This window comes from Lithobates pipiens, unplaced genomic scaffold (assembly GCF_037356315.1).
Source record: "Lithobates pipiens isolate NorthernLeopardFrog02 unplaced genomic scaffold, aLitPip1_a1.2 Scaffold_3, whole genome shotgun sequence".
Classification (NCBI taxonomy): Eukaryota; Metazoa; Chordata; class Amphibia; order Anura; family Ranidae; genus Lithobates; species Lithobates pipiens.
Window position 1 is genome coordinate 62549 of NW_027507790.1, and position 142377 is coordinate 204925.

Here is a 142377-nt window from a genome sequence, read left to right on the forward strand (position 1 = left end):
TTGCTCCTGACAGAAATCCAGTGAGCTCATAACTTCTGTGCTCTCTGCAGTATTATCAGCCCTTTCTAGTTCACCTCTGAACTTCAGAACACTTCTCCCTTATGTTTAGATAAGAAAAAGGGGCGGTAATCTTAACTCTTCCTGTCCTACAATGACACTGCTGTTCTATAGTTAGTGGCAGGTGGCCCTAAGACAGTTAGCATGTTGTTGACAGCATCCTCAGGTAAAAATAAAAAGGGTCGGGGGTGGTGGTGTTGAAGAGGCAGGTTAAGAAAAACAAATGCAGCCACCACATCTAAGAAGTGGAAAGCTTGAACATATCCTCCTGACTATGCCGTGAGGCAGAGTTGTGTAAATTTCAGGAATGGATGGATAGAAATAAAAAGCCTTTGGCAGGTAAAACTGTTTCATGTATTTTAATGGTTTTCTTAAAGTTCAGCTTAACCACATGCTGACCAGCTGCTGTAGTTGTAGTGCGGCAGAATGGTGCTGGGCAAAACTACGTTACGTAAAGTCTCTTCTCCCTGTGGCCGCTAGAGGGGGCATGCGCCCTCTGGTCTTGATCACTGTCAGGCTCTCATGCTCGCTGCTGAGACACGGAGAACCCGAAACTGTGTGTGTAAATGCAGTTTCCGGTTCTCTGAGAGAAGTGACAGATCGTCTGTTCATACAGAGTATGAACAGCGCTCTGTTATCTTCCCTGCCCAGTCCCCACCCCCCTTCAGTTAGAACACAAACTAGGACACACTTAACCCCTTCACTGCCAGTGACATTTTTACAATCTATGCACTTTTAATCGCACTGATCGCTGTATTAATGCCAATGGTCCCAAAATTATCTGACGTGTCTGGCGCAATGTTGCAGTCACGCTAAAAATCGCAGATCGTTGCCATTACTAGTTAAAAAATATATATATATAATAAAAATGCTATAAATCCCCTATTTTGTAGACGCTATAAATTTTGCGCAAACCAATCAATATATGCTTATTGCGATTTTTCTTATTTTTGGAAAAAATTGTAGAATAATACATATCGGCCTAAACTGAGGAAAATTGTTTTGTTTTATATATTTTTGGGGGATATTTTATTATAGCAAAAAGTTAAAAACGAATGCGTTTTCAAAATTGACACTTTTTTTATTTATTATAGAGCAAAAAATAAAAACCACAGAGGCGATTAAATACCACCAAAAGAAAGCTCTGTTTGTGGGGAAAAGGCATGTCAATTTTGTTTGGGTGCAGCGTCGCATGACCGTGCAATTGTCAGTTAAAACAACGCACTGCTGAATAGCAAAAAGTGCTCTGGTTAGGTAGAGGGTAGAATCTTCCGGGGCCACCTATCAGTGGTGCTGATCAGTGACCATTGTCTGTCATTTCCCGCTCATTAGTGATGCCTTATCAGTGAAGGAGAAAACTTGCTTATCTACAACATTTTATAACAAAGGCAAAAAAAAATTTTCAAAATTTTTGGTATTTTTTTTTATTTAGCAAAAAAATAAACGCAGAGGTGATCAAATACCACCAAAAGAAAGCTGTGGGAGCAAAATGATAAAAAAAAATCTGTTTGGGTACAGTGTGGCATGACTGCGCAATTGTCATTTAAACAGCGACCGCTGAAAATTGGCTTGGGCAGGGAGGGGGGTAAGTGCCTGGTATTGAAGTGGTTAACACCTGTGATTGCCATGATGTATTCCTTATTTAGCTAAAAGACCATTTTGATGTTTGAAATATCCTTGCAAAACAAAACCAGAGAAATTCCCAGCTCAACTTACTGACCAGTCTGCAACCAACCAATCACTTCCGGGGCGTGTGATGTCATCAGCGGGCGCTGGAGACGCTAGTTCCGGTCTCTAAACAGGGAAGCTGGTGGTTTTAAAAGTGAAACCCAGCAGAGGCTGCTGGCCACTACAACGGTGGTATGGACTACTCTGATACCTGCACAGGCAGTGGAAGCAGGCCCAGCACCTCACTGGTAAGCCTGAAGTGTATTTTACTTGCTTGTACATCCTGTGAGTGTTCTCCCCCTTGTAACCAGTAGGGACTATGTGAAGGGGACACATTTTCCTTTCCTCCTGCAATGGGTGTTATGCAATGTATGTAGCGTAAAATTCGTTGGGGTCATTTGCTCTCTTGCAGGCAAGTCTCAGGAGAAGGCCCAAGCGCAGCCACTAAAAAGGAAATGTGCAGTTTCCAGAAACAAATTGAGCTTCTCGTGGAGCAAAGCAGTTTGCCGCACCTGTATAGACAGCCTAGTTAAGGATGACCGGTAGTCTCTTGTCAGAAAATGCTGCCTACTGTTAGAGATGAGCTTACGTCTATGTTTGGCCCATTTCAAACTGATAAAATTCAAGTCCCCTCAGAGGGTCCATCTCCAGTTAGGACTTCATCCGGTCCTAGCGCTCCTCAGGAGAGTGAAGACAAAGGCTGAAGCCGGAACTACCCATTCTTCTCTGGAAGAATCGGGGTCAGATACAGGGCCCAGGGATAGAGAATCCCCAAGGGGCGCGAGGTACAAGTCATCATTGGAAGATGTAGATTTATTAACCACTTCAATACAAGGCATTTTCACCCCCTTCCTGCCCAGGCCAATTTTCAACTTTCAGCACTGTCGCAATTTGAATGACAATTGCACAGTCATGCGACATTGTACTCAAATAAAATTTTGATCATTTTTTTCCCCACAAATAGAGATTTCTTTTGCTGGTGTTTGGTCACCTCTGCGGTTTTTATTTTTTGCACTATGAACAAAAAAAAAGCGTAAATTTTGAAAAAAAACACAATTTATTATTTTTTGCTATAATAATTGTCCCATTTTAAAAAACAAACTTATTTTGCTCAGTTTAGGCTGATATGTATTCTTCTACATATTTTTGGTTAAAAAAAATCCCAATAAGTGTATGTTGATTGGTTTGCGCAAAAGTTATAGCGTCTAGAAAATAGGGGATAGATTTGTAGTTTTTATTATTTCATTTTTTTTTTTTTTTTCCTTTTCCGTGACTGTGACATTGTGGTGTACAGTTCGGACACTTTTGACACTATTTTGGGACTATTCACATTTATAAAGCGATTGGTGGTATAAAAAAAATGTACTGATGACTGTATAAATGTGACTGTCAGGGAAGGGGTTAACACTAGGGGGCGCTGCAGGGGTTAAATGTGTGTCCTAGGGAGTGAATCTAACTGTGGGAATGAGACCGATCAGTGTTCCTCTGTATAAGGAACATCCAATCAGTTCTCTCCCCTGACAGGACGTGAATCTGTGTGATTACACACAGATACACGTCCCGGCTCTGTTACTGGGCAATCGCGCACGTTCTCCACAATGCCGAGTACATATGAAGCAGAGGACATATGATGAACACCCGGGTGGAAGAACAGTTCCTGCTGCCGTTGTTTTACAATACGGCGCTAGGGAACTGGTTAAAGGCTATCTATACAACACTTGATGTAGGAGAGATGGTACAATTGTCTAAACATGACCTGATCTGCAAAGTTTTGCATAATAAAAAGGCTAGATTTTTTTTTCCCCGTATATAGTTCACTTCTTGATACTGTCAAGCTGGAGTGGGAAAATCCAGAGAGAAAACCTTTCTTTTCCGGTAACCTAAAAAGGTGGTTTCCACTTGAAGAGGACACAGCGCAGCCATGAAACAAAAATCCTAAATTAGTCTCACCTCTTCCAAAAGTAAAAAAAAAACCCTCTGACTTAGCGCTTGTCAATATGGGCACGCTTAGGGATCCGATGGATAAAAGAGAAGATATCCTTCACAGAGCCTAGGACTCAGCCATTGGGAATCTTAAATCGGCTCTGGCCTCCACTTGTGTAGCCAGAAATTTAGAAGGATGGTTGACACAAGTACAAACATACTTGTTGGCATGTTCCTCTATAGAACAGATTCTGAAATCTTTCCCTCTCCTCTTTCGTGCAGTGGGTTTTTTGGCTGATTCTTCCACAGAGTCAGTAAGAATGACAGCTAGGACCTCGGCCTTAATGAATTTGGCCAGAAGAAGCCTATGGCTTAAAACTTGGCCAGGCGATGCTGCTTCAAAGTTACGCCTATGTGGTCTTTCCTTAATAAGCGATCCTCTTTCTGGCCCAAGTCTGCAAGAGACGCTGGAATGCATGGCCGATAGAAAAAAAGCCTTTCCAACAGCCAGGAAGTTTTTTTTCATGGGCAAAGTAAGCAGCAACGTCTTAGAGAAAGGAACAATAGGCCGAAAAAGCATTGGACAGGGCACAAGGGCAGAGGTAGAGGGGTCATCTTGTTTAACCCTCCTCAACAACCTGCCAAGCCACAGTGACTCGTGTCTCAAAGTGGGAGGAAGATTGAGGGCTTATACTCCACAGTGGGTAGCAGGTCCATTCATCCTGGACCTAGTGACCAATGGCTACAGGCTGTAATTTTCTTGTCAGCCACCAGAGCAATTATTTGTCGCCTTCCCTCCCCAAGATCGGGTAAAAGCGAGGACCCTGGGTCTCCAAATTGGAGGCTCGATGGATCAAAAGGTCTTGATCCCTGGTCGGATCAGGGCAAGGGATTTTATTCCCATATATTTGTCATGAGGAAGCCGGCAGTAAAAAAATCGGCTTATCCTAAACTTCTGGTCTCTAATAAACTATTTGATCAGGTACAAGCACTTTCGTATGGAGGCAGTGTTCTCAATCAAAAACCTGCTTTACCCAAACTCCTTCACGCCACTTTGGATTTGAGGGATGCCTATTTGCACATCCCTATTCATCCAGCCTTCCAAAGATTCTTGAGATAAGTGGTCAAGATGGAATCGGAGATCCAACACTTTCAATTTCAAGCCCTCCCCTTCGGTCTGTCCTTAGCCCCACGCATCTTTACAAAGGTATTGGGGGAGGTGCTGGCTCCGCTAAGGTTAAAGGTAATAAGTTTAAAGGCTGGCTTGTATTTGTGGGAGGAGCCTGAGAGGGCTATTTAATCCTCCTCCTCTGTCAGGGCAAGTGTTGGCATTTCTGGGTTGACACACGTCACTTCCACCGCAGCAATGATGTCGGTGGTTCCTCCCCCCCTGTCATCCCTGGGTTCCACCGGCTTTGTGGGGGCCGCCCTGCCCATCCTCCCTTGCAGCCCCATATTTCAGCATAGTGGGGGGGCAGCCGCCCACTTCTCTCGGTGCCCATGCTGGGGGGGGGGTCCATCCTCCACCACCCACTTTGCCCACGGCTCCACCTGGCCGGCCCAGCTTCTCCCGGTGCTCATGCCGGGGGGGGGTGTCCATCCATCTCACTCTCCCCATCAGCTCCGTCTGGTCAGTGTGCAGCCCGCCTGCTTTTCCCGGTGCTCATGCCGGGGGGCGTCCGTCCTTCCATCCATCTCGCTCTCCCCTCAGCTCAGTCTGGCCTGCGTGCAGCCCACCCGCTTTTCCCGGCGCTCATGCCGGGGGGGCCATCTGTCCATCCATCCTTCATCTCAATCTCCCGGCGCTATGCAAGGGGGGTGGGGGCGTCCTTTCATCCATCCTCCTCTCACTTCCCCAGGGCTCTTCATCTGGCCAGGGTGCCACCCGCCCACTTCCCATGGGGTTCACGGGGAGGGGGGGGGTTGTCTGTCCACCCACCACCTTCGCTGGGATCTACCCCACATGGTGGGGGGTTGCCCCCCACTTCTCCCTTTCATCCCTGTTTCCTGCCAGCGCTGGGGGGTTGCCGCCCACTTCTCCCGGCGCTCATGGGGGGGCTGGCATCCGTTCGTCCATCCTCCACCCACCCATTTGCCACTCCCCCGCCAGTTCACCTCCCTTGTACCCATGCCATGCACCATGGAGGGGATGCCCGCATGCTTCCCGGTTTCGCATGGGGGTGCTCACCTCCCGGTACTCACGTGGGGGGGGGGGGGGGGCATCCACCGTTTCAGTCACAAGTGTTTCATAGCGTTTTCGGCCCCAGGTTTCTGTCATAGCGTTTGTCTAGGCGTTTAGTCTCAGCATTTCCGATCTACAGATCCATACAGGCTGAGGTTTTTGTTTGTTAATTGATTGTTGTCCACAATCTTCTCGCCTGTATACCATACGTCATACGATGCATGTTCATTCACCACACCTATACGACTACCCACTACGGTCTGTGGGTACACTAGCCCTAAATTTTTGAGTTATTACCTGTCTCTGCGCTGCAGGTTTCTCTGGCTCACTTACCACTTACATGGGGGGGGGGGGGGATTGATTTATGTGCAGTGGTCTTGACATGCTTGCACTCACTTCCATCAGCCCTGCCTGTTGTTGGGGCTAGTTGATTGGTGATGATGTCGTTTCGCCACTAGTCTCACCCTTGGGTCAGAAGTAGTCGTCAATTTTTCTTCAGTTGACGTCCTGTTTCATAGAGGCCCTGGTTACAGCCCAGGGATTTATAGTCTCCCTCAGGGTGTGTGCTAAGCCACATCCCCTTGACGGTCCTTAGGTGGAAGGTTTGGGCAAACGTTGTCATGATTCTGATTCTGTTGCCTGGAGTACTGCTCAGGGACATTAGTCCAGTCGTCTTTTCCGATCCCCAGCCTGTTCCAGGTAGGGGGGGGGGCTTCAGTCACTTTGGGTGTGTCTGTATCATGCCATGAGACTTATTTCCCCCGGGATGGAGTCTGGCCCTCCTTCCTCTGTTCAGGATTCAGACTCGGTTGTTAGGTCAGGCTGAGCATAACCCGATGGTATCCGGTGGAACCAGTGTCCTGTGTCTGGTATGGTTTTTCCACGTTTGACGATGGTTATTACCATGGCGCATGGGCCTTATCCGCTTACTCCATCACATCCATCAGGCATCCAGCATTTCACACTCCTGCCAGTGGTGTTTTTGCACACACCCTCTCACTTCCCCATACCAAGTATGGTTAGGCCAGGGGTTGGGGGGGGGGGGGCATGTCACTGAGCTACTTCACTGGTGGCCGTTTGAAATATTTTGATCTTCTCGGCCATCATTTGCAGGGGTTCCTCGGGCCAGGCCTTGCTCCCTTTTCCCCCACGTATCCTCTCATTCACAAGCAGTTCATTCTCATGTCTGGGTTGTCTTGGGCATCAGGCTCAATCCAATCTTTCACGGGATGTTCAGTTGGGTTTGGGGTAGTTCGCAGGTTCTATTGGGAGTTCCTTCAAATTGCCAAGATAGGAGTTGTGGCGGAACCGATCCCACACTCCGATGAAGTGCTTCCGTCAGTATAGCGCTTCCTAAGTCTGAATATAGAGATCAGATATTCCAACCGCTCACAAGCACAAAGCAAGCCGAGACTTGCTTAGCTGCTCAACATGGACTCATTTATTAGCCAAGTATTTATAATACAGTGGAAGACTAAAACCTAACCTAATTAGCATGAGCTAATTATCTAAATCAACACTCAGACTAGTTGACTGAGGGATAAGACTTTTCGGCTCATAGCTCACTAACAATTTAATAAACATTACCATAAACACAGGGTTAATTAGCACAAACACCAATGTGTGAATACTCCTACAAGCCAGAGTAGACTCATTTACACAACAGACAGGTGGCTGGAGTTCATGACATTAGCATCTAACCCCTTGTACACACGGTCGGAGATTCTGACGGAATGTGTCCGATCGGACCGTTTTGTCGGATATTCCAACTGTGTGTGGTCTCCATCGGACTGTTTCCGTCGGAGTATCCGACGGACCAAGTTTTCCAACTTGTTGGTAAAATTTTCAGACAAAATGCTCCGATCGGACATACTTCGATCATGTGTAGAGAATTCCGATCGGACAAAGTGCCACGCATGCTCAGATCAAATTCCTACATCAAAGCTATTGGCTACTAGCCTGAACGTAGTCCCGTCATAACGAAATAACATCATCACGTTCTGAACGATCTGATTTTCCAACAACTTTGTCCGACCGTGTGTATGCCACAGTTTCGGACAAAATCCAATGGATTTGGTTGTCGGAATGTCCGACCGTGTGTACAAGGGCTAACAGTTTGTGTCCCAACAGCATGAGACAACACACATTTTATATATACAGCATTGTATCTGACTAGCACAGATTATAGTGGGGTTCTCATTCACCCTGTGACCCTTAAAATCCAGGGCCCATAATCGATCGGCAAGAGGCTCGCATTCAGTCCTCTCAAAAAGCCTGTGTCCCGGCTAGGTCTGTCACACATCTCCCCTTTCAGCAGGAGACTAACACAGGAGGAGACCCCAGACGCATTGACTCCGAAGTTAGTCAGGGGTTCCAGTCCTCTAATGCTGGTATCCACACAGTACCCCAAATAAATTATTCCAAACAGAGCATTACTTACTCAGCCAACCTCTGCCTCTCTCGGAGAACACGTCCGCCGCTGTGAAGAGGCCTGGACTGGCCCTTCTCCCTGGAGTCCTTTCAGATGCTGGAGAGAAGACAGGGTGAATGGACTCACTCCGTAATGCTGTTGGGGATCTGGGCCGACCGCCCAGCATCCCTGGGGTATACAAGTGGGGACTTAAGTCCCATCCACTTTTGGTAGGTGAAAATCCTCCAGTTCTTGCAAAGCAAGGCTGACATCCTCCTGTCTCAGTGCCGCAATATTTTCTGGCGTTGTGTCAGTGGAGACCAAAGTTCCATACACCAATATGAGCTCAAGTTGCAGTTGTGTGTAGGGGCCAGTAGCATTCTGCCTTGTTAGCACCTCAGCTGAGGGCCCCACATCATCCACTCTGGCTAACAGTTGGGGAGTGACCATCATCTCACCATGCGCTCCTAGAACTACTGCAGGTGTGGGGCAGAGGTCTTGGGCCCTCTGTCCGGTGGCCAGCACTAAAGCTGGAGGAGTCTCTTGTAACTCCACAGTTGCCGGTGCTGGGCAGAGGTTGGTAGCACTCTAACCCGTTGCCAGCACTTCTGCTGGGGACTCCACATCCACCGCTCCGGTTAACTGTTGTGGCAGGAGGCTGGCTTCCTCCACTCCCAAATGGTGTAACTGCCATGGGGAAGGTGAGCCGGCTGATTCCTTTTCCGTTCCCTCATCTGGCTTCTGGGATGACATTTCTCTATCACTGTCTTCCAGGTGCACGGATCTTTGCTGGAGAGGAAAGACTGCTTCCTCCACCCTGGCCAACTGTTGGGGAGGGACAACGAACACATCCTCTCCCTTCTCCCCCTGTATCCTGATCTGCTGTTGGGAAGTGACCACCACCTTGTCACCCTGAAGCTCCGGAACTGCCACAGACGTGGGGCAGAGGCCTTGGACCCTCTGTCCGGTGACCAGCACTTCAGCTGGGGAAGTTCCTTGTAATTCCACAGATACTGTTGTTTGTGTTGGGCAGAGCACAGTAAAGTTTGGCCCTAATACCAGCTCTTCTGCTGAGGCTCATCCAGTTCTTCTTCCTCAGCAGAAAAGTCTATCAAATCCCCTGTCTCTGCAACTGGTGTCTGGGGATAGAGTTTCACCATCTCCTGTCTGTGGAACCCAGAAGATGCTATCGCTGCTGAGCAGAGGTTAGCAGAGCTTTGCCCTGTTGTCAGCACTTCAGCTTTGGGGATGGCAATCTCCAGATTTTCCAGGCACATTCGTCCATCCAAGATCATCCCATGCAGAAACAGGATCATCAAGGTGAGTCAGCACTTGCTGCATCCGCCATAAGACCTCCGCGTCCATAGCTGCGGGGGCAGGTTGGCAAAGCACACTGTTACTCTGCCACATTGCCGACTCTTCAGCCAGGATTTCTGAGTTGTCCACTGGTATTTCCTTATAGTCCCAGGCAAAGGGAGCCCAGCCCTGGCACTGAGCAGAGTCTAGCAGCCATCTGTAGGTGATCTCCAGCTCCCATTCCCGATCGGCCAGAAACTCCAAATCTTCCAGTGCACTTCCGAGACGTTCAGTATCTATTTTCTGTAATCCATGATTTCGTCCAACCGCCACTCCAAATCACTCCCAAAGTTAGAGTACCCTATCAGCTTCACATACAACAGTCCCAGGCCACCGTAGCTTAAGCCTTCCGTTGGGTTGTCATCCGCTATCCAGGGATATGCTTGGGATACATGACACCGGAGGGCTCTGTAACTCTCATCCAGCTTCATCTCTGCCCAGACCAGCCTGCTTAATTCAGATGTCTGCTCCTTGTGCGGTTTTTCTCCTAAAAACAGCACCCACAATCCATACTGCGACCAGTACCTTTCCTGGTTGGAGGGGAGAACTTTTCCCTGGTGCCGCTGCTCACGGGCTAGCGCTTCCTTCCAGAGTCTGCATCGAATAGAATCAAACCATCCCAGCAAGACCTGCTCTGATACTGGTCCTCTGTGCTGTAGCTGCATCTCTCGCAACCTCCTTCTGAATTCCTTTTCCATGGCGGCTGGTATCTGTACCTCTGCTCCTCTCCTGCTATCCGAACCTTGGATCCAGGTGGAGGTTTGGATGTTCCAGACGGCAGGAAGTGTCCCACTGCTTGCTAACAAATGTGACGGAACCAATCCCACACTCCGATTGAGTGCTTCCGTCAGTATACCGCTTCCTAAGTGAATATAGAGATCAGATATTCCAACCGCTCACAAGCACAAAACAAGGCGAGACTTGCTTAGCTGCTCAACATGGACTCATTTATTAGAACCAAAATGCCAAGTATTTATAATACAGTAGAAGACTAAAACCTAACCTAATTAGCATGAGCTAATTATCTAAATCAACACAGACTAGTTGACTTCAGGGATAAGACTTTTTGGCTCCTAGCTCACTAACAATTCAATAAACATTGCCATAAACATAAACACGGGGTTAATTAGCACAAACAACAATGTGTGAATACTCCTACAATTACATACTCATTTACACAACAGACAGGTGGCTGGAGTTCATCACATTAGCATCTAACAGTTTGTGTCCCAACAGCATGAGACAACACACATTATATATACATATGTACAGCATTGTATCTGACTAGCACAGATTATAGTGGGGTTCTCATTCACCCTGTGACCCTTAAAATCCAGGGCCCTTAATCGATCGGCAAGAGGCTCGCATTCAGTCCTCTCACAAAGCCTGTGTCCTGGCTAGGTCTGTCACAGGAGTCGGTGGGTTTCTCTTGTCACAGCGGATACTTGCTGGTTACTTACTGTTGCCATCCGGGCGCACGCTATTATACGTGTTGGATCATTACCTTCCCTTCTTCATCTAAATTTGTGTCTTTTTGGCCTCTTTTCAGGCATACTGACCAGCTAGGCCAAGGCACACCTCAGGCCTTGGTTCTTAGGATATCGCATTTCCTGCTTGAAGACTCTGAATACAACTATTATTCCTTACCTGGACAACTTCCTAGTGGTGGTGGAGTCATACCAAAAGTTATTAGCGGATCTCCAGACCGTACAGGACTTTCTTCAATCTCTAGGCTGGTTATTAAACAAAGAGAAGTCTTCCTTAATTCCGGCCTAGAAAGTGACATATCTGGGATACGAATTTTGCTCTGTAGACCAAAAGTTTTCTCCCACAGGAAAAGGTCTCAAGAATGTTGCAAACTATGTCAGACTTACAGTCGGTCTCGCTGAGAGAAGTTTCAAGAGCAGTGGGTCTGATGGCCTCTTGCTTTCCCGCAGTGCCCAGTGCTGTTTCTACTAAGGAACTGGGACAGAGATGCAAGTTCCCAGGAATCAAGGGTCTTGTTACCCTCCAAAGTAAAAAGAAGCTTGTGGTGGTGGAGGATGCACCTTTACCTAACAAGAGGTCTACCATGGTCCATTCCTATATCCCAGAGGATCACGAATGCAAGTTCCTGGGGATGGGGAGCCCGTCTCAGCAACACAATGGCGGAGGGAGAATGGTCCTCAAGGGAAGCAAGGGCTTCATCGAATCAGTGAAAGCTTTTAGTGGTTCAGAGAGCCTTGCAGGCATTTCAGACAGAAATCGGGGGTCACAATCTACAAATTCTATCCGACAATATTGCTACTGATGCGTACCTCAACAAACAGGGAGGTACGAAGAGTCAGATACTTCAATCTATCGCCCAGTAGATTTTATCATGAGCAGAAGGGAATCTAGCCTCAATTATAGCAGTGCACCTGAAGGGGTCACAAAACTGTCTGGCAGATTATCTCAGACACTACCGTGTAGGTCGAGACAATTGGTCCCTTCATCCCAAAATCTGTGGGCCTCACCCACAGATTTGGATGTCCCAAAGCGGACCTGTTTGCGGATGGGACAATTGCAAGACAGAGAAGTTCTTTTCTCTGAACTCAGCAGATTAAGTGTTGGGGATCGATGCTCTGGTGAATCTTTGAATCATGACCTACCTCTGTTATGCCTTCCTGCCGATCGGGCTAATTCCGGAAGTCCTTCGGAAGTTTCTTCTTGAAGAAACAGATCTTATTCCAATAGCCCCTTTTTGGCCCAGTAGGCCAAGGTTTTCCCTGTTACAGACTCTGGTCTCAGAGCCTCCACTGAGTCTTCCGAAAGAAACAAGATTTATTATCGCAGGGTCCAGTGTTGCACCCACAGGTGGTTTCCTTGAACTTGATGGCCTGGTATCCGAAGAAAAGATACTAAGCGTCCAGGGGTTCTCTGACAAAGTAGTCAGGATAAATTACAGAAAACCAGTCACTAGAGCCATATATTCCAAGGTCTGGAAGAAATTTAACTCATGGTTATCTGAAAACCAAAGATTAATTCATGATGTTCCTTAAATTTTTGAATTTTTTTAAAGAGAGTGTCGACAAAGGTCTTTCCGTTAATATTTTAAAGGTACAGGCGGCAGCTATTAGTGTTTTTCTCCAATTTTCTCTCTTGGAAAATCCCACTATAGCTAGATTCTTTAAATCAATGTCTAGGTCCAGGCCAGTAGTGGTTAGAAGTTACCAAAAATATATAAGAAAAGTTGCTCTACACTCGTGACACAAAACAATTCCTAGAAAACAGCAGCTAGCATCAACAATGTGATAAATTGTGTATAGAATAAATTATAAAAACTGCAGCGCTAAAGGAATACGAGCACCCTCACGGATCACCTTAGGGAAGAGTATTCAACTGGTGGACAATAAGTGATGAGAAATATTACAAATGTACAAAAATACATTAATTGTCAAGTGCAAAAATGATGATGGGTGAACTCATGAATACATGGCACAGACAAGTGCTTATAGTACATATAGTCATATAGCACAAGCTGATTCAGATGATAATAGGCCTGTGATAAACACATAAACAAATCCCCAAACTCCTCTATGTACAGATATATAGTCTGTTAAATGTAATAAGGAAAACGACTTTCACACACGGCAATTTTTTTTAACCAAAAATATGTAGCAGAATACATATTTGCCTAAATTGATGAAATTTTTTTTTTTTACCAAGATCCCCTGACTTCCTCCCCCAACTGCATTGCCGCTGTGGTTGAGTGCCACCTGCAGTGGAGAATACAGACTGCACCTGTCGACAACCTGCTTCAAAAGCAAAGCAGCCGGATAAGTTCACCTTTGAAAAAAAAAAAATGCATATTTTTTGGCAGTAAAAAAAAAAAAATGGTGCTCGGAGGTGGGTAGGGGGTGGAGAAAAGGGACAGTGCTCGAAGGTGGGTAGGGAGTGGAGACTAGAGATGGCCTTGCGGTTCGCCCGGCAGTCGGTTTGTGGTGAATTTTGCGTGTTCGCGATTCGTCAAAACCGGCGGACTTCTGGCGCTGTTCGCGTGGCAGACATATGTGTTTACATTGTGAAAGAACTTTGACCCATGATGACACATCTATCATGGGGTACAGGACAGCCAATTGAAACATTTTAGCACATGGACAATTGGACATTCTCCTTACCTTATAAATAGACCTGATCTGGCGGCCATTTTACATTCTGCCTTTTGTCAGTGTAGGGAGAGGTTGCTGTGTGGAGCAGGGACAGACTGTAGTGACACAAATCACTAGATATTAGGTCCACAAAAGGTCCTGTTAAGGACTGGTATAGGTGTACAGTATATAGGGTTCTGGTGCACTGCTGATGACTGCTGTGCTGCTGATTGCTGAGTGCACTGCTGACCGATTCTGCAGCTGTCTTTTGTCAGTGTAGGGACAGGATGCTGTGTGGAGCAGGGACAGTCAGTTTAATCACTAGCTATTACTATTAGGTCCACAAAGGTAATTTTAAGGACTCGTATAGGTGTACAGTATATAGGGTTGTACACATATAATATACTTTCTTTCAAAGATACAAAGTATATTCTGTATACTCTCTATCACGATGCTGGTGTGGTGTCAGTGCTCTCTATCTCGGTGCTGGTGTCAGTGCTCTCTCTCTATCTCGGTGCTGGTGTCAGTGCTCTCTATCTCGGTGCTGGTGTGGTCTCAGTGCTCTCTATCTTGGTGCTGGTGTGGTGTCAGTGCTCAGTCTCTATCGCGGTGCTGGTGTCAGTGAGGGAGATAGCAGTGGAGAAGTCAATCAGCAGGCAGTGCCAGCACCATGGTTGAGGATCAGCACTGGACTGGCACCTCTGGACCACCACAGTGGAGCCCAGCATAGGTGGGGGTAAGGACCGGGCAGAGGGAGAGGCTCAAGCACAGGTTGGCACACTGGGACACTGGCACAGGACTGCGCTGCCCTGACTGTGGCACTGATGATCTCCTGCACCCCCTTCATAGCCTGCCCTGACCTTGCCTCTCCTCCATGGCCTTCATTCGCTCCTGAATTGTCAAAATTTCACAGATAAAAAAAGAATGCTTGTCGTTGTCGATCCCAGATTCACTTAATACTTTTGTTATGTCAGTGTCCATGTGGTGGGAATATGTGTGCACAGCTAGTAAGTATTTTGTGGCTGAAAATATGACCTGTAGGTTTTTAAGGTTCGCCTGCCATTAAAGTCAATGGGGTCTGCCGCGAACTTTGCGGTTCGCAAACTTTTGGCTGTGTTCGCAGTTCGCGTTCGCAGTTCGCGTTCGCAAAACGTCCCGTCGGAAGTTCGTCCATCACTAGTGGAGACAAGGGACGGTGCCTGAAGGAGGCTAGGGGGTAAAACCAAGGTGCGGTGCTTAGAAGTGAGTAGGGAGTGTATGCAAGGGACGGTGCTTGAAGGTGGATAGAGGGTGGAACCAAGGGACTGTGCTCGGAGGTGGGTATGGGGTGCAGACAAAGGGCCGGTGCTCAGAGGTGTGGTGGGGGTGGGTATGGAGTGGAGACAATGGACAGTGCTCAGAGGTGGGTATGGGGTGGATACAAGGGATGGTGCTTGGAAGTGGGTAAGGAGTGGAGACAAGGGACAATGCTCAGAGGTGGGTATGGGGTGGAGACAAGGGACGATGTTTTGAGGTGGGTAGGGGGTGAAGACAAGGGATGGTGCTCAGAGGTAGGTATAGGGTGGAGACAGGGTATGGTGCTCTGCGGTGGGTAGGGGGTGGAGACAAGGGACAGTGCTTGAAGGTGGATAGAGGGTGGAGCAAAGGGACTGTGCTCAGGGGTGGGTATGGGGTGCAGACAAAGGGCCGGCGATCAGAGGTGTGGGTATGGAGTGGAGACAATGGACAGTGCTTGGAGGTGGGTATGGGGCGGAGACAAGGGATGGTGCTCGGAGGTGGGTAAGGGGTGGGGACAAGGAAAAGTGCTCGGAGGTGGGTATGGAGTGGAGACAGGGGATGGTGTTTTTAGGTGGGTAGGGGGTCAAGACAAGGGATGGTGCTCAGAGGTAATTATGGGGTGGAGACAAGGTATGGTGCTCTGAGGTGCGTAGGGGGTGGAGACAAGGGACAGTGCTCAAAGGTGGATATGATGGTGCTCATAGGTGGGTATGGGGTGGAGACAAGGGATGGTGCTTAAAGGTGGATAGGGTATGAAAGCAAGGGACGGTGCTCAGAGGTGAGTAGGGGTGGAGACAAGGAATGGTGCTCAGAGGTGGGAGGGAGTGGAAACAATGGACGGTGCTCAGAGGTGGGCAGGGGGTGAAGACAAGGGACGGTGCTCAGAGGTGGGTATGGGGTGGAGACAAAGGACGGTACTCGGAGGTGGGTATGGGGTGGAGACAAGGGTCAGTGCTCGAAGGTGGGTATGGGATGGAGGCAGGGGGCGGTGCTTTGAGGTGGGTAGGGGATAAAGACAAGGGACGGTGCTCAAGGTGGGTATGGGGCGGAGACAGGGCACAGTGCTCGGAGGTGGCTATGGGGTGGAGACAAGGAATGGTGCTTGGAGGTGGGTAGGGGCGAACACAAGGGACGGTACTTGGAGGTAGGTATGGGACGGAGACAAGGGATGGTGCTCAGGGATAGGTTGGGGGTGTAGACAGGGGACAGTGCTCGGAGGTGGAAATGGGGTGTAGACTGTGCTTGGAGGTGGGTATGGGGTGTAGACAAGGGGCGGTGCTCGTAGGTGGGTATGGGGCAAAGACAAGGGACGGTGCTCAGAGACGAGGGATGGTGCTCAGAGATGGGTAGGCGGTGGAGACAGGGGACGGTGCTCGGAGGTGGATATGGGGTGGAGACAGTTCTTGGAGGTGGGTATGGGGCGGAGACAAGGAACGGTACTTGGAGGGTGGTATGGGGTGGAGACAAGGAACAGTGCTCGAAAGTGGGCATGGGGTGGAGACAAGGGAAAGAGGTTTGAGGTGGGTATGGGGTGATGACAAGGGACGGTGCTCTGAGGTTGGTATGGAGTGGAGACAAGGAATGGTTCTTGAAGGAGGCTAGGGGGTGAAACCAAGTGACAGTGCTTGAAGGTGGATAGAGGTGGGTATGGGGTGCAGACAAAGGGCCGGCGCTCAGAGGTGTGGGTATGGAGTGGAGACAATGGACAGTGCTTGGAGGTGGGTATGGGGCAGACACAAGGGATGGTGCTCGGAGGTGCGTAAGGGGTGGAGACAAGGGATGGTGCTCGGAGGGGGGTATGGAGTGGAGACAAGGGATGGTGTTTTGAGGTGGGTAGGGGGTCAAGACAAGGGATGGTGCTCAGAGGTAGGTATGGGGTGGAGACAAGGTATGGTGCTCTGAGGTGGGTAGGGGGTGGAGACAAGGGACAGTGCTCAAAGGTGGATATGATGGTGCTCAGAGCTGGGTATGGGGTGGAGACAAGAGATGGTGCTTAAAGGTGGATAGGGTATGAAAGCAAGGGACGGTGCTCAGGGGTGAGTAGGGGTGGAGACAAGGAATGGTGCTCGGAGGTGGGAGGGAGTGGAAACAAGGGACGGTGCTCAGAGGTGGGCAGGGGGTGGGTATGGGGCGGAGACAAGGGTCAGTGCTCGAAGGTGGGTATGGGATGGAGGCAGGGGGCGGTGCTTTGAGGTGGGTAGGGGATAAAGACAAGGGACGGTGCTCCGAGGTGGGTATTGGGGGAAACAGGGGACAGTGCTTGGAGGTGGATATGGGGTGGAGACAAGGGATGGTACTTGGAGGTGGGTATGGGACGAACACAAGGGATGGTACTTGGAGGTGGGTATGGGACAGAGACAAGGGATGGTACTCAGGGATGCGTAGGGGGTGTAGACAGGGGACAGTGCTCAGAGGTGGAAACTGTGCTTGGAGGTGGATATAGGGTGTAGACAAGGGACGGTGCTCGGAGGTGGGTATGGGGTGGAGACAAGGGACAGTGCTTGTAGGTGGGTATGGGGCAAAGACAAGGGATGGTGCTCAGAGATGGGTAGGCGGTGGAGACAGGGGACAGGGCTCGGACTTGGATATGGGGAGGAGATAGTTCTTGGAGGTGGGTATGGGGCGGAGACAAGGAACGGTACTTGGAGGGTGGTATGGGGTGGAGACAAGGAACAGTGCTCGAAAGTGGGCATGGGGTGGAGACAAGGGAAAGAGGTTTGAGGTGGGTATGGGGTGATGACAAGGGACGGTGCTCTGAGGTTGGTATGGAGTGGAGACAAGGAATGGTGCTTGAAGGAGGCTAGGGGGTGAAACCAAGTGACAGTGCTTGAAGGTGGATAGAGGTGGGTATGGGGTGCAGACAAAGGGCCGGCGCTCAGAGGTGTGGGTATGGAGTGGAGACAATGGACAGTGCTTGGAGGTGGGTATGGGGCAGACACAAGGGATGGTGCTCGGAGGTGCGTAAGGGGTGGAGACAAGGGAAAGTGCTCGGAGGGGGGTATGGAGTGGAGACAAGGGATGGTGTTTTGAGGTGGGTAGGGGGTCAAGACAAGGGATGGTGCTCAGAGGTAGGTATGGGGTGGAGACAAGGTATGGTGCTCTGAGGTGGGTAGGGGGTGGAGACAAGGGACAGTGCTCAAAGGTGGATATGATGGTGCTCAGAGCTGGGTATGGGGTGTAGATAAGAGATGGTGCTTAAAGGTGGATAGGGTATGAAAGCAAGGGACGGTGCTCAGGGGTGAGTAGGGGTGGAGACAAGGAATGGTGCTCGGAGGTGGGAGGGAGTGGAAACAAGGGACGGTGCTCAGAGGTGGGCAGGGGGTGAAGACAAGTGACGGTGCTCGGAGGTTGGTATGGGGCGGAAACAAGGGTCAGTGCTCGAAGGTGGGCATGGGATGGAGGCAGGGGGCGGTGCTTTGAGGTGGGTAGGGGATAAAGACAAGGGACGGTGCTCCGAGGTGGGTATGGGGTGGAGACAGGGGACAGTGCTTGGAGGTGGATATGGGGTGGAGACAAGGGATGGTACTTGGAGGTGGGTATGGGGCGTACACAAGGGATGGTACTTGGAGGTGGGTATGGGACAGAGACAAGGGATGGTACTCAGGGATGGGTAGGGGGTGTAGACAGGGGACAGTGCTCGGAGGTGGAAACTGTGCTTGGAGGTGGATATGGGGTGTAGACAAGGGACGGTGCTCGGAGGTGGGTATGGGGTGGAGACAAGGGACAGTGCTTGTAGGTGGGTATGGGGCAAAGACAAGGGACGGTGCTCAGAGACGAGGGATGGTGCTCAGAGATGGGTAGGCGGTGGAGACAGGGGACAGGGCTCGGACTTGGATATGGGGAGGAGACAGTTCTTGGAGGTGGGTATGGGGCGGAAACAAGGGACGGTACTTGGAGGGTGGTATGGGGTGGAGACAAGGAAAAGTGCTTGAAAGTGGGTATGGGGCGGAGACAAGGGACAGAGCTCGGAAGTGGGTATGGAGTGATGACAAGGGACGGTGCTCTGAGGTTGGTATGGAGTGGAGACAAGGAATGGTGCTTGAAGGAGGCTAGGGGGTGAAACCAAGGGACAGTGCTTGAAGGTGGATAGAGGTGGAACCAAGGGATGCTGCTCGGAGCTGGGTATGGGGTGCAGACAAAGGACCGGTGCTCAGAGGTGAGGAGGGGATGGAGACAAAGGACGGTGCTTGGAGATGGGTATGGGGTGGAGACAAGGGATGGTGCTTGAAGGTGAACAGGGGATGAAAGCAAGGTACGGTGCTCAGAGGTGAGTAGTGGGTTGAGACAAGGGACGGTGCTTGAAGGTGGATAGGGGGTGGAAACAAGGGACGGTGTTTGGAGGTAGGTAGGGGGTGGAGACAAGCGGTGCTCGGAGGTGGATAGGAAGTGGAGACAAGGGAAGGTGCTCGGAGGTGGGTAGGGAGTGGAGACAAGGGGTAGTGTTTTGAGGTGGGCAGGGGATGAAGACAAGTGATGGTGTTTAGAGGTAGGTATGGGGCGGAGACAAGGGACGGTGCTCAGGGGTGGGTAGGGAGTGGAGACAAGGGACGGTGCTCGGAGGTGGGTAGGGAGTGGAGACAAGGGACTGTGCTCGGAGGTGGGTAGGGAGTGGAGACAAGGGACGGTGCTCGGAGGTGGGAAGGGAGTGGAGACAAGGGATGGTGCTCAGAGGTGGGTAGGGAGTGGAGCAGGGGACGGTGCTCGGAGGTGGGAAGGGAGTGGAGACAAGGGATGGTGCTCAGGGGTGGGTAGGGAGTGGAGACAGGGGACGGTGCTCAGGGGTGGGTATGGGATGGAGACAAGGGATGGAGCTCGGAGGTGGGTAGGGAGTGGAGACAAGTGATGGTGCTCAGAGGTAGGTATGGCATAGTTGCCAACGGTCCAGAATTTCCCGGGATTAGGACATTTGTCCCGAATTAATTTTGTCCCGGGAAATTTGGTTTGTCCCGGGAAATTCTAATTTCCAGTTTTTCACCGCCGGCCGCTAGAGGCCCGCGGCTGAAGCTGGTCTTCAATAGAGAACCTGTGGCGCTGCCCACCCCTGCTGCCAGTGTGTGTGTGTGAAGTGCAGTGGGTGGCGCCACAGTTGAAAGTTAGTCTCCACGCCGCAACGTGAACAACGGGATGTCGGGGGCCAGTGGTATGTCGGGGGCCAGTCTGTGGATGGGATGTCAGAGGGGGACAGTCTGTGGATGGGATGTCATGTCAGAGGGGTGCCAGTGAGTCTGAATGTCAGAGGGGGTGCCAGTGAGTCTGGATGTCAGGGGGGCGCCAGTGAGTCTGGATGTCAGAGGGGCGCAGTCAGAGTCTGGATGTCAGAGGGGCGCAATCAGAGTCTGGATGTCAGAGGGGCACCAGATGTTAGGAGGGGCTCCGCTGATGGACACCAGATGTGAGGAAGGCTGCTCTGATGGACACCAGATGTGAGCAAGGCTGCTCTGATGGACACCAGATGTGAGGAGGGCTGCTCTGATGGCATCTGGTGGCAGGCAACGTGGCTAGTGACGTGCTCATGGCTCCCACTGATTCTGCATTATGGTGAGTTGAATGATTTAATTTCATATTACAATGTAATAATAGAAATAATGCGCTTCAATCATCCTGACACCATAACAATCATGGCGCCGGGATGATTGAAGCGCTAACACCAGGTATTTGGAGTATCTTTATCTGCTGATTGTCAAACTCTGGAAAACACATTGCTATTGTGGTGTAGGATCGGGGGGCTGCTGTCCCTCCATCCCTCCACCCTCTTTCCCTTTCCATCCCGCATTCATCTCAGCCACTAACCACACCCCTTTGAGCTACGCCCCATGTAAGCCACAACCACTAATTTACGTAAACCACGCCCATACTTTGCTGCGACGCGCTCCGCATTTTATCCTTTTCCTATGCCACACCTATAACCGCATGCCCTGCCCCCTAATTATAACACAACTCCGCCTACTACCAAAAAAGTGTCCCAATTTTTTTTTACAATGTTGGCAACTATGGTATGGGGGTGGAGACAAGGGACGGTGCTCAGGGGTGGGTAGGGAGTGGAGACAAAGGGCGGTGCTCAGAGGTAGGTATGGGACAGAGACAAGGGACGGTGCTCAGGGGTGGGTAGGGGGTGGAGACAAGGGATGGTGCTCAGAGGTGGGTAGGGAGTGGAGACAGGGGACGGTGCTCAGAAGTAGGTATGGGGCGGAGACAAGGGACGGTGCTCAGGGGCGGGTAGGGGGTGGAGACAAGGGACAGTGCTCAGAGGTGGGTAGGGAGTGGAGACAGGGGACGGTGCTCGGAGGTGGGTAGGGAGTGGAGACAAAGGGTAGTGTTTTGAGGTGGGCAGGGGATGAAGATAAGTGATGGTGCTCAGAGGTAGGTATGGGGCGGAGACAAGGGACGGTGCTCAGGGGCGGGTAGGGGGTGGAGACAAGGGACGGTGCTCAGAGGTGGGTAGGGAGTAGAGACAGGGGACGGTGCTCGGAGGTGGGTAGGGAGTGGAGACAAGGGGTAGTGTTTTGAGGTGGGCAGGGGATGAAGACAGTGATGGTGCTCAGAGGTAGGTATGGGGTGGAGACAAGGGACGGTGCTCAGTGGCGTGTAGGAGGTGGAGACAAGGGACGGTGCTCAGAGGTGGGTAGGGAGTGGAGACAGGGGACGGTGCTCAGAGGTAGGTATGGGGCAGAGACAAGGGACGGTGCTCAGGGGCGGGTAGGGGGTGGAGACAAGAGATGGTGCTCAGAGGTGGGTAGGGAGTGGAGACAAGGGACAGAGCTCGGAGGTGGGTAGGGAGTGGAGACAAGGGGTAGTGTTTTGAGGTGGGCAGGGGATGAAGACAAGTGATGGTGCTCAGAGGTAGGTATAGGGCGGAGATAAGGGACGGTGCTCAGGGGCGGGTAGGGGGTGGAGACAAGAGACGATGCTCAGAGGTGGGTAGGGAGTGGAGACAAGGAACAGAGCTCGGAGGTGGGTAGGGAGTGGAGACAAGGGGTAGTGTTTTGAGGTGGGCAGGGGATGAAAACAAGTGATGGTGCTCAGAGATAGGTATGGGGCGGAGACAAGGGACGGTGCTCAGGGGCGGGTATGGGGTGGAGACAAGGGACGGTGCTCAGAGGTGGGTAGGGAGTGGAGACAGGGGACGGTGCTCGGAGGTGGGTAGGGAGTGGAGACAAGGGGTAGTGTTTTGAGGTGGGCATGGGATGAAGACAAGTGATGCTGCTCAGAGGTAGGTATGGGGCGGAGACAAGGGACGGTGCTCAGGGGCGGGTAGGGGGTGGAGACAAGGGACGGTGCTCAGAGGTGGGTAGGGAGTGGAGACAGGGGACGGTGCTCAGAGGTAGGTATGGGGCGGAGACAAGGGATGGTTCTCAGGGGTGGGTAGGGGGTGGAGACAAGAGACGGTGCTCAGAGGTGGGTAGGGGGTGGAGACAAGGGACAGAGCTCAGAGGTGGGTAGGGAGTGGAGACAAGGGGTGGTGTTTTGAGGTGGGCAGGGGATGAAGACAAGTGATGGTGCTCAGAGGTAGGTATGGGGCGGAGACAAGGGACGGTGCTCAGGGGCGGGTATGGGGTGGAGACAAGGGACGGTGCTCAGGGGTGGGTAGGGAGTGGAGACAGGGGACAGTGCTCAGAGGTGGGTAGGGAGTGGAGACAAGGGGTAGTGTTTTGAGGTGGGCTTGGGATGAAGACAAGTGATGCTGCTCAGAGGTAGGTATGGGGCAGAGACAAGTGACGGTGCTCAGGGGCGGGTAGGGGGTGGAGACAAAGGACGGTGCTCAGAGGTGGGTAGGGAGTGGAGACAGGGGACGGTGCTCAGAGGTAGGTATGGGGTGGAGACAAGGGACGGTGCTCAGAGGTGGGTAGGGAGTGGAGACAGGGGTCGGTGCTCGGAGGTGGGTAGGGAGTGGAGACAAGGGGTAGTGTTTTGAGGTGGGCATGGGATGAAGACAAGTGATGCTGCTCAGAGGTAGGTATGGGGCGGAGACAAGGGACGGTGCTCAGGGGCGGGTAGGGGGTGGAGATAAGGGACGGTGCTCAGAGGTGGGTAGGGAGTGGAGACAGGGGACGGTACTCAGAGGTAGGTATGGGGTGGAGACAAGGGACGGTGCTCAGAGGTGGGTAGGGAGTGGAGACAGGGGACGGTGCTCGGAGGTGGGTAGGGAGTGGAGACAAGGGGTAGTGTTTTGAGGTGGGCATGGGATGAAGACAAGTGATGCTGCTCAGAGGTAGGTATGGGGCGGAGACAAGGGACGGTGCTCAGGGGCGGGTAGGGGGTGGAGACAAGGGACGGTGCTCAGAGGTGGGTAGGGAGTGGAGACAGGAGACGGTGCTCAGAGGTAGGTATGGGGCGGAGACAAGGGACGGTGCTCAGGGGCGGGTAGGGGGTGGAGACAAGAGACGGTGCTCAGAGGTGGGTAGGGAGTGGAGACAAGGGACAGAGCTCGGAGGTGGGTAGGAAGTGGAGACAAGAGGTAGTGTTTTGAGGTGGGCAGGGGATGAAGACAAGTGATGGTGCTCAGAGGTAGGTATGGGGCGGAGACAAGGGACGGTGCTCAGGGGCGGGTAGGGGGTGGAGATAAGGGACGGTGCTTAGAGGTGGGTAGGGAGTGGAGACAGGGGACGGTGCTCAGAGGTAGGTATGGGGTGGAGACAAGGGACGGTGCTCAGAGGTGGGTAGGGAGTGGAGACAGGGGACGGTGCTCGGAGGTGGGTAGGGAGTGGAGACAAGGGGTAGTGTTTTGAGGTGGGCATGGGATGAAGACAAGTGATGCTGCTCAGAGGTAGGTATGGGGCGGAGACAAGGGACGGTGCTCAGGGGCGGGTAGGGGGTGGAGACAAGGGACGGTGCTCAGAGGTGGGTAGGGAGTGGAGACAGGAGACGGTGCTCGGAGGTAGGTATGGGGCGGAGACAAGGGACGGTGCTCAGGGGCGGGTAGGGGGTGGAGACAAGAGACGGTGCTCAGAGGTGGGTAGGGAGTGGAGACAAGGGACAGAGCTCGGAGGTGGGTAGGAAGTGGAGACAAGGGGTAGTGTTTTGAGGTGGGCAGGGGATGAAGACAAGTGATGGTGCTCAGAGGTAGGTATGGGGCGGAGACAAGGGACGGTGCTCAGGGGCGGGTAGGGGGTGGAGACAAGGGACGGTGCTCAGAGGTGGGTAGGGAGTGGAGACAGGGGACGGTGCTCAGAGGTAGGTATGGGGCGGAGACAAGGGATAGTGTTTTGAGGTGGGCAGGGGATGAAGACAAGTGATGGTACTCAGAGGTAGGTATGGGGCGGAGACAAGGGACGGTGCTCAGGGGCGGGTAGGGGGTGGAGACAAGGGACGGTGCTCAGAGGTGGGTAGGGAGTGGAGACAGGAGACGGTGCTCGGAGGTAGGTATGGGGCGGAGACAAGGGACGGTGCTCAGGGGCGGGTAGGGGGTGGAGACAAGAGACGGTGCTCAGAGGTGGGTAGGGAGTGGAGACAGGGGACGGTGCTCGGAGGTGGGTAGGGAGTGGAGACAAGGGGTAGTGTTTTAAGGGGGGCAGGGGATGAAGACAAGTGATGGTGCTCAGAGGTAGGTATGGGGCGGAGAGAAGGGACGTGCTCAGGGGCGGGTAGGGGGGGTGGAGACAAGGGACGGTGCTCAGAGGTGGGTAGGGAGTGGAGACAGGGGACGGTGCTCAGAGGTAGGTATGGGGCGGAGACAAGGGATAGTGTTTTGAGGTGGGCAGGGGATGAAGACAAGTGATGGTACTCAGAGGTAGGTATGGGGCGGAGACAAGGGACGGTGCTCAGGGGCGTGTAGGGGGTGGTGCTCAACAGTCTGTATGATGGGAGCTTCAGAAGGCTGGGAGTTTCTGTAGCTATTCTCTTAAAATAAAGCCCTGCTCAGCGCTGACAAGAGAGGGCTCCCTGAGTAAAGATATAGAACAAGCCTGCAGCAGCCAAAGGTGGGCAGACCTCATCAGAGCCAGCTTATTTACACCATTCACATGTACAGAAGGATTTGTGTGCACACTGGAGCTGCACATTAAACAGTGTCTTGTGCACAGGCCAAGGCTCCACACCCTCCATCTGCTGTCTTGTGTTGGAGCATTTCCCTTTGTGTCTGCTCATAGACCAGAAGAAGTATCATTTCACTGACAGCCCACTTCCTGTCCTTCCTCAGGCACCATTTATCTCTCGCTGACACAACCTACTCAGCAAGCAGCTCTACAGAAGGGAGCCTCATCCTCTCCTCCATCCGGGAACCCCCCACTCCGAACGAAGCCGCTTTACGGTACACCAGCTGAGCGCGCCCCCGACCTGCGCGGACACGACCACGTTTGACTAGCGAAGCGCGCTCCCCTATCATTATTTCTAACAGGCGCGCCCACGCACTTCTCCTGCACCGGCTCCGTCCAGCATTTTATGCATAGAAAAGCGGGCATGCGCGCGTCCGTCTCTGCAGCTGCTCCCCTGCCTGGTGTTATTGTATTGTTCCTTTCCTCCTGACAACCCCCGGGGGGTTTCCACTCCTCCCGTCCCTGTCACCCTCCTTCATTGCCTGTCTACTAATCCCCTTCTTAGTGTATTTCTATACACGCCCCCCTTACCTTCTAATATACTGGACACCCCCTTCCTTCATATATCAAAATAGAGACAAGTCTTCTTCTCATTGGCTGCCCCTCTTCTATGGGACTTTATTGTCATCCTTCATCACTGCTCCAGGCTGGATTGGTCTCCTCTTCATCTTCTTCACTCTTCTGATTCCTGGATAAAGCTGGGCTCTTGGTGCTTCCGCCCCAACAACTTCCCTTTTTCGCTTTCTTTTGGGGTAATACATTTTTGTTGTCTTGTTTATGGCTTTTCTTTCTTTTCTTCAGCTCTCCGCCTGTCCAGAAACCGCTTTTCTTCTTTAATGTTCTATGGTGGCTTCTTGTAGGCTGGACTCGTCTTTCTTTCGAGTAAGGTTAGCTTATGTCTTTGGTGGTTGTCCACTAAAGACCTGTTTGGCAATGACATATCTATATATAGATATATATCTATATATAGAAATATAACTATATATATATATGATATGGGTACTCTTCGTATTAGCCTAATGTGGTTAAGGTTGACGTTACGTCTTAGTTTCCTCTTTATGTTGGAAAGGGTTCATTTGTCATTATGTGATACCATTGAATTACATGTTTTCAGCCGTTCTCAACCAGGCTTCTATGGAACCACTTCATTTTTGACATGAAATTCCAGTTTAGTTTTAGTCATATGCCCCGTACCCATGGTCGAAATTTCCGACAACAAATGTTCAATGGGAGCTTGTTGTTGGAAATTCCGACCATGTGTAGGCTCCATCGGATATTTGTTGTCGGAATTTCCCACAACAAATGTTCAATGGGAGCTTGTTGTTGGAAATTCCGACCATGTGTAGGCTCCATCGGATATTTGTTGTCGGAATTTCCCACAACAAATATTCAATGGGAGCTTGTTGTTGGAAATTCCGACCATGTGTAGGCTTCATCGGACATTTGTTGTCGGAATTTCTTGGATCTCAAATTTTCCCGACAACAAAATCCGTAAATTCCGATCGTGTGTACACAATTCCGACGCACAAAATTCCACTCATGCTCGTAATCAAGCAGAAGAGCAGCACTGGCAGTTGAACTTCATTTTTCTCGGCTCGCCGTACGTCTTGTACGTCACTGCGTCCTTGCCGACTGGAATTTCCGACAATATTTGTGTGACCGTGTGTGTGCAAGGCAAGTTTGAGCCAACATCCGTGGGAAAAAAAAATCCAGGATTTTGTTGTCGGAAAGTCCAATCGTGTGTACGCGGCATTTGTCTTTTGACTAAAATTTCATTTTAATTTTTAATTTTTAGCTGTATTTTAGTCATCTGAATCGTTTTAGTTGTATTTTAGTCAGCTAAAATCTCCAGTACATTTTAGTCAACTAAAATCGAATGGGTTTAGTTAAATTGTAATGCATTATTTAAGCTTTTCTCTATAGAAATGCCAAGATAATTATATACTCTTGCAGTAAAAATGTAATGTTATTATTTATTGTATTAAAGGGACTGTAAAGTCAGAAGGTTTTTTTATCTTAAAGCAGAGTTCCACCCAAAAGTGGAACTTCTGCTTTAAGCACTCCTCGCCCCCTTACATGCCACATTTGGCATGTCATTTTTTTGGGAGTGGGGGGGGAGTGGGTACCTGGTTTTGACAGGTACATCCTGTCCCACTTCATTCTTCCTCCGCCTAGATAACTCCTCCTCTCCCCCTAGCCGGCTCCTCCCTCTCTGCAATCTTCTGGGACACATCACAGGTCCCAGAATATTTCCTGGCCACTAGGAGAGCAAGGTACGACTCACCACAAGATGTCACAGCAGGGTGCCCACACTTGCAATGATGGCACCGTGGAGAGAAGTAAGGGTTCAAGCGTCCGCATCACTATACCATTGGACAGGTAAGTGTCTGTTTATTAAAAGTCAGCAGCTACACTTTTTTGTAGCTACTGACTTTTAATAAACTTAAAAACAACTGGAACTCTGCTTTAATGCATTTTATGCATTCAAATAACAACACTTACCTGAGGTCCCTCTCTGTCCAGCGATGTCCACAAGTGTCTCAGCCATCAGAGATTCTCCCTCCTGATTGGCTGAGACACAGCAGTAGCGCCATTAGCTCCCCCTGTCAATCAAAGTCAGCTAGCCAATTAGGGGAGAGAGGGGGCAGGGCCGGGTCAGGGCTCCATGTCTGGATGGACACAGGGAGCTGTGACTTGACTCAGATGCCCCCATAGCAAGCTGCTTGCTGTGTGGGCACGCAACAAAAGGGAGGGGCCAGGAGTGCTGAAGAGGGACCCAAGAAGAGGAGGATTTGGGTTGTTCTGTGCAAACCCACTACACAGAGCAGGTAAGTACAACATGTTTGTTATTTTATAGGAAAAAAAACAAGACTTTACAATCACTTTAAAGGGTTACTAAACCCTCGTGTTTTTATAAAAAAAAAAAAATGTCATACTTACCTCCACTGTGCAGTTAGTTTTGCACAGAGTGGCCCCGATCCTCCCCTTCTGGGGTCCCCCGGCGGCACTAGTAGCTCCAACCTGCAACGGGAAACCACCTAGGAGAAACGCTCTCCTTGGGGTTACCTGTGTGGGGGTGTGCTCCGGAGTCCAGCTTTTGCGTCCATAGACACAGAAAGGTGGACTCGGCTCTGGCGCCTGCGTCATTGGATTTGATTGACAGCAGCGGGAGCTAATGGCGGCGCTGCTATCAATCTATCCAATCAAGAGCCGAGACAGCGGGCAGAGAGGGTGTATGCATCTCCGGTGTGGGAACAAACGGGCTCAGATGAGTAAAATGGGGGAGCTGGGGCGCTGCTCAGTGACAGAAGTTTTTTCAACACAAGGGTTTACAACCCCTTTAAGGTTTAAACATGCACTACAGGCACAGATTTAGCCATTGTGATATATAACCAGTGTTATTTTTGATGTCATTTTGATTTAGTTTTAATCATAGTCTTTTAACTAAAATGCCATTTTAGTTTTAGACGTATTTGAGCCATCTCAATTATTTTAGTTGCATTTCAATCATCTCAATTGTTTTAGACATATTTTAGTTTACTAAAATAGTGGTAATTGTGTCAACGAAAATACTTTTGTCAACTAAATAAACACTGCATGGAACTGTAGGGTTTCTCCCAGGGGTTCCTTGACTTGTGGCTGATTGACCTCCCATCTGATGATGTTTGGATAGTTCTAGGACCAAAGCCACTTTGGCAAAGCCAGTTGCATGACACCAATGACCTTGTTAGCTGTTTGTAAGGATAGCTCTCTGAGCAAGCACCTCTGTAAGGGAGGCATTCTTCCCACTAGATACCAGTGTTAGCCCTTGTACACATGGTAGGAAATTTCGACGGACAATGTCAGATCGGATCGTGTTGTCGGATAATCCAACCGTGTGTGGGCTCCATCAGACTTTTTCCATCGGAATGTCTGACCAACAAAGTTTGAAAGCTGGATATAAAATTTTCCGACAACATGGTCCGATCGGACTTTGTCCGATCGTTTGTAGAGAATTCCGATCGGACAAAGTGCCACGCATGCTCAGATCAAATTACGAGACCAAAGCTATTGGCTACTAGCCGCAACGTTGTCCCGTCGCAACGAACAAACGTCATCACGTTCTGAACGATCGGATTTTCCGACAACTTTGTCCTACCGTGTGTATGCAACACCAGTTTCAAACAAAAATCGGACGGATTTTGTTGTCGGAATGTCCGACCGTGTGTACAAGGGCTAAGGGGAATTTACTCCTCTGCCCCTTAATAAATTGATTTTTTCAGGCATTTTCCCCAAGACAGATGTTGGGTGGTAGCTTGCATTAATGTTGGGCATGATTCTGAAAATTATACCTTTTTATTAGATTTATCCTGCCATTCTCAACTAGGGTTCCTCTAGAGGTTGCCCACGATTCACCAAGCTGTGGCTTATTGAGCTCCCATTTGATGCTGCCTGGGTAGTTCCAGAACCAACACACTTAAAGGGGTTGTAAAGGTTCGTTTTTTATTTTCTAAATAGGTTCCTATAAGCTAGTGCATTGTTGATTCACTTACCTTTTCCTTCGATTTCCCTTATAAATGTTTTTTTTCTTTGTTTTCTTTGTCTGAATTTCTCACTTGCTGTTCCTCCTCAGTAAGCTGTTCTGGCTGACTAAACACCGCTCGGATGATGGTGTGAAGTTTACTGAGGAGAAACAGGAAGTGAGATATTCAGACAAAGAAAAAAAACATTTAGAAGGGAAATCGAAGGAAAAGGTAAGTGAACCAACAATGTACTAGCTTAGAGGAACCTATGTAGAAAAAAAAAAAACGAACCTTTACAACCCCTTTAACAGAGCCAGTTGTATGACACCAACAATCATTTTAGCTGTATGTAAGGATGGCATTCTTCCCACTGGATACCAATGTAAGGAGCATTTGTTCCTCTGGCCCCTAATAGTTTGATTATTGAAGGCATTTCTCCAGAGGTTTTGAGGGGTCTACCAAGCTGTGGCTTATTGACCTCCCATCTAATTCTGCCTGGGTAGTTTCAGGACCAAATTAACTTGACAGAGCCAGTTGTATGACACCAACAATCTTTTTAGCTGTATGGAAGGGTGGCATTCATCCCAATGGGTACCAACGTAAGGGCAGTTTGTTGCTCTGACCCCTAATACATTTATTTTTGCAGGCATTTTTCCCAAGGCTGATGTTAGGTGGTAGTTTGCTTTAATGTTGGAAGTGATTCATTTGTGATTCTGAAAATGATACCTTTTCATTAGATTTATTGTGCTCATTTGTTTATGACAATTATATAATTTAATTACATTTATTAATTCATTGTCAACCAGGGTTCCATGGAAATTGTAGGTTACTGCCACAGGTTGCTAGAGTTTTTTGGAGTGGTGGCTGATTAACCTTCCATATGATGGTGTCTAGATCGCTCCAGGATCCAACGCAACGTGGCAGAACCAATTGTATGACACCAGTGTTCTTTTTAGGTGTCTGTAAAGGTGGCAATCTGACCACCATTGTAAGGGGGGAATTGTTTCTAATGGCCACAAATTGAAATGACAGTTTTCTTTCTGAACCACAATTAATTGGTTTTTAGCAGGGATTTATTGAGACCTGAAGATTATTTCAAGGGTTCCTCTGGACAAAATGGTTGAGAAAGGCTGCATTTATTGATTTCATATATAGCCTTTAATAACATCTTTATATATCACTTGTTTAGGTGGAAAGGTGGCCGCAAACAGCGAGGAGTTGGCGCCAATGCCTCCCAAAATGGCGTCAGTGAGGTTTACTGTAACCCCGACCAAGATGGATGATCTAGGTGGTGTATCGGATACCAGTCCAGATCTCAGCTCCTCTTCTCGGGTCCGATTCAGCTCAAGGGACAGCGTTCGTGATGCTAGTCGAAGTGATGTGTACAGTGATAGCTCTTTAGCCACCACTGCTGTGGATCCAAATAGTGAGAGGACAACAAACCCAATGGACAGTGGTGAAGGTAAGCCACAATATGAAGCAATGAGACACAAAGGAATCATATAGCAAATAGTAATTTGACTACATGTTAAAAATATAAATTTAGTAAATTAAACATCCTGAGTGGATATAAGGTAATCTGACACAGATACAAGCATATTGTACTTAGGAAATTGTCTTTGGCTTTTGGCCAGATGCAGATACAGTATGTGTATATATATATACATACACACACACACACACAGATATAAAAGGTCTACACACCCCTGTCAGGTTTCTGTGATGTAAAAAAAAAAGACAAAGATAAATTATTTCAGAACTTTTTCCACCTTTAACCACTTGACCACTGGCCACTTAAACCCCCTTCCTAACCAGGCCAATTTTCACATTTCAGTGCTCTCACACTTTGATGACAATTACTCAGTCATGCAACACCGTACCTATATGAAATTTTTGTCCCTTTTTCCACACAAATAGATCTTTCTTTTTGGTGGTATTTAACCACTTAACGACCAGCGCACGCCAATGTACGTCCTATTTTTGAAGAGGGATATCTCGGTAACGGCAGCAGCTGCTGCCACAACCGAGATATCCATCTCTTCAGGCGCCGGTCGTCTGTACGACAACGGTGGTCTCTGCTGCGGATTCGCCGCAAGATCACCGCTATCGGCGGCGGGAGAGGTGCCACCCCCCTCCCGCCACCCTCCCACACCTTCCGCCGCTTACCGGAGCCGTCGGTAGCGGCGGAGGCGATCGGGTCCTTCTGCTAGCTAGGTATGGAGACAAGTGAGGCTAAGATGGCCCCCACTCGTCTCTATACCATAGGAGGGCGGAAGCGATGTCAAAACGTCACTTCCGCCCATACCTCTTAAAGGTATATTTTTTTAAAATTTTGGACAGAATTTATGAAGAAAAATTACTAATTTGCTAAATTCTATAAAAGAAACGAAGAATTTTTTTTATTTTTTTTGCAAAAGTTTTGGTCTTTTTTATTCATAGCGTGTTGCATTTTAGTCCAAATATGAGATCTGAGGACTTTTTGACCCCAGATCTCATATTTAAGAGGACCTGTCATGTTTTTTTTCTATTACAAGGGATGTTTACATTCCTTGTAATAGGAATAAAAGTGATCCATTTTTTTTTTTTTTAAACAGTGTAAAAATAAATAAAATCAATTAAAATAAATATGAAAAAAAAAAGGTTTTTAAAAACACCCCGTCACGACGAGCTTGTGCACAGAAGCGAGCGCATACGAAAACGGTGGTCAAAACCACACATGTGAGGTATCGCAGTGATCGGTAGAGCGAGAGCAATAATTCCTTTTCTGTAATGCAAAAAAATGCAACCTGTAGAATTTTTTAAATGTCGCTTATGGAGATTTTTGAGGCTAAAAGTTTGACGCCATTCCACGAGCGGGCGCAATTTTGAAGCGTGACATGTTGGGTATCAATTTACTCGACGTACCATTATCTTTCACAATTAAAAAATAAAAAATTGGGCTAATTTTACTGTTGTCTTATTTTTTTATTCAAAAAAGTGAATTTTTTCCAAAAAAAGTGCGCTTGTAAGACCGCTGCGCAAATACGGTGTGAAAAAAAGTATTTCAATGACTGCCATTTTATTCTCTAGGGTGTTAGAAAAAAAAACAATATAAAATGTTTGGGGGTTCTAAGTAATTTTCTAGCAAAACAAAATGTTTTAAACATGTAAACACCAAATCTGAAAAAGAGGCTCGGTCCTTAAGTGGTTAATCATCATTGGGTTTTTTATTTTTTTGCGCTATGAATAAAAAAGACTAAAACTTTTGCAAAAAAAAAAAAATTTTTCTTCGTTTCTTTTATAGAATTTAGCAAATTAGTAATTTTTCTTCATAAATTCTGTCCAAAATTTATAGTGCTACATATCTTTGGTAAAAATAACCAAAATCAGTGTATATTCTTTGGTCTTTGTGAAAGTTATAAACTCTACAAGCTGTGGTGCCAATCATTGAAAATAGGCCGTCATCCGCTGTGGTCAATCTCATTTCTTAAGACACTAAGGCCCCTTTCACACTTGTGCGAATTTTCCTGCAACTTTGGACATCAGAGTCGCATCACAAGTTGTACCTAATGATTTCCAATGATAACCATTCATATCTGTGTGACTTCAAGTCGCATCGACTTCAAAGTAGTCCCTGTACTACTTTGGCCTGACTTTGATGCAAGTTGATGTCCATAGACCTCAAGTTTACACAGGCATTCCCTGAAGTCGTGTCAAAATTGCGGTCGCAAAATCGTGGTAAAATCACACGTCTTTCAAGTTGCGGCAGTGTGAAAGAGGCCTAACAAGGCAGAAAAGTACAAATACCCCCCCAAATGACCCCTTTTTGTAAATTAGACAGTCCAAGGTATTTAGTAAGAGGAATGGTGAGTTTTTTTAAGTTGTAATTTTTTCACACAATTCTTTGCAAAATGAAGATTTTTTTTTTTCACAAAATTGTCATATTAGCAGGTTATTTCTCTCTATTTCTCTCACATGGCATATTCATACTTACAATTACACCCCAAAACACATTCTGCTACTTCTCCTGAGTATGGCGATATCACATATGTGGGACTTTTACACAGCCTGGCCACATACAGAGGCTCAACATCAGATGTGCACTGATAGGGCATTGCTGGGCACTGATGTGGTACTGATGGGGCATTGCTGGGCACTGACATGGCACTAATAGGGCACTGATAGGGCACTGTAGAGCACTGATGGGGCACAGATGTGCACAGATGTGGCACTGTTTGATGCTGAAGTGCACTGATGGGGTACTGTAGAGCACTGCTGTGGCGCAAATGTGCACTTCTGGGGCACAGATGGGCACTGCTGGGCACTTGGAATAGGAAAGAAAAAAACTCACGCAGCCTCACACTGCAGCTTCTCCTTACTGTGCTCATATGATCGGTGTGAGCAGCGGAGAGAACCAGACATAACGCCAGTTTGTTGACAGTGATCGCTCCATCATTGAATGGAGCAATCACGTGATAAAGTGCCGCAGGTTTTTGCCCTTTACCTTTACCCTGATCCATGATTCGCCTGGTCCACGAGAACGCGGCAAGCATGGGCACTCTCATTGCACGCCTCAGGGGGCACAGGAGTGGGATTTTGGGAAGACGTCACAGTATGCCCACCCAGGGTTATCCGACCATGCTGTAGCCATCATTCGGTTGTTAAGTGGTTAATGTGACCTATAAACTGTACAACTCAATTGAAAAACAAACTGAAATCTTTTAGAGGGGGAAGTAAAAATAAAAAAATAAAATAATGTGGTTGTATAAGTGTGCACACCCTGTTATAACTGGCGATGTAGCTGTGTTCAAAATGAAGCAATCACATTCAAACTCATGTTTAATAGGAGTCAGTACACACCTGCTGTCATTTAAAGTGCCTCTGATTAAAGCGGGGTTCCATCCTAAAGTTGAACTTCCACTCATCGGAACCCTGCCCCCCTCCGGTGTCACAGTTGGCACCTTTCAGGGGGGAGGGGGGTGGAGATACCTGTCTAAGACAGGTATTTGCATCCACTTTCGGGCATAGACTCCCACGGGAGTCTATGCTGTTTCCTGTCCCGGTGTGCTGTCTGCTGGGACACACGGGTCCCAGAGACAGCGCGGACCATTCCCATTGCGCAGTGCGACTCGCGCATGCACAGTAGGGAACCGGGAAGTGAAGCCGTAACGATTCACTTCCTGATTCCCTCACCGAGAATGGCGGTGGCAGCAGCCGAGCGATCGATCGGTCTCGGCCGCCCTGGGACAGGTGAGTGTCCATTTATTAAAAGTCAGCAGCTGTAGTATTTATAGCTGCTGGCTTTTAATATTTTTTTGTAGGTGGAATCCCTCTTTAACCCCAAATAAAGTTCAGCTGTTCTAGTAAATCTTCCCTGAAATTTTCTTAGTCATATCCTACAGCAAAAGTCATGGTTCGCAAAGAGTTTCCAAAGCATCAGAGTGATCTCATTGTTAAAAGGTATCAGTCAAGAGTACAAAAGAATTTCCAAGGCATTAGCTATACCATGGGACACAGTGAAGACAGTCATCATCAAGTGGAGAAAATATGACACAGCAGTGACCTTACAAAGAACTGTATATCCCTCCATTTATGAAAGGACAAGAAGAAAGCTGGCCAGCAACATTAAAGGAGCTGCAGGAATATTTGGCAAGTACTGGCTGTGTGGTACATGTGACAACAACCTCCTCTTATTCTTCATATGTCTGGACTATTGGGTAGAGCAGCGAAATTTTTTGTCTTTTCTTACGAAGAAAAACATCAAAACCCAGATAAATTTAGCAAAAACACATCTGAAGTCTCCCAAAAACCATGTGGGAAAATGTGTTATGGTCAAGGTCATGGTTGAACTTTTTGGCTATAATTCCAAAAGATATATTTGACGCAAAAACAACACTGCACATGACCAAAATAACACCATACCCACATTGAAGCATGGTGGGGGCAGCATCATGCTTTGGGGTTGTTTTTCTTCAGCTGGAACAGGAGCCTTATGCTGCATACACATGACCGGACTTTCCATCAGAATAAACTCTGATGGAGTTTCCGACAGAGTTCCGACCGAATGGACTTGCCTACACACAATCACACCAAAGTCCATTCGTTTCGGACGGGGTGACGTACGACTGGACTAGAAAAGGATGTTCCATAGCCAATAGCTGCCCTTGTGTCATATTTGGTCCGTCGGGATAGCATACAGACGAACGGTTTTCCCGATAGGAATTGATTCAGTCGGAAAGATTTAAAACATGTTCTATTTCTAGGTCCGTGAGAATTTTTGAAGAAAAAAGTTAGATGAAGCCCACACACGATCGGAATATCCAATGAAATGATTCAGTCAGAACCTTTTCTGCTGGAAAGTCCGGTCGTGCGTATGCAGCATTAGTCAAGGTAGAGGGAATTATGAGCAGCTCCAAATAGCAGTCAATATTGACACAAAACCTTCAGGCTTCTGATAGAAAGCTGAACATGAAGAGGAACTTCATCTTTCATCATGAAAACGACCCAAAGCATACATCCAAATCAACAAAGGAATGGCTTTACCAGAAGAAGATTAAAGTTTTGGAATGGTCCAGACTTGAATCCCATTGAAAATCTGTGAGGTGATCTGAAGAGGGCTGTGCACAGGCGATCCCCTCGCAATCTGACAGATTTGGAATGTTTTTTGCAAAGAAGAGTGGCAAATATTGCCAAGTCAAGATGTGCCATGCTGATAGACTCATACCCAAAAGGTGTGTGCTGTAATAAAATCAAAAAGTGCTTCAACAAAGTATTAGTTTAAGGGTGTGCACACTTATGCAACCATAGTATTCTAGTTTTTTATTTTTAGTTCCATCCACCTAAAAGATTTCAGTTTGTTGTTCAAATGATGCTGCGTACACATGACCGGACTTTTCGGCAGACTAGGTCCGACGGAAACAGTCCGTCGGACATTCCGATCGTGTGTGGGCTAATCCGATCGTTTTACAGACCTAGAAATAGAACATGTTTCAAATCTGTCCGACGGACTCAATTGCTATCGGGAAAATCGTTCGTCTGTATGTTGGTCCGATACGACCAAATATGAAGCAAGGGAAGCTATTAGCTAGTGGCTATTGAACATTTTTTTAGTCATCACGTTCAAAAGGGACAGACTTTCGAACTGACTTAGTCCGTTCGTGTGTGGGCAAGTCCCGCCAAAAGTCAGTCGGGAAGACTGTCGGACCTAGTCTGCCGGAAAGTCCGGTCGTGTGTACGCGGCATGAGTTGTACAGTTTATAAGTCACATTAAAAGGTGGAAAAAGTTCTGAAATTATTTATATTTGTCTCATTTTTTGACATCACAAAAGATGAATATTTTAGGGGTGTGTAGACTTTTTATATCCACTGTATGTGTGTGTGTGTGCATATATATATATATTGAAAATTCTATTTATTGATTTGTTGTTAAAGTCATATAAAACAAAGCCTATTGGGCATACCCACGCTTAAATATCACAACATTGTAAAAGAAAATACACACAAAAACAACCAATATCAAAAGAAGAATAGAAAAACAAAACATAGAAAACCGTGACATGGCAACCAGGGCACTCTAGCACTCAATGAACCATATACTATGATTCCAACAAAAGATAAAATGGAAAGAAAGGTTTTGCAGATGTTGATATTTCATGTCCGATTTGCCAGTAAAGATCGATAATGTGCCTAAAATGTTGCTAAAGTCTATTTTTTTCAAATTAAAATAACGAATATGTTATATTCACTGCACAGAGCGTCCCAAAACCTCCTCTTCTTGGCTCCCCTGCCGATGATCTTGGCTCCTCCTCTTCTTTGTTCCCATTGCAAATTGTTTGCTATAGCAACACATGGTGCACGCTCACTCCAGAGCTGTCCATTGACACACACAGTGGGGCTTAGCCCCGCCCCCCACTACCTCTTCACAGCATTTGATTGACAGCAGCAGAAGTCAAAAGAAAACAAATGCGGACACCACATTTAAAGTGTTACTAAACCCAGGACCCTGCATTCACTATATCTGGTCTCCCACAGTACACAGAAAATGGAAATGCAACTATTTTAGTAAATATAAACTGCTAAATACTTTTTCTCATCAGCAGTATATAGCAGTCTTGTGACTTCTATCAGTGTCTGGCCGACCACTAGCACTAGCTTGTAGGAGGAGTTTTCATTCTCCCGTGACTGTCCTATGAGGCGATATGACCCCTGACCCTCTGTCTGGACAGTGCCGATCGGCCCTGTGCTGATCACATGCACCCTCCCAAGAAAAAAAAACCTCTAACCCTACACACCAAGCTGATTAAGTGCAAAGTGCCCCCAAGGCTCTCTTCTATCAGGAGATGGATTGGGGACAGTGGAAGAAGGGGAGGATGAGATAAGATAGGCTCAAACAGCCTTTTTACACAATGCAGAGAATTAACCCCTTACATTCCACAGTAAGTATAATGCCACGTACACACGATCGGAATTTCCGACAACAAATGTTTGATGTGAGCTTGTTGTCGGAAAATCCTACCGTGTGTATTCTCCATCGGACATTTGCTTTCGGAATTTCCGACAACAAATGTTTGAGAGCTGGTTCTCAAATTTTCAGACAACAAAACTTGTTGTCAGAATTTCCGAGAACATTTGTGCCTGATTGCATACAAATTGAAACTCGTAAGGTTTGACCTCATATTATATGGTTTTGGTAAGTCTGAAGGAAAAAATCAGCAGAAAGTCTGATAGTGTGTATGGGGCTTTAAGCCTCATGCACACTGAAGAAAACAGAGAGTTATTTACACATTTACTGCGATACAGAAAAATGCTTTGATTTCTGCATTAGCAATGCAAACAACACTGCTTACATATCTATAACTGATGTTCTCCACGTGGTTTCCTTGCGCTTTTTATTATAACATTAGGGCACGCAAGCAGATCTATATTTAATTTGCAGGAGAGTAATCACGTGCAATAAATTCTTTTTATGCAGGGAATGACTGAATGCTCAGTCACACTATGCCAGTTGAGCCGCAAAAGGTCAGCACAGGCTCAAATCAAGGGCATAAAGAAAAAACAAATGTGCCCTGTTCCCACCAACGCTTTGCATTTAGCTGGGTTGCAGTGCAGTACACTAAAATGCAGACGTGCAGCAAATGTACGTAATGTACACCACACCGCACTACAGTGCCTTCCAATGAATTACGTGCATAGGCTTGAATGAGGTATCATTTAGTGGCACTTCAATAAAGTTACCTTAAAATAAACAGTGCTATGCGTAATTTGGTTTAATAACGCATCACACTGCCTCTCACTGTTCCTACACCACCTACACTAGCATGCATGCATTTTATCATGTGGGCTGGTGTGAACAGACCCTGACAGCAAGTAAGAGATATCTGTGTCAAACTAGGTAATTAAAGAGTTAAAAAAAATGCAAACAGACGGGACCTTTATTGCGGAAGAGACATTCATTAACCACTTGCTTCCTGGGCACTTAAACCCCCCTCAGTCCCAGACCAATTTTCAGCTTTCAGCGCTGATGCACTTTGAATGACAATTGTGCGGGCATACAACACTGTACCCAAATGAAATTTTTATCATTTTTTCCCACAAATAGAGCTTTCTTTTGGTGGTATTTAATTCCAGCTGGGAGTTTTATTTTTTGCTAAACAAACCAAAAAAGATGCAAAAAAAAAAAAATCATGTTTAATAGTTTGTTATAAAATTTTGCAAACAGGCCATTTTTCTCCTTCATTGAAGTGCACTGATGAGGCGGCACTGATAGGCTGCACTGGTGGGCACTGATAGGTTGCATTGGTGGGCACTGATAGGCTGCACTGGTGGGCACTGATAGGCTGCACTGCTGGGCACTGATAGGCATAGTTAAGGCGGCACTAATAGGCACAGATAAGGCGGCACGGATGGGCACAGATAAGGTGGCACTGATGGGCAAAGATGGGCACAGATAAGATGGCATGGATGAGTGGCACGGATGGGAGGCACTAAGGGGCACTGATAGGTACCACTGATAGATGGGATGGGACTGATGGGCACTGATAGGTGGCACTGATAGGTGGCTTTGATAGGTGGCACTGCTGGGCACTGATGGGCGGCACTGACGGGCACTGGTAGATGACACTGATGGGCACGGATATGTGGCACTGGGGTGCAGCACCTTTGTTGAGGCAGATTGTGGGCACTGCTGGGTGGCACTGTGGTCACTGCTGGGTGGCACTGCTGGGTGGCACTGTGGGCACTGCTGGGTGGCACTATGGGCACTGCTGGGTGGCACTGACGGGGGCACTTATTTTTTATTGAGGTGGCACTGGCAGGGGGCAGGTGGGCACTGGCAGGGGGCAGGTGGGCACTGGCAGGGCTGACTGATGTCCCGATCACGGCCGCCGGTGATCGGCTCTTTTTTTTCTCCTCGCGCTGTCAGCGTGAGGAGGAATAATAGCCGATTACCGGCCCCGTTGTATCACAGGATCAGCTGTCATTGGCTGACAGCTGATCACGTGATAAGGGGTCGGGATCGACCCCTTGCTCGGGTCAGTGATCAGGCGAGTCTCATAGACTCGCTGATCACAGAGCGCGCCGCGTGTGCCCCTCAGGGGGCGTGCAGGCCGCTCGTGCACGGGACGACGTCAATAGACGTAGTCCCGGCAAAGGAGGTCCGTGCTGTAGCCGTCATTCGGCTATAGCGCGGGTCTCAAGTGGTTAAAATACACTTGCCTTCCTGTCCGCAATTCCCTGTAGAATGTATTCCTCCTCTTATTAGATAACCCCCTAGGAGAAGCCCTCTCCCAAGGGGGTTACCTAGCGGGCACGCTCCTGAGTCCAGCATTTGGCATCCGTAGCCGCCGAATGTATGAGACTGCCCTGCCCCCTGGTGCAGTGTCACAGGATTTGATTGACAGCAGCAGGAGCCAGTGGCTGCGCTGCTCTCAATCTATCCAATCAAGAGCCGAGAACCCCGGGCAGAGAGATAGCGCATCCATGCCGGGTCAAGTTCCAGGGTTCAGGTAAGTAAAATGGGGGGGCCGGTCACTGCCAGGTGTTTTTTCACCTTAATGCATAGGACACATTAAGGGGAAAAAACACGAGGGTTTACACACCTTTTGGACGTATCTATTAAATTTACTTCTTGGAGTTTTATGGCTCGCCAGATGGATAGCTATCGCTATGTTGCTGGAGCTCTGACACTGGACCTTCTGGTCTCAGCACCTTCAGCTACAGAGTAACATGCAGCCTCTGTGCCTACCCCTCTCCTCCTGCTGCCCAATCACAGAGCGCTTTGTATTATGCAAACTCTTTCACAAAATACAAAGGCTTATGTGAATGGACAGCAGAGGGGAGGGGTGGGCAAAGTTGCTGTGTGTAAGAAGACGGATGCCTCTCCTGTCAGAGCCCCAGAGTGTAGTGATAGTTATGCATAACTCCCAACTGTCCCTGATTTTGCAAGATATGATGTACCTCGATGCGGTGCCGAAAGAGGAATAAAGAAGAAGACACCCTAGCAACAAGGTAAACAGAGCTTAAAAAAAACAAAAAAACACCCAATGTTGTTTAAACTTGCGGGATTGTAGCGATTAATGCAAAGATGAAAATATGGGTGGAACTCCGCTTTAACTCATAATATGCCAGTACATCTAACACAGTGGCTGAATTCTTGGCATTCAGTTTTATGAAATTCTCCAGCCTCTAAGTTCCAACTGCTGAATAAGCTTTTAGTGGTGAGAAAAAGCAGCAGTGTGCATAATTTATTTATTTCAGTTACTTATATAGCGCTGTCAATTTACACAGTGCTTTACATATACATTGTACATTCACAGTCCCTACCCTCAAGGAGCTTACAACCTAAGGTCCCTAACACACATTCATACATACTAGAGCCAATTTAGACAGGATCTGATTAACCTACCAGCGTGCCTTTAGAGTGTGGGAGGAAACCGGAGTTCCCAGAGGAAACCCACACAGGCACAGGGAGAACATGCAAACACCAGGCAGATGGTGTCGTGGTTGGGATTTGAACCAGTGACCCTTTTTGCTGTTGGCTGAAAGTGCTACCCACTACACCACTGTGCCAACCCATCATAATAAAATGCACTTATACAATGTATCATATCTTGAAAATGTGACATTGTACTTCTCTTATCAGACACATCAGCTTATTGAGCAGCCCACATTGTCACAAGGTTTATTATTGTGAAGTATATTTTGTTTTGCTTAGCTTGTATTGGAGCATCTGTCTAGTTTACGCACGTTGCAGCCCTTACCACTCCTTTAGGCAATGATCAGCGGTGGATCGCATTTCAGAGGGCGGTTGACATGGGGCTGGGAGGAGTTATGTCACATTAAGAGCCTGTTTTAACCCTTAAAAACCCTTAAAAGCAGGAAATGAATAAAAACCAAAAACACTTTTGACATTAAAGGATCATGTGCAACAATGTATTTGCTTTAGGTGTTTGGGTTTTGATATTAACATTTAAAGAGACCCTGTTGCAATACCAATCACTTCAACAGCACTCTAGCCATAAAATTAAATGTGCCTTTAAATGTATTTATATATATTTCATGCATTTTATTTACCTGTTAAAGCCACCCTTGTGTAGATCTCCAAATACCCTGAGACTGCTGCTGGGTGCAGCCATCTTGGATGGGATGTCAGAAATCCCAGCAGCCTAAAGTGACACTCCATAGTATTCCTCTTTGCCCTGCCAGCTTCATAAAAGGTTATTTACAGAGGTGAGGGGGGAGGTTTGGTGGAGCTGGGTCAGCACAGAGATTAATTCGACACTCCAAGAAGTGTAAAGACCCCCGATGTGCAAGGAGGCAGAGGACTCTCTCCTGGAGAGATTTGATAGCAAGTTCAGTGCCCATAATGCTGCGTACACACGATTGGACTATCTGGTGGACTTAGCAGCGGAGGTCCGCCAGAATTTCCGAATGAGCGGACCTGCCCACACAGGACCGGACTTTGTCCGGCGGACAAACCGCCGGACTATGGCGGGAGTCCGCCGGACTTTTGAAATGAATGGACTTGCCCACACACGGAGAAAAGTCCGTTAATTTTGAGCGTGGCTCGAGGTAGACGGGACTAGCGAAAAAAGTCAATGTCGCTGCCTCCATCGGCGAGATTGACACCTCTCTGGCCATGTCACCTGGTATGGACTTAAAGGGCAAGCCCTACGCCGAAAAAACGGCATGGGGATCCCCCCCAAAGTCCATATTAGACCCTTATCCGAGCACGCAGCCCGGCTGGTCAGGAAAAGGGGTGGGGGGGAAAGGGCCCCCCTTCCTCAAAGCACCCCCCCATGTTGGGGGCACGCAGCCTGGTACGGTTCAGGAGAGGGGGGTGCTCACTCGTCCCCGCCTCCTTTCCTGACCGGCCCTCAACATGGGGGGGTGCTTTGAGGAAGGGGGGGCCCTTTCCTCCCCACCCCTTTTCCTGACCGGCCGGATTGTGTGCTCGGATAAGGGTCTGATATGGACTTTGGGGGGGGACCCCCACACCGTTTTTTCGGCGTAGGGCTTCCCCTTTAAGTCCATACCAGGTGATGGGGCCAGTGAGGTGTCAATCTTGCCAATGGAGGCGGCGACATTGACTTCCTTCGCTAGTCCTGTCTATCTGGAGCTGCGTTCAAAATGAACGGACTTTTCTCCGTGTGTGGGCAAGTCCGTTAATTTCAGAAGTCTGGCGGACTAGCACACAGACAATCGGATTGTCAAAATTTCTTTCTAAGTCCGCCAGACTTTTGGAAAGAAAAAGTCAGCCGGAGCCCACACACGGGCAGATTGTCCGACGGACTCTGGTCCGCCGGACCAAGTCCGCCGGATAGTCCGATCGTGTGTACGCAGCATTAGAATTGATAAAAATTGCTTGTGGAAAGGAAAAATGCTGCAAGTTTGCATTTGAAATACTTGATTTTACTGGTCTTTTTTTCTGCCTTTTTTTAAGTACTGATGTGTTTTCTTTAGCCTTTGAGTGTATCTGTCATACACACGAGCGGATTTTCCATCAGAAAAATCTTGCATGCTTTTTCCGACGGAATTCCGCTCAAGCTTGCCTTGCATACACACGGTCATACAAAAGTTCTCTGAACTTCTCGGCCGTCGAGAACGGGGTGACGTACAACACTACGACAAGCAGAGAAAATGAAGTTCAATGCTTACGAACATGCGTCAAATTGTTTCCGAGCATGCGTAGGAATTTATATTTATCAGGTTTTGTGTGGATTTGAATAGAAGCTCAATGTTAGTCATATTTGGCAGGTAGCTGTATATGGATGTGCGTCCATTTACACCTGACTACCTCCAAGTCCGTCTAGGCCAGGGTGGCCCTCCAGCTGTTGTGAAACTACAAGTCCCATGAGGCATTGCAAGGCTGACAGAGGCATGATGGGACTTGTAGTTCTGCAACAGCTGGAGGACCACCAATTTGAGATCCCTGGTCTAGGCACAAACCTTTTTTCAGTTTTCTAAACATGATGGGTTGGAGGTAAAAGGATGCAAATGGTGCATGTCTGTATATATCCACCTGCTTATAGACCTAACATCAGGGCCATCTTTAATATTGATTGGACCCTGGGCAAAAAATGTCTTGCCCCCCCCCATGCAATTTCACTCTGCACCTGCTCTGAGACATGCAATAAATAGCAGCTAGACTTAAAATCAGTTTACTGTATCAGATCAGGCAGCAATTGCGATTGGTTGCCAGCAGTTACAGCATATCATTACTGCTTAATGACTAGTTGCTAGAGGTTACAGTACATTACAGCTCACTGATTAGTTGCTAGAGGTTACAGCAAATGATTTCTGCTTGTTAATTGGTTGCTAGAGATTATTGTACAGTAATACTGCTCACTGATTGGTTGCTAGAGGTTACAGCACATCATCTCACTGCAGGGGGGCATGATATACATATGAATGCCACCTTTATTTACATGTCAATGCCGCCAGCCGCAGCTATTTACCTATTTACTTTACTTACTGTAATGCCCCCACTATTTACATATGAATGCTGGTTATTTACATGTAAACACAGTGCCCGCAGGTGAGTTATCTGTACAAAACAATAGGGCAGGGCTGGACAGGATTAGTACTAGCGCTTCACACTGAGATATCGGGACACAGCACAGGACTAAAGCTTCAAGGGACAAGGGAATTTAAACTGAGATAGTTGGCAAGTATGAGGCAGCAGCTTTGGGCCCCACAACAATGACAGGGCCCAGGGCAGCTGCCCCTTTTGCCCTGCCTTAAAGACAGCCTTGCCTAACATGCGTCTGTTACAAGATGGAGGCAAGAAACTGTCACATCTCTTCCATTTGACTCTAAATTCAGATGGGGATCTGCTTCCGGAACCTCTGCTGATTAAAACAGATAGCGTCTGCCTGTGTGAAAGGCCCTCCGTGAAGACTCCAAACAAAGAACATTTCTGTCTGGAGTTAAGATTGCACATATTTTGTAATCCTTGTACCCATATGTACAAGCACAAACAGGAAGCCTGTAGTGTGTGGGGAAATAGGCCACCTTATGAGTATCCTGATTTTGCTTGCTGATGTTTTTTTTTTTCTTTTCTCTCTTAGTTCCTTTTAGATGTAGTGCAGCATCAATATAAAACTTTTTGTTATAAGGACAAAACACTGATAACCTGTTGTGAGGTGTTTAGTGTAACAGTCACATACATGTTATAATCTCATCCTACAATCTTTGTACAATCAACTTTACATTTTCCAAAACCCTACCCGAACCCTATCTAATCAATTTGTATCCAATCAGGTATGTTCTTGTACAAGATAGTTGTTGGTAAATCTAAAGGAGATGTGCAGAGACATCGTAAAATGCGTGTTAAGCTTAAAGAGGGATTCCACCTACAAAAAAATATTAAAAGCCTGCAGCTATAAATACTACAGCTGCTGACTTTTAATAAATGGACACTCACCTGTCCCGGGTTCCAGCGATGCCAGCAGCCGAGGCCGATCGATCGCTCGGCTCTCGGCTGCTGCCGCCACCATTCTAGGTTAGGGAATCAGGAAGTGAAGCGAATCGGCTTCACTTCCCGGTTCCCTACTGCGCATGCGCAAGTCGCGCAGCGCAATAGGAATTGTCCGCGCTGTCTCTGGGACCCGTGTGTGTCCCAGCAGACAGCGCAGCAGGACAGGAAATGGCGTAGACTCCCACGGGAGTCTATGCCCGGAAGTGGGTGTAAATACCTGTCTTTGACAGGTATCTCCACCCCCCTCCCCCCTGAAAGGTGCCAATTGTGACACCGGAGGGGGGGAGGGTTCCGATCAGCGGAAGTTCCACTTTAGGTTACTTTACTGCTTGCAATCGTAAGGCCTTGTGTATTCTAGTGGTTGGGGGGGGACAGTGAAACCATGTGGTTGAGCTGTGGTTTTACCACCCCCCTCCCCTTATGTTGCAAAGGCAGTGGGAGTAGGTGTAACATACCATGGCACTGATGCTTGGCATTGTGGCCTAGCAAAAATGATCTCTGCCTTTGCATTCAGTAGGCAGTACTGCCCTGGTGCCCCGCAGCCACAGGCAATTCACATGGTTGCTGTGTGTTAGTGTGGTTGCACTAGTGCTAGCATGCTAGTGCAGGGTTAAAAGAGTTAAGGTTAAATGCTCTCTGAAGAGTGATCCAGATTGCTCTTCAAAAAGCACTGCTACTGTAAACAAGGCCTTAGTCATATTTCCTTGTATATCACTCCATAGCCATGTCATCATACTTTTTGATAGCATTCTATTTGATTTACTTTACTCCATAAACTCTAGGGCCCCTTTCACACATGCACTGATCGGGTCTGTCAGTTTTTTAGGCGGACCTAATCAGACCATCCATTGCACTCTGTGCAGCGGTGGGTAGCAGCGGATGCCTTTAGGTTCACATATGAGCCGCATGAGGCTGACAGCAGGGGTCCGGTGCGTCCTGGTTCACCATTTCAGGTCCGATTTCAGCTGAATTTTGGGCTGAATTTGGATCTGAAATGGACCAAAAGACACACAGCGTTTTTGTGCAAACCGCACCAGACCTGCTGCGGAGATATGTGAGCCGGCTCCATAGAGAGCAGGTCAAAATCTCCTGCTATTGCGAATTGGATGTGAGGACCTGGCATCCAATTCGCAATGGTGTTAACCCAGCTTTACATTTTTATTGTGGTCGGTGCTCCACCTCTCTATTTGTCCTGTTTATGGTTATCACCGAGACTGAGCCCCGGTTCACACTGACAGCGGGAATTAAATCATGCGAGTTCCGCTGAATTCGCACAATTTCATTCCTGCGTGTAAATTGGGGGCAATTTCAGAGACATCTGTGCAAGTTCCTGCACAGATGTCTATACAAATCGCAGAAGTCGCCAAAAGTAGTACAAAAATTACTTTTGGGAATCGGAGCGGCTCCGCAAATATGGTGTCGCACCGATTTGGACAGTGCCATTGCCGGCAATAGCTGCCAACTTGGCATGCGCATATGCATGTCAAATCGCATCAATGTGAACCTAGGCTGAAAGGGAAAGAAAATCTTGAATTTGGAGTTGTCACTAATACAGTAATAGAGGAGAAATCTTCCAATGAGGACAATAAATTGGTGGGGCGGGGGGGACCCTAGTGACACCCCTAGGATTTATTAGCTTTGAAGATATTTTCTCTCACTTCCTGTTTTGACTATAGGACAGGAAGTGAGAGGAAATCTCCCCAATGGGATGCAGGTAGCAAAAATAAATAAATAAATAACCTGAAGGGGTTATAACCTTCCCTTTATCCAAAATAGAAATAAAAAAGTTTTGTGTTAAGTCCTACTTTGGGTTCATGCCTGGCTATTGTCAGGCTAAATAGGGCAGAAACACTACTACCAACAAGTATATAATGGTGTTGCTATGAGATTTTCTTTTATTGTACACCTGTGCGTCACACCCCAGCCTGGAAGCAGTTTACGGGAATGTCTTAATGACAGACGCTCGGCTTGGCACCTATTGTACTGCTCAGGAATGAAGTGTGTAGTGGAACACCCACAGTCAGGGCAGAGAAGATGACTTTCCATCACCTTCAGATGAGAAGTCTGGAGGCAGGGCCGTGTACCTGCCAGGTTTACTAGGGTCTGTGCCTTTAAGACCATGCACCTCCCATTTAGATGGGAAAGGAACATGTGACAGGGAAGCACTGCTAGTGTCTGTGTTCCAACAGCAAGAGAGAAAGATAAGTGCCTGCCGGAGGAGAAGAAAGGACAAAAGTTTCCAAAATAGGAGAGCACACAGTACACAGATAAGCCATACCAAGGGGTGGAGGAAGGCAGGCAGGCAATTGTGGGCATTCCAAGCAGCACACGAACAGACAAAGCTGGGCTGATTCAGAGGAATGCTGAACGTCAGGACAAGTTGGATAGGAAGTCAGAAATTACAAGGGAGACCGTACAATACAGAGTTCTTCCATATTTGAACGAACGTTCAGGAAGCAGGGAGGGCGATCGGGGGGGAAGGAATTAAAAATGGAAAGTTTCAGCTAAAGGTTAAAAGATAACGCTGAATCCAGAATAAACAAGTGAACCAGAGTGCTAACATTCGCCCTGGCGGTGGAGCCCACAGTGTGAACATGCCACATTTTACAGTCACCAAAGTGCCCGATCCGGAGGATGACATCGAGGAGGACAGCTTCATGGCCCTAAAAGAAGGCGAGGATGAAGAATCCTGGGGGGCTGGTAAGTCTCTCTTACTGGCACTTTAGCCATCTCGTTTTCATGATCATTGGTTTAGAAAACAAGCAGATGGGAGATGTGGAGGGACCCAACTATCAATGAATCCCTTCAAGCCGTGCTTGTGATTTATTGAGTGTCTTGATTTTTTTTTTTTTTTTTTTTTATTGACTGTAAACATTCAATAGTGCTGACCATACACTATACAAAAACTCGACCGAACCAATTTTCGAAAAACGAACATTCATCCGTGAGCGCAAATGATAGTGCCATTGTGTAATGACTAAGGATGAGCTCAGGCATGTTTGCAAACAGCATGTGCAGAATAGGGATGAGCTCAGGCGTGTTTGCATGGAACACGTGCAGAACCCGCCAGGAAGTCGGCGCAGCGCTGCGCTAATCACAGGCAGTGAGACATTACCCGATCTCTGCAGCCATGCATCTGGGCAATGTTGTGCTGCGCTAATCACAGGCAGTGAGACACTACCCGGATGCGCAGCTGCAGAGATCGGGTAATGTCTCACTGCCTGTGATTAGCGCCGCGCCGACTTCCTGGCGGGCTCTGCACGTGTTCCATGCGAACACGCCTGAGCTCATCCCTAGTGCAGTACCCGCCAGGAAATCGGCGCCCAATCATGGGCAGTGAGACATTTTCCCGATACACAGCTGCAGAGATGGAGAAATGTCTCATTGCCTGTGATTAGCGCTGTGCGGTGCCAATTTCCTGGCGTGCTCTGCACGTCTGGGTTGCGAACACGCACATGCAGCTCATCCTTCGTAATGACCAGTAAATTGTTCAGTGGACATTAATGTATTTTTTTGTTCTCTCTTTCTTTTTATTTTTTATTTTTTTTTTTACATATACCTAATGCAGACAGTTCGGACGGGAAACACATTAACCTTTCAATTTATCGTTCGTTCAGCAGAAAATGTCCTTTGATTTTTCGGCTCAAAAACGACGCAACGATTTTGTGCCCATTGACTGGCCGAAAAACGAACAAATTGTCTAAATGACCGATTTTTTCTTTTTTTTCTTTTCGTATAGTGTATAGCCAGCATAAGGCTGAGTAGGGATGAGCTCAGGCGTGTTCGCATGGAACACGTGCAGAGCCCGCCAGAAAGTCGGCGCTGCGCTAATCACAGGCAGTGAGACATTGCCCGATCTCTGCAGCCACACATCGGGGGGATTTGTCTCACTGCCTGTGATTAGCGCAGTTCTGTGCCGACTTCCTGGTGTGCTCTGCACGTGTTCCATGCGAACACGCCTGAGCTCATACCTACCTATGAGTAGGAATTCTAACAGTTGTGTTCTGTTTGCTTAATTTGATATTGAAAGGGTTTAACCAAAAATGGTCATCATGCCCAGATGTGCGTATACAACGTCTCATATCTTAGAATGTGACATTGTACTTCTCTAATCAGACCCAGTTTAGGTGTGAGCAGCCCACACCTCCATGTGAGCTTTATTTTCTACAAGCATATCTGACAACTTTACTGTTAGCTTGGGCTGTGACAATGACTTTCATGAACAAAAAAAACACAAAAAATTACATTTGAATAATAAAAAAATAAATAAAAAAAAAAAAAAGTTAATTTAAAATGGTTTAAGGTTATTTTTAAACTAGCTTGCTCAATAAAAGCAGCATTTTACTGTGCGGGCAAACATAGCTATGTCAGCTCCGGCAGGGAGTGGTGCAATGTGTGTTTTAGCACATGATACTGAAAACTTTATTTTTTTCATTTACTATATTTGAACTTTATTCAGGTCTTTTCACAGCAGCACAGTGCATTAAGTTGCACTGCAGTGTGGTGCCATCGACACTAGTAGAACAAGGCACATAGAAAACAATTGTTTTCTACATACAGAAAAACACAGGTCACTGCTCACAGTGCGATTGCGCCCTTAGGGTGAGGTGACAGGCATTTTACTGCATTGTCACCTCAAGGACACACAGAAAACACGCTGCAATGCAGCACAGAGCTGCACATGCTGAATTTTATCGCAGCACACAGAATCACATGGCACTGTATAGTAGCGTAGTAACATGAATGAAGTATACTTTTGTACATTTCAAATAAAATTTGGATGAAAAAAAAAAAGAAAGAAAAGGGGAGCTGTGTGTGAATCGTGCACCACACTGCCCACTACCTCAATTGGAAACAGACAGCTGTGAGGGTAAAGCAGGCTGGCAGCTGTCCGTTCCTGTGTGAACAAGCTCTCAGCATCTTCTGTTCATGCATACTAAGGATACTAAAGGCCTGTTCACACTGTGACAGTGACTGTTGTTTTTCCACACTGGATGATTGCCAGTCACTCTAAGGGCACATAAAAAATCTGTTGTTTTCTGTGTGACCTGTAAGCACTGCAACACAGCCCGGAGGTGCAGTGCAGTGAGCTGTGATAAAACGCACATGTGCTACATTTTATTGCTGCATATAGGTAGGCACAGCAGTGCAGCGGCATAAATGATGTGAACTTTTTGCACTTCAAATAAAGTCAACAAAAACAAAACAAAAAAAGGGAACTGTGTGATGCAATGAAAAGGACATTACAACACTCTATCACCACAGCTCACTGCAGCTGAATCTGACATCTGCCCGCACACTAAACAGAGCGTTCACCCTAGTATGTGTACAAATTGGGTATGCACGTGTTACCACATTCTCCATGCCAGTCCCAAGCTTGGGTAATCAAGGGTACTGAGGAACACCCCGGCAGCCTACGTCATAAAGAAAATCCTATTGGAAAGGGCATCAAGCATATCAGACATGGTGCCCAGGTTGCTGGCCCCTAGAATCTGAGTGTCAGATATGACTGAACACACACATGTTATATGTATATATACAGTGTGTGTGTGTATGTGTGTATATATATATATATATATATATATATATATATATATATATATATATATATATATATATATATATATATATAATATATTGGTTAAGTTGAAAAAAGGCACAAGTCCATCCACAGTCCAGTCCATATACACAATCCTTCACCCACAGTTGATCCAGAGAAAGGCAAAAAAAAAAAAAACATTTTATATATACAGTGCCTTGCGAAAGTATTCGGCTCCCTTGAACTTTTCAACCTTTTGCCACATTTCAGGCTTCAAACATAAAGATATAACATTTTTATTTTTTGTGAAGAATCACCAACAAGTGGGACACAATTGTGAAGTGGAACAAAATCTATTGGATTTTTGAAACTTTTTTAACTAATAAAAAAAAAAAGAAAAGTGGGGCATGCAAAATTATTCGGCCCCCTTGCGTTAATACTTTGTAGAGCCACCTTTTGCTGCGATTACAGCTGCAAGTCGCTTGGGGTATGTCTCTATCAGTTTTGCACATCGTGAGACTGAAATTCTTGCCCATTCTTCCTTGCAAAACAGCTCGAGCTCAGTGAGGTTGGATGGAGAGCGTTTGTGAACAGCAGTTTTCAGCTCTTTCCACAGATTCTCGATTGGATTCAGGTCTGGACTTTGACTTGGCCATTCTAATACCTGGATACGTTTATTTGTGAACCATTCCTTTGTAGATTTTGCTGTATGTTTGGGATCATTGTCTTGTTGGAAGATAAATCTCCGTCCCAGTTTCAGGTCTTTTGCAGACTCCAACAGGTTTTCATCCAGAATGGTCCTGTATTTGGCTGCATCCATCTTCCCCTCAATTTTAACCATCTTCCCTGTCCCTGCTGAAGAAAAGCAGGCCCAAACCATGATGCTGCCACCACCATGTTTGACAGGTTTGGGGATGGTGTGTTGAGGATGATGAGCTGTGTTGCTTTTACGCCAAACATATCGTTTTGCATTGTGGGCAAAAAGTTTGATTTTGGTTTCATCTGACCAGAGCACCTTCTTCCACATGTTTGGTGTGTCTCCCAGGTGGCTTGTGGCAAACTTTAGACGAGACTTTTTATGGATATCTTTGAGAAATGTCTTTCTTCTTGCCACTCTTCCATAAAGGCCAGATTTGTGCAGTGTATGACTGATTGTTGTCCTATGGACAGACTCTCCCACCTCAGCTGTAGTTCTCTGCAGTTCATCCAGAGTGGTCATGGGCCTCTTGGCTGCATCTCTGATCAGTCTTCTCCTTGTCTGAGCTGAAAGTTTAGAGGGACGGCCAGGTCTTGGTAGATTTGCAGTGGTCTGATACTCCTTCCATTTCAAAATGATCGCTTGCACAGTGCTCCTTGGGATGTTTAAAGCGTGGGAAATCTTTTCGTATCCAAATCCGGCTTTAAACTTCTCCACAACAGTATTACGGACCTGCCTGGTGTGTTCCTTGGTCTTCATGATGCTCTCTGCGCTTTCAACAGAACCCTGAGACTATCACAGAGCAGGTGCATTTATACAGAGACTTGATTACACACAGGTGGATTCTATTTATCACCATCAGTCATTTAGGACAACATTGGATCATTCAGAGATCCTCACTGAACTTCTGGAGTGAGTTTGCTGCACTGAAAGTAAACGGGCAGAATAATTTTGCACACACCACTTTTCAGTTTTTTATCTGCTAAAAAAAGTTTAAATTATCCAATAGATTTTGTTCCACTTCACAATTGTGTCCCACTTGTTGGTGATTCTTCACAAAAAAATTTAAATTTTATATCTTTATGTTTGAAGCCTGAAATGTGGCAAAAGGTTGAAAAGTTCAAGTGGGGCGAATACTTTCGCAAGGCACTATATATATATATTATATATTTTATATATATATATATATATATATATATATATATACACACACACACACATATGTACACTATATACTGTATATCAGCCCTGTATGGGGAAAAAAAATTATATATATTTGTATCTCAGAAAAGTGAGTGCACCTCTTACATTTTTGTAAATATTTCTTTCTGTTTTTTCGTGTGACAACACTGAAGAAATTACACTTTGCTACAATGTAAAGTAGTGATTGTACAGTTTGTATAACAGTGTAAATTTGCTGTCCCCTCAAAATAACTCGACACACAGCCATTAATGTCTAAACCGTTGGCAACAAAAGTGAGTACACCCTAAGTGAAAATGTCCAAATTGGGCCCAATTAGCCATTTTCCCTCCTCAATGTCATGTGACTCGTTAGTGTTACAAGGTCTCAGGTGTGAATAGGGAGCAGGTGGGGTAAATTTGGTCTCACTCTCTCATACTGGTCACTGGAAGTTCAACATGGCACCTCATGGCAAATAACTCTGAGGATCTGAAAAAAAGAATTGTTGCTCTACATAAAGACGGCCTAGGCCAGTGATGGCGAACCTTGGCACCCTAGATGTTTTGGAACTACATTTCCCATAATGCTCATGCACTCTGCAGTGTACTTGAGCATCATGGGAAATGTAGTTCCAAAACATCTGGGGTGCCAAGGTTCGCCATCCCTGGCCTAGGCTATAAGAAGATTGGAAAGACCCTGAAACTGAGCTGCAGCACGGTGGCCAAGACCATACAGTGGTTTAACAGGACAGGTTCCACTCAGAGCAGGCCTCACCATGGTCAACCAAACAAGTTGAATGCATGTGCTCAGCGTCATATCCAGAGGTTGTCTTTGGGAAATAAGCGTATGATTGTTGCCAGCGGTTTAGACATTAATGGCTGCAAGTTGAGTTATTTTGAGGGGACAGTAAATTCACACTGTTATACAAGCTGTACACTCGCTGCTTTACATTGTAGCAAAGTGTCATTTCTTCAGTGTTGTCACGTGAAGAGGTGTAATAAAATATTTACAAAATTGTGAGGGGTGTACTTTTGTGAGATACTGTGTGTGTGTGTGTGTATATAATATCTATCCCTACTTTTCAAATACCAATTGTTGATAACTGATCATCTGATAAATACCTCTATCTGTGTAACCAGGTCATTGGGCTCACATTATTATATGGTTGGATTAAGAAGTGTATGGCTAAGTTCAACATTATTTAACATTTTAGTTAAAATAGATTTGACTTTTTAAACATCATTACTAGATGATTGTAAAGTCTTCAGATACTAAAGATCAATTTAATTCTTTTGTTTTCCACAAAAGATCGAAGCCAGACATCAGTAACAGAGGAAAACAGCAAGCTCCTAGGTACAGTTTTTGTTTGGTTTCAAATGATGATATGCTCAGTGAGACGTGTGACAGTTGTTATGACTGAATACTGTCTTCTCCAGAGATTGACCGCAGGAAGAACTCCGCTCTGTACCAGAATCACAATGAAGAGGGGGAAGATTCGTATGACAGAAATTTGGCTTTGTTTGAGGTAAGAGACGGGTGGTCACATTATACAATCCTCAGTTATCTAAGTGACACAGATTCTATTCTGTAGAGCAGTATTTCTCAACCTTTTCAACACAGAGGAACCCTTGAAATAACTTTCTGGTCTCAGGGAACCCCTGCTAAAAATTAGAATATTTACACATCAAGATACACGTGTGATGTCAGAGGGAAGAATGATCCTTACACTTGTGGTCATTAAGAAGACTTGCCCCCTTACAGATAACTAAAAGATCAATGGTGTCAGTGGGAACGGCAGGGCAGAAACTTCTTATTGCACAAGGAACCCCTAGCAACCTCTGGAAGAACCCCAGGATTCCACCGAACCTGGTTGAGAAACTCTGCTCTAGAGACTGTATGTCTGTGTAGAATATAACATCAGGAATGATCCCCCAGAATGAATAGTGGTCTTGGGATCTGTATGTACACCACCCTTTTGGGGTATTCTTTAAAACATCACTCAAAGGCTGTGATCCTTTCACTGTTTTAGGATTTCTTTAAATAATAGGCAGTAATAAATAAGACTTAGCTAGGTCCCCGACTCAAAATCACAGCCTGTATGTGGCCCTCAAGAAAGAGTTGTGTAACCTAGAATTGTATTTTTATTTTATTTTGTATTTAGCAATATTCACTGCTGAATATAATGTACACGTAATGTCTTTCTTTTTACATATAGGAAGAGATGGACACAAGGCCCAAAGTTTCCTCCCTCTTAAACCGTCTGGCCAATTACACTAACCTCCCTCAAGGTGCAAAAGAACATGAGGAGGAGAGCGAGGGCAAAAAAAAGCAAACTAAGGTACAAATATAATATTTCACTGCAGATCTGAGTTTACGTTGTCAGTATATTATATTCACTGCACCTATCTTTTTATGTTTTATCAGGCACCTCGAATGGGAACAATTATGGGGGTATACCTTCCGTGCTTACAAAACATTTTTGGTGTTATCTTGTTTCTCCGTCTACCTTGGGTAGTGGGGACTGCTGGGATACTACATGCCTTCTGCATTGTATTTTCCTGCTGCTGCTGTGTAAGTAGTGTTGAAATATGTCCTAGTTCTTGGATGTAATGGTTAATATGGATGCACGTGCAAACTTGATGTACATTTCTCTTTTCAGACATTGCTTACAGCAATCTCAATGAGTGCTATAGCGACCAATGGGGTAGTACCAGGTAAAGTTCCATCCCTGTCAGGCTGTTTTCTGTGCAGACTTTAAGTCTTGTGATCTTTATTTGTGTTTTTCCTATCCTAAAACCATATTTAGTTTTAGTTGAGTTTAATGGTCTTCTAGTCATAGTCTCATTCATGTCACTGTTTTTTTTTTTTTTCCCCTTTTTATATTAGCGGGTGGTTCATATTTTATGATTTCCCGGGCACTCGGCCCTGAATTTGGAGGTGCTGTTGGTCTCTGCTTTTACCTTGGAACAACCTTTGCTACTGCTATGTATATCCTTGGAGCAATTGAGATATTCCTGGTAAGACACAATGACATTTTATACAGACTGTAGTTTTATTATGCTGTACTGGAAGGTAAATTAGTTTAAGCTGGCCATGGCCTGCAGAAAAATTGAATCTCTGTTGATAAAATTCAATTTTCTCCCAATTTGTCTAAATTCTGATGGTTGATAAAACTTATGGTTTGTAGCTTAGTTTCTGACGATTACTTACAAATCTATGTGTGATGTCTATGAATTGAAAGTGGTTGAAATTAAAAATTACCACATGTATACATTAAGGTGCTTGTAAATCTGCCTAATAGATATTTCAAGATAAATAATACCAATCCAACAATTTTGTAGGACACTCCACTACACTGGTCAAAGTTTCTTTGGGGGTCTACTAAAGAAAAAATATATGTATTTTTTTCTCTGTTCAATTACTGTCGGCAGGTATAACCGCTAGCAGTGACCATTGTATTCCGATGGCTGGGAAACCTCCTACTGTCAGAATACAATAACGCAGTGAGAGGGATTCCCCCATCAACAATGACTGTGTTGAGGGGGGAATTGAGCAATTTTCTTCCTTTCAATCTGTGCTTGAAGGAAAGAAAATTGTATAAAATTGTAAAATGTGTGTGGCCTGCCTTATTCACATAAACAACTGACCCTACAAGTTTATAGAGTGTAGCATTGCACAGACACCTTGCCCTGAGGGCAGTAAGATCATGACTGGATGATTACCCAGCCTTTCAAGTGTATGTACACATTTTAGAAGAGGCATCCAAGGTTTGTCTTTCAGGACAAACCGTTCCAGTTACTTTGTAGAGTTTATTATGAGCAACAGTAATTGTTGAGTGATTATCAACATTTTAACACGTAAAAGCTAAAGATTTTTGTATTAGTCAAAAATATACATATATAAAAATCCCACTAGGTGGTAGAAACTTGTTATACTTGTCTTCTTTTTTTCCACTGTGTAGTGAAATAGATTTAAGGTTACATAGCTAATACCCTGTTTCCCCGAAAATAAGATCTAGCGTGATTTTCGGCGATGGCTACCATATAAGCCCTACCCTGTTTCCCCGAAAATAAGCCCTACCATGAAAATAAGACCTACAAGAACTTTAACTACCGCTTATTTGGGGGGTAGGGCTTATATTGCAGCCATCACCGACAATCGCACTAGGTCTTATTTTCGGGGAAACAGGGTAGTAGACTGACGTAAGGTGATCTAAAGTGGTTGGCCATTAGTCTCAAAGCTATAAGGTCCCCAACCTGTTGGCTGGGTGGGCAGCTGTGTGGGAAAAATCATACAGGCTAGAAAACCTGTCCTACATGCTTTTTCTTCCTGCCAAAAAGCAGATCTAGCAGAGTCTGCCAGTGTCGCTTTCCTCCTTTATCTCCATTCAATTAAACTTTAACATTTATCAAAGCCAAACATTCATGTTACAGGTAGTGGCACACAGCAGGAATGCCTGATGGCAGGTGGATTGTTCACATACATGCAACTGCATTAAGACGCCTATAGGGAAATTAAAGCTGGCCATGCACCTTTTATAGAATTCTTTTGTTTAGCTTGAGGGTTGAAAGAAATAAAATCTAACAGATTCTTCCATCCATGCTAAACAGCACGAACTCCCACTACGCTTATTGTATCCTGAAAGCTGGCGCTGGCTGTCAGAATACCTGAGCATTGCCTGTAACTGATTGGATGCAAGCTCTGTTTGGCTGAAAATTCTCTGCCCAGCTTCTTTGATTTATCAAAGGATACTGGAAAAAGTGGTGCCAACAGGGCAATCCAGTGATGAAATTTGGCCAATTCATCAAAAACCAGACAAAATTTACTCAGTGTATGGCCAGTTTAAAAATGCTTACAGACCATAGGTGGCAGCTGGATAGTAATTTGCCTGAAAAATCCAACTGGATCTTGTCTTATCTTATCCAGGGCATGTTGCCAGGGGTCAGAGTTTAGATAAGATGTAGCTTGATATGGCAGTAACTGCCCAGAAAGGGGGGAGGGGGGGTTACTAACACTGGATCGTGCAAAATCTGTTGTAGCTCTGCATAGAAAGCAATCGGTGTCCCTGTTTTACTGTCAAAGCTTAATTTGCTACCATGCACAGCTGCACCAAATTATGAGTGTTCCAGTTTTAGTAAATCTCCCCCAAAGTGTCAACTTTTTCTCTAATGCCTGTAGACCCCTCAAAGCGGGGTTTACAAGCATTACACCATGCAAGCTCTGATTTTTTTAATTGTGCCCCCTTTTTAAATAAAACTGGTTTAGGCCTGGTTCACACCTATGCATTTTTAGTGCTTTTTGCATTTTGTGGGTTTGCACTACAGTCCATTTAACATGGTTTCCTATGGAACACGTCAAAGTGTGAAGTGTAGGCGCTAAACCTATATTACTGTGATATTCAAAGGAGTTTAACCCAAAAGACACAAAGGAAAAAACACATAAAAAAGTGAACAATATACGTGCAGGGAACAAAATTATATATAAGGACCATAAAGTGTGTCAATGTAACTGTAACTTATTTGTAAACCATAACCCCAAATCTGGGGATAACATCTTAAGACAAAGAAAAAAAATGTATAAACAATCAAGTCCATATATTGGTGAACGTAGATGTGCAGATATAAATCCCAACAAGTTTATAGTGAAGGCAACAAATCCCAATGTGATGTAACCATAGGCAATTCCACCATCGTGCAACTCCCACCACCTTACGAAGCAAAGGCTTACCGGAAAAAGATGACCCGGATAGACTTATGTCTAAAGGGTCGAAAATGGCTTGTAATTCCAACTACTGAGGCATTGGATTCTGCATTCCATATTTCCGTGGATCACAGGATGGGTAATCTTTACGATATAGTGGACTGTGTATGGTCACCGTTTTTTAGAGAGATCAGCTCGGACATAGAGGATGGAAGGATAGAGCCGAAATGGTGTAATAACGTTTTTTTAAAAATTCTTTTTTAATAAAAATAAAATATTAAACTCACATTTCCATGGTTGTAAATAGACATGTCACAAGAAATAGGCAGTGGTAGAGTCTTCCCGGATGCGTTTCGACCTATGGGTCATCGTCCGCAGATGATGACCCATAGGTCGAAACGCGTCCGGGAAGACTCTACCACTGCCTATTTCTTGTGACATGTCTATTTACAACCATGGAAATGTGAGTTTAATATTTTATTTTTATTAAAAAAGAATTTTTTTAAAAACGTTATTACACTATTTCGGCTCTATCCTTCCATCCTCTATGTCCGAGCTGATACCGGAGCTGTCTCTCTAAAAAACGGTGACCATACACAGTCCACTATATCGTAAAGATTACCCATCCCGTGATCCACGGAAATATGGAATGCTGAATCCAATGCCTCAGTAGTTGGAATTACAAGCCATTTTCGACCCTTTAGACATAAGTCTATCCAGGTCATCTTTTTCGGTAAACCTTTGTTTCGTAAGGTGGTGGGAGTTGCACGACGGTGGAATTGCCTATGGTTACATCACATTGGGATTTGTTGCCTTCACTATAAACTTGTTGGGATTTATATCTGCACATCTACGTTCACCAATATATGGACTTGATTATTTATACATGTTTTTCTTTGTCTTAAGATGTTATCCCCAGATTTGGGGTTATGGTTTACAAATAAGTTACAGTTACATTGACACACTTTGTGGTCCTTATATATAATTTTGTTCCCTGCACGTATATTGTTCACTTTTTTTATGCGTTTTTTCCTTTGTGTCTTTTGGGTTAAACTCCTTTGAATATCACAGTAATATAGGTTTAGCGCCTACACTTCAAACTTTGACGTTTCTATAGCTAAAAAATCCTAGTTTTAGCGTGTTGGCAGCTTTTTCTTTTATATTTTTGTACTGCGCAGTGTTTTTTGTTTACATATAGTTCCTATGGAACACGTTCTGTAGCGCACATCTGCAAAATGTAAAAAGTACCAAAAATGCATAGGTGTGAAAAATAGATTAATATTATTATACATATCTTTCCACCAGCTTCTGTGATTCGGAGGGTAATATCATCATCCTGATGATGAAATGCCAAGAATGGTAGGTATTTTAAGGCTCCATTCACGCTTGTGTAAATTGTCATGCGACTTTGGACATCAAAGTTGCATAGCAGGTCGTTCCCCCCCATGTCTTCCAATGATAACTATTCATATGTGTGCGATTTAAAGTTGTGGTGACCTCAAAGTAGTTCATGCACTACTTTGGTCTGACTTTTATGCAACTTGAAGGCCATAGACGTCAATGTTAACCCTCAACCATGAAAGTTGTACTTGAATTTTATACAATGCAACAGTTGTCCGTTATCACTGATCAAAGCCAAAGTCTTATCCAAGTTGCACCCATCCAAAGTTGCATCAAAGTAGCACTTCAAAGTCCGTGCAACGTTGGGGTCATACAAGTGTGAATGGAGCCTGAGTCTCATGAAAAGACACCACAGCACAGTATTAGAATATTTTAAGAGACATTTGGGTTTTACTCTACATGCCCCGGATCTCATCTGAAGGAGGGGGCATAGTTGAAAAGTGGACCTTGCATTTCATTGTAAACAGTATGAGTTCCATTGTCATGCATTTATTTCCAACTCAAGTCACATCTGTGTGAACTAGGTCTTTGTTTGTGTCCCGTCCTGTGTTCTATTCTGTTTGTTTTTTATGTTAATTGAGGCTTCCTGCTGTGACTTTCAGTAGGTTTATTGTACTCATTAACTGTTGTAGGAAACGGTTAATTAGGGTAAATTATGCATTGTATATCCATTGACCCCTTTTTAAAGGGACAGATGGTGTTTCAGTATTATTGTGCATTCAGTTTACACTTAAAACATTTCATTAAAATACCACTTATCTATGATTTGTTTGCACTTAACATATTATGCCTGTATACAGTACACATGCACACCTGTGGCATTTGATGTAAACTTTAGTCCAGGGCTGAATTCCAGGGCTACAGCAATGGAATGCTTTCAGATGTAGTGTATAAAGAGAATAGAGCTGGTATGAGATGGGTAGAGGTGTTACCCAGTCCCCAATAGTATGTACACAACAAAAAACAAAATTACTTTTAAAGAGCACACCTCAAAATGTACCAGGTAACATTTTATAAATGGTTTTATTCAACACACATTTAAAAACATGTAATACAGAAAGAGGAAAATATATTAGACCTCAACATACTGGTAAATTTTACATTCATTTAATAAACCTTTCCATGAGACCTAGGTATGTCACAGAGATGACTGTCAGTAGTTTTGGAATGGCTGTGCTAGGTCTCAACGTGTTTTGCAATAAAAGTCTTGCTTCTTCGGGAGAAGCACAGACAGATGCAATTGATGAAAAACGACTGGCCTACTGGCATAGTATAGATGACTCTTTGTAAGGTAGTCGAAAGATTACTGTATATGGGCGGGTATACCACCCTAGATTTGTAAAAGAAACTTCAAAACAAAACCTCCATAAAAGTAGAAACATTTAATGCATAAAGAGCCAACCATGCCACCAAGCTTCCCCCAGGGAGCGCTGTGAGGATGGGGAGATGGAAACCAGTGAGAAGTCTCAAAAAAACAGAACCTGGGCGAAAGATGTACTCCCACCAAGAAAGTACTCAGAGGGAAACAAATTTCATTCCTGGTGGCCGGTACTTCCTTTTTTTTTATATCTATACAAAAATGTTTTGCCTTTAATTTTTTATTTTTAACTGAACGGGTTGTTTACAATCACTTTTTAAGGTTGAGTAATCACTAACTTTCAATTAGATTTCTGAAATTCGTTTTCAACAAAAAAAGCCACACATTACTTGTGGTATAAGGCTAGGTTCATACTATGCCAGTTTCCCTGGCGTCTGCATTCGCGAAGTCATAGCTGTCCCTACAGAAAACGCAGGGAAACAGTCCCACTTTTTTTCCAAAATTACAGCTGCAAGGAAACTGCTGCGGTTTACAGTTCCTGAGAGGGCCAATGGGATTAATGACACCCCCATGCATCTGCTAAACAGAGGCACGTTTTTGCTGCAGATGCAGGAAGATGTGTGTTTTACATGCGTTTCCACACCCGCTCAGATATGAACCTAGCCTTAAGCCTGATACACACTACTAGTTTGTTTTCGTTCAACCCAGCAGGCTGAATGAAAAAACTGACAGCTCAGGAGGAGCCGCTGTACTAACTATCTGATGTTGGTACAACAATCTCCCTCAATGAGCTATTGTGTTCTGATGGTCTCCCACCAGAATACTCCAGTCAGCGCTCTCAGCCATTGATTGAGAGTGCCGATTGGGAACCGATTGGCAGATTTTTTATTTATTTTTTTGGTCAAGCCCCCTCAACAGAATCTGGCCAACAGGCAGCTTCTGTCTGACCAGCTGCAGTACACACAGGCCGAATGTCGGCCGGTTTCTATTGAACTGTCTGATGCCGCCCAATATTTGGCCCGTGTGTACTAGGGTTTAGGAGACACTTTTAGCATGTGCAGTATATTTTAAAAGTCATTGAGGGCAGCTGTGCATAGCAACCAATAGGCTTCTAGCTTTCATTTTCAAAGCTTAACTGAGCAGGCTGAAGCTAGTAGCTGATTTATTACTATGCACAGTTGCTCCAGTTTTAGTAAATGTCTGTGAAGTCATTTTAAGTTATCCATTTACACGTGGCAATTAGTGACCGTTCATCTTTCTCTGCAGGTATACATTGCTCCTGAAGCTGTCATTTTTAAAGGTGAAGGAGTGGCGGAGAACTCGGCAGCAATGCTGAATAACATGCGTGTTTATGGCACACTATTTCTCATTCTTATGTCTGTCATTGTTTTTGTGGGAGTACGCTATGTGAATAAGTTGGCATCACTCTTCCTGGCCTGCGTCGTACTGTCTATTCTCGCCATCTATGCAGGAGCACTTAAATCTGCCTTTGCTCCACCTGAATTCCCGTAAGTCTATAACCATGCTTAGTTAATGTTCAACAGAACTTGTCAATAGACATAAATGAGCCATATTAACTTAAGAAGCTGTAACTATTGTTATTGCAGATTGTGCAGAGCTGTATTTTTATCTTGGGCATTCATGCTACAGCTTTTTGAATTGTGGACAGATCTGCCTGCGATTTGACAGCGCTGGTGTGTGAATGACAAACGCAGAACTTACATTTGACATGCCATTCATTTAAATGACCCCTCAAATCGCGGTGCGGGTCGGCCATGCGATAAAATGTGCAGCAATCGCATGTCGTCCCAAAGTAGCTCCTGAACTGTTTTTGGGCGACATGCATCCCTCGATGCAGGTAGCTGCAAATACAGCACGTTTTCATCGCGCAACAATCACGGCAGACCTGCACCGCGATTTGAGGTGGAATTCAAATAAATGGCATCTCAAATGCAAGTTCTGCGTTTTGTCATTCACACATCCGTACGGCAGATCTGCCCGTGATTCAAAATGCCGTAGTGTGAATGCAGCCTTAAGGTTTATAGATTTAGTTTGATGGATCTTGTAACAAAAAAAATCTGAAATTCTTGCTGTAATGTTTGAATATTTTTATTATGCAAAAATGTACCTATTGAGACAGGGCTTTTTTTGTTTTTTGTTCATGGTTTACATAAGAGAGAGAGATGGTGCTCATCATCGTCTTACTCAAAAAAAAAAAAAAAAAAAAAAACGAAGCAAAATAAAGAATTATATAAGCATCAGTGCTAACAGACTTAATTTGGCCAGTGTTCAGCAATTCAAGACCGTCACTAAACAGCACAGAACGGTGACCTGTGACAAACATCCACATGCCAGCACAAAGTCCACAACTACACAAATGCCAAACAAAAGGTGGTAAACTTTACAGTAGCAGAAGGTGTTTGCTGTTATCTGTAAATAGTAAAGTGTGCCTGTGCCCAGACTATGGACATTCAACTATTTACATATTCTTAACGAGCAATACAATCGTTTTTAAAGGGGTCATCCCTGACCGGGCCCATTCACACTGGAGTTTCATGCACCAGTTTTGGACAGCATACCATTAATTACATTAGTGTGTTTCCATACATTACACTGCAACACAAGTCAGGCAGAAGTTGCATTGGGGTGCCTTTAAAATATTTGCTGTTATTGCAACGCTATAGTGTCAACATAAAGTTATTGCTTGTCAAAGATCACAACAAAGACTCTAGCCCAGTAGTCTCCAAACTGCAGTCTGGGGGTCACATGTGTCCGTTTGCTTGCCTTTATCCGGCCCGGGGGGGGGGGGGGATTCCTTCCACTGACGCCAAAAGTTTGGAGACCCCTACTCTAACCAGTTAACCTTGGGTGTATCCAGACAACAGGAGCTTGTTTCTATTTCGTTAAAAAAACAAAAATTAAAATAGTTATTTTTTTTTATTTTTTTTTAAATAATAAAATACAAATATAACAAAAAAAAAATTAAAAGCACCTCATCACCTGTTGCCCACACATATACATGTCAATATGTGCTTAGGGTGAGCACATTTATGTAAACAATGATTGTACAACACATATTGGGTATCGTTGCACGCTCCAGTGTGAGAGTAATTCTGGTCCCTTCTTTATGGTTAACTATATAAACTGATGGTAAAGCATTTAAAGCAAAGCATATTGATGATTCCAGGTACCATATTTTCTGGCTGTTTCGCAGCGCGCACAGTGTTGTGGCTCGGCGTATATGGTACCCTCTTATGCAGTACAGACCCATCTTTTATTTTGTACAAAATCTTGGGGATTATATTGTGTCTGTTAAACTAATTTTAAGTGTATTTTTTTTTTGCGAACATAAAAAATTACAACTACCACCTTTTTATTCTACAGGGCCTCTGCTTTCAGAAAATTTATATAATGTTTTGGATGTTTTCCATAATTTTATAGCCTAAAATGCAGATATTAACATGTTTATGAAAAAGGAAAACATTGCTCCTATATTTAACTGGCTTAACAGCTGAAAAATACTTGCTGGTTACTTACATTAGAGTACTGGCAGCCTGCCATGATCTGTTCTCATAGAAAAAAAAATCTAAGCCTGTGTTTTTCAGTTTGAAATGTAATTTCTTGACAACGCATATAGATACAGATGCAGGGTGTATTTTATTTAAATCAAGTCGATTTAAATCCCTACTAAAGGGATTTAAATCATAATTTTTAAAGATCAACTGTCATCTCCGTCCTGCAGCGACTCTTCCACTGACCCGCTGTTGACTCACCGACAGTCCCATTCACTTTAATGGGACAGCTGGTGATGTGGCAGTGACACAACAAGGTGAGGGATGTGGCAGCAATAGGTGAGTGGATGCCCGCTAACAGGCGTTGCCATGATGGATCTGAAATAACGGGTGCTCTTTAAAGCGGGAGTCCGCGTTTTTTTTTTTTTTTTTTTTACAAATACTGCAGCTGCTGACTTTTAAAATAAGGACACTTACCCGCCCAGCGCGCCCGCGATGTCGGCACCCGTCTCTCGGGTGCTGCCGCCGCCATCTTGGGTATGGGAATCAGGAAGTGGAGCCTTTAGGCTTCATCTCCCGGTTCCCTACTGCGCATGCGCGAGTCGCGCTGCGCGATAAGGATGGTCCCCGCTGTCTCTGGGATCCATGTGTTTCCCAGCAGGCAGCGGGGGACCTTCGGAAAGGGGCGTAGATTCTGCGGAAAGGGGCGTGGCGTCTGCAGAATCTACACCGGAAGTGGGTGCAGATACCTGTACTGTACAGGTACCTGCACCCCCCTCCCCCCTGAAAGGTGCCAATTGTGGCGCCGGAGGGGGGGAGGGTTCCAATGAGCGGAAGGTCCACTTTAGGGTGGACCTTCGCTTTAAATGTAAGGATTTATTCTTGCTGGTAGTTAGAATCTTTAATATTTGCAAGCAAAATTAAGCTTTCCTATTTAGAAAAATAAGCTGTCAGGTTAGTAAAACGGATATCGGAACCAATTCAATCATACAGCTTTTAGTGTACATAGATTTGCAAAACAACGGGATAAAGGAATATTCCTGAACTATGTTTTTTCTCATGGTTACTGTGAAATTTTGTGACTGCATCAATGCAGTGCATTGATTTATTGAATGAGTTTACCAAAAATGTAAATATTCCAGAATATACAGCCTCATCCCAAAAAACTAAGCTCCATTTCATGCTGAATAAACAAAATTATTAATGTATCTTAAATAAAAAAACTATCTTTGGATAGATTTTTACACCAAAAGCATTTTATTAAAATAAATTTGATTAAAAAAAAATCCAAACAATAATAAAAAAATAAAAAAATATAAATCATTGATTTTTATCCACCCTGTACAGAGGTGACTGAGGACCTTTACTGCCTTTTCAGATTATATGAACTACAAATGAATGGGTAATCCTTGCAAACAGACCTAAAACAATTAAATGAAGCTTGCACGCTGGACACTTAAAGGCCAAAAATGCAATACCTCAATACAATATACAATCAATAACTATAGTGCAGCGCAAACGGCTAAAAAATAAATAAGTACGTTTAAAAGTCCAAATACATTCACAAAGTAGAGGAATTACCTGCATGCTTTCATTTTGAATGCACCTCTTCACAGTGGTCTCAATGTCTCTCGATTCCTCTACTTCGTGAATGTATTTGGACTTTTAAATGTGTTTTATTTTTAGCTGTTTGCGTTGCACTATTTTAAGATTATATAAATACTTGTATTGTGTGTGATGTGGGCACAGGTTCAAGTAATGTCAATTAATGCCTATACTTCTACAAAGTGCATTTTGTATAGGTTATTGCTCTTGTTATACAAGAATGTCCCTTCACTTTCTGTCCTAGTGACAACTGAAAACACATCTTACATAGAGCAGTATACAGTGAAATATATTTTTCTTTTTAAATAAGTTGTAATGTTGCACTCAATAAGGGCTGGTTTATTACAGGAATGTTTTTTTAGCTCGGCTTAGCAAACCTGTGTTCATTTGGAATACATGGTCATGTTTTTCTTCATTTCCCTTAAATTGTTTAAAGTAAGTAAATATTTTCTAGGCTAGCATAAAAACAATTCCTAAAGACTAGGCTGGCACTGCTTCGATCTTATTTTCAGTGCCATTATGTAGTGCAAATTAGGTGTGATTTGCATATTCTATGGGGCCAAAATCAAGCTGGAACCGCACCAAAGTAGTACAGGAAACTTTTCCAAAACCGTGCCAAGCTGAGCATTGATGTTATTGGGCACCATTGAAAATGGAGTGATTTCCATTGTCATGCAATTCTGTGCAAATTGCATCTGAAATTGTACTAGTGTGACTGGAGCCTTAGGTAATACGCTCCAATATATATATTAAGATTTTAGAGATATGAATATGTCTGCAAGGCAATTGAGAATGTGTGTACAGCTGTAAATTTGTCTTTTTTTTTCTTTCCTGTATAGCGTCTGTCTGCTTGGGAACCGGACACTATCTAGGCTAGGGTTTAGCACTTGTGCCAAGACCGTGGAGAAGGACAACATAACTTCTGTGTCTGACTTGTGGGACTTGTTCTGTCATCCGCTTGGGCTCCTAAATGCTACCTGTGATGAATATTTTTTTCATAATAATGTTACAGAACAACCAGGCATTCCCGGACTGAGTAGTGGTATCATATCTGGTAATTAGCATTGCTGTGTTACCTCCTACTTTTTTTACTGTTTGCTTTGGAACACCATGATGATCAGTTTTTCTGCTTTCTCACTCTGTGTTAGAGAACCTATGGAGCAGTTACCTTCAAAAAGGGGAGATCATAGAAAAGGCTTCTTTACCTTCATCTGAAGTGGTGGGGTCCCTTTCCCATGATTATGTCCTGGCTGATATTACAACATCGTTCACCCTCCTTGTTGGCATTTTTTTCCCATCGGTTACAGGTATTGTTCAAACATCTTTACTGCTCATACTAATATGTAAATATGCAATAACTTTTAGCCATACATTGACACTGACTGTTTTGTATTTTTAGCTGGTTAAATCCCTGAAGTTTTCATTATGCTCCTTTTGCTAAGTCTGCTTTGAGTCTGTGCCTGCAATAATGCAGGCCCACAAACTGCTGGCTGCACCAGTAGCTTATACTTGCATTCCCTCAAATTCCCCTATTACTCTGTTTGAGCTCACATGGCTGAGAACTCCCTCCCCAGCCCCCACAACAACATTGTGTACCTGAGTGGCAAGGTGCCTGCATTTGTGTTAAACGAGAGGGAAGTAAAATGTACACATACAGAAAATAATCAGTTTCAGCCTGAACCAGCTGAATTTTGGTTCCGTGTGTACTGCTGTCTGTTCAATGGAAGCCCATCTAACCTTCTGTCGAATACTGGAAAACGAATGGCCGCAAGTGCTGATCAATGTATTTTTTTTTAACAAACTCCATATGACTCAGATTTACAAGGGTCTGTTTCTAACCTGATTGATTTAGTATATACCAGCATGCATTTAGAGCATGGGTGCTCAACCTGTGGCCCTCCAGCTGTTGCAGGACTGCAAGCTTCTGACAGTTACAAGCTTGACTCCCAAAGTCAGAGGCAAGATGGGAGTTGTAGTTCCATAACAGCTGGAGGGCCACAGGTTGAGCACCCATGATTTAGAGGATGAACCTTCTGTATCAGACCTAGGTTCTTTTAGAGCTTCTACAGCTGAAAAAACCTTCCCACTTAACCTAATACATAAAAAAAAATTCCTCTCAGGGATCTGATAATGATGCATGGGGCCCTGGGTGCCTCCTGATGATGTGATGGAACATTTTTTTTCTCTTAATAGGAAATTGATTAATCAATGGTCTCTGCCCACTGTAGATGAGGAATTTTTTAGCAGCAATTTGTGGTTGCCAAATTGCCTAAATATGTACAAGCAATGCAAAGGAACCCTCGTGAGTGGGACTTTAACAGCAACAGGGCTATGTGCAAAACTATAGTGCTCAAAATGGTGTCATGTATTATAGTAACAAAAGCTTTATTATTGACAAAAACATTCACAATAAAAAAATTAACACCCCTTTCACACCAGGGCGTTTTGCAGGCGCTATAGCGTTAGAAATAGTGCCTGCAATCCCCCCTAAAGAAGCTGCACCATTGTGTGTAGTGTGAAAGCCCCGAGGGCTTTCACACTACAGCGGTGTGCTGGCAGGACATCAGGGAAAAGTCCTGCCAGCAGCTTCTTTGGAGCGGTGTGTTTACCGCTCCTCCACCGCTGCTTCCCATTGAAATCAATGGGGCAGCGCTGTAATACCGCCGGCAAAACGCTGCTATTGCGGCATATTGCCGGTGGTTTTAACCCTTTCGCGGCTGCTAGCGGCCGAAACGCGCCACAAATTCGGCGGTAAAACGCCGCTATTTTTAGCGCCGACGCAATGGGCGGTGTGGTGTGAAAGGGGTCTAACCATTTAAGCCCCGGACCAATTTGCAGCCAAAGGACCAGGCCCCTTTTTGCGATTTGGCACTGCGTCGCTTTAACTGGGAGCCACGTCGCATGACCGCGCAATTGTCAAACAAAATTGGCGTCCTTTTTTCCCCATAAATAGAGCTTTCTTTTGGTGGTATTTGATCACCTCTGCAGTTTTTATTTCTTGTGCTATAAACAAAAATAGACCGGCAATTTTGAAAAAAATTCTATATTTTTTACTTTTTGCTATAATAAATATCCCCAAAAAATATATATATAAAAAATTTTTTCCTCAGTTTAGGCCGATACGTATTCTTCTAAATATTTTTGGTAAAAAAAAATCGTAATTAGCGATTATTGATTGGTTTGCGCAAAAGTTATAGCGTTTACAAAATAGGGGATAGTTTTATTGCATTTTTGTTAATATTTTTTTTTTACTAGTAATGGCGGCGATCAGCGATTTTTTTTATTTTTATTGTGACTGCGACATTATGGCGGACACATCGGACATTTTTGACACATTTTTGGGACCATTGTCGGATATACAGAAATCAATGCTATTTAAATGCATTGATTCCTGTGTAAATGACACTGGCAGTGAAGGAGTTAACCACTAGGGGGCAGTGTAGTGTTATGTATGACGTTATGTGTTTTTTTTATATCGTAGGGGGGCGTGGCCTGGCATGTGACGTCACTGATCGTCCTTCCCTATAAAAGGGAAGAGACGATCGTGACAGCCACACAGGGAAGCACAGGGAGAGGTTTGTTTACACAGACCTAGCCTCGTTCTTCAGCTATGTGACCTGATCGCGGGACACCAGCGGCGATCAGGTCCGCTGGTCCCACGGCCACAGTCACGGAGCACAGGACTGGGTTGGGAGCACGCCGCCGGTGGCGTGCTACCGACCCACAGCTGGGCACTTAAAGAATCACGTACCAGCCGTGCCATTCTGCCGGCGTATATTGGCGGGAGGCGGTCCTTAAGTGGTTAAATAGCATAGATACAAAGGCTATTCATAGTTTATTTTAGATATACAATATTCCCACCAAATGTGGGTCAGAACTTGAGATAGTTCCCAAAATGTAGATACCCACCACGTTTCAAGAATGGTATATCTCTGCTCTTCTTCAGGGGTATAGATACACAACAGAAAGGAACTATACTCTCTTACAATATAGTATGGTATACTGTCAGAATAGCCATAATAGAACAATGTATAAAATCATAAAACGCATCAAACAAAACAAACCTATGGGCCACTGAGGTCTCAAGAAAAAACACAAACTTTTGTTATAGCAATATTGTGCAAGCTTGTCAAATAGTAGGTACGTATACAGAAGCCACAACAATTAGCAGAGAGGGAGAGCCTACAAATATCTTTTCTGTATACAAAGTCAATGCGTGGTGATGTATGCCCATGGATGGTCCTCTCTGGATCTGCCCTTGACACGGTCATCAGCGGTGTCACCTAGGGTTGGGATTTCTCCTGTTTCTGTTGTTCTGAGATCTGTTGATAGAGGAGTGGAGCCCCAGCCTTTATCTACTATTGCTGTAATACTTTCCAATTCTTATAGTCCAAGCAATGCAGAGGGTACTATAATCTGCAAATCATGTCTAAAATACTGTTTGCCAACCATCTAGAGCTAGAAATCTTGGGCACCTTAGAGTCGAGCTGTTTGGCTCAGTTCTGCACAAAAGTGCACTCTCTGTGGACCTTTGTTTTTATTTTATTTTATTTTTTTTTGCTTATATATAACAGACTTTCCCCTGTTTTATGCCCTGTACACACGGTCGGACATTCCGACCACAAAATCAGATTTTGTTCGAAACTGGTGTTGCATACACACGGTCGCACAAAGCTGTCGGAAAATCCCATCGTTCGGAATGTGATGACGTTCGTTCGTTACAACGAGACTACGTTTAGGCTAGTAGCCAATAGCTTTGGTCTCCTAAATTGATCTGTGCATGCTTGGCACTTTGTCCGATCGAAATTCTGTACAAATGATCAGAAAAAGTCAGATCGTATTTTATTTTTTTTGTCAAAATTTGAGATCCGTTGGAAAAAAGTCAGATAGAACCCACACACGATCAGATTTTGCGACAATATAATCCGATCTGACCTTTTCCGTCTGAATTTCCGACCGTGTGTACAAGGCATAAGTCTTTTGAGATTTGTGCGATTATCGGAGGAATTCCTATTTTAGTATGCTCCCTTCTTCTTGTGCTGTCCATCAATCCCTTTGAAACTCTCCCACCAGGGAGGGAGTCTGGAATTTGGGCAAGGCTCCAAGCTGGTCTCTTTGAGCCAAGAAAAACTGGATGTTACTCACCGTACTTTGGCCATGAGGAAGGGACTTCCCTCCATGCTGGAAAGACTAGCGACAGGATATATCAGCTTGTATATATGACAGCTTCCGAGTAATCAGGGGATTCCCCTGCTGGTCGGTCTTCTGACTTGGCCTTGATCTCTGCTGGACATCATCTGGATACAGGGCTGAGTTAGGTGCTCCCTACACTGGGCAATGTATCACTCATTACTTCTGTCTTTCGTAGAGTTAAGATACTGCTTTCCAGATTCTTTCAACTGATGATTCTCACATTATGAGAGCTCAGCACTTGACTACCCTTCCTTTTACTTCTTGATTTCCTCCTTGGAAGAGGTATCCATAGCTAGAAGGTCATGCACTCCACTGGAAGGTCAGCAGGCAGGATGCACTGATTCCCTTCTGCCAATTCCTCTTTAGGTGGATAGTGTTGTCTGGAGGCCCTCCTGGGGATCGGTCTATTCAACGGCAGAGCTGCGGTCTTTTGGGGAAGTCTCCTTAGATTTCTTTCCCTCTCCTGTTTTTTAACATGAGTATTTTTCTCCTTACATGGGTGGGTTGGATGATTCTTAGAATCATATTTTTGGTAACTGGTTAGGTAGGCCTACAGTGCCACTTTGACTCCCCAGAAGCACCTACTGTTGGTTAGAAAGAGTCCTACGTGTCTTTTCTGATCCTGATGTTCTTGCACATTAACTTGGGTTACAATATATTCTCAGTCCTGTCTACTCTTTTATGCGAGTGTTGTTGATCTGTCTACCCTCTACTTTTTGAGGATCCTGGGTTAGTACCCTCCATTTTTCCTGCTGAAAATTATAGTAGAGGTTACATTTAAAAAAAAAAAAATTAAAATAAAAAAGATGTTCCACTTACCTGCCCTGTGCAGCTATTTTGCACAGAGCGACCCCTTATCTTTTCCATTTCAGTCCCTCTGCCCCTACTCCTTCCGGGTTCCCCTCAGCAAACCTGATGCTAAGGGGGCACCCATGTGGGTAGCGCTCCCAAGCTGGGCTGTGTGCATCCAAAGGCACAGACAGCGCTGGTAAGCCATACCCTGCTCCCTCCTCGGAGGAGTGTTGCTGGCAGCCTTTGTCTCCTGCTGCTCTTGGTGTGTCTCCAGTGAAAGCAGTAAGGAAAAGCAGCACTACTGCAGTCATGTCAGGACAGCTCTGGATTTTTACCCTAATGCAGATAATGCATTAAGGGTAAAAAAAAAAAAAATTGATTTTAGAACCACTTTAAGGGCTCTTTCCCTCTATCTATTTTTTTTATTTTTATTTTTATGCTGTGATGGCTCTCACATCCATGCCGATTTTCTTGGGAGATTCGTTTTCTAATTTGGTAACCTCCTTCCTTATCTTTCCCTGAAATCAAGTGCTAGGAGTCTTCAGCTTAAGCCTCCTACTGTTAACTGGCTGGTATTTCTCCAGATATGTTATGTTTATCCAAGTCCTTTCCTTAAAATCAAGGGTTATGCCCCATACACACGAGCAGATTTTCCGTCGGAAAAAACTTGGATGCTTTTTCCAACGGAATTCCGCTCAAGCTTGGCTTGCAAACACACGGTCACACAAATACTCTGAACTTTCGACTGTCAAGAAGGTATAACACTACGATGAGCTGAGAAAATGAAGTTCAATGCTTCCGAGCATGCGTCGAATTGTTTCCAAGCATGCGTAGGAATTTTGTGCATTGGAATTTGTACAGACGATCGGAATTTCCGATCAAAACTTTTTCTGACTGAAAAAAGATAACCTGCTCTCAATCTTTTGCTGGCTGGAATTCTCCCAGCAAAAGTCCAATGGAGCATATACACGGTTGGAATTTCATTAGCATCTCTGTATATGTTTTCAGTAGGCAATTTCTACTCGTATCCATGCTGCAAGATTTTTCTTTTCTTCTTCCTTTTTTTTTTTTTTTTTTATTTTTTTTTTTGTGATCCAAACACTGATTTGAGGATATAGTAGTGACTACTGCTAGTTATATGATCTTCCTAATGTTTTAGTCAGCCATATTCATCTCTTTACTCTCTTGCAGGAATTATGGCTGGATCCAATCGCTCCGGAGACCTCAAAGATGCTCAAAAGTCTATCCCAATCGGCACAATTCTTGCAATCCTTACCACTTCCTTAGTTTGTATCCTTTTTTTTGTAATAGAATAGAGCCAACTTATGTTCTATTTATAACATTACAACATAAAATTACAATCAGGCGGTGTCATTTACAACATTGATTTTGTCCCTGATGCAATGAAATAACCACACCTTGCACATGCTCAGACAAGTTGAAGTAATTCCATAAGTTTAATGGTTATTTTCCTTCTTTTCAAAGCTAACTTCTCAACATGCACAGCAGAGTTCCCTTTTGTACCTGTCACACTTTGACGTGTCATTTCCTGCTGGCTTTTATGTGACCCAGTATGGGTTGTAGAGGAAAGGAGAGGGAGTGCACATGGAGCCATTTGTCCCTGGACATGATGGGGGGATTTACTATAACTGGAGTGTCCCAAATCTAGTGCAGCTCTGTATATAAACAAATCCGCTTCCAAGTTTTACAACCAAAGCTTAACTAAACAAGCTGAAGTTATAAGCTGATTGGCTACCATGTACAGTTGCACCAGATTCTGAGTGCCCCAATAGGTAATAAAAAAGCCACCTCTGTCTAGAAGGAGGGAATGGTTACTGGATGTAGAGAATGAGCATTGAGTACAGAACTGCATTGTCACTAGAAAAATAGTACACATTAAATAGTACATAGTAAATATTAAGTATGCATACCAATAAAACATACAGATCTGTAAATCCAAAATGTAAATATTATTCGGGGTTTTGTAGGGGTTCATCTTTAAGCAGAGAGAGATCTTAGAGTAATAATCTAGATGACAAAGTGTGTTTTAAGGGCTTCCTGCCCATGTTTATTTGTCAGAATTGCAGGAAACGCAAGCAAAAATGAAGAGGTTCCCTTAAAGGGGAAAGTAAGCACAATCCAATAAACAACAAAAGCCATTTGCCTCATGGCTAATAGTGAGATGACTACTAGTTGTGTTCAATCGCAGCCCACATGCATCCTTTTTCCAAAAACACTGATCATCCCAGGGAAAAGACAAATTATACCCCAGGTGGGTAACAAGTTCTGGCCAGTGCTTATTCCCCTGTGCTAGAAATATATCATTGTTTATCTTGCAAAATGCCACAACCCTTAAGCATCAGGTAAATCCCAGCCCTGACCCTTCCCTGGAATGACAAGGGCTGTTTTTGACAGTGTTTAACCACTTAATTACTGGACACTTTCACCTCTTCCTGCCCAGGCCAATTTTCAGCTTTCAGCGCTGTCACACTTTGACAATTGCTTGGTCATGCAACACTGCCCAAATGAATTTTTTCATACAAATAAAGCTTTCTTTTGGTGGCATTTAATTACTACTGGGTTTTTTATTTATTTTTTTGCTAAATAAACAAAAAAAATACCAAAAACACACTGATTGCTTATGTACTATTGTGTTGATTCCTGTGATTGGCCACAGCTAATCACATGGTACAGATCTGGACAAAGCCTGGTCTGTACTATGTGATTGATGTGACCAATCACAGGAATCAACATAATAGTACACCATAAATGGCTAAGAATGAAATGGAGCAAAAAGGGTACTGAGAAGTAACAAACCTCGGGACTTTAGCGGTATCCGGTGCATAGATCAAAATACCAGAGGTAGAAGTATAAAAGACATTGGTTTTTATGAAATTACAAAATGATAAAAACAAAAGGAAGACAGTAATACATCCATACAACAGGATATGTTTTGTTATTGCAGCATACAAAAGCGCTTTACCATCACCTGAAGAAACTCTAATGAGTGAAACATGTCGAGAGTGGTAGTGCTAAGTTTGAATAATTTCTATATCCTGTTGTATGTATTACTGTCTTCCTTTTTGTTTTCATCATTTTGTAATTTAATAAAAACAAAATGTCTTTTATACTTCTACCTCTGGTATTTTGATCTATGCACTGGATACAGCTAAAGTTCAGAGGTTTGTTCCTTGTGTACCTCTCAGTCCCCCTTTTTGCTCTATTTTGTATATTTGGCATGTGGTATCTTTTTTAGTTTGATCTCTTCATCTTGTTTTTTGGGCTATGAATGAAAGCCATTCATTGTGTACTATTGACATGTGATCTGTTGTGATTGGTTACAGTGATCACATGGTATTGGTAGTGTCCTGGTATACTGATCTGTCATCCGTTGTGTCCGGTGGACACAGCGGGTGACAGATCGCACTGCAGCGCTGTTTATGGGGAGCATGTGAGGCGCAATCATGGAAGAACTTACAATTTAGAATGCTTGATCTGCGTTCTTGTTCTCTGTCATTAACTTAGAAATGATTAAAGCCAGAGGTGCAGCATGGCTACTAGGAAAATAGAAAACATCAGCTGATCCTGTAATTTCTCTCGTGGAAGGAGACGCTAACCATGTAAAAAAAAAAACCTTTAATTAAAGTTTGTATGCAACATATGATTTATGAACTGTGCTGATATACAGAACATAATTAGTGTTGGTATGTATACAAAAACCCACTGGTGTCTAACTGCTGAAAACTGAAATAAAAAGAATAGGTTAATTGTATAGCAGGATTGGGACTATGGGGATTGGAGTCTGATTTAGGTATGCAGATTTCATATAGCACAAATATTAGAGTAGCACAGTACATCGTTTCTAGAGAAGATATCATGGGAAGCTGCAAATTGTACAGCACATATTCTGACTCTGATTAAGTAGGCAAACACTCTTTAACTAACATGGAAATTGATACTATGGAACAGGATTGGGTACTGTTTTCGTTTTATACGTATTTGCATGTTTAATTGTAGTTAGTTTGCATTGCACTTTGCAGTTCACTTCAAATATCCGTGCTAGAAACGACACTATATTCCCAAAATGATTGGGACGCCTGCCTTTACACGCACATGAAATTTAATGTTGGTCTTAGTCTGTAGGGTTCAATATTGAGTTAGCTGCAGTGGATGGGTCATAACAGCTTCAACTCTTCTGGGAACCACAAGGTTTAGGAGTGTGTCTATGGCAGTGGTTCTCAACTCCTGTCCTCAGGACCCACTAACAGGCCAGATTTTAAGTATTACCTTGGGGAGATGCTGACTAGAATACTGCAATCACTGAGTGAGGATGAGCTCAGACATGTACGCAAGCCGCACGTGCAGAGCCCGCCAGGAAGTTGGCACTGCACAGCGCTAATCACAGGCAGTGAGACATTGTCCCGATGTGTAGCTGCAGAGATCGGGAAATATCTCACTGCTTGTGATTAGCGCTGTGCAGTGCTGACTTCCTGGCGGGCTCTGCACGTGCGGCTTGCGAACATGCCTGAGCTCATCCTTATCACTGAGCAGCAAATTAGATCACCTGTGATGTAGTTTAGTTATCTTGCAAACCTGGCCTGTTAGTGGGTCCTGAGGAAAAAAATTGAGAACCACTGGTCTATGGGAAAGTTTGACCATTGTTCCAGAAGCGCATTTGTGAGGTCAGGCACTGATGTGGACAAGAAGGTCTGGCTCCCAGTCTCTGCTTTAATTCATCCCAAAAGTGTTCTATCGGGTTGAGGTCAGGACTCTGTGCAGGCCCAAACTCTCTCATCCATGTCTTTAAGGACCTTGCTTTGTGTACTGGTGCGCAGTCATGTTGGAACAGGAAGGGGCCACCCCCAAACTGTTCTCACAAAGTTGGGAGCATGAAATTGTCTAAAATGTCTTGGTATGCTGACGTAGTAAAGTGTTTCTTTCACTGGAACTAAGGGGCCAAGCCCAACCCCTGAAAATCAACCCCACACCATAATCCCCCCTCCACCAAATGATTTGGACCAGTGCACAAAGCAAGGTCCATAAAGACATGGATAAGCGAGTTTGGGGTGAAGGGATCTGTCTGGCCTGCACAGAGTCCTGACCTCGACCCAATAGAACACCTTTGTGATGAATTAGAGTGGAGACTATGAGCCAGGCCTTTTCGTCCACATCAGTGCTTGACCTCACAAATGCACTTCTGGAAGAATGGTCGGACATTCCCATAGACACACTTCTAAACCTTGTGGACAGCCTTCCCAGAAGAGTTGAAGCTGTTATAGCTTCAAAGGGTGGGCCAACTCAATATTGAACCCTATGGACTAAGACTGGGATGACATTAAAGTTCAAGTGTGTGTAAAGGTAGACGTCCCAATACCTTTAGTAATATAGTGTATGTACTAAGCTATTTTAATCATGGCATTTTAATTGCTGTGGTATATAAAATTGGTACATTATGTATTTTATTGTTATGAACAAAGGCCTGTGATCTTTGTATCCTCAATGCTGTATAATTAACCTTTTTATTGTGGATCAGTTGTAATCAGTTTACTCTGTGGTTGTTTTGTTTGTCTGTCAGCTCAAATTAGACCTTATGATTTGCACGCTTTTATGTTTTCTAAGTATTCTTTCTGTTTTTTATATAAACTTTTGTTATCATATTTTTATTTTTATTTTATTTTTTTCTCTTGTTACTGGATCAGCTTCTTGATATACAAACCACCACTAAGTACGGGGAGCAACAACCACTAATATTAGATTTAAAATGACAGTAAACAATATCCCTGTTCTCCAAAAATAATCCATACGTATCCACTGCTTAATTGATCTGTAATCTATTTTTCATGAAATTGTTTATCTTTCTACCTACTTGTAACATCCTTCATGAGCTCCTAAAACGTTCCCTTTTCCCCTTACTTCTGTTTGTTTGAAACCAGTAGTGCATGTTAGCTGTAGTCATGGGCATTGCTCTGTGCGCACTACAAATGACTAAGGCCCCTTTCACACGAACGATCCGTTCAGGTCCGCCTATCAGTTTTTCAGGCGGACCTGAACGGATGCTCCATAGAGCGTCACATGTCCGCTGACATCCGACCCGCTCCGATCCAAAAAAGTGTGACAGAGGAAAAAGCAATTTTTCCATCCGTCATCGGATCGGGTGACGACAGACACTGCGGTCCGTCGTCACCCGATCTCCCATAGGGTAGAGCGGCGCTGTGACAGGTCCGTCCCTGCGCAGTGTGCAGAGACAGTACTGTCCTCTTCCTGCTCAGCGGAGATCGCTCTGGCGATTCCTGCTGAGCAAGCAGATATCCACGGGGCGGATCAACACTGATCCGCCCCGTGTGAAAGGACCCTTAGTTGATCTCCGGTGCCAACAAGAGAAGGTGGCAATGTACCTGCATACAGTGGGATGACAGAGAATCAACATAGCTACCTTCTAAGGGGAAATGAGATTACAGCTGGTAAAAATGGATTTATAGGATGCTAAGAACACTAGAAGGTACTTTTTCCATTAAAAATACATACTTGAATAGTTTTCTTTATTTATAATTTTTTACCCAGAATTTTTAATGCCACTTTAAACATTATTGTACACAAGCACTGACTGCAATTGAGAGGGACAGACTGCGGAATAGTTGCTACTAGTTGAAGCTGGACTCCCCAGTGATCTTCTGACTGATAGTGCCTGCATAGTTCTGGCACCAATATCTTTCAACAGACCAAGTAGTGCTGATATAGTAAACATGCTGCTATTTGTTCTCATGCAAGAACCTCTGCCACCATTGATATTTTTAGCTGTCTGCATTCTTCTACTGATTACCAATGAGAAGGGATATTTCTCCACTGACCACCATGTAAGGGAGAACTACACTGACAACTAATATATTAAGGGAATTTTTACCGACCATAAATATGAGAGGCACATTTTCACTGACCACTAATGTACAAGGACATTAGACTTACTACCATTTATAAGTTGGCCCCTTTCCAGTAACCTTCAATGTAATGGGCAATTACTCTACTGACTGCCAATGTAAGGGGCATTTCTCCTTGAACTACCAATGTATGGTGACAGTTTTCACTGTCTGAATTGGTTTTACTACTGTTATTATTAATATTATTCGTAACTTTATTTCATGATTACTGAAAATATCTTTTTATATAAAGAGTTGGATGTTAAGGTATTTCCCCATGTGCCTTTCGTACACCACTCCTATAATTGTTTGCGACATATTCTATTATTAGAGATGCCTGTCGGTCTGTTTTCTGAAGTCTATAACAGCACTCCCTGGGAGTTGTGGGTCCCAGAGCTGATTTCACATTTTAAACGATTGTATATGCAGCTGCCTCTGTAAAGACTGGCATGGATGTGTAAAATGAAGACTGTCTGTCACATAGCATTGAAGCAAACCGTGCATTTGAGAAAACAAAACCAGGCATTCTGACCTTAGTGAAGATGAGGTCTAGCTGTTTTTAGCCTTTGTTTTTGCCACATTCGCCCAGGCCCATCTGGTACACTGGAATGTGTGCAATCTTCTTTGGTCCAGTGAACTCATCTGAAGTGCTGACAACAGTCCTGCTCTCTGCTTTCTCACAGCACTTTAATGTGTGACTGCAAACAGATTTACTGTGGGATAGAAATCTCTACTTACACAATCGCTTTCTGATTTGTGGGAAGGGTGACCCGCTGCTGTGAATTTGAGGTCTTTTGTTCCATTTGATCCCTACTGCTGAATACGGCTGGGGAGTGATTACAAATACTGGGGCGCTCTCCTTGATGTTTACAGCATAACATACCATTGCAGGGTGAGAATGGGTAGACAGAAGTGGAATGGCTTGTGGGCCAACTGACCTCATTCTATGATAATACTGTAGTACTATATAAAAAAAACATGCAGGGAGAGCTATGTTACTAGGCAAGACCAACTTCTTTAATATCTTAACAATAGAATGTTGCACAGTATTCAAGTAAATTGAATGCAGTGGTTACCCCCACCAGCTAGCACATTCTGTAGTGGCATATGAGCTGGCAGGAGGATCCACTGCATGTGGGGTAGCAGGAATGCACACACACTTATGCCGCGTACACACGAGCGGATTGTATGGCGTACTTAGTTCATCATACAATCCGACGGACAATCCGTCGTAGTTTCCACTGAACGGACTTGACCACACACGGATGCACAAACAGTCCGTCGAAAGCTTGCGCGATGACGTGTACAGCACGTACGACGGGACTAGAAATAGGAAGTCCAATACACAGCAATGCAACCTTCCGCCGTGTAAATCCTTTCTGGGCATGCGCCATTCTTAGTCCGTCGAACTAGCCTACTCACGACCGTATTGTCCGCTGAAACCAAAGTATGACGGACAGGATTTCGGAAAAACCGAAATTCTTAGTACTCCGGACTGCACGCTGAAAAAGTCCGCTGAAGCCCACACACGAGCGGATTGTCCGCTGAAATGTGTTTCGACGGACTAAGTACGCCATACAATCCGCTCGTGTGTACGCGGCATTAGAATTGCAGAATAATTTCAGTGGCTGGGGAGCCAAATCGGCACAATGGATATAACTCAGGATGTGTCCCTTGTGCTGATACTGCTCTTAGTAAAATTCCTCCTCCGTCTTTGAGATACAGTTTTGGTGCATACACTTTAGGGCTTGTTCACGCTGCCCACATGCTTCATGTATTGTTTTAGCCTGCATGCAGCTGTCAGTTTTTAGGTACAGTGGTGGCGAGGGAGTAGTGCAATTCAGCACATCAGTTTTTTTCCTTTTATTTTTTTTTATTTTTATTTTTTACTCTTTTTTTACTTTATTTGAAATGTTCAAAAGTGACACTTGATTCATGTCTCCACACATCAGCACAATGTGTTGTGCTGCAGTACAGTGACAAGAGGTGCCTGTCAGTGCACTGTGGTTAAATGCTACATGTCTGCATTTTACCGCAGCTCAACACAGGGCACCTCCTGGCTGCTTTGCAGTGTGACTGGTGCACATGTTCTATGTGCCCTAGTGGTGACTGGTGTTTTATCCAGTACAGAAAAACACCAGTCACCAGACTATGGGGTTTATTTAGTAAAACTGGAGAGCGCAAAATATGGTGCAGCTGTGCATGGAAGCCAATCGGCTTCTAACTTCAGCTTGTTCAGTTAAAGCGACATTTAGGCTGAGTTCACACTTATGCGAATTGGATGTGGGTTTCCCCAAATCTAGTTCACGTGACAGGAGACTGTGACCAGCTCTCAATGGAGCCGGTTCATACATCTTCTGGAGGCCACGGAGCATCTTTGTGTCTTTGGCTGCGTCTTCAGGCAAGAATTCAGACTTGATTTTCCCCTGACATGGTGAGCAGGAATACACCGGACCCCCTGCTGCGAGCCGCACCATAAATAGTGTGAACCCAGCCTTAAGGTTTTTTTTTTATTTTTATTAAAGTAACAAACATGGAATACTTACCTGCTCTGGGGTTCCCTACTGGCTCTCCTCTTCGGCAAGCGGCGTCCCATGGAGGGCCCCTGTGCGTGCTCACTCCTGAGCCGCCCTGTCTGCATCTACCGACACAACTGGGCAACTTGGGCCTGCCCCCTGCTCTTTCATCATCACAGAATTTGATTAACAGCAGTGGGAGCTACCCGGCTGCTATCACTGTTCCGAGGGAGGAGGGAGATGGCCACTGCTCTTGTGCACATTGCTGGACCTGATCATGCTCGGGTAAAAAAAAATAGGGGGGGGGGGGGATTCTGCAGAAGGTTTTCACCTTTTAAAGCGATTCTAAAGCAGAAGGCTTTTCATCTTAATGCATTAAGATAAAAAGCCTTCTGTGTGCAGCAGTCCCCCTAATACTTACCTGAGGCCTATCTCGATCCAGCGATGTTGCATGAGAGACTTGGCTGTCCGGGGCTTTCTCTCCTTATTGGTTGAGACAGCAGCGGGCGCCACTAGCTCCCGCTGCTGTCAGTCAGTGAGCCAATGAGGAGAGGGAGTGGGTGGGGCCGAGCTGCAGCTCCATGTCTGAATGAATGCAGAGAGCAGCGGCTTGGGTGCCCCTATAACAAGCTGCTTGCTGTGGGGGGGCACTTGGCAGGAGGGATGGGCCAGGACCTGAGAAGAGGAGGATCAGGGCTGCTCTATGCAAAACCACTGTATAGAGCAGATAAGTATAACACGTTTGTTATTTTTAAACAAACAAAAAAACAAAACAAGACTTTAATATAACCTTAATGCATATAATGCATTAAATCACCAAATGTTCTGGTAGTGAAATCAAACTTAAAGAGGAAGTAAACCCTGATGAGTTTACTTCCTCTTTCATTCCCTGTAAAGGCAAAGCATAATGGACTACTATGCATCGCATAGTAGTCCATTATGTGTCACTTACCTGACACAGGAGCCAGCGAAGTCACCGCTGTCCCCTGTAGTTCCGAGCGTCCATCTTCTTGGTGGGTCTCCGTGGGTCTCACTGCTCCGGCGCTGTGATTCACCGGAGCAGAGATGACGTCACTCCCGCGCATGCGTACGGAAGCCGAGACTCGCGACATTGCCGTCATCGACGATGCCCCGCTCGGTGCCCGTCTTCGGGCAAATATCTCCTAAACCGTATAGGTTTGGGAGATATTTCTTGAACCTACAGGTAAACCTTAATCTAGGCTTACCTGTAGGTCAAAGTGGTTTGTAAGGGTTTACAACCACTTTAAAAGGTCAGCACACATATCACATGTTGTGCAGTCTAGTAAGGAATACAGAAAATGTGCTTCAGTGAACTAACAATATGAGCATAAAAAAGTCCAGCTATGACAAAATAATGTGAAATGTGAGTCCAGATATTCCGTTGGTATGAACTATGTATAGCCTTCGTTCCCCCGCATCGCTGGACCCTGGGACAGGTAAGTGTCCGATTATAAGTCAGCAGCTGCAGTATTTGTAGCTGCTGACTTTAAATTTTTTTTTATTTAAGCGGAACACCACTTTAAGCTTTGATGAACAAAAAAAAACATTTTAGTAAATCAACCCCTATCAGTGAATGAATCCTTAACCCTGGTGCAGGTAAAATCTAGAGGTATATTTGGCTGTATTGTAGACAAGGGTATAATCTTAGTAGTGTGTGTTCTTGCACCGATAAGCTAAGAAAGAAATCATGCAGAAGACTCATGCCTACTTTCTCAATGTCATTTTACAATGCTTAAATCAATTTGTTAATATCCGTCTGGTGGAAGTGTGTCCGCAAGTAACCCATTATAAATATTGAGCGCATGAAAAAATAATGGACATTAGACTTGAAATTGAATCTACGCATAATTTAATCTAAAATGCTTATGCTAGTGCTTGTGCATTATATTAATTTCCATTTGCCAGTCAATCTGACATGAACACTTTAGACATTACTTAAATGCAAGGGTATGTGTCCCTAATGACATAACATGATAGAATATGCTTGGTTTTCTAAAAATAAATGTCTCTAATAAAGTTACAAGTACTAATTTTGAACAGTTTATAAATTATAGCATACCTTTTAAACATATTATTTCATTTTCTGCGGTCTTGTTAAAATATATTTGCTCCGCTGGACATTTACATGTTTCTGTAAAAGTATGTAGGCAGCAGATGTAATGTGTATTTTGTATTAGAATCACACGAACGTATCAAGAGTACTCGCATATTAATGTAATGCCGTTCCCAGGACTGCCGCTGGGTGCTACGTTTCCAGGACCATCACTCCCAAAACTGTCCTGTGTTTGAGCAGGGACATTAAAGTTGTTTTTATTCTATGGTTGTGTGACTTTATGGCACATTTGCATGCAGGCGAATGAATTAATGTGTTAAATAATGAAGTCGAATGCTTGCCAAGCAGCTGAATACACCGATTAAATACTGTGATTATAAACAGGTTTTTACCTGTGAAAAAAAATTTTGCAATCCTGTTCAGCCAGGCTGGTGATCCACACAACCCTACCAGAAAAAACACACTGGGATGTATCAAAAATGTACTGGACCCCAGTGCAGCGAAGAAAAAAAACATCTGGAATGCATCCGGAAAAGCATAAAAAATGCACCGGAACGCATCAAAAACACATTGCATGCAGAAACGCATCCAGAACGGATCTGAAGTGTGTTTTTTGTGGTGTGAACCAGCCCTGACAGTATTTTCTGTCTTCTTATTGGACACTTAAAAGTACTGGATGATGATTGATTGTCAAATAAACAGGCATGAAAGAGAGGTGAGATTGGAAGCTCCCAATCGAAACTGGAAAACATGATTGTCACCTAAAGTGTGGCAGGGTTGTGCGAGTCGCATGAATGTAAAAGTACAAATATATTGGCAGAAAATATGTCTATGTATATTGCGTCCACAGTTTTTTTCACTGTGCATTTAGCTGCTTGACAGGAGTACCACTTATTTTACCATAAATGTCTACAGTGAATTTTCATATTTTTTAACACAAGATTAGTTTTTGTGGCTAAAAATATGGTTTCTCGTGTTTAATACCTTATGTTGAACAAAAACCATTTTGGTTAATTTCCTTGATTCAGTGGATTTTAGATCTCAGTAATGTTCTCTTGTTCGGAGCCTGCATTGATGGAGTGGTTCTCAGAGATAAGTAAGTATTGTGAAGTTTATTCTTTAAAGCGGTATTAAACCCAAAAGCAATTATTATATTGCCGCTTACTAATTCTGAGATGTATTAGTTGCATTCGCTTTCTTTCCTTTTTCAGCTGGTGATCCAACCAGTAAGTTTTATTTTTATTTTTTCAAAAGCTCACCTGCAGATGTAGCAGTTACAGGGCTGAGACAAACAAAATGTACCACTGACAGAGGAACGTACCATGATCAGTTTTTATTTATTATATGTAAAACCTTTATCCCAAAATTAAAATATCTGTTGCTGTAACTGTTTATTAAGTGTTACCTTGAGTTTGGCTTCAAATTATTAGTGTATCTAAAACTGCTAATACATCTATCACTCCCCTCCCTCCAGACCAGTAATATTGCTGCCCAAAGGTGCCCCCTGTGCTCATTTTATCCAAATTGGTGGCACTCTAAAACAGGAGGTATGTTACTGGGCAGATCACCAGGTGGGGAAAAAACCCTAAAAAAAAAACGAATGCAGCCACTACATTGTCTCCTCCTCTTCATTGCCTCCTTCTGTGGGGGTCCCCCAAGGCTCTGTTCTTGGACAATTTCTCTTTTCTATCTACACCTCTTCCCTTGGTCACTTGATAACCTCCCACTTCCATACCATCTATACGCTGATCACACATAAATCTATCTGTCTACTCCTCACCTCACTGCTTCAGTCTTCTCTTGCATTACTAACTGACATATCAGCATGGATGTTGCACCGCTTCCTTAAACGAAATCTCTTTAAAACCAAGCTAATACCGGCCCCCCGTCCATGCCCCCCTCAATGACTTTTCCATCAAAATCAATAATGCAACCTTCAATCCCTCCCCCCACGCCAGGGTACTAGGTGTAATCCTAGACTCTGACCTGTCCTTTCAGCCCCAAATTCAATCGTTGTCAAAAGCTTGTAGACTTTACCTGCATAAAATCCCTACAATTTGCCCCTTTTTAAATTCTGAAACCACCAAGCTCCTCATTCACTCCCTTGTTGTCTCTCGCCTTGACTATTGCAACTCTCTCCTCATAGGCCTACGTCTCCATAGGCTATCCCCTCTTTAGTCTATCATGAATGCTACTGCCAGACGTATCTACCTTACCAACCGCTCAGAGTCTGCCAATCCATGCACTGGCTTCCGATCACCCAGCAAATTAAATTCAAAATACTAACCACAATATACAAAGCCATTCACAACTCTGCCCCCTGCTACATCACCATTCCTGTCTCCAAATATCACCCAAACCGTCCTCTCAAGACCTCCTGCTCTGAAGCTCTCGTCTCCTCCTATGCTTGTCTCCAGGACTTCTCCAGAGCCTCTCCCATCCTCTGGAACACTCTACTTCAATCTGTTCAGCTATCTCCTACTCTGGCTGCCTTCAGGCGATCCCTGAAAACTCCATCACTTCAGGGAAGCCTATCGCGACTCCAACAAATTTTTTACCACTTCCATCAGCTCATTTCCCACATTTGCAACTTTTTAACCACCTGCCCCACCCCACCCCATTAGATTGTAAGCTCTTTTGAGCAGGGCCCTCTTAACCTTCTTGTATTTTATTGTACTGTAACTGTATTGTCTCCCTTTTTATATTTTAAAGCCCTGTGTAAATTGTTGGCACTATACATTCTGTATAATAATAATAATTATTATTATTAATAATAATAATAATGCATGATATGAGGTTAAAAATGGGGAGAATGTTAAATGTTTAGTGGTAGGGTAGGAAAGGCAGATCAAAGAATATTTATGCATTCGGTTACAATTCTAGTTCAGGTGTGAATTGTGAAATGTGTTTTTTTTAAACAGAGCATCATCAATTTTATTAGGTTATTTGGAGATATAGAAAACCTTTCAGCAGCATTCATGATAAGTTGTGGAAATGAACCCTGTTATTAGAGGGCTGGATGATGTTACAGTATTCAAGGTAGGGGTGGCACAGTGGTGTAGTGGGTAGCACTCTCACCTAACAGTAAAAAGGGTCACTGGTTTGAATCCCAACTATCTGCCTGAAGTTTGCATGTTCTCCCTGTGCCTGTGTGGGTTTCCTCTGGGTACTCTGGTTTCCTCCCACACTCCAAAGACATGCTGGTAGGTTAATTGGCTTCTGTCCAAAATTGGCCCTACTATATGAATGTGAGTTGGGGACCTTGGATTGTGAGCTCCTTGAGGGTAGGGACCATGTGAGTGTGCCATGTATGGGTAAATTGATGGCGCTATATGGGTACCGTAAATATTAATATAATAGATGAGCATCTTAATGAGATGCAATGTACAGGGATAGGGATAATTGTAGACACGCACTCAGGTTGAACTGGATGGACTGGTGTCTTTATTCAACCTTACTAACTATGTAACTATGTAAAACAAAAGTGATAAAGGCATGAACTGTAACTTGCATGGTTTCTTGCTGTGGAAGCAGGAGAAACTGATTGGTGGCTTGTGCAGATGTATTCAGTATGACATCTAGGACTTGTTTCTTGCAGGTTTGGAGATGCGGTAAAGGGAACGCTTGTAGTAGGTGCCCTCTCTTGGCCTTCCCCTTGGGTTATAGTGATTGGATCATTTTTTTCTACCTGTGGAGCTGGACTACAGAGCTTGACGGGTGCCCCACGCCTGCTTCAGGCCATTGCCAAAGATGGAATCATCCCTTTCCTCAGGGTAACAACTGAATGATATGAAAAGTGTTGATATTTTTTGATACTGTACCTAGGTAATTCAGGAAAAATTGATTTGCATGTGAAAGGTGAACAATAACCTTATCATTTTTTTTCTTCCTTTTACAAAAATAGGTATTTGGTCATGGAAAGAGTAACGGGGAACCTACTTGGGCATTGTTGCTTACAGCTGGAATTGCTGAGTTGGGGATTCTCATTGCTTCTTTGGATTTGGTAGCACCGATCCTGTCCATGTATGTCATTTAGTTACCTGCAAATCAAGTGATTTTTATATATGATATTAAGTACAAATAATTTTTTGGGGGATATTCAACTGCACAATTCAAAGGGGGTACCATTAGCCTTTCTAAGTAGTTTGTATGTAGTTTTCAAGGTATATTTATTTATTTTTAGAGCCATACAATAGCACACCAGCAGATTGATCTGCTCATTCACTTTTCATGTCCATTACTTTTTTTATTTTTAAACATAATTTACATTGTGAAAGATATATTGATAGATAACCAAAATAAAAGTATGATAAAAGTTTTTCGTTGACAATATATTTAACTATACAAGTGCATTTATTGGAATCAAGGTAATGTTGGACAGTTACTGTTTGATTCTTTACATTGCTATTATATATATTTTTTCGTTATAAAGTGTTTGAAGTATTAGAAATGTGCTGTAATCTGATGGCGTTTTATTAATACTCCATATTTTTGTGTGTTTGTAGTCTCTTTCTGTTCACTTATGTATACATTGGCTTCCTGAATCATCCACATACGTTTTTCTTCCAGATTATTTGACAAAGTGTTCATTTTAAAGTTACGTTTTTTTTTTTTTTTTATTGTGGACATGCACTTAAAGCCTCGTACACACGGTCTGATTGTTGGATGACCGATCGTCTGATTTTTGTCAAAAGCGCGTGCGCAGGATTTTGTCTAGCATACTAACTATCCGCAAATTTGTCATTTGACAAACACGAATGTAGTGTAGTGACGTACTATGAGAGTATAAAGAGGGAGTTCATTTCTCAAGCGCCACCCTTTGGGCCCCTTCTGCTAATTTCATCTTGGTAGACGTTTGAATGTTGATTTGCGATTTTCAGATCGTACAAAACAAATGCCTTTTTAAAATACGTTTGGCATAACTACATCAGCATCATCAGTAAAGCAGCTTCATTATTATCCCATTAAAAAAGATGGGACTGTGCACTGTATTTTGACATTTCATCAATTACCGCGTCACGAATGTTAATTCTAGATTACGAACGGTAGTTTACAAGACTGAACTCTTCCTAGTCATTCCTGGTTTCCGAGCATGTGTGTTTGTGCTTCCGACTTTTGTGTGATGGATTTCTTTACTGACCATCCGAAAATCAGATTGCTGAGTTCACATCAGACAAAAATGTTATAACCTGCACATCCAGCTTTTGTCTGACGAAAGCACCGTACTAACGATCCAAAAATCCACAGACAGTCTTACGAATTTTTCCTTCTGATTTTCAGATCATGTGTACGAGGCCCAAGTATGCATAATTTACATACAGTTCACCTATTTATTTTTCCTAGTATCCTAGTATTATTAGTGCCTGTATTCTGTTGTGCAGTCACTGTAGTTCATTCTGATATCCATTCTGTTTGTATGACTTCACATCTACTAGGTCTTGGATAAAAAACGTTACTGTTCAGTAGAGCTGCACGATTAATCATTAAACCACGATCTCGATTCACCCCCCCCCCCCTTTGCGATCTCTTCCACTGAGAGTAGGCGATTCTTTCATATAAACAAGTGGAGAGATTATCTGCTCACTCAGCTGTCAAAAGAAAGCATCCTGGGCAATCTGCCCGTACTTTTGAAATGAACGGACTTTTCCCGCCCGGAGAAAAGTCCGCTCATTTCGAGCAGGTCTCCAGGTAGGCGGGGCCCGTGAAGGATACGTCGCTGGACCCGCCGCCTGGTATGGACTACATTGTACCCCATACTCATTCACATAGGGTGGGGGGCCGGTATCCGGGGGCCCCCTTATTAAAGGGGGCTCCCGGATTCCGATAAGCCCCCCCGCCCGCAGACCCCGACAACCAACGGCCAGGGTTGTCGGGAAGAGGCCCTTGTCCTCATCAACATTGGGACAAGGTGCTTTGGGGTGGGGGGGCCGCGCGGCCCCCCCTTCCCCAAGGCACCCCCCATGTTGAGGGCACGCGGCCTGGTACAGCTCAGGCGCTTGCCTGGTACGGCTGGTACGGCTCAGGCGCTTGCTCGCCCCCCCTTTCCTGGCCGGCCGGGTAGCGTGCTCGGACAAGGGTCTGATGTGGACCTGGGGGGAACCCCCACGCCGTTTTTTTTCGGCGTTGGGGTTCCCCTTTAAGTCCATACCAGGCGGCGGGGACAGCGATGTATCCTTTGCGGGCCCCGCCTACCTGGAGACGCGCTCGAAATGAGCGGACTTTCCTCTGCGTGTGTGGGCGAGTCCGTTCGTTTCAAAAGTAGGGCGGATAGTACGGCGGACTTAGTACGCCGTATTAGTCCGCTGAAAAAGTGCCGTGTGTGGGCAAGTAGCCCGTTCGGAAAGTCCGACGGACAGTCTGGCGGGAAGTCCGCCAGACTAAGTACGTCGGACAGACGGCTACGCGTGTACGCGGCTTAAGGCTTACTTCTTAGATCAAAGGGAAAGAACTTCTTTTGTAAACAAATAATCTCTGCCAAGCTTTCAAGTGTAAATGCAGGAAGTTTAACCACTTAAAGTCTAAATCTTTTTCTGACACTTCTTTCAAAAATCAATATTTTTTGCTAGAAAATTACTTGGAACCCCCAAACATTTTATATATTTTTATATATATATATATATATATATATATATATATATATATATATATATATATATATATATATATATATATATATATATATAAAATCAGAGACCCTAGGGAATAAAATGGCAATTGCTACAATATTTTATGTCACACTGTATTTGCCCAGCAGTCTTTCAAATGCAATTTTTTGGGGAAAAATACACTTCAATAAATAAAAAAAACTAAACAGTAATCTTAGCACAATTTTTTTTGTTTTAATGTGAAAGATGATGCGCCGCGAGAATCGCAAGAGATTCGTGATCTTCTAAGCAAAAAGTTGTGATTCTCATTTTAGCCAGAATCGTGCAGCTCTACTGTTCAGTCATATTACACTGACCTTTCATTGGTCTTAAAGCGGAGGTTCACACAAAAGTTGAACCTCCGCTTTTCGTAACCATCCCCCCCCCCCTCCGGTGTCACACTTGGCACCTTTCGGGGGGGAAGGGGGTGCAGATACCTGTCTAAGGTATTTGCACCCACTTCTGGGCATAGACTGCCATGGGAGTCTATGCCTCTTCCTGTCCCCCGCGCTGTCTGCTGGGACACACATGAGTCCCAGAGACAGCAGGGACCATTTGGATTGAGCAGCTCGACTCACGCATGTGCAGTAGGGAACTGGGAAGTGAAGCTGCAAGGCTTAATTTCCTGATTCCCTTACCAAAGATGGCGGCGGCAGCAGCGTCCCTTGAGGGGCGGTTCGGCCTCGGATGCCGACATCACTGGACCCTGGGACAGGTGAGTGTCCTTATTTTAAAAGTCAGCAGCTGCAGTATTTGTAGCTGCTGACTTAAAAAAAAAAAAGTTTTTAAAAGAAGTCATTGCCATATTTTTTTCTCATCTCTGCTCACCACTGTCTCATGGTCTATTACACTGAAAAGAATGGCAAGCTGTTGCTCTACATTTTAATTTAAATATAACTCTGATATAAATGTTTTCATCCGTAAGAATACGTGTCACAGCACAGTTTTAATAAGAAACCATTTTAAAACGGAAGATCATACTTTAATTATTATTATTATTATTATACACGATTTATATTGCGCCCACAGTTTACTCAGCGCTTTACAATGTATAGGGGGGCAACACAATTACAGTACAATACAAAAGTTACAGGAGGGCCCTGCTCGTAGAGCTTACATTCTAAAATGTAATTACTTTTATATTTAGTTCTGCTCTAACAGACAACAACAAATATAAGATTTAGCTGAAAATAGTGTATTATTAGTGTGCTAATATGTGTTTAGTTCCTCACATACAATGTATAAGTTGTTTGTCTGCATTAGACTCAGGCCCCTTTCACACTGGGGTGATTGGCAAGCGATACAGCGATAAAAATAGCGCCTGCAAAGCGCCCTGAAACAGCCGCTGCTGTCTCTCCAATGTGAAAGCCAGAGGGCTTTCACACTGGAGCGGTGCGCTGCCAGGGCGGCAAAAAAAGTCCTGCTAGCCGCATCTTTGGAGCGGTGTATACACCACTCCTTCACCACTCCTGCCCATTGAAATGAATGGGGCAGCACGGCTATACCGCCGGCAAAGAGACGCTTTGCGGCTGGTTTTAACCCCTTTTTTTAACCCCCCGCTAGTGGCTGAATAGCATCGCTAAAACTGCAATAAACGGTGCTAAAATTAGTGCCATTTTACTGCTGGTGCCGCTCCCGCCCCAGTGTGAAAGGGGCCTGAAGATCACTGTTCTACAAAATTCCCCCTCACTCCTGCTTGAGTGACAGCTTAGTACGGGCAGTGTCAAAAAATGAATACACCAAATGAAAGCAAGAGCAGAAATTAAACTCTAGAAATAATTAGGTACCGCAAAGGCTAAATATTATTAAAATGTATCTAAACCCAAGAACAAAAAAATCTTAGGCTTTTTTTCACCTGATGATCCTGCCAGTAGAACACTTGCTGTAATAATAATAATTAATAATAGTAATAATGCTCACTCACTGTGCTATGAAAGAGCAGCATTGTCACTTTAGTACAGGGATTCCCAACCAGTGTTCATCCAGAGGTTGCTGGGGGCTCCTTGAGCAATTTCTGCCTCTCGGATAAGTTCCCACTCACACCATTGATCTTTTTAGCTATCTGAAAGGGGGTAAGTCTTCCCAAGATCAAAAGTGTAAGGAGAATTCTTCCAGACCAGAACACTAATGTATCATGTGTTATAGATATATAATAATGTATTATGTGTTGTAGATCTAGTCATTTTTAGCAGGGGTTTCCTGAGACTGGAAAGGCTTCTTTAGTGTGTTAGGAATACAGATGCCTTCTAATCTCTTCCATTTCAATAACAAAGAGGAAGGTGTACTGCAGTTAAGTTCACAGAGAGCTTTACAGGGCTGATAACACTGCCTGATATTTTAGTGCAGTGAGTGAAAAGAATATACAAAGTTAATGGATTTCTGGCAGGATCAGTGGGTATTTTTGTCCTTTATTAAACAGATACAACAAAGCACTTTTAGTTGTTTAATATTTAACAGGCCAAAATTGAACGAATAAGGGAAGTACATTTTTAGGGTTTGGTTACACTACAACTCTGCCCTGTACACGCGGCCGGACATTCCGACCACAAAATCCATCTGATTTTTTCCCAACGGATTTTGTCCAAAACTTTTGTTACATACACACGGTCAGACAAAGTTGTTGGAAAATCTGATCGTTTGGAACCAGGTGGCGTTCGTTACTTACGACGGGATTACGTAGCAGCTAGTAGCCAATAGCTTTGGTCTCATAATTTAATCTGAGCATGCGTGGCACTTTGTCCATCGGAATTCTCTACAAACGATCGGAAAAAGTCAGATCAGATTTTGTTGTCGGAAAATTTTAGATCCTGCTCTCAAACTTTTTCCGTCTGGATTTCCGACAGAAAAAGTCCAGTAGAGCCCACACACGATCGGATTTTCTGACAACATAATCTGAACGGACCTTTTCCGTCGGAAAGTCCGACCGTGTCTACAGGGCATAAGACCCCTTTCACACTGGGGCGCTTTGCAGGCGCTATAATACTAAAAATACGGCCTGCAAAGCACCCTGAAAGAGCAAATCACCCTGAAAGAGCCACTGCTTTCTCTCCAATGTGAAAGCCTCGAGCCTGTAGCAGCGCTTTGCAGTAGTGTTAACCCTTTCTCTGCCACTAGCGTAATAGCTGATCATATTTTACAGTACAAAACCTTTAATTATGCATCTTTATCCATCTTTCTTTGTCTTTAAGAAATTGCATACACTAGGCTCATTTCTCACAAGCTATCACCCAGGATCTGTACACTTATTTTCAAAAAGTTTTATTTTCAGGTGGGTCCAATGAGATTTGAAAATTACAGTCACATGACTGAAAATGAAAGAGACTTATAGTTATGTAAAAGCTTTTTTTGAATTAAGCCTAATGTGTTACAATATACAGTATAGTTTACAGATGCTGAAGCCTGTTTTGTCTAGAACCTATCCATGCCTCAGTCTCTTGTTCCTTCATCTTAGGTTTTTCCTGATGTGCTACCTTTTTGTGAACTTGGCTTGTGGGTTACAGACTCTTCTCCGTTCTCCGAACTGGCGGCCTCGTTTCCAGTATTACCACTGGTAAGTTCCACCATCATATCTTTCAGCCTCTCTGTTTGATGTTAAAGGAGTTGTAAAGGCAAAACTTTTTTTTTTTTTTTTTTATCTTAATACATTCTATGCATTAAGATAAAAACCTTCTGTGTGTAGCAGCCTTCCCAGCACCCCCTAATACTTACCTGAGGCCCCCCTCTCTCCAGTGATGTCCACGAGTGTCTTAGCCGCATGGGACTCTGACTCCTGATTGGCTGATCAAAGTCAGCCAATTATGGATGCTCCTTGCTGTGGGGGCACTCGACAGGAGAGAGGAGCCAGGAGAGCCAAAGAGGAACCCAAGAAGAGGAGGATACAGGCTGCCCTGTGTAAAATCAACTGCACAGAAGAGGTAAGTATGAAATGTTTGTTGTTTTAAATTTTTTTTAAAAAAGACTTTACAATCACTTTAATTTTATTTTGTTTTATTTTAAAGTGATATCAAAGCTTGTTTTCAAACTTGTTATACTTGCCTGCTCTATGCAAGGGTTTTGCACAGAGCATCCCCGATCTTCTTCATTTCGGGTCACTCACCATCGCGCCTGGCTCCCCTTCCTCGAGCAGAGCCCCCAGAGAAACACTTTCCCTGGGGGCTCCACTGCATGCTCGTTCCCGAGCTGTTGCTTTATGTGTCCATAAGACACAGAGAGCCATGGCTCAGTACCCCCCCCCCCCCCACCACCCTATCTCTCCTCATTGGCTTACTGGCTGGAGCCAATGGGTGGCCACTGCTGTCCCAATGAGGCGAGGGAGTCCCGGAACAGCTGAGCCTCTCGTGCACATTGCTGGATTGAAAGGGGGCTCAGGTGAGTATTAGGGGCAGCTGCACACAGGTTTTTGTAAAAAACCTTCAGCCTTTACAACCGCTTTAAGTTGTCAAATTAAAAAATGATATATAGCTCATAAAAAAATATGCATAGTTCATAATTAATGCTGAGAACTCGGGTAGTTCTGAGTATGGGAGTTTTGGCTGCAAAAATAGGTATAATGATAGAATAACTCAAAAGAATAAAAGCTTAGTCCACCTCACACACCTAATTCTTCCCTCATGTGAACCGAGGGAATCTCTAAGCTAATGCTTGAACTGCAATTAGTCAGTGGAAGACTTGCCTTCACCTCCTTGTCCTGGTGACAAATCTAACATTTTGGATTTCCTTTCACTTTCTCTGTCAGTGATATTGGTTACAAGTTCAAATGGAGAGATGAAATTGACCTGCAGGGGTAAATACAGCAATTAAAAAAAATAAATAAATAAGTACATACAGTACTAAGAATGGGGAAAAAAACTTAAACCCAAGCACTTGTAACCTAATTATAAACGACTTCCTCCAGCTACGAAATAAACCTTCAGTGTATGAAAAATCTATATTGAAAAATTGTAAATGCTTGTGTTTTTGTCTGTTTGATATTGCTGAACTCACACGATTTCATTCCCGCATGTCAGTCCAACGATTTCAGAGACATCTGTGCGGTTTCCTGGACAGATGTCTATTGAAATCGCACCTGAAATCGCCAAAAGTAGTATGGAAACTACTTTTGGCAAAGTCGGCGTTGCACCATTTTGGACGGTTCCATTGCGGGCAATAGCCGCCGATTTGTCATGCGACTTGACATGTCAAATCGCATGCCAAATCGAATCATGTGAACCAGGGCTTAAAGCTGTTTCTTGTCATGTGCCTTTTGCTGCCACTTGAAACTGTACTGGAAAGCCAAAGGCCATTCTGTAACAAAAGAGAATAAACAAAGGCACAAAGACCTACTTGGTGCAGTGATACCTTTATTAAGATAGTACACCTAAAAACAGACAGTACATTTTGCACTCCAGAAGTGTGTTTACAGAGGTGCAAAAAGTGATGCAAGCAGCATGTTTGGAGGCCTTTAAAATGCACCTAAAAAACGACCCGACCATTGAAATGAATGGCAACTCTTCAAAAGCGCCGCAAAACGTTTCTTTTTTTATTTTTTGCACGCCGCAAAAACGCCCAACGTTTTATGGGCAGTTTTTAAAAGCCTCAGTGTGAAAGGGGTCTTAATTTTTTTTAATTTAACCCTTTCCTACTTTATCCAAAACTAAAAAATATTGCTTTAAATACACTTTTTAACAAATAACCCTTAAACCATCCCTGAAGCTTAACACTTTATGGTAACCCAAAAACCTACTATGACAACTCACAAAAATGTCACCTTAATCCCTGACCTTACCCATACCTAGCCCTAAAGAGTGACACTGCTGACACCTTGAAATCCATACTAGTTCTTCTTGCCAAAAATAAGACTATCCTGTGCTGGGATTGATGCCAAAACCACCTGGACTCTGCGCTAGAAACAAACAGCATCATGTGGTTGATTCCAAGAGTAACTGATTCATATATTTTTTTAATATTTATAAGTTATTTGTATGCAGAATTTAATTCTTTTTAACCTAAAATTTTAATTTCAATGTATACAATTTTTTGTTAATTGTTGCCTTCTGTGCTTGTTTGCATTACAGGACATTATCATTCTTAGGGATGGCTCTTTGCTTAGCTTTAATGTTCATATCATCTTGGTATTATGCTCTCATTTCCATGGTGATTGCTGGAATGATCTACAAGTACATAGAATATCATGGGTGAGCAAATTTGATATGCAATATCTTTAGACTGTTAAAGTCATGGCCAAAAATATTGGCACCCCTGCATTTCTGTCAGATAATGTACCACTTTGCCAAGAAAATTGTTGCAATTACAAATATTTAGGTTTTGTCATGTTTATTTATTTTGTGTGTATTGGTATGGCCCAAACTAGTGGAAAAACAAAAAGCCAAATATGACACATTCCACGCAAAACTTCAAAAACGGACTGGACAAAATTATTGGCACCTTCTCAAAATTGTAAGAAATAATTGAATTGCAAGTTTGAGATGCTCCTGTAATTTGTAATTAACCTTACCTGTATCAACTAACTGGTGCTGATAATGTAGAAATCACACCAGTAACCAGTTAAAATGGTGAAAATTTGATTCAACCTTTCTGTTGTGTGTCTCTGTGTGCCACATGGAGTCAATCTTCAGAGATCCTAATGTTCCTGTGTCCACTATGTGCATCATTGTCAAGAATTTACAGCCTATGACACTGTAGCTAATCTCTCTCTGGATGCGGAGTAGAGAGAAAAAGTTAACAGAGTTTGCCAAAACTTACACGAGGAAGGCAAAATTCTTTTGGGAGAATGTGCTGTGGACAGACGAACAAAATTACAGCTTTTTGGTAAAACCCATCATTCTGTTTTCAGATAAAGAAATGAGGCCTTTAAAGAAAAGAATACAGTCCCTATGGTCAAACATGGTGGAGGTTCACTGATGTTTTGGGGTTGCTTTGCAGCTTCAAGCACTGAATGTTTTAACCGTGTGCATGGCATTATGAAATCTGAAGACTACCAAAGAATTCCGTGGTGCTATCTAGGGCCTAAAGGTCATGGGTCTTGCAGCAGGACAGTGACCCAAGGCACCCATAAATGGTTTAAGACAAAGCGTTGGAGAGTGCCAGACTGGCCAGTAAGGATGAGCTCAGGCATGTTCGCATGGACCACGTGCGGAGCCCGCCAGGAAGTCAGCACTGCGCTAATCACAGGCAGTGAGACATTGCCCAATCTCTGCAGCCGCACATCGGGGCAATGTCTCACTGCCTGTGATTAGCGCAACGCTGCGCCAACTTCCTGGCGGGCTCTGCACGTGGTCCATTAGAACACGCCTGAGCTCATCCTTTCTGGCCAGCAACGAGTTCAGATCTAAATCCCATAGAGCACCTGTGGAGAGATCTAAAAACAGCAGTTGGGGAAAAGGAACCTTTCCAATCTGAGAGACCTGAAGCAGTTGGTATAAGACACTCATTGATGGTTACAGGAAGTGATTGATTTCAGTTATTTTTTTCCAAGGGGTGTGCTACCAAATATTAAATTGAGGGTGCCAATAATTTTTGTCCGGTCCATTTTTGAGTTTTGCATGGAATTTGTCAGATTTGGCTTTTTGTTTCTCCACTTTTTTTGTGGCGTACCAATACAAACAAAAGAAATAAACATGAAAATGCCTAAACATTTTATTTGCGAAGTTCATGGGTGCCAGTATTTTTGGCCATGACTGCATCTTTGCCAGTAATGCATTTCTACTTTACAGCTTTTACTTTTAGCTGATGTTGTTTGTCTCTTATTTTATGTGCACAGAGCGGAAAAAGAATGGGGAGATGGGATCAGAGGTCTTTCTCTGAGTGCTGCACGCTTTGCTTTACTTAGACTGGAAGAGGGACCTCCACACACTAAAAACTGGAGGTAATGCCAGCCAACCATTTTATGTCAATCGTGTGTGTGTGTGTATGATTTCTTGTGTCATTTGTGTCTTTCTTTTTTTTTTTTTTACTACTACCTAGGCCACAGCTCCTTGTTCTGGTAAAACTGGATTCTGATCTTCATGTATCGCAGCCACACCTCCTTTCCTTTGCATCCCAGTTGAAAGCTGGGAAAGGCCTAACTCTTGTTGGGTCTGTTTTGATTGGGGATTACCTGGAGAATTATGCAGAAGCTCTGGCAGCAGAGCAGGTATGGTTAAAGTATTACTTATTTTGCAATGCTTATCTGTGTATATCAGTCAAATGATTTAGTAACTAAGCAATTTAATAGTTCATCTATGTAACAGAAGGGCAGACAGTTATAATCAATATGGTTCTTCGGTGGAAAGGTTTACACCACATTTGCCCTTATGTCCCTTTCCTTTGGGTCAGGGAGTTCTCTACCTCTCTACTGTGACAGGGGAGGCATGTTTTTAAAAGTCACAATCTCCGAGGCACCCCATTCTCTCCAGTCTTTCCCAAACTCAGCCTTTCCCTCTTATGTTGTGGATCAGGTTTCTTAGCAGACCATATTGTCAGCCATTGAGCATCAGGTAGTTCCCAGACTAATGAATCGGCCTTCTAGATCTGTGGCTGACAAGGACTTCTCTCCAAACCTTAAGGAAGATTGTGTCATGGGACAGCACTCATCTTCTGCACTGCATTCTGCAGTTCCATGTCAGGTAGGACTCTCTATATCATGAGATCTTTCCTGGGTCAAATTTGATTTGGACAATTTAGAAGTATTGTAATACCTTTTATCAGAGATAGTTTGGATTCTGACTTGGGTGAAATGTTGTGTTCTCACGCTGCTTTCTCTGAGCCATTTAAATGTGATTTTTAGGAGGCCTTTTTTTATTTTTTATAACTGCTTACTTCTGAACATAGGGGAACTATCTACGCACTAAGGTGTGTTACATATCCTACGTGGAATCTCTTCTCCAAGGTCTAGGACTTTTTTTCCCTTGTGGATTTGCAGGTTTAAGAGGAAGGACCTTCTGGCGATTTTCCTTGTTTTGCTATTACCCAGCCATTCTGAAAAGACTACTAATGGTTGCTTTACGGATTCTGATGCATTGTTGAATTTTTGGAGTATCTCTAGTCTTGTAACTCTGAGGTGTCAGGATGGACATGTTATTTTCGGGAAGGTTTCTCTTGGGGCTTACTGGGGCTTACTCCAGGGACACTTGTTTCTTCTTACAGAAAGGTGAGCTTGGTCCTCAGCCTTATCAGATCTGTATTTTCCTTTTAAGTTTTTGATGAGGAGATCTAACTTTTATCTTCTGCCTAATGCTTATATAGGAAAATTCATGTACCTAACCCAAGTGGGCAGGCTGACTCTGTGGGATTGATGGTTTTGCAAGGGGCTTCAGAGACCACTGTTATTCTCCTTGGAGATTCCTCTGACCAAATCATCTGGTCTTCCCGGATAGCCCTTTTCTTTGGTGTGGTGGATTTCTGCCTTGGCAATCCTTCCAAACATGCACTTCTTTTTCTCTCTTGGCCCTTATGGTCAAGTAAGTTGTGGTCTAGAGACTTCTTTAATCTAGGGAGGTTCTGGTCTCTATTACTGGGACATCCTTTTTAGTTCTTCGCCTTATCGACCATGGTCTAGGGCAGGGGTAGGCAACCTCAGCCTTCCAGCTATTTTGAAACTACAAGTCCCAAGAGACATTTCAAGAACCTGACAATCACAGGCATCTCCTAGAGGCAGAGGCATGATGGGATTTGTAGTTTCACCACAGCTGGAGGGCCAAGGTTGCCTACCCATGATCTTGGCTGTGAGTCCTTTTTCTGCTGGGAGATTTTTTTTTTTTTTCATTTAATGCTTCAAGTGGGTCAGGTACATCAGTTTACTGCTATGGCCTATGTTTATGATCATGCTGTTGGTACTGCCTGCTACTAACTGAGGCACACTGGGAATAGGAGGGGTTATCCTAGGCCAGTCTACAGAATTTATTGTTTGCTAGTGTACAATCCATCTCCTTATTGACCATGCTTTAGGCCGTGAATCCTTTCCTGCTGGGAGGTTTTTCTTTTTTTCATTTAATGCTTCAGGTGTATCAGGTACATCAGTTTCCTGCTATAGCCTATGTTTCGGGGTTCTCTCCCAAGTTGGGTCATTCCTTAATAGTAGTATTCTCTAGTTCTTCTGATATCATGTTTAGTTCCTATGCTAACTTACCACCTGGTCTTTCCTTTCCTACATTTTGTATAGTTTAGCCTCATCTGGTACCAGCTTCAAGTGTTGGTTCTTTGAGGGGCTCTTGAACTGCAGGCAGCAGCCTCCTGTTTTGTTCTGGTTGAGCCTGTTAGTGTTTGCTTGCTGTTGCCCACCGCTCAGTTGGACCTTTTTTTGTATATCTCAACAGTATATGTCTTCCTATGTCCCCCAACAGACGAGAAATAAAATGGAGTTATTGTACTAACCTTAAAATCATTTTCTTGGAAGTCCCTTGAGGCACACAGGTCCCACCCCTCTTTGTTTATGATCATGCTCTTGGTACTGTGTGCTACTAACTTAGGCATACTGGGAATAGAAGGGGTTCTCCTAGGCTGTCCTACAAAATGTTTTGTTTGCCAGTGTCCATTCCTACTGTAGTATAACTGACAGTATATTATTGTCTTGTGTCCTTTGATGGACTCAAAGAAGAGGGTTTCACCACTCTTTGACCACATTTAATTCAGTTTGAAACTCTACTCAAAATGTTTGGTTTCATTTTGTTTTAAAATGGCAGAGAGGTTAACTTTAAACCGTGGAATTCATAAAGAAATAAAGCCTGCCAGCTTATCTAGACATACCTGTAATGCTCCAGACCACCCCCCCCCCCCTTCTTCTTTCCTTTTTGTTGAAAATGTGGTGATCTGGAAACTCCTTATGCTTACTGCTGTTTTATTATTAAACAGGATTTATATAGCACCAACAGTTTGTGCAGCACTTTACAACATTAATTATGTATGTAGATATTTTCAAACTCATCCACTGTGTCAGAAGTAAGATGTTCTTTACAGCCATCAATCCTTGTTTGCCTGACTTGTTTTCTATCGGATTGGTGATACATCAAGTAGAGTGGAAGTTACAAAGCACAGGCTTTTGGAAGCAGGTGTACCCACCACACACATAGGGTGCTCACACAGATCTAGCTGCAGTGAAATATGCAGGATTTCAAATGCTTTTGTACAGTTTTTTTAATATATGGTAACTAGCCTATTGTCTGGAGTTACTCTTTAAATCAGAGATATGCAATTAGCGGACCTCCAGCTGTTGCAGAACTACACGTCCCAGGAGGCATAGCAAGACTCTGACAGCCACAAGCATGACACCCAGAGGCAGAGGCATGATGGGACTTGTAGTTTGGCAACAGCTGGAGGTCCGCTGATTGCATATCCCTGCTTTAAATGATCAGTTGGTAGTCAGAAACAAGATAGAAACTGTGTGTGTACCCAAATAAGTTTTACCCTCTAAATATAATCCGAAGCAGAAGTGGTGGATAAAACATGGTCCAGATGACAAGGCTCTTCAGCTACATTCTCATCTTTTGCAGGCACTGAAGCAGCTGATGGAACAAGAACGAGTGAAAGGCTTCTGTCAGGTGGTTGTAGCCCAGAAGAAAAGAGAGGGTTTGTCTCACCTTATCCAGTCCTGTGGTCTTGGGGGGATGAGACACAACACTGTGATTATGGGTTGGCCAAGTGGCTGGAGACAGAGCGATGACTCTCGGGCATGGAAGACATTCATTGGTAAGCACTACTTTCTATTCCAGTTGGTTTCTGTTGAAAATGCAAATTTTTAATTGGTTACTGCTACTTTTAACATGTTTTGCTTTTTTTATGAATAATTTTGCCTCATGAAAACCCAGTCTTTTCTCCTTTTTAACCTTCTCCTGCAGCTACTGTTCGTGTCACCACTGCTGCCCGCCTGGCCTTGCTTGTGGCTAAGAATGTGTCTCTGTTTCCTGGATCTCGGGATATTCTACCAGAGGGGAACATAGATGTGTGGTGGATTGTACATGATGGTGGAATGCTAATGCTGTTGCCGTTCCTCCTGAAGCAGCACAAGGTGAAAGAAATATTGCATCACCCCTGTCTTCTGTACATTTACATACATTTCCTGTCCCTATAGTTTCCTCTTTATTTTTTAGTAATTATTACTTCTCATTTCTGACTATTTTTTTTACTTTATATAACTTCCTATTCCTTTTTGTTTTACTATTTTTTTATTTTGATTCTGTGTATGAAGGAACAAGCTGTAGAAATATAGATAAATATTGGAAGCGTCTCATAATAGCAATCTCTTTTTATCCTACGATTTATTCTTTTTTTCTTGTGTGTACTTATATGGCCTAATCTATTCAGGTTTGGCGGAAGTGCAAGATGCGTATTTTCACAGTGGCTCAAATGGAAGACAACAGCATTCAGATGAAGAAAGATTTGGCCACATTCCTATACCATTTACGTATCCAAGCTGATGTGGAGGTGGTAGAAATGGTGAGTGTATATATAAATTAGGGGGGGCAAAAAATTTCAGTAAAAATTAAAAAAACAAAATAAGGCTTTCCGCTCAGGTACACAAGCCTGGCAAATTCAACACTTATGGTTTTATACCTATAAAAAGATAGCTGGCTAAAATGCAGTCCCTGTTATACTAATATCACATCATGGCGTTTTAAGAGAAAATTACCCAAAAAACAAGAGCTATGCTTTGTTTTTGGGTCTAATGTTCTTGAGACATCATTTATATGCTGATAAGCACATGGTCTGGTATCAGTCAAACCACCTGCTTCTTTGGCTGTAGAGCCTTTGGCAACCCGTATTTGGGCTGATGATGCCATTGTAGGATTTAGATTTGACTCCAGGCAAGAGAAAATTATTTTGTATGCCGACAATCTGCTCTTATTGTTGGGAGATTCTGACCACTCCTTACATAAAGTTATGCATACTATGCAAGATTATGGCAAATACTTTGGTCTTACCATTAATTGGACAAACTTGGCTCTGTTGTCGATGGATTCTGCACTTCACACCCAATTGGCATAATTTTGTCCTGTCCTGGTTATCTCAGCATTTAAATATCTTGGGATTATTATCTCCAGAGACTTAACAGAATATTGCAAGCTAAATATTTTACCCCTCCTCTCTATATTTCAAGATAGGATGAAGGTTTGATGCATACTTTGGCTTTTGTTGGCAGGCAGAGCAAATCTGGTTAAGATGATAATGATGCCTCAGCTGCTAATTTTCTTCACAACACCCCAGTGGTTATCCCATTACGTATATTCAGAGTGATCAATTCTAGATTTTGCTCCTTGTTATGGAAGGGTAGCTAGGATCAAGCTGGAGCAATTGCAAAGGATTGGGGGGGCTTAGCTTTCCTTAACCCATGGCTTTACTATTTAGCCTCTCAGCATCTAGTGGGGGTATGGCTCTGGATACATGCTGTAAAGAGTAGATTGGGGATTCCACGTTATTTATGATGATGAACTTTTGTAGAGCTGGAACTCTGGCTGAAGGACTATAAGCGCAACTGTTTTCTAAGCCCAACAGGCAATATCCTACATATAGGCTTGTACACAAAATCTGGTTGAAGGTTAAGCAATTGCAACAGGTTTCAGGCTACACATATTATAGTCCTATTTTGAATAATTAGATGTACCCTGAATTGGCCAAAATCAAACATGTGGCTAGGAGGCGAGCGTTGGGAATCGTACATCTCCGACACGTTTTTGAGAATGGCAAGTTGATGTCCTTTGCCCAGCTCCAGACTAAATATGGGGTCACAAAAAATAAGCATTTTTATTACCCTCAGCTGCAGCATTAGAGCCGAATATTCGCTAGAGAATCCGGTAATGTCCCCAACACCAATTTTTCACATGATGTAATCCTCACCATCTACTAAGGCCTTCATCTCCAGGTGTTATGCTATGCTCTTGACTGACTACCTGGAGCAATATCCCAACTTTGCTATGATGAGGTGGGAAAGAGATATAGGAGATATTTCGGGTGATCACTGGGAGAAAGCTTTAGAGGCGATACGTTTATGCTCTATGAATGCATCAAATAGACTGTCTCAATTATGCATTTTATTGAGAGTACACCACACCCCAGTTAAGCTGCACACCATTGGTCTTCATCCAGACCCTGCATGCCCAATATGCTGTAGGGACAGTGGAGATCTTATATATTTATTGTGGCATTGTTGAAAACTTCACAGATACTTATATATATTTTTGTTCTAGTGCATGTGAGGTAAATGACTATAGCTATTCTGTACTGCTAAATGTAATCAGATGTGACTTTGTACTTCTTTTTGGATGATACGTTATAATGATGTGTATGGACTCTCTGAAAGTCCTTTGTTATTGTTCTGTGGTTTTTGACTTTCTTCAATAAACTTATACCTGATTAAAAAAAACAAATAAACGCCAGCTCATTGCTGAAAAGCATAAGACTTTTCTGCACTTCTGGTACCTCAAAAAGGGTGGCGGGAAGTTAGACGTGGTAAAGTAGGTGAAAACGCAATGGATCATAAATATTTTTTTTTTTACAAAATACAAGTTTTTAAAGAGGAAGTAAACCCCTTCAAACCACTTTGACCTACAGGTAAGCCTAGATTAAGGCTTACCTGTAGGTCCAAGCAATATCTCCTAAACCTATATGGTTTAGGAGATATTTGCCCGAAAATGGGCACCGCTGTCTACGGCGCATGCGCCGTAGACAGCGGCGCGCAGGCGCACTAAATGCGGCAAGTCCAAGAATGGATTTGCCTAATTTGTCGACTCCCGTGCGCATGCGCGGGAGTGACGTCATCGCGGCTTCGCTGAATGGCAGCGTCGGAGCTGCGAGACGCGACTCCCGTGCGCATGCGCGGGAGTGACGTCATCGCGGCTTCGCCGCTGTCATTGGTCGAAGCTGCGAGACGCCACCAGCAAGATGGACGTGGCGGACTACAGGGATCAGCGGCGACTTCGCTGGCTCCTGTGTCAGGTAAGTGACACATAATGAGCTACTATGCGATGCATAGTAGTCCATTATGCTTTACCTTTGCAGGGAAAAAAAGAGGAAGTAAACCCATCAGGGTTTACTTCCTCTTTAATATTTTTTAAAATGTATGACTTTCTTGTACTGCTGGCCACCTGCAACCTATTTGCATTCGATTTATTTGAACATGCATGCCCTCGAGGGATGGCTTCATGGCAGTTCTCAGGGAATTGGGAAAGGGGACAGAGCATTGTAACTCTGTGTTTTTTGGGGGGTTTTTGGTTTTGTTTTTACATTCTGCTTAAAAATTTGTAAATCAGTACTGCTTGGACCTTGAAGAAGGGGACATACCCCGAAAGCTTGTCCTGAAAAATTGTATGTTAGTGCAAATAAAAAAAAAGTATCACGGACAGTACTCCATTTTCTCTGTCACAATTGCACTAATACGGCTACAATCACATACATTTTAATAAATGTCCTAGTAAGAAAAAGTATGTTAGTTATTTTTATCCTGGTGAACTGTTAAATGGATTTTTGGATCCATTACATGTTCAGTAAACAAATGAAAATTTTTTTACTTTACAAATACATTAATGATATATACCATTCAAACCATCCTTCTCTTCACATTAAACCAAAAAGATAAATACACTTTATATATATATATATATATTTTTTTTTTTTTTTTTAACAGAAGCCTTTCTCTTGCTTTACTGACCTAGTAAGGTAGCATATTATTTGCATATTAATTATCAATTATTATGAGCTATCAATTTGTCTCTCGCAGCATGACAGTGATATTTCTGCCTATACCTATGAGCGCACGCTTATGATGGAGCAAAGATCACAGATGTTGAGGCAAATGCGCCTTTCAAAGACAGACAGGGAACGGGAGGTAAGTGTTTTTTCCAGAGCCAGATGGTTCATAAGGCACCCTAGGCAGGAGCATTGGGCCAGGTACATGTACAGGGATTTGATTTCTAATTTTCATGCTACTGCAGTAAACCCAAAGGATATTTCAGTTGGTCACAGCAGTGTACATCCCTGTCGCTTCACAAGGGAGGACACACTTATAGGCTGTTATTGTCTAATGGGAGTGTGCATCTACAGGCAATGCAAACCTTCTCTGTGCCTATTTAAATCCTGATCAATGTCAATTGAGATGGGGGGGACTGTTACCTTGCTTAGGCCGGCCATACACTGTGCAAATTTATTTCCTGCAAATTTTCATGATTCCCCCCCCCCCCCCCCCATCAACACAGACAGTGCTGACAGGGGCCTTGCGACTTCACTGCTTGGTTCCCTACTGTGCATGCGCGAGTTGCGCTGCACGTCCTCACTGGTCCCTGCTCTCTTCTGGGACCTGTGTGTCTTCCAGAAGACAGCAGGGGGGCGTAGATAGCTGTGGAGCCTGCAGTGATCTTTGCCTGGAAGTGTGAGCAAATACCTGGATTAGACAGGTATCTGCTTCCAAAAAGCAGAAGTTCCATTTTTGGGTGGAACTCCGCTTTAAGTGAAGTTAAAGTGCCGCTATTTTTAGCGGTGGGTTACCATTGTTTTAGTGGCGCTTTTCGGGACGCTAGCGGGGCACTTATAACTCCCGCTAGCGGCCGATGAAGGGGTTAATAGCGCCCATGTAGCGCAACTGCAGAAGCGCTTTGCAGGTGCTTCCGCGCCCCGGAGATGCTGCCTGCAGGACATTTTCTTTTAACGTCCTGCAAGCGCACCACTCTAGTGTGAAAGCACTTGGGCTTTCACACTGGAGTGACAGGAGAGGCGCTTAACAGGTGCTATTTTTAGCGCTAAAATGCCTGTAAAGCGTGTCGGTGAGAAAGTAGCCTTAATATTATACCTCCACCACCAGGGAAATGAATTGGGATGAAATAAAATATCCAAACATTGCACAATAGGTTTTTAGCATCTGGGTGCCAACAGTCAGTCTGGCAAAATAAAATTAAGATACTATTAGGATAAATTACATTACAGTGAGTAATAAGCCAAAGACCCCTTTCACACCACACCACCCTTTGCATCGGTGGTAAAATGCCGCTATTTTAAGCGGCGTTTTACCGCCGGATTTGTGGCGGATTCGCGGCGCATTTCGGCCGCTAGCAAAAGGGTTAAAACCGCCGGCGTTTTGCCGGCGGCATTACAGCGCTGCCCCATTGATTTCAATGGGGAGCAGCGGTGGAGGAGCGGTAGACACTCTGCTCCTTCACCGCTCCAAAGAAGCTGCTGGCAGGACTTTTTTCTGATGTCCTGCCAGCGCACCGCTGTAGTGTGAAAGCCCTCGGGGCTTTCATACTACACACAATGGTGCAGCTTCTTTAGGGCGGATTGCAGGCACTATTTCTAACGCTATAGCGCCTGCAAAACGCCCTGGTGTGAAAGGGGTGAAAACGTTTTTTTGTTTCAGAAACCTTCTATACTAATAACACTCAATGGTGGGACATTTTGTTTGTTTTTCTGAAATGAGGCTCTAACTATTAATTTTTGTGCCTTTTTAAAGCAGGGTTGGCAAAAACGTGTTCAAACACAGTATAGATCACCTCTAGCTGCCTCTTGGCAGTAAGGTACCGAGAAGATAATTTTTAGGAAAAATAAAAATCAATGGTTAATTCTTTTCAGCTCTCAGCCCCATAGTTTCATAGTTAGTAAGGTTGAATAAAGACACCAGTCCAACCTGAGTGAGTGTCTACAATTGCCCCTGTACATTGCACACTCACATTGTTCCCTACCCTCAAAGAGCCTACAATCCAAGGTCCCCATTAATATATACTAGGGCCAATTTTGGACAGAAGCCAATAAACCTACCTGCATGTCTTTGGATTGTGGGAGGAAACCAGAGTACCCGGAGGAAACCCACGCAGGCACAGGGAGAACATGCAAACTCCAGGCAGGTAGTGTCGTGGTTGGGATTTGAACCAGCGACCCTTCTTACTGCTAGGTGAGAGTGCTAACCACTACACCACTGTACCGCCCAATATCTATATGTTCTATTCACTATCGCTGTTAGTAACATCATGGTCATGTTTACAGGTTCCTTTTCTGTACATGTGTACTCATTCCTTAATAACTGAAATAGCACAAGCATGTTAACTTGTGCAATTAGCAAAGGGTGTGTGATACGGTTCCAGGCGGGTACATGCATTGAAGATAAAACCAAGATAAAGTTTGGCGCCAAAGGAGGGATTCCCTACAGCTAGCCCTAATTCCTTTGAATAATATTACAAATCACTTTTAGTGTTTTTTTTTTTTTTTTCATTTAACCTTTTCCCCATCATAAAACTGTAAACCTGTAGTCATGTATGTACACTTAGGGGTTGATTTACTAAAGGTAAATAGACTGTGCACTTTGCAAGAGTAGTTGCTCCAGAGCTTGGGAAAGGAGCAAAAGCACTGCTAACTTCCATCATCCAATCATGTGCAAGCAAAAATGCTTTTTTTTTCCTTGCATGTGATTGAGTACTTTTTGCAAAGTGAAGCTTTACCTCATTTACTAAGCTCTGGTGCAACTGCACTTTGCAACGCGCAGTCTTTTTTCCTTTAGTAAATCAACTCCTTAGTGTATTTGTGTACACCCATCTAAGAAATAAATGATGATTAAGCAAATCATGTCCACTGGCCTCACCCTGTTAAAGGCTAGTTTAAATTATAACTCCAGCCAAACATTTCAGTAAGGAAGGATGTGGACCTCCTCTATCAGGTTTTCAATGTTGCATATAGTGCCATTGTTGGCCATGCACCTGGAATGCTTGAAGGCTGTTTGGAGTATGTGTGTGGCATGGTTCCTGCTGAGGAGATTTCCCCTACTTTTTATACTATATCATACTGTAAAAAAACAATGATTTACTGAGAATGGCAAAGCGTAAGGAGTTTGTGTGCTGGAAAGAAGTTTGGTAAATCTACGTTTTGCCTTGCTGTTTTCTCTGCTCAGGCTCAGCTAGTGAAGGACAGAAACTCCATGCTGCGGCTGACTAGCGTTGGCTCTGATGACGATGAGGACACAGATGCTGTTCCAGCAAGAGTACACATGACATGGACCAAGGATAAACATCAAGCACTGCGTATAGCCCAAAGCAATGCAATGCCCAGCTTTCAGGATTTGCTCAGCATGCGCCCGTGAGTCTCTGCATACTAATTTTTACAAAATAACCTTCTATTGCTTTCAACAGTAGCTTAATATTGTCTTTACTGATAACATTTCTATTCCTTAGGGATCAGTCTAACGTACGGCGTATGCACACAGCAGTAAAACTAAATGAGGTTATTGTCAATAAATCTCATGATGCTAAACTGGTACTATTGAATATGCCTGGACCTCCACGTAACCCGCAGGGTGATGAAAACTGTATCCTTTTACCCAAACATTTAGTGAACACAATAATTTGAGTGTTTGTAAAAATGTTTTACTTGTGCTACAATTCCCCTTTCTTGTCGAGTAACAGAGCTAGTCTTGTGTAGTTGGGTTATACTGCTGCCTACAAGAGGATTGGCAAAAAAAAAAAAAAAAAAAAAACAGTAGGCAAGCTCAAGATCACCCTCCTATTTCCTGCATGTCTCAGTTTTTTTTTGTGCCAGTGTCATAAGTGGATGGATGTTTTATTCACAGCTCTGCTGGGAAAAGCCTAACCTTTTTTGCTAGCTTTTTCTCCTTTTTTTTTTTTTTTTTTTCCTTCAATTAAGATTCCTACTTCATTGCTTTTGAGCTGGTCTATATATGCAGCTATTGAGACCAGTCTTAATTCAGCTTGACATTAGAATGCTGTATGAGGACCCCAATGGACTGAGCCTTGTGGGCTAACCTGGAATGCGCAGACCTTATGATGCGAGCTTTTTGTATTCAATAAATATCAGAACTCATCACTTTGTGCAGGAATTTATGTACTAAATGGCTCAAGTGTGAAGAGGAACAGGAACATATTTCAAGCACCAACATTGTAGATTACCTGACAACGTACAGTAGGCGAACCGCTTTCTTTTCTTACCCTGGAATGTTGCCTTAGGGCCCTGGGGTCTGCATTTCGGGTCTTTCCAGACCTTCTCATACTGATAAAAGTTATTTCTGAAGCGCTTTCTGGGTCTAGAGCCATTGTATTGCCTCAGCACTTGACCCTGACTCTGAAGTCTTGCTTATTGAGTAGGTCTTTTTGGCTGAGCATCGGGAGCTATCTTGACTAATGTTTCCGTCAGGGTCACTGCAGGAGTTAATGTTCTCTGCTGGACGGAGTGTTGCACTCTGCACTTTTACCACCATTCAACCCTGAGAAAGCACCTTTCTGAGGCTGCATCAGTTTGCAAGAGCCACATGGAACACTGATCCTGGATCCATTCTTAGAGCATGCCTACAATGACCTGGTCACCTTTAGTTTGTGAGTACCTGAGACTTTGCCTTGTACTTTGAGCTATATTGTCTCAGCTTTGTGGTACAACATGTCTAATTCTAGACATATGGGGAATAGTTGCTCTGAACCAGGTGGCTTCAGCTCACACACCACTAACTGTACTGGTGCTGCCCACTGTTTGCCTCCTGAGGTGGCCTGACCATAATGGCCTGGAAAATTGCCCTCTGCTAGAGTATATGCAGTCTTCTTGGCTCTGTCGGGCATAGCCATCTCCTCTTCTTTATCCAAAGGGGATTTTTTTTCAGTCAAATAGCAGTAGCGATTGCTGATTTTGACCACAGAGGCCATAGGAGTGCTCCCCTTTTCCTGTATATTCTCTTTAGTCTATGACAAAGAGACTCTGATGCTGAGTCTTTTCAGTATTTGATAAACAAACCTATCTCTGAGGCTGGCCATAGATGAATCATAATTTTTTTTTTTTATCAGCCAGCAGACTGATACAAACAAATGGATTCCCCCATTCACACAAGCAAGGTGGATAAAGAATACAAGTGGCTGCAGGCTATTTCTAGAGCTCTGCTTTTCTTGGCAGGTCCTGCATATTGGCCTGTCTTGACTATGACCTTAACCCAGGACAGAAGAGATTTGATCACTATGGCAGTCAATCCTCTGTCCCATTCCTTATTGGAAATTCCCCCTCTCCTTGATTTCAAAAACTATAGGTCACTTTCTGCAATTAAAATATATACATTTCCAGCCTTGATTGTATGTATTGGCTTATTTAGAGATGAAGGTGACAGAAGCTTTACAGTACTGAAGTTCACATGCTGCTGATGAGGGAGAAGGGACAAACTATCAGGCAGATCAGATAAGACGCTATCCTTGTAAGTTGAACCTGTGTCTCCCTGGCAGCAGAGTTTGCTCTCTCACTTCTATTGCTTTTTTTCTACCTTCCTAATATGTATTCCCTCAGCACAGTCTGTGTCATTCCTTTTTGCTTAATTCCCCTTCAGCAACAGTAAATCTTAAAGCTGTCATCTGATCAGCCTCTAGTGTCTATGAATTTAGGCACAGTGCCAAGAGAACAGCTGAGCATGTGTAGAGCAGAGATAGTGAATTACTGGATTTTTTTTTTCCAAACAATTTTTATTGAGAAGTTTTTTTTTTTTTGTTTTTTTTTTCAATTGGCATACAACACAATCAAATAAGGACAAAAAGAAAAACCAATGGCGGATGTACAATAAACACCAACCATGCAATCTCATACATAACTGATGTTAACTACCATTACAGAATGATAAACACAGTAAAAGCTAACAGTGAGAGTAGGCATTCAGACATTTTTGGATATATATATATGTAATGTATAGCAAAACATTGATTATGCTTTTATTCTGTTAGCCTTATTATGAGGTGGAAAATACATAGTTTACCCCTTCAAATACAAAAGACATAAGTAAAAAATAAAACTAACAGAACCAACTGTTAGCCATCCTACTTCTCATTATTTTGGGTATTCTACGTTCTTCAACACATGCATCTTTTCCCCCATAATCCAACACCTGAATTACTGGATTTTAAACAGCATAGGCACATTCTAATATTTTACAGAGCTATACCTGCAAAAAGTGGCCAGCCTGCAGTGATCTATTAGGACTTCTATTTCTAACTAAAACCCCACTTTAAGTGTTGGCCTGGAGAGCACTCATGAAGGTACTGTTTGCTCTGAATGACCTTTGAGGGACAACACCTCTTCAGAGTAAGGATACTCCTCTTCCTCAGCAGAAGAAGCCAAGGCCTCAGTCCAGAAGACTTGCTCCTTTTTGGAAGCCAAGAAAATTTTATTTTCACCACGGCCTTAAGCTCCAAACCCAAGCCTGGCACCCAGTCCATCCGCAAATTTTAAAATTTTAAAAACAAGACCAGCTCTCTGGACTTCTGCAGACCCAATACCATAGTCATAATATAACTAGAAAATATTTAAAAAAAAGAGTGTAAGTCCCATAAAAGGTCTGTTTAGTTATACAAAATTAACATCACATACGTGGTACATAAAAACACTCTGGATGGTTGGATAACTGGTTACTGGGACATCCCTCATAGTGATCATTTCAACTTATTGGAACAACATGTCAACAAGCCCATATCTTCAATGTATAAAAGTATTCAACATACCCTCCTGCTCTCTTTTATTTTTACATTGTATTTAAGTATAGTGCCTTTTGACATCTAGCTGAGCTAATGCACCTTTTTCCTCATACTGGAAGTCAGTTTGATAATCTTACTATGCCATGCCTACATTAGGCGATTAATTCATTTTGTATCCTGTTTTGGGGTTCAATCTTTGTTTTAGAATTTAATATGCTGGCACTTTTTGTCTTTTGCTAATCTTAATGTCTTGTACTTCTCTTGTTTTAATCGAGAAAACTAATACCAATAAAAAAAAGAAGAAAAAAAAGAAGTATTCAACAAATATTGTGAGCCATAAATGAGTGCCATAAAGAGAGGTACACTCAACACCTGGACATCCACAATGTAACCCCAACACATGCCCCCCCCCCCTCCAATCACAATGACATTTGCATGCTGACCATGTGCATGTCTTAAAAGTGTTGGTTTAAGAGTATTCGAAGAAGTAAATGGCCCACAGAATAGTGAGAAACTGATCTTATGAAATTGGGTACTATATATTACCTCAGTGAATAACTGCCTTTCCAGACACTTGAACAGCCTACATCTCAGGTGAATGCGTGTAGGAGTTGGTTTCCAGGAGCTACAAGCTTCCAATCTACATACATACATACATACATCTCAATGCACCTCTAACGGGTCTTCTGGAGTACACTGTCATTGCTCCAGTCTCTGTGACAGGTTCCAGGGTTTATACTTCTACCTTTTTACAGTTCCAACAGCAAAAAGGGGCATCTGCCCCAGCTTGTATTTCAATGCCCTAAATTACTTCATTCGGGCCCAAAAATTCTCTATCTCCTTCACCTTGGGTGTTCACCAAGCTGCTTGCCTCTGCGCTAGCTTTAGTGCACTTTCAGGGCATTGCTGCTATTGTGGGATATCTAGATGACATTCTGCTGAGGGAACAGAGGGCACCGGTTCTGATGGACAACGTAGCCCTGACTGTCCAGACCTTGCAAAGGTTTGACTGAATCCAGAACCTTGAGAGCTCTGGGTTTAGTCCCAGACACAGCTCAAGGCCTCTTAGCTTCCAGACTCGGACTCTTCAGTCCAGAATTTCGATTCTGTATGAGAGTCCTCAGGCTCATGGTACCCCTCTTTTGAGGCAACCCAAATCCACTCCAGACCCCTAAAGCACAACATGCTTGTTGCAGGACAAGTCCAATCCTTGGACAGACCAATTTTGTCTGACATTGAAGACCAGGTTGTCCTGGGCATGGTGGCTCTGGAGTCTTCTAGAAGATTTTATAATGGGTGACAGCCTATCGGGCCATAATGCAGGCGTAACACGTAACATGCTTGATTCCCTCCAGTGATTACGGGTGCAATACTTTCCAGGCTCCTGATGGGGAAAAATAAATAAAAGCACATTTTCCTGGGGGGAAAAAAAATAATTGCACATTTTCTTCCCTGCAAAAATATGTGCATTTATAATTTTTCCCCAAAAGGTGAACTTGGCCTGCAAGTCTCTCTTTGCCATTCCTGATGGTCCCCATGAGTGTTCCACCATATCTGAGTGGTTCAGATAGATGATTGAAACGTATGCTCTTAAAGATTGTATGGCACCCTTTCTTATAGAGGCACACTCTACTAGATCTGTAAGTACCTCGGTGTCTCTTTGGCATCAGGCTGTGTTTTCTCGGATTTGCAAGACTGCCTCCTGGTCTTCCGTTCACAGGTTCTATACGTTTTTTGCCAGGTGAATGTTCAAGTCTCATCTGAAGCCAGCTTCACATGTAAGATGCTTCAGGCTGCTGTTTGAGCTACAGACAGTCCCTAGATTTGCTGTGTTTTTATGGGCCTGTTAACATTTTGTTTGCTTAATGGATGAGAAAGAAAACAGGATTTTTGTACTCATACCATAAAATCATTTTCTTGGATTCCCTGAGGGAAATACAACCACAATTATAAAAAAGTTGGGTTGCTGGGTAAAATCCACATAAAAATAGAATGCAATGACTTGCAAATCTCATAAACCCATATTTTATTCACAATGGGAAACATATCAAATGTTTAAACTGAGAAAATGCACAATTTTAAGAAACAAAAGGCATTTTTAAAAATTATTGCAGCAACATGTCTCCAAAAAGTTGGGACAGGGCTATGTTTAGCATGGTATAGCATCCCCTCTTCTTTTAACACTGTAAAAGGCTGGGAACTGAGGAGACCAGTTGCTGGAGTTTTGCGAGAGGAATGTTGTCCCGTTCTTGTGTGATATAGGATTCTAAATGCTCAACAGTCCTTTCCATTTTAATATGCACCAAATATTTTTAATTGGTGAAAGGTCAGGAGTGCAGGCACGCTAGTTCAGCACCCTGACTCTTCTACTACAAAGCCATGTTGTTGTCACAGATGCAGCATATGGTTTAGCATTGTCCTGATGAAATATGCAAGGCATTCCCTGAAAAAGACTTTGGGTGGTAGCATATGCTGCTCTAAACCCTGGATATATCTTTCAGCATTATTGGTGCCTTTCCAGATGTGCATGCTGCCCATTCCATATGCACTAATACACCTCCATACCATCAGAAATTTGAACTGAGCACGGATAACAAGCCGGAAGGCCCCTCTCCTCTTGAGTCCATAGGATACCGTGCATATGATTGCCAAAAAGAATGTCAAATTTGGATTTATCTGATCACAGAACAGTTTCCCACTTTGCAACAGATCATTTTAAATGAGCTTTGGCCCAGAGAAGATGGCAAAGTTTCTGGATCATGTTCTGTGATCTTTGTAAGTATTCCTGAGCCAATGCAGTGACGTCCATCATAGAATCATGCCTGTTGGTAGTGCCATCTAAACACCAGAAGATCACGGCATCCAGTTTTGCATTCCAGCCTTGTCCTTTGCATATAGATTTCTCCAGATTCTCTGAATCTCTTGTTGATAATATGTACTGTAGATGATGATATATTTAAAGTCTTTGCAATTTCACGTTTTAGGAACAGTATTTGGAAATTGTTAGACAATTTTTAGATGCAGCTTTTCAGATTGGTGAACTTCAGTCCGTCTTTACATCCGAGGCGCTCCTTTTTATACGCAATCATGTTACTGACCTGTTGCCGATAGACCTAAGTAGTTGCAAAATGTTCTTCCAGCTCTTTGCCAGCTTTTTGTTGCCATGCACTAACTTTTGTGAGACGTATTGCTGCCATAAATTCCAAAATTGCCTTTTTTTTTCCTTTTTCCTTTTTTTTTTTTAATGGTACATTTTCTATTGTGAATAAAATATGGGTTTGAGATTAGCAAATCATTGCATTCTGTTTTTATGTAGATTTTACACAGGGTTTCAACTTTTTTGGACCTGGGGTTGCAAGTCCCACCCCTCTGTGCTTACGATCATGCACTAGGTACTGCTTTGCCAAACAATTGAGGCATGATAGGAGCGGGAGAGGATATCCTTAGTTAACCTACAGTTTTATTGTTTTCCAGTCCTATGTTAGGTGACAGTATAAACTGACAATACAAGACTTCCGGTGTCCCTCAACAGACTCCAAAAAAAAAAAAACTTTGATGTTCACAAGAATCCTTTTATAAACTGCACTATGCTAATACTTTGCCACCTCCCTTACATGTATATACGGCCTCACTGAAGTGGGTCTTCTTCCATGAGGCTTCACATGCATTCATGTGTTTGTGCTGACAATAGAAAAATCACCTGGTACCAAAGATAAGGTTGAGAGACCCCTTAGGGTCGTTAATAGACAGACCAAACCAAAAAGTAAAAAGGTATACATTTTATTACAAATTGACATACAAGTAAGAACAGAGTATGTGAGACTTAAAAGCCATATCTAATACCCTGAATAATACAATTGTATAGACTAGTCACCATCCTGGTGCAGGAAGGATTCGTGACGATCAACACAGTATATACAACACCTTACATGTTACGGACTAGAGGTCCTTCTTCAGAGGTTTAAGTTATTAATTCAGGTGGGTATAGATTTTCTACAAAAAAAAAGTATACAAGTAAATTATACATTAGTGAAAAGTAGTAATAAGCCATAGTCTATTCAGCTAAACAGCAAGCTGTGCAGTACATTAACATGACATTTAATGATAAACACAAACTGATTACATGGCAAACAATTCACATAGAGTAGGTATCTGAAGGAAATTACTTGGTCAAAGATACTTTTAGATTATGAAGGTATGTAGCTACCAGGTCCATTGAGCAACCGACCCATATTGGGAAAAGAGCCTTGCTTTGCTGCGAGGACTCAAGTTAGTGGAGCAGTGAACAGCCACCACGAATATTGAACCAAAATTGTATAAGAAATTGGTATCAGAATCAAATGATTTTAAAGTATGCCCAAAGGCAAGGCCAATAGGAGCGCTGGAACGCACTGTACAGTGTTTATCCACTTCGCATCCTGTCCCTGTGTGTTTTTTTTTTTTTTCTCCCCCGAGTGCAGAGAAAGATGCATTATATATTTCTCTCCTTTGCTAGGGGAGAAAATGTAAATAAACAAAAGTATGTGTAAATAAATAGCTAGATCAAGGTTTGATCTAGGTCAGGGTCAGAGGTTAAGGTCAGTATATTTTAGGTAGGAGTATAAAAAAGAATTTAAGCAGAACTATAGGCAAAACTTTTCTTTTAATTTTGGATAGAGCAAGGGAGGGTTATAACCTGTCGGATTTTATTTTTACCATCTGTGTCCCATTGCAGAGATTTCCCTTCACTTCACATCCCATAGACAAACAGGAAGTGAGAGGAAATCCCTGCAAATTAAGGGAAATCCTTGGGGATCCCCAAGTCACCAGAGCTAGGAATATTTCCCCTCTATGAATTTTCTGGGAACAGCCCATAATTTGGGATTTTCTTTTACATTCAATGATGATGGTAAAAAGGAAAATAGAGAGGTGAACTTTCCCTAACGGGGGCACACTGACAAGCATACCAATTCCTCCTCCCAAGCAGCGCTTGGGAGGAGGAAAAAAAAAAGCAAAATGTGCACTGTTGTTTCTGGGCCCTACTACGGGTACAAATAACAAATAAATATGTGGTATCGCTGCAATCATCAGCAGTAGGAGAATTTCTTTTGGGTTGTTCTTTTGTGGTAGATTATGGTAACAGCAAGAAATGTACAATTAACGTTCATTTTTTTTACTATTTTGGGCCACTATTGATTATATAAAAAAAATAAAAATCTGTAGATCTGTTACCATTTACTACCAAATGAAAGCCTAATTTGTCCTGAAAAAAACAAGGTATAATCCACCTGAATAAAGTAATTGCGATATGTACAGTTTTACTAACACCGTTGGTTGCAAAATTGTTTTCAGGGGAGAGAGATTTTTTTTTAACCTCTATCACGAAGGGGTTAAAAACGAAAGCATCTGTAGACAATACATGTCATTAATAGCTCTCTTATCCATGTACTACTTCATTTGTAATGGACAAATCTGGGCAGATTTGTTTCAAAATGAAAATAAAAAAATCAGCTCTTGCTACAATAATTACCCCCCCCCCCCCCCCCCAACTTGCTGTTTCTTGAAGTGATTACTTTCTGCCACTAGACAACATTTGATGCGGACGGTGCCATTGCTGCCAATTTGGCATGCGATTTGACATGTCAAATCGCATCAGTGTGAACCAGGGATTATTCTATTTTTTAGGAAAACAAGCAAGAAGACACTCTACCATTAGCTGAAGATTAGCATCTCTATTATTTTCATTTCATTAAATATGAAGGATCAACCAGAAATGTGTTATGGTAGCCCTTTGCCTTCAGTTTCTGCATGAAGAACTGCCTGTGCAGTCCAATAACACCAAATGCATTTTCATTGTCACCTGACGCATTTATTTTATGAAGAATGCTTCCATCAGTCACTTTTGACATGTAGACTAGTTTCTGGTTTACTTTTTTTGGTCCTTAATATGCTTTGTAGATATGGAGTTTCTTGAAGTGTTGACTGAAGGCTTGGAACGCGTACTTTTAGTAAGAGGAGGTGGAACGGAAGTCATCACTATATATTCTTAAGCTGACATCTATGTTCTGCTTCACTTGGAGTTGGAGAAACCAAGAATGTGTTCAAAGAGGCCAAAAGAAAATGCATTACTGAAACTAGAACACACCAACCATTTATCCAATTCAATCTAGGTGAACAAGAGGAAAGCTAATGTTCCTGCAACATGTCAAATCCTTTTTACCGTTAATAATGCCAAAATGTTAATGTTTGTGATTCAAGAGCACTATGGCAACAAAAGGGATGGACAGAACAGTATTTTCTTGCCCTGAACAGGGAGACCTCTATGCACAGCAGGTATCAAATGCCTGTTGAATATCAGTAAACAGCCCTCTTTCAAGGGATAAAGTATCTGATCCACTTATTAGGAGCAGTCTGTGCCCATGAAGCTTTGGCCAGAGCACAGAGATTCATTTACTAAAGGGTATAATGCTTTAGCACGCCTTAATAACTCCTGACTTGGCTGGGAGCATGCTAACTCGTATTACCCACCACCACCATTCGCAAAGCTGAGCATCAAAAATCATGCATACTTGTATTGTGGAAATGTTACATTTCTCTAAAAAGAAAAAGTTTTGTCACTTTTTTTTGTTCTGATTATTATTGTCTTGTAAAAGCAGAAGTATTACCTCTGATATCAAGAGGACTTGGCAGTTAAAGGAAACACTTTACTAATCTCCATCCAATGTTGGGGAGATGAAATAGTTCAGTGGCTTTATATGTATTGTATTTTTTATTTAAATGGGAAAGTGGTATCGGCAAATTTTAATTTATTGCTCTGACCAGCATTCCATGTGTTAAATCTCTGTAATTGTTGTTTTAAAAGTGTGAATCATTATTGTACCAGTAGAAGCAGGTGCCATTATAGAATCAGTCATAGATACATGTGAATAGACCAGCCTTTATGCCTCTCACCCTAGTCCCTAGAACTACAAATGTATCTACAAAACAGTTGTCATTTTTTTGTGTCAGCATTTTTGTTTGTTGGGGGGTGAGTTATTCTAAACAATAAAATGTTTTATATTAAAATGTGTTTGTCATATTAAAGTGGAATGACACTGAATCTGAGCACCACAAACCAAAAACGCTATTTAATAAATCCAAAAACAAACTCCCCCATCCATCCATGCCTCCATGCTTTATTTTGCTAAGAAATCACGTAAAAAACTGTGTCTATGGAAATGTTTGACCATTCTTCAAGAAGAGCATTTGTGAGGACAGGCACTAAAGTTGGACGAGAAGGCCTGTCTTGCAGTCTCCACTATAATTCGGGTTGAGGTCAGTCAAGTTCCTTCACCCCAAACTCGCTCATCCATGTCTTTGATGGACCTTGCTTTGTGCACTGGTGCGCGGTCATGTTGGAACAGGAAGGGGCCATCCCCAAACTGTTCCCACAAAGTTGGGAACATGAAATTGTCCAAAATGTCTTGGTACACCGATGCCTTAAGAGTTCCCTTCACTGGAACTAAGAGGCCAAGCCCAACCCCTGAAGAACAACCCCACACCATAATCCCCCCTCCACCAAATGGTTTAGGTTAGTGCACAAAGCAAGGTCCATAAAGACATGGATTAGCAAGTTTAGGGTGGAGGAACTTGGCTAGTAGCATGAGGATTAAAAAAACAAAGTTACTTCCTGGTAACGTTCTTTCCCGGAGTCTTTCAGGACAGCCACCTGGAGAGAGCATGGCTCCTCCCCTCTGTAGGAAACACCACGCCAGCCTTCTTTAAATTTCCTTCTCCCCTGCTGGCTCCTCCTTTTTTTTTTTTTTAAAAGAGCACCTTCAGTTCTCTGGGGAGGCACAAGAACATATGATACACATAGTCAAACTATATCACATTTCCTGTAAGGAAATATCAAGTATTTTATACATTTGGGTGGGTACCTGTGCTGTCCTGAAAGAATTTGGGAAAAAACGTTACCAGTAAGTAACTTTGTTTTTCCCCTAATTGTCTTTCAGGACATCCACCTGAGTGGATAATTGAGCACTTACCCCTAGGATGGGACTATGGATTGTAAGACCTTGCGTTCAAAGGTCTGATCCTTTGCAGACCAAAGATCCACTCTATAGTGTCTAACAAAAGTGGCAAAGCTGGACCATGTTACCGCTTTACAAATCTGTTCTGGCGTTGCTCCAGCTCTCTCTGCCTGCGACGCTGCCACTGATCTTGTGGAGTGTGCCCTGATACCCTCTGGGATCTGCATGATTCCTAACTTATAAGCCTGACCAATAGCCTCTCTTGGCCACCTGGTTATGGTGCGTTTTGAGGCCTTGTGCCCTTTCCTTGCTCCTGAAATTAGAATAAAGAATCTGTCTTTCTAAAGCCCCATAAACACTATCAGTTTTTCTGCTGAGATTTTCCTTCAGATTTACCAAAACCATGTAATTAGTGCAAGGGCCTGTCTGATTGCATACAAATTGAAACTCCTAAGGTTTGACCTCATATTATATGGTTTTGGTAAATCTGAAGCAAAAAAACTGATGGTGTGTATGGGGCATAAGGGCTTTTGTTTCATTCAAATAATGTAGAATGCATCTCCTGACGTCTAACATATGGAACTTTGTTTCTTGTTCCCTGGAAGGGTGTCTACAAAATGAAGGTAAAACAATATCTTGGCCTCTGAAATTTTGAGGCCACTTTAGACAAAAAGGCTGGATCCATCTTAAAAACTATGCGATCTGAGAAAATCTTAAAAAAAGGGGTCTAATTGATAGGGCCTTTATCTCACAGAGCCTTCTAGCTGTAGTAATTGCTACCAAGAAGACTGCTTTAAGCATTGGCATCTTCAAACTGCAATTTTCCTGTGGCTCAAATGGATCTGCTGTCATAGTTTGTAGCACTGACAGGTCTCATTTTGGGAAGGCCGGACTTTTGTATTAGTCTCTGCCTACTCAATGATTTGAAGAGTCTAATTATCAATGGATTGGACGCTAGTTTTCTCTCCTGATATACGGACAGCGCTGGAACCTGACTTTTCAAAGTGCTGAGGCATATGTGGCGTACACACGTAGCGGACTATCCGATGGACTTAGTCTGGCGGACTTCCCGCCATACTGTCCATCGGACTTTCCGAACGGGCTACTTGCCCACACACGGCACTTTTTCAGAGGACTAATACGGCGTACTAAGTCCGCTGTACTATCCGCCCTACTTTTGAAATGAACGGACTCGCCCACACACGCGGAGTAAAGTCCGCTCATTTCGAGCGCGTCTCCAGGTAGGCGGGGCCCGTGAAGGAGACGTCGCTGGCCCCACCACCTGGTATGGAATTAAAGGGGAACCCCAACGCCGAAAAAAAATCGGCGTGGGGGTCCCCCCCAGGTCCATTAGGCCCTTGTCCGAGCACGGTACCCGGCCGGCCAGGAAAGGGGGGCGAGCCCCCCCCCCCTCCCTGAGCCGTACCAGGCCGCGTGCCCTCAACATGGGGGGTGCCTTGGGGAAGGGGGGCCGCGCGGCCCCCCACCCCAAAGCACCTTGTCCCCATGTTGATGAGGACAAGGGCCTCTCCCGGATTCCGATAAGCCCGAAGACCCCGACAACCAACGGCCAGGGTTGTCGGGGTCTTCGGGCTTATCGGAATCCGGGAGACCCTTTAATAAGGGGGCCCCCGGATACCGGCCCTCCACCCTATGTGAATGAGTATGGGGTACAATGTACCCCTACCCATTCACCTGTAAAATAAAGTACAAAAAAACACAACACACAAGATAAAATAGTTTATTGCACAGCTCCGGGGGTCTTCCGTCTTCGGGGGGGGGGTCTTCCTCGCCGCCACCCTTCTTCCGACTTAGGGGGTCTTGTCCCCCTCTTCAGTTCTTCTGTTGCCGCCGCCTTCTGTTCTTCTTCTCTTCAGATGTTGCCTCGTCGGATCCTCCGCTCACAATGGCTCTGACCGGGCGCGCGGCGACTTATATAGGGACATCAACGGATGATGTCCCCGCCTATTATGATGTCACAGTCCCAGCATCCTCTGGGACTGTGACACCATAATGGGCGGGGACATCATCCGTTGATGTCCCTATATAAGTCGCCGCACGCCCAGTCAGAGCCATTGTGAGCGGAGGATCCGACGAGGCAACATCTGAAGAGAAGAACAGAAGGCGACGGCGACAGAAGATCGGGCCACCGCCGCAAAAGAGCTATAAGAAGGCGTGGTGGCCCGGCAGAAGAACCGAAGAGGGGGACAAGACCCCCGAAGTCAGAAGAAGGGTGGTGGCGAGGAAGAAAGCCGGGCTCCTCCGCTAGCAAAAGAGCTAGAAGAAGATAGCGGAGTCTGGCGAGAAGACCCCCCCGAAGACGGAAGACCCCCGGAGCTGTGCAATAAACTATTTCATCTTGTGTGTTGTGTTTTTTTTTGTACTTTATTTTACAGGTGAATGGGTAGGGGTACATTGTACCCCATACTCATTCACATAGGGTGGGGGGCCGGTATATGGGGGGCCCCCTTATTAAAGGGGGCTCCCGGATTCCGATAAGCCCCTCGCCCGCAGACCCCGACAACCAACGGCCAGGGTTGTCAGGAAGAGGCTCTTGTCCTCATCAACATGGGGACAAGGTGCTTTGGGGTGGGGGGGCCACGCGGCCTGGCACCCCCCATGTTGAGGGCACGCGGCCTGGTACGGCTCGGGGGGGGGGGCGCTTGCTCGCCCCCCTTTCCTGGCCGGCTGGGTAGTGTGCTCTGACAAGGGTCTGATGTGGACCTGGGGGGGGGACCCCCACACCGATTTTTTTTTCGGCGTTGGGGTTCCCCTTTAAGTCCATACCAGGTGGCTGGGCCAGCGACGTCTCCTTCGCGGGCCCCGCCTACCTGGAGACCCACTCGAAATGAGCAGACTTTTCTCCGGGCGGGAAAAGTCCACTCATTTCAAAAGTACGGCGGACTGGCACGCACACGGCCGGATTGTCCGCCGAAATGCGAGTCCGGCGGGAAGATTGGAGTGCAAAACTACTTTCTAAGTCCGCCGTACTTTCGGGTCAAAAAAGTATGCCGGAGGCTACACACGGGGGGATTGTCCGGCGGACTTCAGTTTGCCGGACTTTTCCACCCGATTGTTTGATTGTGTGTACGCGGCATTAGATCTTTATCTGCTACACTCTGTAGGAACTCTAAAACCACCACTGAACATTGTGTTTTAAAAGAGTTCTCTGTAAACCATTTGTTATAACATTTCCATACACTCTGGTAAATGGTGAAAGTCTCCATTTTCCTGCTTTTCGGCAGTGTGTCAATTAAGCGGTTTGAGAATCCTTTTCGCTTTCAGCAGCTGCTCCTCAGAAACCCGGTGGCCAGTTTTCACATTTCCACTTGGGGGAGACGCACTGGGCCCTGGTAGAGGAGATCTTTCTGGATTGGTAATAACCAAGGGGGTTCTACAGCAAGTTCTTTGAGCATAGAGAACCACGGCTCCTGGGCCAGTGTGGTGCAATGAGAATCAATGATGTGTTCTCTGTAAGAAATTTTCTTAGTATTGCTGGTAGGAGCACTGGTGGAGGAAAGGCATAACATTTGTTGAATGCCCACTTCTGTGCTAGTGCGTCTACTCCAAGTGCACCATCTTCCCTTTTCAGGGAGAAGAAAGCCTGAACCTTTCTGTTTTCTTCTGCGGCAAATAAGTCTACCTGATGTGTTCCCCACTTTTGCGTGATCCGTTTGAACACTTCCTGATTTAATACCCAGTCGCCTTCTCTCAACTTCTTTCTCTGCTGAGGAAATCTGCCATTTTGTTTAATTCCCCTTTTTAGGTGTACTGCTAACAAGCAGAGTACGTTTTTCTCTCCCCAATTTAGGATTTCCTCTGCTAAGGTCCACAGGGTTCCACTCCCTGTTCCTCCCTGCTTGTTGACGTAGGCGATTACTGATGAACTGCCTGACCTGTAAGTGATGACCGCTCAACTTTTTCTGGAATGATCGAAGTGTTTAGAAATACTGCCTTCAACTCCTTCCAATTGGATGATCTTGTCATCTCTTCCTCTTTCCAAGTCCCCTGTGCTACCCGGGAGCCTAGATGTGCTCCCCACCCTATGCCTACTCCCTAAGTGATGACTGCTCAACTCTTTCTGGAAAGATCAAAGTGTTAGAAATACTTCCTTCAACTCCTTACAATTGGATGATCTTGTCATCTCCTCCTCTTTCCAAGTCCCCTGTGCTACCCAGGAGCCTAGATGTGCTCCCTACCCTACGTCGCTTGCATCTGTAGTTATTATTCCAGTGATTGGTAGGGCCCATATCCGTCCTCTGTTTACATTTTCTGACCTCCTCCACCACCACAGGGATCTTTTTACCTGTGTTGGTATCAGAACCCGTGTGTCTAAAAACTCTTGTTTGTGGTCCCATACTTTTTTTTTTTTGAAAAAAAAGAACGTTTATTGAGCATACAAAATACATAGGATAACAGTAACACATATGGGGTGCAACATACACCAAATATACGGATATAAAACAGCTGCTAACAATACCACAGGCTGAAAAACACAAGGAGGGGGGGGTTCTTTGTTTACAGATTGCACGTTACATAAAAAAAACAAGGGGCAATATAGTGTGTTCAGATATGGGGGGAAAAGAGGAACTCAGAGGTTGGGAATCATATGCCGAGCCATAATACATTCTACTCAAAGTAATTTGCAGAGAGGAGCAGGAAATCATTATTATGAGGGCGGGGAGCCCAACTACAACCACGGTGACAGCCGGACTCGCCGGGCCGAACCCGGATAGGTGTAAAGAGGCGTACAGACCACAGACTACACTAGTCGGTACATGTATCTGAATCCCCCATCCATTTATCCCACAGCTTGGCAAACTTGCTCGGGCAGCCTCTATGCATATACAGCAGTTTTTTATAGGGGAGAGTGGCATTGACAGCCGCCTTCCATTGTCGGGCGGTGGGGGGCGCAGAGCGCAACCAGGTGCGGGCTATCTGCAGTCTGGCTAGGTATAGGGTCTCCTGTAGAAAAACAGTCGGGATCCTTGCCTCCTCGGATACGAGGAGAATCCCCAGCAAACATTGGCGGGGGCATAGCGTCAGAGGGGAGCCCATTTGGTCATGTAGGAAGTCAACAATTTGCTTCCAGTAAACCTGCAACTCAGGACAGGACCAAAGGAGATGGTAGAACGTGGCCTGAGGATCACCACATTTAGGACATGCTGGATCATAGCCAGGTCTAAACTTGGACAGCCGCCCAGGGGTCAGGTATGACCTATGTAGCATGTAGAGGTGTGTAAGTCTGTCAGAAAGTTTCGGGGAGACCAGCTTAGGGGTGTCAAGTGCAGTTTCCCAGTCCGCGTCTTCGATAACCCCCACGTCGGCCTCCCATCTAGCCTTAAGTCGGTAGGCGCGGGCAGTCGCCCCAGGCGTGAGCAGGTTGGTGTAAAAAAAAGAAATCAGTTTCTTAGGGTCATCACCTAGCACGGCTGTTGCTATCGGAGGTGTTTCAAGCCTGGGGATATGGGAGCCAAACTGAGAGCTAAGGGCATGGCGGAGTTGAAGATACCTAAAAAACATTCTATTAGGGAGGTTGAAGTCAGTTCTGAGGGCCTGGAAGGGTCTGACAGAGCCATTGGTAATAACCTGGGACAGAAAGATAACGCCCCCGGCTAGCCACACAGAGCGGTCGGGGATCGTAGAGAGTTCGGGAAGTAGGGGATTGTCCCAAAGGGGGGTGTGGGAGTGAAACCTAGGGGCCCCAGTAATGGACGTGGCCTGCTGCCAAATCAAACAGTGGTGGGACAACATGTCTCTCATCGGGACGGAAGGTCCCCCGGAGCCACGCATAAGGAGACGGAGCGGGTGTACGACCAGAGTGTAGTGTGGGGAGCATACCAGTGAGGCATAGCGATCTTTGTCAGTCTGATTGAAATAGTAGAAATGGGACAGTTGAGCGGCCAGATAATAATAGTGCAGGTCTGGTAGGGCGGTGCCGCCCAGGTGGGTAGGACATTTCAGAACACTCCATGAGAGCTTGTGTCGAGACGAACCCCAAACAAACGTGTTTAAGATGGCCTCCAAGGATTTGAAGGTTCTGAGAGGGATGCGCAGGGGAGCATGCCAAAACACATAGAGCAGCTTGGGGAGGAGAATCATTTTGACCAAGTTTACACGGCCCATCACCCCAAGGGGGAGACGGGACCAAATCTGGGTTTTTTGCTTGAGCAGGGTGAATAAGGGTTCCACATTTAAAAGGGTGTAGTCAGTCAGCAATCGTGAACATTGCACTCCCAAATATTTCACCTGACTTGCCCTGACCAAGGGCATTGCCGCCTGATCAGCGGACGGGGCACCCAAGTCTAAAGGGAGGATCTGGGACTTGGACCAGTTAATACGTAATCCAGAGTATTCCCCAAACTGCTCTATCAATCGCAGGGCTGCTTGCAAAGAGGGACCCGAGTCTTCGAGGTATAATAACATATCGTCAGCGTATAAACTGAGGGTTTCTGTCAAAAGGCCCGAACGCAGGCCCTTAATTTGCGGGTGAGCACGAATGGCAATGGCCAGCGGCTCAACCGCGAGGGCATACAGGAGGGGGGACAACGGGCAACCCTGGCGAGTACCCCTAGACAGAGGGAAAGGATCCGAGATCCTGCCATTAACCTGGATCCGGGCAGTGGGAGCGCTATATAAAAGCTGAATCCACTTAATAAAATTAGGGCCAAAGCCAAAGTTAGTCAGGCATTCCCATAGGTAACTCCATTCAACGGAGTCAAACGCCTTCGCGGCATCCAGACTCACGACTACCCGGGAACCGATGTTATCGTGGGTGGCCTGCAGATTCATAAAGAGTCTGCGGAGATTGAAGGCAGTATTTTTATTAGGCATGAACCCCGTTTGATCTGGATGTATAAGGCTGAGGACAACTTTATTGAGTCGCAGGGCCAGAATTTTAGCCAGGATTTTTACATCCAGCTGTAGGAGGGAAATCGGGCGGTACGACTCTGGGTAGTAGGGGTCCTTACCGGGCTTGGGTATGAGGACAACAAGGGCCTCCCCCATGGAGGCGGGAAGGGACATTGTGTCGAACATATGGGTGTATAACGTGTGCAGTTCTGGGATTAGCGTGTCTTGAAAATGAGAATAAAATTCCAGGGGCAGCCCGTCCGAGCCAGGCGCCTTGGAGGATGGGAGGGAGGCAAGTGCCTCGGCAATACAGTCAGGGGAGATGGGGGCTTCCAGGAGGGTTCTCTGCTCTGGGCTGATAGAGGGGAAATCTATGGAGTGAAGGAATTGGGTGAGGTCAGCGTGTGTGTGTCTGGTTGAGGAGGTATATAGATTGGAGTAGAACATTCTAAACTCACGTAGAATCAGGTCAGGGTCAGAGATCAAGTCGTCGGCGGCGCCACGGAGCTGAACCACCACCGGAGGGCTATGGTCAAGCCGGGCCATATAAGCTAGCAGTTTGCCCGCCCGCTCGCCGTGTTCAAACACACGCTGTCTACTAAAGAAAAGGCCCTGCTTCGCTTTCTCATAATGAAGGTGATCAGTCAGTCGGGACTGGAGGCGGAGCTGGGTGGCATGTTCCAGGGAAGGGTCCGTCACAAACAGTTGCTCAAGGGATTGTAGGCGCTCCTCAGCCTGTGTCAGTGCCTGTCTAGAATTAGCCTTGTACCTGTTAATACGGGTGATCAGGAGCAGCCTAGCATGAAGCTTAAATGATTCCCATATTGACCCAGGGGACGCAGATCCCGCGTTTGAGCGGAGAAAAAAAACTAGTTCCCTCTGTAGGTCCTCCAGATCTGGGATAACCGTAAGCCAGAAGGGGTTCAGTCTCCACACACGGGGGGGGACAGTCGCAGGCAGTCTCAGCGTCAACCAGTATGGGGAGTGGTCCGACAGCACCCTGGCGTCAAAGCCGACCTCCAATAATTCGGGAAGCAGGGAGGGAGAGAGCAGGGCCATGTCTATACGAGACATAGCTCGGCGGGCGGGGGTGAAGCAAGAAAAGGCCTGTGTTGTTGGATGCTTATGTCTCCAGGAGTCTGTCATGGCCAGTTCAGCTGCAAATCTGCCGAATCTAGTGGTATGAGGGGGGGAAGACGTGCGGTCAGGTGCGCCAAGTCGGTCGAGACCGGGGTTGATGGTCATGTTGAAATCACCTATCCAGATTACCGGAACTGTAGGGAATTTGGTCATAAAATTAAGACCTTCGTGCAGGGCCTGAAACTGGAAAGGTGGTGGTATGTAAAACGCCATAATAAGCATCGTCAGGCCGCTCACAGTGGCATGTAAAAATAGGAATCTACCGTGAGGGTCTGAGCATAGGTCATGTAACTGGAACTGCACAGTTTTAGCAATTAAAATGGCTACACCTCGGGAATGGGAAGTGTGAGGGGCGCTGTACATCCAGCCGACCCAAGGTTTTCTAAGCGCCCTTTGGGACTGGCCTGTAAGGTGAGTCTCGACGAGGATCGAGATGTCCACTTTCAGGCGTTTGAGGTGAGTAAGGACGGCTAATCTCTTGGGTTTAGCGCCAAGGCCCCTGACATTCCAGGTTACAAATTTAAGCGCAGCCATGGAACATGTCGGCACAGATTAAACTAGTGTAGGCCCCCGGCCCAGAAAGTTCGGGCATGCAGGGCGCCTGGGCAACCTCCGGATCCTCCATGGCTGGCAGCAACAAATACAAGAACACATTTGCAATAAAGTTACAGCTGTAAATAACACAATATAAAACACATAGAACCAGTAAAACAGTCATAACAATGCCTACTCTGGACCAGCGGGGCAAAACAAAAAAACTGTCACTCGCCGCAGCCGCGGTAGTGACTGCTGGCCAGGGAAACAACACAAACATGGGCGCAATTATAACAAACTGCAGAGCAGACAGTGCAGCAGGTTGCAGTGGGTGTACGTTCCAGAGCAAGAGTCAGCAGGTCGTCTGAGAGACCAGGTAGAAGCATAACGCGTGGGGCTGACAGGAAAAAAAAAAAAAAAAAAAAAAAAAAAAAGGGGGGGGGGGGGGGGGGGAACCCAGGCATGTGGAAAAAATGGGCCTAATAGGGGAGACAAGGAGTTCAAGCAGTACATGGTTACCTCCGTGTGCATCAGTAAAAATAGGGAGGGAAGGGAGAGAGGGGAGAGTGAAAAAATGGAGCGAGACAGGGGCAGGGGTGGCACGTCCCAGAACATGGCCCCCCTCACGATCTGCGCCATCACACCGGTGTTCATCTCAGAAAAAACAATGAAGGGTGCACGGGAGTCTGACAAAGGAGGGGAGGCAGAACCTGTGAATTCAGGGCACAGAGAGAGTCCAGCGGCAGTCACCGCAGAGGGCAATCAGCACAGCGTTCTCCCATGCAGGGGGTGATAGCAGCAAAAATGGAGGCAATCCATAGGGTCAAAAGAGAAAAAAAGAGGGGGGGTATAGTAGAGGGAACAGGAGAGGGCAGGGATCACTCACGGTAGCCAAGGTGGATAGGTAGGCACTACTCGGGGGCTGTAGTGGTCGGCTGTCAAGCAGGGCCTTGCACCGCATCCCGTTCCAACCATGACGAGGCCGCAGCAGGATCTTCAAAGAAATAGGTCTTGCCCTCACGGGTCACCCGGAGTCGAGCTGGAAACAACATTGCATATGGTAAATGGCGAACTCGCAGCTGGCGCTTGACCTCCGTGAATTGTGCTCGTTTTCGTTGGACCTCCGCCGAAAAATCTGGGAACACTGCCACCGTAACATTGTCAACCGGGATATTTCCACGTTCGCGGGTGAGGCGAAGCACCGTATCCCGGTCTCTGTAGTTAAGTAGCTTGGCAATGAAAGTCCGCGGGGGTGCGCCGGCTGGAGGCGGACGGGCCGCCAGACGATGCGCTCGTTCGATCACGAATGTGGAGGAGAAAGATTCCCTGCCGAAGGTTTTAACGAGGAGGTTTTCCAGGTAGGTGGGAGGGTCGGAGCCCTCCGATCGTTCCGGGAGGCCCACGAAGCGAAGATTGCAGCGTCGAAGCCTATTTTCCATGTCGTCCTGCTTGTGAAGGACGACACTAAGTTGGTGCTGCAAACGTTCGACCGAGTGTTGTAAAGGAGGGATGTCCGTCTCCACGTGTTCCACTCTTCGTTCGGCCTCGGACACCCTGTCCCTCAGCTTCTGCAGGTCATGCCGAATATGGGAGATGTCCATCTTAACCTCCTCTATCTTGGTAGTGAGGGCGGTTTGGCAGGAGGAGACGGCCTCGAGGATCTTAGCGGTGTCGTTTGCAGGAGACTCCTCCGCGGTAGGTGCGGGGCCGGCGCCATCTTGCTCCGTCGCTCCCTGGCCCTCGTGGCGGAACTTAGACAGCTTGGCGGCCGCCTCAGAGGGTCTTTTAGTCGGCGACATGAGGCACAAAGTGAGCACAAGGTTCCCGGGCGTCTGTACGGTAAATAGCTAAGAAAAATCCCCAAAGGATAAGGTAAAAGGATAAGGTCTCAGACGGAGCTCTCACTCAGCACGTCCTACACCATGAAGCTCCAGGCCACGCCCGTGGTCCCATACTTTTAATATGAACATCTGTAGGGGCCAAAAATTTAAACCCACCCATTGTACTGCTTCGATTGCCGAGGTTAGTAATCCTTATCTTGACATTATTCGCCTTATTGAGCATGGTTGATTGACCTGTAATGCTTTCATCGCCTTTTGAATCTTTTGTATCTCCCTGGGTAGAAACACTTTTTGTTGGGCTGAATCTAGTATGTACCCTAAGTATAATATTTGCTGAGTGGGGTTTGGATTGGATTTTTCTCTGTTTACCAACCAACCTAGATTTTCTAGGAATGTCTGTGTCTACTTCAGGTTCTCTAGTAATTTCACGGGAGAGTTTGCAAAGAGGAGAAGATCATCTAGATAGGTGATGATGAATATGCCCTTGATTCGAAGTGTTGCTAGGGCCTCTGCCAGAATTTTTGGAAAAATTTGGAAAGGCCGAAGGGTAGAGCCTGAAATTGAAGGTGCATGTTTTCCTTATTTGTTCTTATTGTTAATCTTAGAAATGTTTGGCAACTCTGATTTATCGGGATGTGTAAGTATGCATCCTTTAGATCCAGGGAAGCCATATAGCAGTTTGCCGGTAATAGAACCTTTACTGGGTATATGGAGTCCATCCTGAATCTTTTGTAAATTTATAGATAGGTTTAGAGGTTTGAGGTTGAGAATCGGCCTGACCTTTCCCGAGGGTTTTTGTACCCCAAATATGTGAGAGTAGAAGCCCTGACCTCTTTCTTTTATTAGTACTAACTTTCTGTTTTCTGAGTTCTTTTATGGCTTTCATTAATCCTCTGGTCTTTTCTTTGTTTTTCGGGAGATTGGTGATGTAATACCTGTTTGGGGGTGATCTTGAGAAAACCAAATGATCCTATCATTCTCAATATGAACTGATTGGAGGATATCCTTTTCCATTGTGCAAGGAAGACCCCCAGTCCCCCCCCCCCCCACTGTGACTGGTTTGTCATTGTTTGTTGCGGGCTTGTTCAGGAGGACGAGAAATTGCCCCTCTCTGTACCCAAGGTCTTTTTTGGTTTTTGGCCTTGGGTGCTCTGAAGCAGGACCTTGTGTACCATTTTAGGCTCTTTTTATTTTGCTGTGGCTGTCCCTAAGCTGGTTTACGCAGCGGAAATGCTTTTTTCTTGTCCGCCATGCGATCCAGCACTTTCTCCAACCCTAGTCCAAATAGCAAGTCCCCTGTGAATGAGATACTGTAAAGTTTGACTTTAGACACACAGGCTCCCTGCCATGTCTTTAACCATAGGATTTTTGCTGACTTGGATAAGGCAGAGGATCTGTCTGCCATCTGTACCAATTCTGCCGATGCATCTGCGATATAAGCGATGCCTCACAAGAGCATGGGGGAAAGAGGATAGAATCTGTTCTTTTGCAGTTCCCTCCTCAATAGGGGCCTGTATCTGAGTCAGCCAAAACTCTGTTTTTAATGCTTTTGAAAAAAATGGTTTCCTTTCTGGGTCCTGCCATTCCTTTTTTATTGCCTCTACTAAAACCACCATGCACAAGAACATTTTTATTTTCCCGTTTCCTTAGGCCCTCATACATTTGGTCATGTAGAGATAGGGGTTTCTTTTCTATTTGCATACCTAATGTATAAATGGCCACCAAGAGACTGTCCACCTCTTCCAGTGACAGTTTGTACCGGGATGGCTTTCTGGAATCCTCTTCCAGAGCTTCTCCCTCAGATTCTTAGGAGCCAGAGGCTGCACAGTCTTTCTCCTCCTCAGCCTCTTGCCTGAAGATGACTGGGGGGCCTGCACTAGTGGATGGTATTACTTGTGCTTTTGGTAACGCTACCTGCTGTGTTGTAGGAGGAGCAGTCTGAAGCTGCGGGATCTGAAACCCTTCAAAAAAGGTTTTAAAAGATTCAAACGTACTAGCAAGTTGTTTTACTAATGCTGCTAGTTCACTGCCCTGCTCAGTGTTGTGTTCCTGTACTAATTTGTTACTACATTCTTTACAGAGTGTTTTTCACCAGGAGTCCTTAAGTGTAACCTTACAGGAGGGACACCTCCTATTAGAACTATGAGGTGTTCTGGGTTTGTCTGTTTTGTTCTGAAAGACATAAAAAAAAAAACAGGCATTAAAGTATTACTTTACATCCCCTCTGCAGTAGTGCAGTCTTTTCATGTGGGCTTGCCTCACCAGGGGCTCACAAACCTCCCTCTGACACGGAGGGACTCTTTCCCTACCCCCCCCCCCAATCCCAGGGAGTGGGGGGGTGTTCTGGCAAGGGGAGCTCCACCCTAGATTCCCCTTGCCTTTAGTGTGGATGGAGCTGGCCTCAGCTGGAACAGTCTGGTCCCTTCCTTCTGCTTCCGACATCTTCTTTTACTGGTGCCGCCACCAGAGCTTGTGCTGTCTCCTGCCCGGCTCCTTTTCAATGTCCTGTGGCCGGAACCCATGGGTCAACTGGAAGTGCCGCCACCCTCCTTCCGTGCGGTCCCAGAGCCTGATGTGGCTCTGTACTACCATATGTTGCTGCAGGACCACTGACTGGGCTACACTTCCATCTACCGCACTCAGTAGTGAAAACCGGAGACCCCCCCCGACCTTCATCTGCTCTCAGGGATGGAGAGTGGCGATCTTCACCAGGTATATTCTTTTACCCGGCCTGTCCAAAGAGCCTCTGCCCCCTTTTAGAACTTTTTTTATCCTGAGCCTCCCTGGCTCTGTTCCAGGTGGTGTCTCCCCTCTGGATGAAACACAAATAACTGAGGAGCCAGCAGGGGAGTAGGAAATTTTAAAGAAGGCTGGCGCAGTGTTTCCTACAGAGGGGAGGGGCCAAGCTCTCTCCAGGTGGCTGTCCTGAAAGACGATTAGGGGAAATAATCCATGTTGATTGAGAGTGAAGTTCCATTTTAAGAACATAATAGTGAAGCATGTACAGCAGTGTTCTATTCAAATATTGAAACCTAGTGGGCTTGTCTTGCTTTCTGTGCCAAGTAAAAAATGAACAGCCAGAAAATGTTCCCAGTGATGACAAATTTAGTAAATTCTAGACTTGAATTTCTGACTATATTTAGGCCCTATTCACACCTGGGCATTTTGAAATTGCGGCAGAATAGCTGAGGTTCTTTCCGCGATATCAAAATGCACTACCATGTCAAAATACAGGTTGAGGTGTCGTTATTTTCAATGGCACTTAAAACGCGATGTGGTTTTGCCACAGCTTGACGCCCAAACAGTAGCAGAAGCTTCACGTGATGCAATTTTCTGCGCATCAAAACCGCACTGTGTTTTAGGTGTGATTGAAATTAAATGGCACCTGAATTTTCCATTGTAGTGCATTTTGAGATCCCAAAAAGCCCAGGTGTAGATGGGGCCGCAATGCTTTAAAATCCAGAATGGGCCAAACAGTGAACAGACTGGAGTAAAAGCCCTGCCAACTTTCTGCCACAGGAACTGGGGCAATGACACCATGATCCAGAAGAACCTAGAGTGGTTGATGGTGATTCGATAATCCATGCAGTGACACACGAAGGTTGGAGGTGAGAAACTGAGGTCAGGTAGGGAAAGGTAGCCCTGGGAGACCACAGGGAATGGCCACTTCTGCGCAAAATCCTCCCTACACAGATACAAAGCTAATTAATACAGGTTTAGTGGAGGAAACAGTTTGTCAGGATGATTCCAAAAGTTAGAAAAGTGGGTGCAAAGAAAAAGTCCTTGGCAGTAGGAAACCGCACTGGTAAAAGCAACACCTGTAGTTTTAGAGTGGTGCACACTGCATTAACAAGAGCCCAAACTGTTTACTGTCATTTAGGAGCAATTGAAATAGATTGTGATTGTTCAGGGGCAAGCCCAACAGTCAAGGACTGGAGCAGCTCAAAATCAGGCAGTCTCTTTGATTAATGGCTTGGAAGGTGCTAAAGCTAGTAGCAAATCCGATTCAGAATCTCTGCAGTCAGTACCAGAAAGTAACTTGTAATTTGGGTCATAAAATCTTGTATGACGATGGTGAAAGCCTCAGAGGGCCACACCCAATTAAGCCAAAGAGGACAGAAAGGAGGCAAAAATGTGGCGTATTGCAAAAGTGTGTTCATCCGAGCACTAATACACGGCCCAACAAGAATTATCTTGCCTTTGTGCTGTGTGTGGTGAACAGATGAGCTCGGGTGTGTTATTTGGATATACTGTATTTAATCGGCTTTTACCACGCACCTTAACTTTAAAAAGGAAGTCTCAGGAAAAAAATAAAAATAAAAAAATCTTACATTTTAAATAAAGACATGTGAAGCAAAATAAGGGTCAGTGCCCATCTGCACATTGCCAGGAAGGCAGCCCCCACATTGCCAGGAAGGCAGCCCCCACATTGCCAGGAAGGCAGCCCCCACATTGCCAGGAAGGCAGCCCCCACATTGCCAGGAAGGCAGCCCCCACATTGCCACACATTGCCATGAATGCAGCCCCCATATTGCCATGAATGCAGCCCCCATATTGCCATGAATGCAGCCCCCATATTGCCACACATTGCCATGAATGCAGCCCCCATATTGCCATGAATGCAGCCCACACATTTTCATGAATGCAGACTCACCATTACCATCAGTGCAGCCTGATTCATGTCCTCTGCAGCCTTGGAGGAGACAGGGAGGGGGGCGGGATGAGCGCCGACAGACATACAGGAGAAACTCCTGTTTCTATCGACGGCCTCTTTAATTGAAAGTCCCGCCTCCTGTGATGGACAAAACGGTTGTCCAATGGCAGCGCAGGACGGGACTTCCTTTTACACAGGACGCTGTCCTGTATCCAAGGCACTCGTCCCGCCCCCTCCATGGCAGCCAGCACATCTATCTTTTGTGGCCCCCGGCGATTCGTTGGGGGCCACAAAAGATATATATGGGAACATGACCAGACGGGCCGTCCGAAACCGGAATGCGGGCCGCGATTGGCCCGCGGGCCGGACTTTGGACATGCCTGTCATAGGTACTCACCTTCTAGTGTTCTAGAATTTTCCCTCCTCCAACGGGCGGGAAGTAGGCCTGCCGTCCTGGAAGATTTCCCAGAAAGACAGTTACCGGTAAGTAACTGGTACCTTTCTCAAGTCATCTTCCAGGACGGCACACCTGAGAGGATAAACAAGTACCTCAGGCCTACCTTAGGGTGGGGCCACTGCAAGACCCTCTTGGCAAACCTTGGTTCTGCAGTGAGCTTTACCTCCACTCCATACGCTCATATGCTTGATGAAGGCACCTTAGCTGGATCATGCAGCTGATCTGCAGGTCTGCTCCACAGATGTTCCTGCCTTTTCCGCTTTGGATGCAGTATCTAGGTGAAATGGGCTCTTAAAAATTGAATCAGAAAACATGTTAAACTTGTAGGTTAGCAATGTTGCCTATCTCACACATCTAACAACCATGGCCTATTATGCCTGTAGGTGCTACTTAGAACCACTAAAAAGATAAATAAGAGACCTGTGTAAGACAAGGACACTACATTAATCAATAAGAGGGCCTGTCTTAACACTACCCTGTTGAGGGAAATAAAACTGCAACTGTTCCTTTTTATCTTTATGTCAGCAAAAGAATAAAGGGAAGCCTACTTAAGGGAAATAGATTAACAGAAGCTTGAACCCTGGGTTTAAGGCATGCCCAATCTATGTCCTTACTTACACCTGAGAGCCTTCTTCAGGAGATTAAAGTCCCTAGCAGGAGTAGACTACCCATATTGCTACGTCTAGTTTTGCTAAAAGGGCGAAATGAAGGCCATGCACCGAGCCGAAACCTATTCGATCGGGTATACATCTTTATACTTCATCCTCAGGCCCCAATACTCCTCTGAACAGAACTCTCCAAGTTCTTACTAAACAGGGCGATTCATTATCCCCTTCCTCCAATGTCCCATAACCCTACAGGGCTCCAACCCTAGGAAATGGTTCTGGCATCCCTGAATGCAAGTGGTCAAGGTTTTCTGACATGTGGCATCTGCAGCCCGAACTCCTGGCCCCTTCATGGAAAAGAAGGCTGAAATACAAAGAAGGTGATACATGTATTATTAATATCACAAATAAAATGATCATAGATTGTGGGCACGGCACAATAGATTTAGACAGAAAGGACACAAGCATAGACAACAATGTTGTGTGCCTGAGTGTGACTAGCTAAACCAATATATCAAATATGGGAAGAGACCCAAATCTGAACCTCAATGTAGACCAGGGGTCTCAAACTGGCGGCCCTCCAGCTGTTGCAAAACTACAATTCCCATCATGCTTCAGCCTATGGGAGTCATGTTTGTAACTGCCAGCCTTGCAATGCCTCATGGGACTTGTAGTTTAGTAACAGCTGGAGGGCCGCCTGTTTGAGACCCCTGATGTAGACAAACAGTCCTCACAGTCTAGTTTTCTGATGTGCTGCCAAGACGTAAAAACATTAAGATCCAAGCAAACCCTAAATGCTGCATATTTCTTTAGTGCAGCTAGCTAGGTCATAACTGATATCTAAATACAGAAAGGATAGGAACCCCCTTTACTGTTGTGTTTTACCTATGTACAGCAAAACAAGGCTATAAATATAAAGACAGAAAGACTTCTATGTTGTGTATTTCTGACAAACCACCAAATACAGTTATAAGATTAATATGAACACCAACTCCCGTGTTGTGCATTTCTGCTATGCCACAGGGAAAAATATGGAACACAAGACAATCCTTTCTGTCATGCACTTCTGTAGTGTAGTTCAGATAGAACCAACATTGAGAAAGGACACAAGCAACCTGCAGCATTGTGTTTTTCTGAAACAGAAAGCACCAACAAGCTTCAATCTTCAGTATTTCTGCTGTGCAACAACATAAAAGCAGACACTGAGGAAAAAGACAGACAGCCTTTACAGCTGCAATCTTTCTGGTCTGCTGCAAAATAAAACAATAACACCATGATGAGTATTCCTGCTGTGTAGCAAAACCTCAATCAGAAGGGACAGATAAGTTTAGGGTTCCCACACCCGTGCGACCCAACCTGCGACTTGGGACTGCAAGACACATGAGAAGTCATATACTATGGCTTCCAATGGGTACCATTTGTGTCTGTGCGACACCAGCAGTCCCTGATTCCTGGATCCACAGACCTCAAGATTACACAGGTCGCAGGGAAAAAAAAAATTGCAATTTTCAGGTCGAACAAGTAAGGGGTCCCCAATGCTGTGACTCCCTGGGGGATTGCAGCCAACAAACCTCTGCTGTGTATCCCTAAGATGCAGAAAGGTAGATCCATGAGAAACACTGCTCACTGCTGTGCCTGATATACAAACGATAAGGCAGTAAATATAGGACATACAGGACACATTCAATCTTTGTGTATGTCTGATGTGTAGCAATATATCAATACTGAGCAGAGATGCCACCATCCTCAATGTGTCTCTCAGCTGAGCAGCAAAAACTAAAATCAGAAAAAGACAAGCAACCTTCACTGCTGTGTCCTTTCTGATATGCAGCAAATAAGGCAGTATATGCAAGACATAAAGGACAGACAACCTTCAATCTTGTATATGTCTGATGTGCAACAATATAACAATTCTGAATAGAGATAGCACATCCATATTGAAGCGATTTGGCTTTGCGACTCAACATGTCAAATCGCATGGCTAAAATCAGCACAACACCACTTTGTGGTGCTACACGGATTACCAAAGGCAGTATATGTACTACACCTGGCAGGGGTTCAATTTGTATTTCTGCTACGTAGCCCAACAAATTCAAACCATCAATTTTCACTGCTGCCTTTCTGATAAGGCAGTAATACAGGACACAAAACCTCACAGACCTTAATGCTGTATATATCTGATGTGCAACAATAAAAAACACTATGAATAGAGATAGCACATCCATATTGAAATGATTTGTCATGCGACTCAACATGTCAAATCGCATGTTTAAACTCGGCAGCCATTGGCGTTAATAGCACTGTCTGAATCAGCACAACGCCACGCAAATCAGGACCATCAGACTTCACTGCTGCCTTTCTGATAAGTAACCAACAAGGCAGTAAAACAGAACACAAAGCCCCACAGACAGACCTCAATCTTGTGTATGTCTGATGTGCAGCAATATAACCATTTTGAGCAGAGATGTCACCAGACTCAATGATGTGCATTTCTGCTGTGCAGCACAAAACCAGAAAGTACAGACCACCTTCACTGTTGTATTTTTCTGATCTGTAGCCAAACAAAGCAGTACCTTTAGTATATAAAGGACAGCAAACAATCTTCAGTGCAGTGCATTTCTGATGTACACCAATATAGCCCTTATAAGCAGAGATGTCACAAATCTCAATGTGTATTTCTGCTGTGCCACAAAAACATCCCAGCAAGCACAAATCTTCACTACCAGTGAAGGAACAAATCCTAAAATGGTTGGACACTCTACTATTAGTAGTTGTTGTCCTACCTTACCTCCATAGACTGAGCAAACGCTAGCCAGCACATATCTAGGTGGTGCTGATTAGCAACTAAAGTCTCAATGAGCCCAGCCCTAGAGACCAATTTAAAACAGCCTCTAGAAGAGGTGGTTACCAGTTTAGCCTGGGGGGTAAATAGCCATTTGCAGGCTTCAAACAAGCAATTATGTAGCTCTTGCATAGGTTTGCACAGAAAATCCTCAATTAAAAGGATGTAGGAAGCGATCTATGGTGAATCGCCTTTAGATCTGCCACTGAGTGGATTGTAGCCCAAACCAATAAAAAAAGTTTCTTACCTCCTACACTATAATATAACCACAGTGTAAAGGTGGAGTGGGAGGTTGGAGCTTATGAAAGTTACCTATAGCAAGCAACCCCCAAAAGGAGGATCTGAGACAAGGGAACCCCTACTGTGCCACACAGTAGCTTGGTCTCTGCCCATCCTTGAATGTTAGGTCAGCTTTTAAACATCGTGAAGCAACTTCAGATTCCTAGCAGCTGGGCTAATAGGGCCGGTAACCTAGTGCACCTGCTGACCAGGGGAGCTTCTGAATCCACCAACCACTGCCCAATTAATAACTTGTTCAGTGGTATACCTGGCCTATAAGTAACTTTGTATCTACCAGGTCACCTCTGTATGCTATATTCATCCCTACTAATGTACCACAACTGGGCATGTAGGGAGAGGCTGGCAACCTACTGCTGCGATAACCAGCGTCTCTGCTGTAAGAGGGAGCTGTGGCTGGTGGTTTTAGCAGTGGCGTCTGCGCTATTTGTATCCCGACCCCAGGTTCTGCACTGCACCAGTCAGTATATACACAGGGAAGGGGGAGCAATGGCCTACCTACCTCTCATCTGAGGTGGTTTAGGCACACTCGTTCCTCTGCACCACCTGTCCACCATACAGCTTCTCTGATGTAAGAGGGAGCTGCAGCTGGTGTTTTTAGCAGAAGCTTCAGGGCGATTTGAATCCAGACCCCAGGTGAGATCTCAAATGCCCAGAAACCCTCTGGCTGGAATTGGGGATTTTGCAGCTAAATTCCCACGGCAAAAGGAAAGTACTCACCGTTGTCTTCCTCTTTTTGCCACAGCCAGCGGCTGTGGCCAGCCCCCCCCTTCAACTGCTGTCCCCATAGGGAGGTACCAGGTTAGGCTGTGTCCTGCACTGTACCAGTCAGTCTATATACATGGGGGGAGGGGGGGCAATGCCTTCCATTCCTCATTCCCATTTTCCCATCTGAGGTGGTTAAGGCAGACATCCACCGTAGTAAACTGGTGCCTCCTCGCTCTAGAGAAAGGAGGATGTGGGTGCCTGCTCCTACTGAATCTCAGCCTTCCCTCCTGGGTAAGAACGCCGCCGCCATTTTTCCAAAGTTTGAAAATGACGCGGGTGCTTGTTGCCACGCCCTCTCCGGCAGCCCACGCGAGCTACCGGGGACCCAGGAGTCGGGGACATGATCCCCCTGGAAAGAACCGATGGCCAGCACCCCCATCTGAACAGCCACCTGTACAGGTAAGGAGGGGAGACAGGATAATGGCCCCTGAAGTTCTGGGTACACCACTGTACCCAGGGTCCTTCAGCTCTCAGGGGGGGCTCTTCCAATTTCTGCTGCCCCCCCCCCCCCCCCGAGGAAAAGATAGGGGAACCCCCCAGGAAGGACAAGAATATCCTACCAGACCCAGAGGCTTCCCAGGCTTGTGGTCCGGCTCCCAGGGGGGAGACCACCAGCCCCAGGCTTCGGGAAAAAAAAAAAAAAAAAAAAAAAAAAAAAAAAAAAAAAAAAAAAACACACAGCAGTTTCGCTGTGTAGGGAGAAACACAATCAAAAACTGAGGATCAAGGGGAAGGGTGGGGACTTAAAACAGCTGTCGGTTGATTGCGTTTCCTGTAGGGAAGAGCCTCTCATCTCTCAGGTGTGCCGTCCTGGAAGAGGACTTGAGAAATATAATATATATTGTCCCCTAAACGTACTTAGGACTAGGCTCTAAACTACTCATACAAATAACCATCCGCTTACTTTTATCTATGATTTGTCTAAATCAGTGACATAAAGACTAAACTATCTGGCTATCTGTGAGACATAAGTCCCTTGGCCCATTATAGTATAATATGAATTCATTATAAATTCTGTCCACATTTTCTCATTATGTTAATCCTCAGTAAGATCATAGAAAGGGGCTTTTTTTTTCCTTGCATCATACATATTACCCACTAGCATAATCAGACAAAATATACAATGCTTTCATTTTTTTTTTTTTATTCCCATTTGCTTTGTTTATTATTCCTACTTTTTTGTCACGGCCAGATTTATCCATCTTTCTGAAAACTACTACTTTACCTGCAGGCACCCTCCTGTGTATATTTTGCAAATTTATCTTCAAGTATGTGAATATTATGGACATTTTAAAATACCTAGACTAGACCTATGTGCCAATGTTCTGTGTAACATGGTGCTGTTAAACCCTGCTTAACATAAATATTTATACTAAAATTCTGTTCTTATAAATCACCTTTTTACTTTAACTTAGTCGTTATGTGTCCTCTGTGGCCACATGGTGCCCC

The 142377-nt window shown here is 44.5% G+C and overlaps 1 protein-coding gene across 2 annotated transcripts; it reads left to right on the forward strand.

Moving 5' to 3' along the window:
- Positions 1 to 25327: 25327 nt before the first annotated feature.
- On the forward strand, positions 25328 to 119991 carry SLC12A6 (solute carrier family 12 member 6). 2 transcript variants are annotated; one of them, XM_077461115.1, is made up of 27 exons: positions 25328 to 25766; positions 30706 to 30978; positions 48082 to 48171; positions 54196 to 54240; positions 54324 to 54412; positions 55103 to 55225; positions 55312 to 55458; positions 55547 to 55601; positions 55774 to 55904; positions 62573 to 62814; positions 67263 to 67477; positions 67572 to 67730; positions 73600 to 73698; positions 84951 to 85008; positions 87511 to 87685; positions 87817 to 87935; positions 94008 to 94106; positions 96610 to 96729; positions 98316 to 98420; positions 98519 to 98687; positions 102022 to 102217; positions 102367 to 102536; positions 102833 to 102964; positions 106242 to 106349; positions 109392 to 109576; positions 109672 to 109805; positions 118885 to 119991. In XM_077461115.1, exons 2-27 carry the CDS (start codon positions 30744 to 30746, stop codon positions 118974 to 118976), a joined length of 3492 nt encoding a protein of 1163 aa, XP_077317241.1. In that variant the 5' UTR covers positions 25328 to 25766; positions 30706 to 30743; the 3' UTR covers positions 118977 to 119991. The 2 variants fall into 2 exon arrangements, with proteins under 2 accessions (XP_077317241.1, XP_077317242.1); XM_077461116.1 differs by lacking the exon at positions 48082 to 48171.
- The last annotated feature ends 22386 nt before the right edge of the window (positions 119992 to 142377 follow it).

Bases quoted from the DNA above. Each gene is read 5' to 3' on its own strand.
- SLC12A6 (XM_077461115.1), top strand. From the start codon at position 30,744: ATGCCTCCCAAAATGGCGTCAGTGAGGTTTACTGTAACCCCGACCAAG. The intron at 73,699-84,950 runs GTATCCTTTTTT...AGTGGATTTTAG, and splicing joins CCTTACCACTTCCTTAGTTT to ATCTCAGTAATGTTCTCTTG. The intron at 109,577-109,671 runs GTGAGTCTCTGC...TCTATTCCTTAG, and splicing joins GATTTGCTCAGCATGCGCCC to GGATCAGTCTAACGTACGGC.